This window comes from Cucumis melo, chromosome 12 (assembly GCF_025177605.1).
Source record: "Cucumis melo cultivar AY chromosome 12, USDA_Cmelo_AY_1.0, whole genome shotgun sequence".
NCBI lineage: Eukaryota > Viridiplantae > Streptophyta > Magnoliopsida > Cucurbitales > Cucurbitaceae > Cucumis > Cucumis melo.
Genome location: NC_066868.1, coordinates 18639690 through 18777252, shown reverse-complemented (window position 1 = coordinate 18777252; position 137563 = coordinate 18639690). Strand labels below are relative to the sequence as shown.

At 31.9% G+C, this 137563-nt stretch overlaps 5 protein-coding genes, 2 long non-coding RNA genes and 2 other non-coding genes across 15 annotated transcripts in view; 7 read left to right on the top strand and 2 right to left on the bottom strand.

Annotated features, from left to right (window-relative positions):
• The first annotated feature begins 7284 nt into the window (after nucleotides 1-7284).
• On the top strand, nucleotides 7285-8568 carry LOC103498272 (lectin). The gene is made up of 3 exons (XM_008460828.3): nucleotides 7285-7630; nucleotides 7744-7862; nucleotides 7966-8568. Exons 1-3 carry the CDS (start codon nucleotides 7460-7462, stop codon nucleotides 8375-8377), a joined length of 702 nt encoding a protein of 233 aa, XP_008459050.2. The 5' UTR covers nucleotides 7285-7459; the 3' UTR covers nucleotides 8378-8568.
• A 10849-nt stretch (nucleotides 8569-19417) lies between these two features.
• On the bottom strand, nucleotides 19418-19491 carry TRNAI-UAU (transfer RNA isoleucine (anticodon UAU)). Its single transcript has one exon. It is a non-coding gene; the product is annotated as a tRNA-Ile (tRNA).
• A 10211-nt stretch (nucleotides 19492-29702) lies between these two features.
• Nucleotides 29703-30083, top strand: LOC107991646 (uncharacterized). Its single transcript, XM_017046864.2, has one exon. It carries the CDS (start codon nucleotides 29703-29705, stop codon nucleotides 30081-30083), a length of 381 nt encoding a protein of 126 aa, XP_016902353.2.
• A 16043-nt stretch (nucleotides 30084-46126) lies between these two features.
• Nucleotides 46127-53023, top strand: LOC103498271 (lecithin-cholesterol acyltransferase-like 4). Its single transcript, XM_008460827.3, has 11 exons — nucleotides 46127-46775; nucleotides 47715-47806; nucleotides 48214-48332; nucleotides 48528-48663; nucleotides 49080-49131; nucleotides 49355-49455; nucleotides 50117-50299; nucleotides 51088-51245; nucleotides 51395-51449; nucleotides 51655-51708; nucleotides 52405-53023. Exons 1-11 carry the CDS (start codon nucleotides 46535-46537, stop codon nucleotides 52825-52827), a joined length of 1614 nt encoding a protein of 537 aa, XP_008459049.1. The 5' UTR covers nucleotides 46127-46534; the 3' UTR covers nucleotides 52828-53023.
• Nucleotides 53024-57916: 4893 nt separating this feature from the next.
• On the top strand, nucleotides 57917-58554 carry LOC127144515 (uncharacterized). Its single transcript, XR_007816270.1, has 3 exons — nucleotides 57917-57953; nucleotides 58123-58222; nucleotides 58436-58554. It is a non-coding gene; the product is annotated as an uncharacterized LOC127144515 (long non-coding RNA).
• A 7492-nt stretch (nucleotides 58555-66046) lies between these two features.
• LOC103498269 (DNA-directed RNA polymerases II and IV subunit 5A-like) lies at nucleotides 66047-68938 on the top strand. 3 transcript variants are annotated; one of them, XM_008460825.3, is made up of 5 exons: nucleotides 66047-66332; nucleotides 67249-67459; nucleotides 67872-68048; nucleotides 68328-68441; nucleotides 68733-68938. In XM_008460825.3, the coding sequence occupies exons 2-5, from the start codon at nucleotides 67259-67261 to the stop codon at nucleotides 68856-68858; spliced, it is 618 nt and encodes a 205-aa protein (XP_008459047.1). In that variant the 5' UTR covers nucleotides 66047-66332; nucleotides 67249-67258; the 3' UTR covers nucleotides 68859-68938. The 3 variants fall into 3 exon arrangements, with proteins under 3 accessions (XP_008459047.1, XP_016902349.1, XP_008459048.1); XM_017046860.2 differs by having other exon boundaries at nucleotides 66056-66332; nucleotides 68748-68938; XM_008460826.3 differs by lacking the exon at nucleotides 66047-66332 and adding an exon at nucleotides 66339-66821.
• Nucleotides 68939-82717: 13779 nt separating this feature from the next.
• Nucleotides 82718-85095, bottom strand: LOC127144514 (uncharacterized). Of its 5 annotated transcripts, XR_007816265.1 has the most exons (5): nucleotides 84774-85095; nucleotides 83832-84076; nucleotides 83571-83740; nucleotides 83385-83445; nucleotides 82718-83298 (listed from the first exon to the last, which is right to left on the bottom strand). It is a non-coding gene; the product is annotated as an uncharacterized LOC127144514 (long non-coding RNA). The 5 variants fall into 5 exon arrangements; XR_007816267.1 differs by having other exon boundaries at nucleotides 82718-82953; nucleotides 83054-83740; XR_007816268.1 differs by having other exon boundaries at nucleotides 82718-83149; nucleotides 83228-83740.
• Nucleotides 85096-92025: 6930 nt separating this feature from the next.
• Nucleotides 92026-92258, top strand: MIR167D (microRNA MIR167d). The gene is made up of 2 exons (NR_120779.1): nucleotides 92026-92176; nucleotides 92206-92258. It is a non-coding gene; the product is annotated as a microRNA MIR167d (primary transcript).
• Nucleotides 92259-137465: 45207 nt separating this feature from the next.
• The window catches only part of LOC103498268 (uncharacterized), a 2438-nt gene continuing 2340 nt past the window's right edge, over nucleotides 137466-137563 (top strand). Inside the window, exon 1 of the mRNA XM_008460823.3 lies at nucleotides 137466-137563. This exon is cut by the window's right edge and continues 33 nt beyond it. The gene's annotated coding sequence lies outside the window, so the exon portion shown is untranslated.

The window sequence follows — 137563 nt, the reverse complement described above, 5'->3', positions numbered from 1 at the left end:
TTTTTTTACACGATCGTTTACTTTTTTTACATGATCGTTTACTTTTTTTTACACGATCGTTTACATTTTGTTACTCTAATCCAAATGAATTTTTTTCAAGATTTTTTATACACGATTTTTTTTTACACAATCGTTTATTTTTTTAAACGATCGTTTATATTTAGCTACTTCAATCTATATGATTTTTTTACAAGATTCTTTATACACAATCTTTTATTTTTTTGACAAAATCGTTTACTTTTTTTTACACGATCGTTTACATTTGGCTACTCCAATCTAAATGATTTTTTTTTTCAAGATTCTTTATACACAATCTTCTAGAATTTGCTTTTTTTTTTTTTTGTACACAGTCTTATACGCATTAGATTTTGTTATTTTTTTTTACACAGTCGTATACAAAGTCGCTTAGATTTGGTTACCCAAATGTAAACGCGTATAAACAAAAAGGAGTGTAGAAAGATGATGGAAAGAAATCGAAGCGAAAAAAAAAAAGAGGAAAAGAAGAAAGAAGATTGAAAGATTAAACGACGTAAATAGAGAATTGAAAAATAAGAAAAATGATGGAAAGAAATCGCAGAAAAGAAAAAGAGAAAAGAAGAAAGACGAAATCGCAAGGAAGGATGGAGAAGACGAAACAGAGGAGGAAGACGAATCGCGGAAAAAAGAAATATGGAAGGACAAACCTGGACTATTTAAAAAAATAACTAAATTTTATGGGCTTTGTTACATGGGTCGTAAATAGTTTTGTGTTTTGTTACATTTACACTAGTTTCCCTAATTTAAATTCTAGCTATTATTATATTAAAATAAATATATTTGTAATTACATTCAAGTGTTATGCCATACTCTTTAGCAAATAGTCAAATGAATGCTTCTCTTGTAGTCTCTTAAAGTAAAATTTTAAACAATTTTTTCCTTAAATATCAAGACTCTTTCTTTAACATCGTCTTTCTTTCTCTTCCTTTTTTTTTCTTTCCATCGTTTTTTTTTTTCTTCTTCTTTTTTCTTTCCATATTCTTATTTAGTTCAAGATCGTGTATCAAATATACAAGATCTATTTTTTTTTTAAATTGTTATTTGGTTGCTCAAGATTGTACATTAAATATAAAAGATCTTTAAAAAGCATCATTAAATTGGCATAATCGTGTACCAAAAATAGTCAAATCTAAACAATAGTGTACAAAAAATAAACGATCATGTAGTCAAATCTAAAAGGTCTTATAAGAAAAAAAATTTTGAAAAAAAATCGTTTAGCTAAATCTAAATAATCATGTAGACAAATCTAAACGATTGTCTAGACAAATCTAAACTACCAAAAATCTTCAAAAGATTCGTTTAGATTAAGCAACCCAGGTGATCTAAACAATCAAATCTAAATGATCATGTAGCAAATTTAAACGATCGTGTACCAGATCTAAACAATTGTGTAACTAAATTAAACGATTATGTACAAATAATCTTGAAACAAAATTGTTTAGATTTGGCTATCCAAATCTAAATGATCGTATACCAACAATACATATAGTCAAATATAAACAGTCATGTACAAAATATAATATGCATTGTTGATAGAAACATTTTTGGTATTTTCCATCGTGGATATGTGGACTTTTTTTGTTTTTAAATTATTCTATATACAGTAAATATTTTGCGGTTTTGTTATATTTTGTAAAAGACCCCTTAATTTATCTTATTAAAAATGAATTTGCCTTATTATTTTTGTTATAGAAGTAAGGTTGTTGCTATTTAGGGTTCATAAGTTTCCTCTCAAACAAATTTTTTTATTGTATTCCATTTAAAAAGTAATAAATATTCTAAAAATAGTAAACATAGATGGTTAAAAATAATAGGATATTATATTTCATAACTTAGAATTGAAATATAATTTAAATGGTTAAAAATAATGATATTGTTATCGTGTGTTTTTGAGGTGTGAGTGTGTGTAGATTGGAGCGGTGTTTTTATATATTGTTATCGTGTGTTTTTCTTAACATTAACATATGTTGTCATCGCGAGTATCTAAATACTAAATAGGGTGTGAGATCTAAAACCAAAAAACGATAAGTGTAAAATGTAAAATTAAATGGAAAGAACAAAAATATATTATTAAAAAAGATTCTTCACTAATGTCCTCATCTTTTAGTATACTTGAGATTGAGATATTTTAACTATATATTTATATATATATATATATATGACCATCCTATTTGACTCACTAACAAAATCTAAATTAAGGCAAATTTACCACGACAATTTTATTTTTCGCTTTCTTTATTTGAAAAAAAAAACCCAAAATTCATCGAGAGAATTCATTACAATGGTTGGTGACATAGAAATCCATCAGAAAAACAAACAACTAATACAACAAATATATGAAAAAGGATTAAAACCATCTTCAAATAGAAAACGAAATCTTCATTATGAAAAGCTTTCGATAAACATTCTTAAAATGTAGAGATGAGAGAGAAAAGTTATATTTATTATTTGAAAATTTCAGTAAGTTATAATGTGAGAGAATATGTATATATGAACTGATGCGGTTTTGTAAAATGATGTCTCCAATAAGAAAGTGATACATCAAAATGTGTGAAATTGTACGTTACAATATTGTAAGTTTAAATTATTAATGTGATAGCAAAATAGAAAACATTAAGGGCAAAATAGTAATTATAAAAAACCTAAGGGCAAATTGGGAAGTGAGAAATTCTCCAATTATACACTTATTTAATATAGACGGTGATAGATTCACCTACGAATACACCGTATATTATCTCTTTTTTAAAATTTTGAATCACAATGTAAAAGTCGAGTTCGACCCCACTCGACACAGGTTGTTGTCTGTACATAATCGAACCCCAAGTGAAGTTAGTTTTAAGAAAAATTCAATCCAACCCGACCCCTTTACATAGTTATTAATTTACAGACACTAAAAATTCATGCAATAAGAAAGAATGTTTCCCGATAAACACCATAGACTCTTTTCTATTAGAGATAAACCTAAAGAAGAATGGAATAGGTATCAACACATTTATTCCTTACATATGTCTTCAACATTCTCATGTAGTTTAAAGATAATGTATTCAACTCTTTTAAATCAACAAAGTATAAAACGTCACGTTAAAAGTATGCCTCAAGGTATGTCCACTTTTTCTTATTTACCAACCATTTTTATATTTCAATGCAAATTTTGTTTTAGAATCAAAATAAAAGCTTGAAAGTTCACCATATATATATCATGGCTCTACAATCTAATTCTTTTTCTTTAAAGTTTAAATGACAATGCTAAGTTCATCTTGGATATATAATTTATAATTCATTAACACACCTATCATTTAATTTATATCCAAAAGAATTGCATAGATGACAAGATCAAACATCTAACTTCTAGGAATGGAGTCCATATCACTATCATGAATCTAAATTTACTTAGACATTCAACTTTGTTGGAGGATTTGTTTTTTTTCAACCTATCTCTTTTCTAATTAAACAATGGAATAAAATAAACTCAATTTGTTTGTAGTCAAATATAGAGATATATATTAGGAAAGTTGTTTAGTCAAATATATTGAATAGAGCTTTTACATTAAAATAATTGTTGACCAATTCTCAACCATTACAAATCTTTAATTGTAAAACTATACCAAAATATAAAGAGAACATAAAATTGTTTTTATTTAGACCAAAAAGGATATTAACACCAAGTCTTTACTTTCTCTCTCTTTTTTTTTTTTTTTTTAAATGTGTGGATGGTTCATAGTGAGGATTTGTGTTTTCTTCTTCATTTTTGTACATCTATTCTCAACCTTATAATTCAAATCTCATGGGAAGAAAACAAAGAAAATATGTCCCAGAGAAACATGCATCCATCAATATTAAAATGAAATACAGTACCAACAAAGAGTTTAGACATCAATATTAAATTTAAATATGATTCCCTGGGTTCAAATCTCTCCTACCAACTTAAATTTATTTTATAATACACACTATTTTTTATTGCTTAAATTTTTACTTTCATGGAAGCAAAAGCTAAGAACCATTTTATTTAAGGTTTCAATTTATCCCAATGGGTCAATTGATGGATTAATATTGTTTGAATGCATGAATAAATACGACTGTGTTTGATGAGCAAATAATATTTACTTTTTGTACCACATTAATACATTAATTTCATAAGAATGATACATTATTTTCCAACTAATAATTTATCAAATAACTGAGATAATTCAATTAATTACATAATCCATTTAATAAAAATATGTAGCTGTTTGTTTTTAAATATGTAGTTTTTAACTAATAATTAAAAGCACGTGAATAAATTACATAGAATAATAAACTATGGCTTGTCTAAAAATTTATGTCATTACATTCTATGTTTAGATTGACTTTCTAAATATTTAAATAACTAGGTATAAGTGGAAGAAAATGTTTATAAAGACTGAAGTATAATTCAAACTATTTGTTGATTTTGAAAATAAAATGGATTTAAGGTAAATAAATAAATAGATTATTAATTAATTAATTAATTAATTTATTAAAAAATAATTTTTTAAAAAAATATAACAATACTGAAAAATATTTACATAGAATATAATTTCAAAAACAGAAAAAACTTACAATCCACAATAAAAAATATCAAAAATGTCCTCTATCAACACGTGATTAATTTGGCACTTGCGATATAATATATTTGGTACACGATCTTGTACCAAAATCATTTAGATTTGGCTACACAATCATTTAGATTTGACTATTCAAATCTAAAAGATTGTTTTCTTTTTTTTCTTTTTCTTTTTTTTAAGATTTCTTTGGTATACAATCGTTTAGATTGATGATTTTTTTTCAAGATTCTTTGTTACACAATCATTTAGATTTGACTATTCCTTGCTACACAATCATTTAGATTTGATCATTTAGATTTTGGGTAGCCAAATCTAAATAACTTTTTCAACATTTTTTGGTAAACGATTATTTATATTTGGTACATGATGGTTTAGATTTGGCTACCCAATTTAAATGAATTTTTTCAAGATTTTTGGTACATGATCGTTTAGATTTGACTATTTTCTGTACATAATCATTTACATTTGGTTGTACAAATATAAACGACGATCATGTACCAATATCTCAATGATTTTTTGTCAAAATCTTTTATATTTGGTACATGATCTCTTGAATAACCAAATAACAGTTTAAAAAAAATAACAGAAAAATATAACTTTTATATTAGGTACACAATCTTGAACCAAATCGTAGTTTGACAAAAAATTGCAGAATAAGAGAAAAAGACGATGGAAAGGAAAAGAAAAATAGCAAAAGAAAGAAGATGGAAAGGAAGGGCAAACCTAGACTATTTAAAAAATGGTCAGTTTTAAGAGCTTTTTGATTTTGTTACTTGGAACATAAATAATATTTTTGGTGTTTTGTTATATATATGAAAATTTCTCCTTAAAAAAATAAATTTAATTAATTTTAAATATTCTTAATAGTGAAGATACCTAAATATATATTCAAATAGGGTTTTTTCAAAAATATTACAAATCGACAAAATATTTATACTGTATAGAACAATTTTGAAAGCAGTAAAATCTCACAGGCCCACGTTGAAAAATACTAAAAATGTAATCGGCCACACGCACGTATGTAATTTCTCTTCTAAATGATCATGATATAGGATCGTGTAAGATATATATGATAGACAATTATGTAGTTCTTTTTTACAATTGAAAAATGCTTCTTATAATTCTTTTTCTAAACTATCATAATACACGATCATCTAGGAGATGATACACGATCACATAGTTCTTTTTAACGATGGGAAAAGTACTTTGTTTAATTCTTCTTCTAAACGATATTATGATACATAATTGTTGAAAAACTGATACACGATCATATAGGAAATGCTCAAATGTAAACAATCGTTTAGATCATATCAAAGTGATATTTAAACAATCTTGATATTCTGGAAGATGAGCTATAAGAAAAAAAAAAGAAGATGAAGAAAGAAAGAAAAAAAAAAAGAAATTGAATAAAAATAGAACAAAGAAAATCTTAAAAGAAATCAATATTTTATTAACCGAAAAGAAGATGAAGGGAGGAATTGAAGAAATATGAAATAAAAATAAAAATAGAAGAAGAAAGAGTCGAAGAAACCTGTAAGAGAAGATGAATAAATCGCACAAAATAAGAAGAAAGACAAGTAACAAATCTTCCGTAATAACAAGGACAAATCAGAAACTTATGAAAAAATTCTACCAACTTCATGAGCTTTTTGATTTTGTTACCCGACTCGTTAATATTTTGATGTTTTGTTATGTTTATGAAAATTAACTTATTCTAATTTATCAACCAATTATTATCCATTAAGAATAATACAAGGGAAAATATAATTGATTATATTAACTTAATATCTCATTGTCAACTAAAATTTCATATCATGATCTCTTTTAATTTGTTATAAAATAAGTGTATGGGTAAATTGCAAACTCTTATCGATTTAATAAAAGCAAATAACGAGTTTTGCTCAATTGATAATATTCGAGAATAGTAGTAAATATGAAGTTTGTAATTGGATTTTTCTATTCCAATCGTTGTGCTAAAAAAACTCATAAAAGATCCTTATAAAATAGATTAAAATATTTTTTTAAACTATTAAAACTATTTACGAGGTTTTTCCATGTTATAAGAACTCAGTTCTAACTTTTAATATTATAAAATTAAATTTAGTTTAAACTTTTCTCAAACCATTCAACAAATTTTGTAAATTTAATATTAATTTAAACATTTCAAAAATTAAAATATAGATAGAAGTCCGGAGGATACAGAAATGGATGAACAAAATCAATCACTTCACAAAAGAGCGTCAAATACCTTAGAAACAAATTAGTATAGATTAACCAACAAATAATATATGTTTATTCGAAGTTAGAAATACAATTCTCTTGTTTCACATATTATAGAAAAACAATAAATTGCAAAAACCACAACAAACGTATAGTAATAATTCTCAATAATTACATACTAAAAACTAATTGGATATGATTAAGCAATAAAAATTAAACCCTCAAACTAATTACATATACGTGAGTTTTTGATGATCTATCTATAATAATCGTAAGCTTTAAAGCCTTAATTAACATACACTAACAAATACCAATACACACGTGAGGGGTATTTTTGTAATTTAACGAAAGAAAAAGTAACAAAAAAAAAAAAAAAAAAAAGGATAAGGATAAGCGAGTAACTTTAATGTGACCCTTCCAAATATAAGTTATAGTATATCAAAGAAGAGGCTATATATATCCCATCTCCATTCCCAACTTTATACACATCAAAATATATATAATAATATATATATATATATATATATATTATATATATATATATATATATATATATAATATATATATATATTATATATATATATAAGTTGAATTATCAAAGTAATTAATTAAGGGTGGAAATGGGTTCGGAAGAGGAAGCAAAAAAGCTCTTGGTAAACAAACTTGTGTATAACAATTGCTTAGAATCAATTTTAGCCCTCGCAGACGACAAAGCTGCACTCAAGTTGCCAGTCTTCCTTCCTCTTTGCGATCAACTAGCTGGTGGCATCTCCCTGTGCGGCGGAACTATAGTAAGTGTGCTTAAATTCGATATTTTAATTTAGTGTGTATTATAATTAATATGCAAATAAATATATAATTGAATTTTGACCATCAACTAATTAATTTTGTCGAATGCTTGCAGAAATTCAGACTTAATATCGCTACAAACACTAATCGACTGTTTATATTACCAAAAATCCTCACTATTTACCGGGTTAACGATCCCCGATACTGGACATGGATCCACATCACCGACCATATGTATGTTTTTTTCTTCATTCATTATTCCTGGAACCGAAATTGAATAGAATAATATCGCTATATATATATATTAATATGTGTATGTGAAAACAAAACGATGCAGTACTGCTGTGGATGGCCCTAAACTGATTTCAATAACAAAGCTCGATATACGTGGAAAATTTAGTTCACGATTGCTGACACAAAATACTATATACGTGTGCGCATTATTGGTAATTTTCTATGAGGATAAATCCGGATGGGAGACTCCTGTGAACGTTTCACTCACCACACCAGATGGAAAGACAGTAACGAACCAAGTAAGCCTTGAGAGGAAGCCGATAGGCATGTTTTTTGAACTCCCAGTAGGCGAGTTCACTGTCAATAACAAGGGATGTGAGGATACTGGCCTCGTCCAGTTCGCCGTAACGGAATACTCAAACCATGAAAAACGTGGACTGCTGATCAAAGGTTGTCTTGTTCGAGCAAAGTTTTCAAATGGCTGCACGACTCCAACTGTGCCCTCGTTGGCATAAAATTCTCTCTTTTCAACTCAAACTACATGTTGTATTTTGAGGCACCTAGCTATAAGTTTATGTTTTATAATTACCCAAATATGAAATGACGAAATACGCAAGAGATGTAATAGCATCAAAAGATTATATAAATAATACACACACCGTTTTTGCATACTAAGGCTAAACGGTTATGTATAATGTTTTGAACACACTTCTTTTCTTTTTTACATGTTAATTTCAGAATATTTGACAAAGAAATAAAAAACTTATTTGCTAGACTTTTAACTCTCCATTCCTGCTTATGATACTTTTCAATACAACATACCTAAATCTACAACTCTTTCTATAAAACATTTAATAATAAATCCTATATTTTAATTTATTAACCTATTCTCAACTCTCAAATAACATTTTCCCAACTATCATTAATTTAATATACTTCATTAGTTAACTTCCTCAACCCTCTCATTAATTCATTCCTTTCCCTCTACAAAAATACTCTCTTCACGTTTTTTAACTGTCAATAATTATTATTCTTGATAGTTTTAAAACATTCGTTGAAGTCAAAATCAAGAAAGTTGAAGGTCACCTAACTAATTTAATTGAAACTACCAATTAATTAAGGTTCTAGTTGTTTTAACCCAATAGCATGCATGCAATATCGAATTTCCCAATTAGTGTTAAGTTCGCTTAGGTGGAATGCCTAATTTACATGTGTCTAATTGACAATCGATAGGTTCGATTATAGGTTGGTTAGAATCTAATTGCATCAAATTAGATTTACATGCTAACCTAACCTATTGTTTCTAACCAATTCTTATCTAATTGTTACAAGTCAAAGAATTTAGTGCAAGCATAAGTCATACGATTTCCACGCGTCTAAACATATAAAAACATTCATTCAAAAACAGACACTACAAGAAGTGGGACCATACTCCCAACGCACAAAAATGTTGGAAGAAGTGTAAACACGTCGAGAATTAAGTTCCTAAAGCCGAAAGAGACGTTGGAAAGACAGTCGAAAGAAATGCGTCAGGAGATAGATTCCCGACGCGTCACCAACATGACGTCGAGAATATATTTCTCCCGACGGAAGCATTACTGACGTCATCCATGCGTCGGAAACAAACCATCCCCGACATCAACATGTCTGACGTCAGCTATGTGTTCGAAATAACTCTCCAACATCCATATGTCTAAGGTCAGCCTTGTGTCGGAATAACCATTCCCAACGCAACGTTTGCACCATATTCCCAATGTATGTGGTGCGTCGGGAAATATTTTAAATATATATATATATATTTTTACTTATTTTTCTAAAATATTTTTTGTTCATTATAATATTCGTATTCGTTTTTTATTCTAGTACAATTTAGACAATATTAAATTACAGAAAATTCTCAATAAATTGGTAAATTTTGAAATACAATATCAAATTGAACAAAATCTTAAATATGATTACGTAATGAAAAATAGTAAATGTTCATAATACAAAAAAGTTAAAAAAAATTAACAAAGTTCATAATACAAATAAAAAGTAGTAAATGTTTCAAAAAAAATTATACAGAAAGCTATACAAAATAACGTACGTCTCCTAACGAGCCTTGTACACCATTCTACACTGCGAGACCTACAATGAAACAAAAGTGCCTAAGTTTATTACATATGCATATCATCATTGAATAATGTCATTTCAAGAACTAATTAAGAATAATGGAAACATATGTATACGTACTGCAAAGCTAGGGATCATGTAGTGGTCCTTGTTGTGTTCGAGTCATGTCTTCTATGAGCTTTCGCATTCATTCCACTTCTGAAGCTAACTAATCTTGCTTTCTTGTCTGTTCTTCAATCGCTCACTTAACTTCATCAAGCTCAGCCCGTAATTGGAGCTTTACCGTGAATTGTGAATACGAGGTCATGACACTGCTCACATTGGCCGTCTTGCGGACATTGGGCTTGGTCTTCAACCAAGGCCTTTTGAATAGCTCGGTCATCTACCCAACACAGTCTTGCATATCTCGTCCCTAGAGAGTGGCTGAAAACCCTCTAGGTAGGCCAGGACTAAAGCTCCAGCATTTTATTCTACAACAAATTTAAAACTAAGTTAGTAAGTCAAAAATCTAAGAGGACAAATAAGGACATAATTATTCCTTGGATAACTTAATTCTACAACAAATTTTAAAAAAGCTAAGTTAGTAAGTCAACCGACTCTCCTCTTTGCTCAGTGAGCTCGTGCTGTCGTTAGAGAAACGACTTCAACTTGCTGTTATGATTGTGAGGTTGCTTCTGTTTAGCAGTCTTGTTGGTCAGTGATTGCCCCTGCATGAAAATAATTATCTTGTTTATATCTTATACATATTAAAAGTTGAAAACATCATTAACCATTACAAAGCGTTTAGTTGCTCACCTGGAATGCATGGTTTATGTAATGATCATAGAGGTATGTTAATCCTCATTACGTCCTACCAATATGTATGGTGAGTTGGCATGTGCCTCCTCAGCGTCGCTGTACTTGTTGAAGTACCTGTGATAGTCGCCCAAAAACTCTTTAAAGGTATTGAGCATTTGGTGCTCAACAAACCTATTAATTGTTTGATCATTGGAATCAAGCATGAAAAAATGCTACACATTACAAAAAATAACACATTAGCTTGGTTAACTTAAATGTGTCTCAAATAAAAACAGAAACGAGTAGTAGACGTACCTATAGGTCGTCCTTGACGATCTCGGTGTATTCTCTGCCTATATCCGCTCACTTAAGGCAGTAGTCTAGAAATGTCTTTTGCACACACACGCTTATCGCCTGGCTAACAGAGCGAACAACGTGTGACAAAATAGGCTTCTCTACGCCAAGGGCAATCAACATCGGAATCCTCTCATTGGCGTGAACGTAGCGCTCTAACTTTAGAAGTCGAGACTGCACACGTCTCCTAAGAGTCAGAGTCGTAGATGGTTGAGCAGTACCTGCTGAATAAATTATAACAAGTAAATGTGAGAAAAAAGTTCAAACAATCATGAGTTAAAACGTACCATTAGACTCACCTGAATTGTCGTCCACCGACGACGAGCCTCTCACAGGGTTATTTAGATCCTTGATAAACTCGAGGAACATCGCATCTGTCTCGTTGAAACCACTCAAGAATGATAAATAGTGCATGTGGACATAGAAAACAAACATTCAATAAACAAATACAAACATATAATCAGATTTGAAATATAAACTAAATAAATATATGGGTATGTGATTCGTCACTATCATTTGTCGTCACTTGTTCCGCTTTCATGTGACAATTGTTCGTTCCCATTGTCTATGAAGTCATTAGTGACATGACACACAATCGGTCTTTCAACGATTGTGACCGATTGTGGGATCAACGTCAGTCCTGCACAGAGTGTCATCCTCGATGTGTTCATCCACTTGATGGCCGACAACAATTTCTAGTACATTCAGTTGCTCATTCTCAACATCGTCCACTTCGTGTACATCCCATATACGTTTATTCTGGACCACTTGCACAACTTTCCAATTACTACCATTTTTGGGTTATCTAGGTAAAATACTTGTTGTGCCTGCGTTGCAATAATTATCGATTTCTCAGCGAACCAAAAACAAGACGTGTTGATAGCTTTGTACCCTGATTCTACATATGTTCTTTGACTTTTGTTGACGTTCATGTCATACCACCAACACTTAAATAGCCAAACACTTCTTCCCATCAGATATTGAACGTGCAACATTTCGTCCAGAACACCGAAGAAATTATTGTTGTCCCACTTCCACTTACATCGCTTTCACCAATTACCATCACTCCACTGTTTTGTGTAGTACGCCAAGAATCACATTCTGACGTGTGAAATTTCAACCCATCCACAATGCATCCATTATAACAACAAACGTCAAATGATGGTCCCCTCACAAGTGATAAGAAATAGTGAGATAGATTTTCAGTCTTATGCAATTCTATAACCTAAAATCAATGTGACAATGATTATACAAATTCATGTGCAAATACGATAGTGCATACATATCATACATGCACGTTATATATCTGTGCTTAAAAACCATTCGGGAATCCCCATTAATGTCTTTTGTACAAATCAGTAGCATTTTGAGCATGTCGACGTATTAGCCTCAAATGTTTTCTGACGGGGATAATTATGTGTTTAATTTCTATAACAACAATGTATAACAAATACTCAACAACTATACCTAAGAAATACGAAGATAAGAAATGCTTACTTGCGATACTTCGATATTTTGTCTACATTGTTGAGGATGTACCAATGGAATAGGCATTTCTCTTCCTTTGATAAAGTACGAAGACTTGACATACCTAATGAATGTACTTTCTGCTTGAAGATTTCAAACTCACCAATCACCTCATCCTCTAGAATGGTGTCGTTATTTCGCTCATCTCTAGTAAATCGAGTCTCAATACCACTTAAGTAACTCGAAGAAAAGGTGCTCAATTCATTCATCACATACGCTTCTGCAATAAAGTACCACTTAGGACGTGCTTTGTTTCGAACATACTGTTTCAAAGTGCGTAGAATTCTTTCAATGGGATACATCCAACTATGAGAAATCAGACTAGTAACCTTGGTTTCATATGGTAAGTGAACGACAAAGTGTATCATAATGTTGAAGAAGGCAAGTAGAAATATTCTTTCCAACTTACAAAGTATGATTATGATGTCTACTTGCAATCTGTCCAAATCACTTACTCTTATGGTTTTAGCGTACAATTCACGGAAAAAGTTACATAGTTTGGTAATAGCAGTGTACATATTTTTTTGTAAGAATGTTCGAATGCCAATTGGTAGTAGTCAATGTAATAAAACATGACAATCGCGCATTTTAAAACCTGGTATTTTCTCCTCTTTCATTCACACATCGTGATATATTGGAAACAAATCCATCGGAAAACTTAACTGATTTTAAGAACTTGCAAAACTCAACTTGCTCACTGGTAGTCAACGTGTAGCTCGTGTGTGGCTTGACCAATCGATTATCAACTTCTATAAGGTACAAATCCTTTCTTATTTTCAGATCTTGTAGGTTCAATCGAGCCTTCGTGGTATCCTTGGTTTTCCCTTCGATATTCAACAATGTACCAACCACATTGTTACAAACATTCTTCTCAATGTGCATTACGTCAAGTTTGTGACATAACAATAGTCTCGACCAGTAAAAAAGTTCAAAAAAAAAATACTTCTTTTTGTCCAATTAAGAGCTCTCTTTCTTTTTTTATCCTTTACTAAATGATGTTTACTCATAACTGGAAATTCCAATTGATCTAGTTGTTTTAAGATTTCATGTCCATTCATCACCACTAGAGCAGCCCTATGTTCTACCTTTCAATCGTGTAGCCTACTTCTACGTTACACTGGTTCTCTAAAAGATATAAGTATCGATGTTCCATGAAGGATATTCTACCCCATATCCCGAACGATTATCTATCACCCATGCATATGAGACATGTTTGATCCCCTTTTGTACTCCACTCTAATAGGTCACGATACGTTGGAAAGTCATTATTCGTCCACTATAAGGCTGCATTTAGTTAAAAGAACTGATCTGTAAGAGAGTCATACCCCAAAATTCCATAACTCTTTCAATTCCTCAATGGTTAGAGATACACATCGATTTCCCTACCACAAGATCTAGGACCGAGTATAAGCAGTGACATAAAGAAATTTGTCTTTTTCATGCATTTCCACGGTGGCAAATTATAAGGAAAAAAACACAACATGACACATACTGTACGAGGTACTCATATGACCAAATGGATTAAACTCATCTAAAGCTAACCCCAAATGCACGTTTTGTGGATCAAAAGTAAAATTAGGAAATTCACGATCAAAGTGTTTCCATCCTTCCAAATTAGCTAGATGTCTCAAGACATCATCTGTTTCAACACATTTACCCCTATGTCATCTCATGTCAATGGACCCTTTTTGTAAGACAAACAAGCATTATAATCTCAGTACCAGAGGAAAGTGGCGCAATACCTTATGCATAATTTTTTTCCCTCTATTATAATTAACCTTGTACCCAGCCTCGTCACATGTAGGACAATATTGAAATTTGCTAACTCTTTCCTGTATAATACACAGTCATAGTTGCACGTGTGAATAATCTCATAACTCAAGCTCAAGTCACGAAGTTTTCATTTGGCTTCATAAAATGAACTAGGAATAATACTACTACACATTGGAAATGCTACTCTTAAGAGTTCTAACAACATGTCGAAGGACTTGTTACTTCAACCATTTAGAACCTTCACATGCATCAACTTAACCCAAAAATTCAAGGACGAAAATTTAAAACAACTGGGGTACAACTCATTACTTGCTTCATTCAATAAGTCCTGAAATACGTTTGTTGTATCTTCATCTATATCTACCCCAATATTCCTCGACTTTCATCCTCCAAACGAACTTCTTTTGTTTCCTCTTCTTGTTCAATCGAGACTTGTAAATTATTCAACATACCAAACATATCTCTTCTTCATGAAAGTGACTACTACTAATTCCTTCATCAAAAGGGTTACTACTAGTTCCTTCATCAAAGTTTTCTATACCTCTAAAGCTAAATAACTCTCCATGATACACTCATTCTGTGTAGTAGGGGGATATTCCAATAGTCAGTAGATGTCGTTCCACACCCTCTAATGAGTTCCAATTTGAGTTCATACATCTATTGCATAGACACTTTATTCGTCTGTCGGCATCAACATGAAACTTGGCAACTTCAAAAAATTGGGTCATTCCCTCTCTATACTCAAGGAAAAACTTAGTCCTAAGTTTCTTCCAACCCTTGTCCATCGTTAAAGTCCCTACAACATAAATAAGTTTGATTAGAAGTACATTCCTCCTCTCACATCCTAAACTTACTCCCTTGAATATACAATCTCCCAAAATTTTCACTAAAACTAGCTTCAAACTACAAAGGATACCATAACTGCAGGATAGCCAACACAACCTAATTAACAACAAACAACTACAATCTTCGCATCCTATCCACCCCTTCCAACAACACTACCTTACACCACACCTTCAAACCCTAAAAAATACAAACAAATTCAAAATAAAAAAAGCTACCATAACTGCAGGATAGCCGTCCCAAATCAAGAACAAAGTTATTCAAAACTACTAAGAAATAAACAAATAGAGTTGAACTAAAGTCTTAACACAAAGTAGAGAATTTTTAAAGCAGTAATAACCCTTGACCCCCCCCCCCCCAATTCTCAACTCATTCCATTGCCTTGAATAGTTCAATTTATCAATCACCCTTTCAAAATTTCAATTGAACCCCCCTTCAAAAATTCCAATTCAAACCCTCCCTAAAAAAAATCAAAATTCCAATTCAACCTCCCCTCTTCTCTGATTCTTAACCCATTCCATTCCATGCAATTAATTCTAAACCTCTTTCACCCTCAAATTTTCAAATTTTTAACTCAAAATTTAAATTTCCCAACCCAATTTCTCAAATAACCCCTTCCCCCCTTCAAATTTTCAACCCACATTCCAAAACTAACTCAATATTCAATCTTAAACTAACTTCAAAAAACAAAACTATAAACTAACTAACCTAAAATAACTTCACAACTTAACAAAAAATAGTTTTAAACTTACTAGAAATGGAAGAACGACGATGCGACGATGAGGGAACGACAGCGACAAGGCAGATGGCGGTGAGGGCAAGGACAGCGAGCGCGGGCAAATCATTTTTGTCTTCTCCTTCTTTTCCTCTTCTCCTTCGTTTCAATTCTGTCTTTCATAAAAATAAAACGAAATATATAGGGAAACTCCTAACAGATCACTAAAGGCGTCAGAAGCAGGTATTCCAGACACCATGCATGGGTCATCGGAAATCCTGCTCTGACATAATTACTATTTAACTTTTTTCTGACGCCCCATGCAAACCGTCAGAAACTATGTTACCCATTTCCGATGTTAGAGGATAACCATCGGGAATAGGTGTCACCGTTCACAATGCCTTGCATAGAACGTCGAGAAATGGGTAATGACTTCCTCTTTTCCGATGCCCTTTGTGAAACATCGGGACAAGGTAATATTAAAATAATATTTTTGTTGTGTCCCAATGTATGTAAAATGGCGTCAGAAATAAGCTTTTGTCCTAACATTCCCTCTTCCGATGTTGTTTTGTGTGTCAGAAACCCCCGATTTCTTGTAGTGGGAATCAAACCAAAGATTACATTTAACCAAGTTTAAGTTCTCGTAAATCCTAAAGAAAAAGGGAGAATCTAGAAACTCAAGCTACAAATGAATATCTTAGTCTATCATCCACATGTCTGATGATGAAGAGTTGGTCGGGATTGAAAAGTACATAAAAACTGCAGAAAACTGAAGAAAAATCGTGCAAGGCGACTGGAATTGAGATAGGGTTCGAGCTGACAAGAAATAAAATATTTAAAGAAGTTTTCCAGACATCGCGACGCTCAATCCTTCGCACATGCCTCCTTGTCCATAAAAGTTTAGAGTATTGTGACACTAACACGAAATTCAACCTCTCTGCCTTACAACCACCTGAAGCAACGTGGAGCATCAGGTGCTGCAAGCAGAAGCCTTTGGGCTTCTTTTACTCCTTCAAATGCCACGATTTGCTCAAAGTTGCTTTGGTAGGCATCGTATTACTCCGTAATGACCTAAATTAGCTCTAGAATTACATCAACTCCAAATTATACTATGAATTGCACAAAACCTATAAGATATCAAATGAAGGATGTAAAATCACAAACGAGACTTCGAATTAATTAGAAATAAATAGCATATTTAATACGCTATCACTCTTCTACCTCTAAATCTTTTTTTTTTTTTTTGATATATCTACTCTTTACCCATATATTCAAAAACTAAGTTAAAATTTGAATACTAAAAAAATTGTCTTTAATACAAGAAATTGACGATTTTTCAATCAACAGTTGAAGTCGCTGGTAAATGTACCCAAATGTGTTATAAAAGAAACTCCATAGGCCATTTTGTTCATCGAGATTCTAGTCGGAAAAACCACATCAAAAATGTAATTTTCAACGGCATATAAAATTTGTAGGAAGTTAAAGACGGCATAGTCGACATAGTCGGCATAGTCGGGAGTAGTTTCTTCAGCTTTTTTTCTTTTTTTTTCCAATTATTATTTTTTTTAGTCACCTGAGTCATTTCTTTTTCAATTTTTTATCTAAAGTTCAAAAGAATATTGTCAAACGTAACCAAACGATATATATTAAATAAGAAAATTATTGCAAAAGTTGATGTCTACTAAATTAGAATGTATTTTGTAGCGAAAATTATAAAAAAGATTACATAAAGGTCTACAAAGTGATTTTGAATTAATAAATACATTAAAAAAATGTCATTTCCAAAATCCATCTCAAGATGTCATCTTCAAACAACTCTCTATCTACAATCACATCAAGTAAAACATATTGTTACAAAATTTAGAAATTCCAAAATTTCAAGAATAAAGTTCCATAGGACTATATTCAACCAAAATAAGTTAAAGTTAAGCAACAATTAGCTAAGCAAAAACATTCACCTCTAAAACAACAAGTTAATAAGCAAACACCCTTCACCATCTAACAAATAAAATCAAGCAAAAAATACACAACTCAACCCCTCAACACAATAAGGCCTCTAAACAACATGTTAATCAAACAACTCACCGCTCAACACAACATGTTAATCAAACAACCTACCTCTCAATACAACAATGTAAGCAAAAAGTTCAACCATCCCTTAACACGACAAAGTAAGAAATGTTCACTCTCCCCTCTCCCCTTCAACACAACACAATAAGAAAAGTTCACCCACCTCTCAACACAACAAAGTTAAGAAAAATTTACCTATAAACATGTTAACTATACAACCCATCCCTCAATAAAACCTCTCAACAAAACATATTAGTCATACAACTTATCCCTCAACTCACCCCTCAACAAAAAAAATTAAGAAATGTTCACTATCGCTCCAACATATTTAAGAAAAATTCACCCTTAAATAAATAAGATATTAAGAAAACAACTCACTTCTCAACACACCCCTTAACACAACAAGTAATAAAAGTTCACCCACCCCTCAACACAACAAAATAAGAAAAGTTCACTCAACCCCTTAACACAACTGTTATCATCATAAATATATTCTTTGTAAATTAAGCTGATTTTGTTACTTAATTTAAGCTAATTAGTTCTTTCCTTACTTATTCTTCCGTTTGTGTATAAGACCCCTTGTATTCTATTTGAAACATATTTAATTATCATTAATAAATTTAAATTTTGATGTTAAGAAAAATTCAACCACTCTCCAACAACAACATATTAGGAAAACAATCCACCTCTTAAATTTTGTTCAATTCTTTTTGGGTTACAATAAAGTCTATATGTAACGTCTTAGGTTCAGGGATTCGGACCAGGATTCGAACTTTGAATCCCTAACATTCCTTTGCATCCCCTGCAACCTGACAACATCTTCCTTACTTGTCTTAAAGGTTTATTAGAGTGAAAGTCATCCCTATAAACCATCACGAGTCTTTTCCGCATGCTTCGTTCTCACTCAATGCATCCTAGGAACCCCATAGACAATGTGTTACGATTGAGCTACATGTGTCTATCTGTAGACAATGTTAGACTCTCCATTGTTCGAATAAATCTCTAGCATGCCTATCCTATTGATTTGTCTTTCAATTTGAATTTTATCCAAACGATCTTTCTTTAGATAGAGGCATTTGTTGTTTTAGAAAGTCTCAACATGAACCCCATAGACAATGTGTTTCGATTGAGCTACATGTGTCTATCTGAAAAAAGAGATTGATAAATTTGTTATTACGATTGAGCTACATATGTCTATTTGTAGACAATGTTAGACTCTCCATTGTTCAAGACTATATCAACCAACTAAAATAATCCAAATTTGGGGAAAAAAAACTTAAAACTCTAAATATGGCTGAAGCGTAAGAGAAATGAAAGGGAAGGCATACCCTATGGTTTCTGTTGTCAACCAAAAATGTAGAAAATATTGTATTTTACTTTTTCTTGGTCCCGGCGGGGCTCGAACCCGCGACCTTCGGCTCATAAGACCAACGCTCTAACCAACTGAGCTACGGGACCCGCATATTTTATAAATTACGTAATAAAATTATGTTTCTTCTGTATACCGAGGATCTTATTTATTATGGTTTTTGTCCTTTAATCATTGTAAAGCTTAACTAATATTATATTCTTATTTTAAACCTTAACTAATATTTATTACGTTATTTACCTATAACAAAATTCAAAATAATTTCTGCCCTTATACCTAATTATAATGGGCGGATGATTTTTATAATAATTATTAACTATGTAGCAATATTTTCAAAAAAATTACAAATCTAGCTAAGTCTATGATATCAGTGATAAATTTCTATCACTATACACTCTTATGATCTTTCGGTGATAGACCAATATTTTCTACATCCTCTATCATTGGTAGACTCATATCATTGATAAATTTTGACAGATTTTGTTATATTTGTAATTTTTTTTAAATGTTCTTATATACTTAATTATTTTGAATATAATTTCTATATTTGCAAATATTCCAAATAAGAAAATTCCATGAAACTCTTATAACTTGAGTTAATTTTTTAAGTTCCAAATTTGCCTTTCTAGAATTTCCTCAACTCCTCTTCCATAATTTATTTCGTCTTTGTCATCTCTCATCTTCAGTCCTCTTTTTCATAAAGACAAAAAAAATTCCTTATTTTTATTCCGTCATTCTTCTTCTTCTTTTTTCCTTCTTTTTTTCTTACTACATGATCGTGTACCTTTTTCGATGTTAGTTATTTTTCCACTTTTTATTTTATTTTTATCTTTTTACAGCTCAAGAACAACTATATTAACCCTTTTCAACAAATGTGTGTATAAAAAGCTTATTTTTTTTCTTTCTTTTCTTTTTTTATTTATTATTATTTTATTTTTTTAATTTTTTTAATTTTTTTTATTATTTTATCATTATTTTATTATTTGTATTGCTTTTGTTTTTGTTTTTGTTTATTCTATTTTATTTTGTGCAAAGTGAAATCACAATTTTTTTTCTTTTTCTTTTTGTCTTTCTCTTTGTCATAATTGTGCAAAAGAAACAGTTGTGAAACACCAAGATACCAATATGTCGATGCATTCATCTTTTGAGTCTAAGTTTGATTAGCCAAGTGATGTTCTTAAATGAGCTGAAGAGATGCAACAAAAATTTGGGGATGGTATAAACAATTCTTCTCAAGTATCATTACTATCCAGGTGTTAACTCTCTTTTTGCACAAAATGATTTAGTGAACCTAAAGATGATCTGAGAAGCATTGACACCTCAGCGTAGATTCATGTTCTCGAAGAAGTATGGACATATAACAGAGTTGATGTACATACCGGTGAATTATTTTGCCTTAAGAGCCATAATTAATTTTTGGGATCCAGCATATGGTTGTTTCTCGTTTGGATCATGTGATTTACTGCCATAGAAGAATATCAAGCTATGCTTAGCATGCCTGAAAAAGAAAGGAAAATTGTTTATTTCTTTAACCCTAAGCAAACAACAAAAAGGACCATGTCATAGTTTTTAGAAATCGTCCATGCCACGAAAATTCAAAAGCATATAAAAGTTAAGAGTGGGGAAGAGATTGTGTCATTTGATTATCTAATAAAGATGACGCAAACATACATTGATGAAGACAAAGGTTTTACACTCTTGGCATTATGCGTTTACGGGGTGGTGATTTTTCCTAAGGTAGAGAGTTATGTTGATGGGAAAGTGATCAGATTGTTTCTTGAAATAGAACGAGGAGTCAATCCTATTATACCTATACTGGCTAAAACTTTTCGATCTCTTAACTATTGTAGAAATAAAGGGAAAGGAAAATTGAATCGTTGTGTTCCTTTGTTATATATTTGGATACATAGCCATATCAAATTTCCCACAGAGTTTAGGTGTCTAAGGTTAGATTTCAGTAGCCCATGGAACTTAATGTGCAATACAGTCAGTGAGTTTGGTATGGCAGTGTGGGATCCAACATATCGAAGGAATAAGGCTTTATTGTCTTTCTTTGCAAAACTGACTTCTGAAAATGTCATATGGAAGGCTTAATGGATGCCTTTGAAGGCGGTGATATATAGATGTGGAGATTTTCACTGTGTGCCTTTGTTGAGACCATGAGGAGGTGTTAACTATACACCATTGTTAGTTTTACGTTAAGTGTGGCTCAAACAGTTTATACCACCAACTCATAATCTGCAAGAGTCTGACTTTTCATACAATCCTGAAGATTTTCAAGGGAAAAAACGTCGAGCAGTATGCGCATGAAAATCTGTAAGGAAGATTAAAGACAAAGGACATTACGAAGGACTTACTATTGGGTACGAGGCATGGCAGGCAAACAGAAGGAAGAATATAATAGTTATCTCAAGGGAGGTAGTTGAAAGGGGAAAAGAGACAAGCTTCAAACAACCAAATCAGTGGATCGAGAAGAGCATAGAACTAGAAGAGAAAAATCAATTGTTAGAGAAAGAAAACGAGAAACTTCGTAAAGAGACAACTCAATGGATGGATCATGCAACTTATTTGTAGAAATAACTCAAAAAGTCTATGAGTTTCTTAAGAAATCAAGATAAGTTAGAAAAGAATCTTGAGACGTTAGATGAGGAAATAAGGTGAATGAATAAAGCAAATAGAAGTTTAAAAAATGAAAAGACAACATTACAAGCAACAGTGGGGTCGGATGAATATATTAAAGATTTAGAAAGTGGGAAGGAATATTTTCTCGAGTTTTTCAATGATTTGAATACATCAATTGGAAAACGAGAAACACAAATAATGGATTTGGAAGCATGCAATCATTCTTTGCGTCAAACTATTGATAGCCTACATCTGAAGATGGTCGAGGGCTCTGAAGAGTATAAGATACTAAAAAATTATGTTGATTCCTTACACTATTAACTTACTACATTTCAAAATTTAAGTGAGAGGATAGTGCAGGAATATGAGTCATTAAAGACGGATTACATGCAAATGAAGTTTGATTATGATATGCAAACGAGAGATTTCCAAGTGCTAGTGGAACGTGTAGATTAGATGATTGAATTTCTCAGAATGGTGTCCAAAAGAGCAAATGCTTTTGCATAATAGGTAGCTGATTTGAGGGTTAATTTTTTCTCAATGCAACCTCATGTAGATGATCTAAATAGATTCTTGAAGATGATATGCAAAGAACTCGGACATTTTAGTCGTTTTCATTAATTGTTCATTTTTCTATTGACAATAGGACCGATGTTCATTACGTTTTGTTTGTTTCTAATTTTAGTTTGATTTCTTTTATTCTGTCAAGTTTACATTATGTTTGTTTGATTTTATTAATGTATTTGAATTTTATATACTAAGATTTGCTTTTTTTTTTTTCTCTCTCTCTTTCCCCTCTTCTCTTTTACCTCAATTTTTTAATTTTATTTTTTATTTTTTAAAAAAGAAAAATATAGCTCGTCCTACTCCAATTCGTTATCCTTACAATACTAGGTATAAAAGTCGAATCATGGAAGAACAAGATAAGGACATGGATAAAATGAGACAAGAGATTGATAATCTTGGGGAACAAGTTTCTAAAATACTAGAATTGCTTTCAATCGGGAAAGGAAAAGTCGTTGTAGATACAGAACAATCAAGCAATCCAGTTCAAGACACCGATGATCCTATTTATCCTCCAGGATTCACTCCATGCCATATGAATGTTCCGTAGTCTCAAACCACTTAACACTATGTTGCTATGAATCTGTTGTATGTCGTTCCACCTTTTGACCCAGGTATAGAACATTTAGAAGCTCAAGCTAAAATTCAAGACATGGTACAAACGAGAACACTCCGGCTAAGCAAAAGCTAAATGTTTTGGAAGAAAGGTTGCGAGCAATTGAAGGGACTGATGTCTATGAAAATATAGATGCAACACAATTGTGCTTGGTGCCAGGCTTGATCATTCCAGCAAAGTTTAAAGTTACTGAATTCGATAAATATGATGGATCATCGTGTCCAAGGAGTCATCTTATAATTTACTGTAGAAAGATGGCGACACATATTAACGATGATAAATTGCTAGTCCATTGCTTCCAAGATAGCTTAACTGGTCCAGCTAGTCAATGGTATATTCAATTAGATACTACGCACATTCATGTTTGCAAGGAGTTAGCTTATGCATTTCAAAGCAGTACAAACACAACATTGATATGGCTCTAGACCATTTAGACTTGCAACGGATGGAGAAGAAGAGTTTGAAAAGTTTTACAGAATATGCTCAACGATGGAGAGATATGGCTACCGAGGTTCAGCCACCATTAACAGACAAAGAAATGACATCTATGTTTATAAATACCTTGCAGGCTCCATTCTATGATCGAATGATTGGTAATGCATCAACAAATTTTTCTAACATTATTGTTATTGGCAAAAAAATTGAATATAGGATAAAGCACAGGAAGTTAGTAGAGGCTACAACTGAATATGGTGGAATAAAGAAAGGAACAATATCTAAGAAGAAAGAATGAGAGGTTTATGCAATTGGTTTTCCTAATTCAGGGAAGCATAAATCAATTTTTGGTCAGAGAAAATATGAGCAAAACTTTCCGTCATATATAAGCAATGTTTCTCATATCCCTTATAATAGCTATGTACCAGCCCATACCTTCTCTGAAACTTCAAAACCCGTTAACTCAAATTCTCCTCAACCATTTGTACAGGGACAAGGTAGCAAAACCAATTCAGATACATGGCGGTTTGAACCAATTCCCATGACTTATACAGAGCTTTTACCTCAGCTAATTCAAAATCGATAGTTAGCTCCTATTACAATGATTCCTATACAACCTCCTTACCCAAAATGGTATGATTCAAATGCTCGATGTGATTATCATGCTGGAGGAACGGGATACTCAACTGAAAATTGTTTGGCTTTGAAAAGAAAGGTGCAATCTCTAGTTAATGCTGGATGGTTATGCTTTAAAAAATTTGGTGAGAAGCCGAATGTCAATGAAAATCCACCTCCTAATCATGAAAATCCAAAAGTGAACACTGTGGATAGCCTTATTAAAAAGTGCAAAAATGAAGTCCATGAGATAATGATGCTTATGGAAGAACTTTTTAAATGTCTTTTTGAACCAGGATATGTTAGTCGGGAAATATCTAAACCCCAAAATAAGATATGAAGGGTATGATGAAAGCAGACATTGTATATTCCATCAAGGAGTAGCAGGCCACGTTGTCTAACAGTGCCAAAAATTTAGATCCAAAGTACAACAACTTATGGATTCAAAGATACTCACGGTATATAGAGGACAAGGAAAAAACGAGATGAAAGACAGTAAAATATGTGCTTTAATGGATGAAGTTTCAAAAAAGGAAGATTTCTTTTTACCAAAACCTTTAACAGTCTTTTATCAAGAAAGTCGTAATGAGTCAACCTTCTACAATCCTAAAAAAATCACGATCCAAGTGCCAAGTCCTTTCAAATTTAAGGATCTAAAACAGGTGCCATGGCAGTATGATTGTGCGGGCATAACAGGTCCTTCAGTTGATAACATTACAAGGAATCAACAGGATAACCCGAAGTGGAAGATGCTACAAACCAAATAATTTAACAGTCCCTTCAGATGGTCTAATACTGGAGCAAGGTAGAAAAAATGAGAAAAGAAATGTGAAGGAGCATTGCAAAGAGCAAGATGTGGAGATGCCTATTATTACAAAAAATATAAAATACAAAAAGCTTGTCACGGATGATGAAGCAAAGAAATTCTTGAAAATAGTAAAACAAAGTGAGTATAAGATCATAGAGCAAATGCATCATACTCCAGCTCGAATTTCTTTATTATCGCTATTTTTTAATCCATAACCTCATCGCACAGTGTTATTAGATATTTTGAACAAGGCATATGTCGGACATGACATTTCAGTGGAAAAGTTCAGTGGAATTATTGGAAACATTACATCTTCAAATTCTAGAGTCTTCACAAATGACGAAATTCCTTCTGAAGGCTTAAGCCATACAAAAGCACTGCATATTCAAATGAAGTGCAAAGACTACGTCATTGCAAGAGTTTTAGTGGATAACGGATCAGCTCTCAATATAATGCCTAAATCTACACTATTGAAGCTTCCCATGGACATTCACACATAAAATCAAGTACTATAGTTGTGAAAGCTTTTGATAGGTCACGTAGAGAAGTAATGGGTGACATTGAACTACCAATTAAAATTGGTCCATGTATTTTTTAATATAGTCTTTCAAGTCATGGAGATAACACCCACATATATTTTTTTATTAGGACGTCCTTGGATTCACTCTGTAGGAGTGGTGCCATCCACGTTACATAAAAAATTGAAATTTATTGTTGGGAGTAAGTTGACTTGCATGATGGGAGAGGAAGATTTCTTAATAACAAAACCGGTCTCAACCCCATATGTTGAGGCGACAAAGAAAGCATTAGAGTGTTCTTTTTGCTCTTTTGAAATTGCTCATACAACTATGATGGAAGCAACTGTAGATGAAGTGGTAAAGCCACACAAGTCTAAAGTTGAAGTTATGACCACTAGGATAATGGAAGGTGGAGGATATTCTTTGAATCAAAACTTAGAGACACTTTTAAAAACATCGAGCAATGATGAGAGGTTTGGTTTGGGCTATAAGTCATTCATATATGATAAGATTAGGCTCTAGAAGGAAAAGAAGAAAAAACGTTTAGCAAAGTTGGAGATGAGTGAGTTTGATCCAAGTATAAAACTTATACCATAATTATATGATACTTTCAAGAGTGCTGGCATAAGTTACTCATCACACAACTCTAATTTGAAGGTGTTGGGTTTTATGTCCTAAAACTCGTAGATTGTAAATATAATCAATTGACTGCCATTAATAAAGTGTTTTATTAATATAATTTCAATAAGTGTTATTGATTATATTATTAGTTTTGTCTTAATAATCTAAATCTAATAAACTAACATCCTAAGCTGTTTAATAAGTCTTGAACATTATGTAGAGACATACGGGGATCAATGTTCAAGATCAGCTTAAAGGGTCTATAGTATAGGGTTAAGGTTGGGTACCTTATCCTATTAACACTATGGATACGACTCACTTTGTATTTGATACAAACACATTGATCCAATGTGTTCATGTATGCGACATGCGAGTGAGGGTATCCTATGCAATGAGTTTGCATAAGACTGGACCACGAAATAGTAATCACTAGATGTAACTCCGTTAACTAGTTGTATTTCTATTTCATTAGGATGACCTAGGTGACTTAGTCTTAATCCTGAGTGTATTATGAACTCCTGTTTGTGAGGGATTTTCCTTTGATTTGTACGGGTGAGAGTGGCCAAATTGCCGACTCAATATGCTTATCATTTTGGGGACAAGACCGAGTGGGGAGCTGGGAACATAATCACACAAGATGGAATTCACTCATTCCCACCTTTAGGGTAAGTAGATAAGTGTTCCCTCAAATGGTGTTTCCGGGACTTGAACAAAGGGCCCTACCCTCTCTATGGCACGAGAGGAGTTTCTGTTTAGTGGTTGGACCATAAACAGGTTGTTCATTAGAGGAGCACTGGCATTTAAGGACTAGAGGTAACCCAGGGGTAAAATGGTAATTTGACCCAGTTGGTGTTACGAACACTTGTGAAGGACTAACTTACTGGTATTGGTCTATATCCGTGGACACAGAAATATATCTACAGTGAGAAGAGTTCAGCTGTGAGTCTTTAGTGGAGTGTACACACAGTTAACGAATATTGATTAATGTAGTTAATGAGTTTAGCTAATTAATCTCATATCGTTGTAGCTTCTGATCTGTAGGTCCATTAGGTCCCCTTCCTAGCTCATAAAGAGTAATGAGATTTATTTATATTGGTTGTAATTTGTAATGTTCAAATTTACTTTAGGAATTAATATAATGTATATTGATACATTATAATATAAAGTTTATTAGACTTTATTATATAAAATTAATTTTGGATATGATTCAAAATTAAATTACAAGAGAATAAAATATTTGAATAAGTTCAAATATTAGTTTAATTTGAATTAAATTCATATTAAAACTATAAGTTAAAATTTAATGTGTATATAATACATATTAAAACTATAGGTTATGAGAGAAATTTATATTTGAATATGATTCAAATCATGGATTAAATTAAATATAAGATATTTAATCTAGAAATTAATTAATTAGAGAATTAATTAATAATTTAGTTTAATTTGATTTAATTAAATTAATTAAATTAAAACTATAGGTTATGCGAGAGATATTCATTTAGATATGATTTAAATGAAAATATTAATTAAATATGATTTAATTAATTATTAAATTAATTAATTAATTAATTAGTTTAATATATATATTAACTTAATAATTATTATTAAGTTAATAGGGAACGTGGGTGGTTTTCCCACGTTCCCACTTATTATCTCCAACTTCCCACTTCTTTCGTCTGAAGAAGTGGGAATACTTTGCGTAACAAGGAGTGGGTTCTGCGAAGAAGTTCTGCGAAAAATTTTGCTCTCCCAATTCTCTCTAACAAAAAAAAATCTCTCTGAAAAAAAATTCTCTCCATTCCCTTATTCCAATTTTTGGTTCCCACAAACCATCTCTTGAAGAGAATAGGAAGGTTTCCAAGTGGTGGTGCCCAAATTGGTGATTGGTAGATTTAGAGTCGTCAACGAGCGTAAGTTTTCTTCTCTGTATTTTTTATTCAAAGCATGTTTAACCATAAAAATTGTTTTTGTAATTTTTTGTCAATGTATTGGTAATTTTAAGGTTCCAATTAAAATTGAGTTTCTGTAATTTTCCGCTGTAAAGGGTTTTCATCCCTTCAGAAGGATGGTTTGTTAACAAAGATGGAAAGTTTATTGATTGCAGCAGGGGCACAAGAAGCATCATTTAAAGGCAACATAGTTTATGCATGTCCACCTGATTTTGAGCTTAACAATTAGGATATTGTAGATCTACCTACATTTTCAAGAGATTTTCAAGAGTAATGATTAAGCTTTTATTTGTTTAAATTTTTATTTTTTGAATGGTTCTATTCAAGGCCATAGTATTTATTTGCTTTACAATATTGATGTACTGCTTTCTTGTTATTTAATAAAATTTTTGCTTTTTCATTTCATTCAATCTAATTTCTTCTTCTCTCTGCTTTCTTTCTTGCATTTGCAAATTAAACACAAAAGTCTAAACCCTTTCATAGACAATATTTATAAGAATGAAGATGTTAGTAATTCCAGTTCTACCCTTGATGACTTAATATACACTATGGAATCTGACAGGGAAAGTGACGATAAAGATGCTGTGGGAATATCCTCAGAATTGTTAAGAATGGTAAAAGAAGAAGATAAGGTTCTAGTCCTCACCAAGAACTAGTTGAAGTAATCAATTTAGTTTTTCAAGAGGAATCAAAAGAGGTTTTCTTGGAAGATTGAATTACATATCCAGATTTATCTCACATTTAACACTAACATGCGAACCAATCTTCAAGCTCTTACATAAAAACAACCCAGGAAAATGGAATGAGGATTATGAAGAAGCTTTCAACAAAATTAAGCAGTATTTGTAGAGCCCACCAGTACTGATACCTCCAGCTCTAGAGCAACCGTTAATCTTGTATTTAACAATATTAGAAAGTTCCACGGGTGGTGTTCTAGGACAACATGATTTATCAGGGAAGAAAGAGCATGTCATTTATTATTTGAACAAAAAGTTTACCGATTATGAGTCTAGATAGTCAATGTTAGAGCGAACTTGTTGTGCCAGTATAGACCACTCATCGTTTGAGGTAATATATGTTATACCATACGACATGACTTATTTCAAAAATGGATCCAATAAAATACATTTTTGAGAAACCATCATTATCTGGAAGAATTGCAAAATGGCAAGTTTTGTTCTCAGAGTATGATATTGTTTATGTTACTAAAAAAGCAATAAAGAGAAGCACACTTGCTGATCATTTAGCTACCCAATCAGTAGCCGATTACGAGCCTATAAAGGTTGATTTCCCGGATGAAAACATATTTCTAGTTGAAAAGAATGCTACAGATCATGAGACATGGATTATGCTTTTTGATGGTGCCTCAAATGAGTTGGGACATGGAATTGGAGTTGTACTAATTTCTCCAGAAGGAAAGGTTTTCCCCCTAACGGCCAAGTTATTTTTTGAATGCACTCATAATATCGCTGAATATGAAAGTTGCATTATGGAACTTTAAGCAGCATGCGATACGAGTATTAAAAAGTTGAAAGTTTTGGGTGACTCAATGTTAGTGATACACCAAGTCAAGGAAGAATGGGAAACAAGAGATGCTAAATTAGCGCCTTACAGCCAATACGTTACAAAATTATCTCAAAATTTTGAAAAGATTTCATTTGACCATGTTCCTAGGGAAGACAATCGAATGGCAGATGCATTAGCCACCCTGGCAGTGATGTTTGATCTTAATCTTGAATTTGAACTTCATCCAATCCAAATTACAAAGCGAGACGTGCCAGCATATTGTATGAATGTTGGAAATGATAACAAGCCATGGTATTTTGATATTAAGCAATACATAAAGTGTAGAGAATATTCATATGAAGCTTCAGAGAATGACAAACGCACAATAAGGAGGTTGGTCATGAACTTTTTCTTAAGTGGCTAAGTTCTTTATAAAAGAAACCATGATATGGTGCTCCTTTGGTGTGTTGATGAGGAGGAAGCAAAACAATTATGACAGAGATTCATGAAGGAATATGTGGAACACATGCTAATGGACATATGATGGCTAGACAAATACTTAGATATCTGGTTATTATTGGACAACAATGAAATTAGACTACATAAAATATGCAAGAGAATGTAAAAAGTGTCAAATTTATATGCATAAGATCCATGTAGCAGCATCTCCATTGCATATCTTGTCAGCACCCTGGCCATTTTCCTTGTGGGGAATGGATGTTATTGGACCCATTGATCCTAAAGCCTCATATGACCATCGTTTTATTCTTGTGGCCATTGATTATTTCACTAAATGGATAGAGGTTGCATCTTATTGCAATGTTACAAGGGGAGTAGTACTCAAGTTTATCAAGAAAGAGTTGATATGTCGTTATGGTCTCCCAAAGGGTATTATTATGGATAATGTCAAGAACCTTAATAACAAAATGATGGACAAACTTTGTGAGCATTTCAAGATCAATCACCGAAATTCGACTCCATATCGCCCAAAGATGAATGGGACAATTGAGGCAGCTAACAAAAATATTAAAAGAATCATTGGGAAAATGACAATAACATACAAAGATTGGCATGAAATGCTACCGTTTGCGCTGCATGGATATCACACGTCAGTGCGTACTTTAATAGGGGCAACACCATTTTCTTTACTTTATGGTATGAAAGCTGTCTTACCTTTAGAAGTTGAGATACCTTCATTGAGAGTTCTCGTGAAAGCTAAGTTAGATGAAGCTGAATGGATACGAGGTTGTTATAAGCAGTTGAATTTCGTTGAAGAAAAACGGTTGGCAGCATTAAATCATGGGCAACTTTACGAAAGAAGACTAATGCGAGCATACAATAAGAAAGTGCATCCTCGAAGCTTTCGAGAGGGATATTTGGTATTAAAAAGAATACTTTTATTTTAAAAGAATCATCAAGGAAAATGAACTCTTAATTATGAAGGTCCATTCGTAGTGAAAAAAGCTTTTTCAGGAGGAGCTTTACTTTTGACTAATATGGATGACATTGAATTAAAAAATCCTACGAATTCAGATTATGTTCAAAGATTTTATGCATGAGACATTTTCTTAGAGTGTTTTGTAATGTTGAAAGAAGTCAGGGGTATTTCTAGGAAACTTACATTTAGTTCTTAGAATGTTATTTTCAGATGTGTAAACTTTCTCTCACCCCTCTCTTTGTACTCCTATTCCAAGCATTGTTGTCACATTTTTTTCATTTTTTATTATATTTATCGAACATATGTTTATTTATCAATCTTTTCTTTTATCCTTTCTAAAAGATAGTAAACATTCATGATTCATCAGTTTATTATTCTACATTTTGTTAATTAGCAAGGATTCAGTACAACTTTTCGAATTTGGTTAAATCGAGCCTAGATCTGAAGCTAAGGCCGAAGTGTGTCTATTCATTTATTCATCAAACCTGGCCTTAGAGTTAAGATTGATAATCTTTTTTAGTTCTCTCCCTAAAAAATAAAAATTTCGCCCAAATACTTCATCTATTTCCTTTGTCCGTTGTTGTTGTTGTTGTTGTTGTTGTTGTTGTTGTTGTTGTTGTTGTTGTTGTTGTTGTTGTTGTTGTTGTTGTTGTTGTTGTTGTTGTTGTTGTTGTTGTTGTTGTTGTTGTTGTTGTTGTTGTTGTTCTTGTTGTTGTTCTTGTTGTTGTTCTTCTTGTTGTTGTTCTTGTTGTTTTTGTTGTTCTTGTTGTTCTTCTTCTTGTTGTTCTTGTTGTTGTTGTTGTTCTTCTTCTTCTTCTTCTTCTTCTTCTTATTATTATTATTATTATTAATTTGAGATGGGAAAGAGTAATGTTCATTTATGGATTTTATGGTTAAAATTTCCTAAATACATGAAATTTTTCATTTTTTAAAAATTAATTAATAAATTATTTTTAAACAAAATATATTAACAATTTTATATTTTAAAATGGGACTGAGTAGTGTTTTCTTCGGAATTTATTAATTCTTTGTATACGTGAAATTTTCAAGGCCTAAATGGAGATCAAAATATCAAAGTTTAATATTTTAATATTCTTGAGGTAAATAAAAAAATCTTTTTAAACAAAAATTAAATTCCATTTTTCTAATGACTCTCATGCCATCCATATAATCATCAATTCATGCTTAGTTTTTTTTTTCTTACATATGAATTGTAAATTTTGGTAATCATTGTTATGGGTGTTGTAGGGTGCTAACACCTTCCATACACACAACTGACTCCCGAACCTTAAATCTGAATTTATGTAGAACAATATTTTTTATCTGAATTGTAGAGCAATGTTTTTTTGTGACCAATCACATCTTAATAAGATTGGTGGCGACTCCGAACCTTTTAAATATTAAAGATTAAATGATTGAGGGTGTTGGCCGCTACGGGTCGTGGTCGCGAACCGACAGTTAAATATTTTTACATTTTAATATATTTGTGAAAAAACGGGGATTTGAAAACTAAATAAAAAAACATTGAGAAGAGGGAATATGATTTAGAATTTATTTTCTGTCAAAAATTCAACAACTCTATCTCCATGTCACTACCAACAATGGCTTCAACTGATCACCACAGATTCAACGATTACACTTCAAATGAGTTGAATTTGTTAGAACTTCTCAATAGATTGTAACTAATATGGAAACAAATGAATTGGTTGAGTTAGAAGAGTTATTAATAAATATGTTAGTTTTTAGAAACTCGTGATCTGTAAAAATCATAATTAACTTTGGCAGTGAATATAGTCACAAATTGTTGACCACTTTAAGCTTCTCTCTTCTTACTCTTTTCTCTCCCGTCCTTCTTCATCTTCTTCCTTCCTTCAAAACAGTGTGAAATGATTTGCATCATATTTTCTTTGCCTTCAATATTTTGCAAAAAGGTAAAGTAAAAGAGTGAATATTAGTGCTACACCTGAGTTTCTTTTTCTTTTTTTTAACATTCATTGGGCCACTATGTACTTCATGTTAGAAGGTAAGGTCGATCAGAATTATTGCTGTTCCGTGATGAACCACTGCCCTGAAAGCAATTTCGGCTGACCATGGTGCTAATCGTTATGTCGTTTGTTCCCCAAGGTTAACACAACTTCCCTGGTACGAACGTGCACTCGTAAGTACAGGGAATAGAAACAAATGGCTTATAAAAGCTCATAACACAGGGCGAATGAGAGGAAGAGAGGATTGAAGTGAATTTGTGTGATTTGATGAATGGGTGCTCTCCAATTTATAGAGGGGTGAGGGAGGAAGTGCATGGAGGAGAGTCTTTAACGGGAAAAAGAGGATGAGAGCGAACTTCGCAAAAGTCTGACAGAGAGAGTTGGATACGTTTCACGTACGTACATTTGAACCGCGTAAAATTTGTGTGATTCCTATCTTTCGCGCAAGCACGGTTGCCCAAGCCCGCCCGTCCGACCGGACGGACGGCAGCGGTGCACGTGTGGGACAGGGTTATGCTATCACCACTAACTTGGTTTGTAGTCCTCTTCAAAGATAGGAGTTTATATTTCCTCATCCCACTTCAAGATTTATCCATGTGGGACAAAGTTTGATGGTTTTACTATTTGGGCCAAGCCCAATAAGTCATTTCCAATAATCCCCCACAAATGACTACTATAGCAAAGTTTTCGAGTAAGTGAAAAGAATGAGATTTGTTCTGAGCATAGAGGAGATATTAAGCTTAGGCACCAATATCCGAAGATTTGAATTGATGTGTAGTGAAGTAAGGCAACAACCTTGTTTAAAGGGAGTGAATTATATCTTGAACTCCTTGTAACACTTGGTTGAGACCCTTACGACACGCTTTATCTCTAGGGAAAAGCCTTTGTTTCTACAACATAAACTTGTACCTTTTTGGCCATGCACATAGACCCAACCTCGGGTCGTCGTGAGAGCTCTAGAAAGAGACCTTTAAACTCTTTCATAGAAGGCGGCCCCACCTTCACCGTCACGTTTATATGCTCCATCAAGTTTGTCAAGTCAAACCACTCAAAAGAGCTATGGAGACTTCATTGTCCATACTGATTATGAACTCACAGGTTTTGGATTATCCATCTAGTCCATTTAAGGACTGTCCACACAATGGGCTATGGACCATCAAGTCTATCGCAACAGACCACCCAATAAGGGGCTATGGACCATCAAGTCTATCGCAATAGACCACCCATTTATCAAGTGCTATGGATCTCCGAAGGGCTTCAAGCCCATGTTCACAGAGGAATCTAATACCATTTTCCTTGTTAGTCCTTTAGTTAAAAGATCAGCCAAGTTCTTCTCAGATCGAACAAATTCCAAGGAGATGGTTCCTTCCTTTAGCAGTTGTTTTACTACTGCATGCCTAAGACGTATGTGTCTACTTTTACCATTATAAACACTGTTCTTGGCAGTACATATCGCGGTTTGCGAATCACACTGTATGGACATCGGTACAGATGTCCCTCACAATGGTACATCTCCTAGTAAATTTTGATCCACTCAGCCTCCTGTCCTGCCAACTCTAGTGCTATGAACTCGAATTCCATCGTGGATCTAGCTATACAAGTCTGTTTTGTAGACTTCCAAGATATAGCTCCACCTCTGAGTAAAAATACATACCCACTAGTCGAGTTAACCTCATCATTATCTGTGACCCAGTTTGCATCACAATATCCTTCTAGTACGGCAGGAAATTTGTTGAAGTGTAGACAGTAATCTATCATCCCTTTAAGATATCTCAACAGATGGCGTAAGGCATCCCAGTGGTATCTATTAGGATTGTGTGTATATCTACTTAATCTACTGACAGCATATGCAATATTTGGTCTAGTGTAATTCATTAAATACATCACACTACCTATGATCTTTGCATATTTGGGTTGAGACACACTATCTCCTTTATTCTTCTTAAGATGTTTACTAGCGTCAAAGGGAGTTCTCACAGGAGAAACATCAAAGGAATCAAACTTCTTTAGTATTTTCTCTACGTAATGAGATTGACATAGAAACAAACTGGTTTTGTTTTTTCTGATTTTAACACCTAGGATTACGTCTGCTTCTCCCAGGTCTTTCATTTCAAAGTGTGACGAGAGGAAAAACTTAGTATCAGTTATTAACTCCATGTTTGTTCCAAAGATTAACATGTCGTCAACATATAGACATATTAATATGCAATCAGCTCCAACCATCTTTGAATAGACACACGTGTCAGAGGAATTTATTTTAAATCCATTGGTTATCAACGTATTGTTAAATTTTTCGTACCACTATTTGGAAGCTTGCTTGAGACCGTATAGGGACTTTCTCAGTTTACACACTTTGTTTTCTTGCCCAGAGATTTTAAAGCCTTCTGGTTGTGTCATATAAATTTCTTCTTCTAAGTCATCATTTAAAAAGGCTGTTTTTACGTCCATTTGATGAATAAGAAGATTATGTATTGTGGCCAAAGCAATCAAGGCCCTAATTGTGGTTATCTTAGTTACAGGGGAATATGTGTCGAAATAGTCAACACCTTGTTTCTGGGTATATCCTACTACCACTAATCTAGCCTTGTATCTTTCTATTGATCCATTTGGTTTTGTTTTCCTTTTAAAGATCCACTTACATCTAATTGGCTTGTTTCCCATAGGAAGATCCACCAATTCCCATGTATGATTCATGACCAGTGAGTCCAATTCACTTTTAATGGCCTCTTTCCACATATTTGAATCTACAGAGTTTAGCGCTTCTTGGAAAGTTTTGGATCCTCATCTATTAAGTACAAGTTTGTGAAGTTACAGTCAATTTCATCACGCCTTTCCACTATGAAGGTGCTTAGGAAATCTGGATCGAAACTTTTCTCAGTTCTCTGTCTTTTACTTCTCCTAAGTTCTAATTCACAACTTAGGTTTGGAGTATCAACAATTTCAGAAACAGGTGTTTCACTAGCGGTTTCAGAATCATGCATTCTGTTAGATAGGCTAGGAGCATACAGTGATTGTTTTAACGGAAAAACATGCTCAAAGAATTCTGCATCTCTAGATTCGTTATAGTTTTGTCATTTAAACACATAAACCTATATGCAGCACTATTTTGAGCATACCCGATAAAAATGCAGTCAAAGGTTTTAGATCCTACCGTAGTTTTCTTCAATGCAGGAAATGGTACCTTAGCCAAGTATCCCCAGACCTTTAGGTAGGAAAGATTTGGTGCATGTCCTTTCCAGAGTTCGCATGGAGTTTTGTCTAGCCTTTTGTGGGGAATCCTGTTAAGAATAAAACATGCAGACAACGCGGCTTCCCCCACATATTATCAGATAGATCGGAGCTTAATAACAAGGCATTCATCATTTCTTTAAGAGTTCTATTTTTTCGTTTTTATCAGGTATATCTTAGTGAATCTAGAGTAATCATCAACAAAGGATACATAGTAGTTTTTACCACCTCTACTAGTAGTGGTTCTAAAGTCGGCTAGATCCGAGTGAATTAATTCTAACAGCTCAGTAGTTCTATATTCAACTGGTTTTAAAGGCTTCTTATGGAATTTACTTTCTACGCAAATAGGGCATTTACCAGTTTCATGCGTCTCAGAGGTATTAATGAGTTTCAAGTCTTTAAGTTTTCTAATTGATGCAAAATTCACATGTCCTAGTTTACCATGCCATAAGTTAGCAGATTCAATCAAGTAAGCAGAACTGGAAGCATTTGCATTCATAGAAATCGTGTTTAGCACAAATAGACCATTAGACAGATATCCCTTACCGACAAAATCTCCATTTTTGGTGAGAACAACTTTGTCACCTTCTAGCACAATTTTAAGCCCGGCCCGATTCAACAGACTCCCAGACACCAGGTTCCTACGTAGGGAAGGGACATATAGAACATTACTTAAAGATAAAGTTTTGCCAGAAGTTAACTTTAAAATAACCTTCCCTTTCCCGATTACTTCTGCAGTGGCTGAGTTTCCCATGAACACGCATTCTCCATCGGCAGTGTCTTCATAGTCATGGAGAAGTTCACGATTGGTGCAGAAGTGTCTCAAGGCTCCAGTGTCGAGAATCCAGTCTGTCTTGTTTTCTATCAGATTGGCCTCTACTATGGTTGTTATGATCTCACTGTCTTGCTTTGCTAGATTGGCTTGAGGTGTTGGTTTCTGACTTAGCCTCCCTTTCCTCTGGTTGCATTGGTATGATTTGTGCTCTTCCTTTCCGCACACGTAGCAGACCAGCTTTTTCTTCTTAATTTGTCCCCCAGTAGTCTTGAATTGTCTCTTCTCTGAGTTTTTCCCTTTATGCCATTTTTCCTGTTTCGTTCTGTCTTTGTTTACAAAGGATGATTCGACTAAGTTAGCATTAACTGAATTTAAATTTTGGGAGGCTAACTTATCTTTCAGTCTGTTGGCTTCTTCCGTGCGCATATGACTGATGAGTTCCTGGAGCTTTAGATCCTTCTTCTTGTGCTTGAGATGATTACGGTAGTCATTCCAGGATGGAGAAAATTTTTCCAACAGGACATTTGCTTGAAGTATTTCGCACATCTTCATGCCTTCAGACAGGACGTTTGCCACCAAGTTCTCGTACTCATGTATTTGTTCCACGACTGGTTTGTCGTCAGTCATCTGGAATTGTAGCCATTTTCCAACTACATATTTTTTCCGTCCAGCATCATCTCCTCCATACCGTGATTCCAGGGTGCTCCAGATGTCCTTGGCAGATTTTTGGACTACGAAGAGGTCAAACATCGGGTTTGACATATGGTTTAACAGGTGTCCTCGAACGGTCTTGTTATCCTTTGCATATTTTTCAGGATCAATCACTTGGTCCTTCTTTACTTGATTAGTGACAGCGACAGTTGTAAGAGGCCCCGTAGATGATTCTGGATCAGAGGATGTTGACGTGGTAGTTGGGGGGTCAGATGACGGGAGATCTGTAGTGAGGACATAATCAACTTCTAGTTGCTCAAAGAAGATTAGCAACTTTTGGGACCAACGGCGGTAGTTTGTTCCGTCGAGTGACTCAAGGTTAGACAGGTTCGGTAGGATTTTGTTGGAGGTCTTGATCGACATAATTGCTTTCAGATTGTTAGAAGGTAAGGTCGATCATAATTATTGCTGTGCCGTGACGAACCACTGCCCTGAAAGCAATTTCGGCTGACCATGGTGCTAATCGTTATGTCGTTTGCTCCCCAAGGTTAACACAGTTTCCCTGGTACGAACGTGTACTCGTAAGTACAGGGAATAGAAACAAAGGGCTTATAAAAGCTCAGAACACAGGGCGAATGAGAGGAAGAGAGGAAGAGATGATTGAAGTGAATTGTGTGATTTGATGAATGGGTGCTCTCTAATTTATAGAGGGGTGAGGGAGGAAGTACATGGAGGAGAGTCTTTAACGGGAAGAAGAGGACGAGAGCGAACTTCGCAAAAGTCTGGCAGAGAGAGTTGGACACGTTTCACGTATGTACGTTTGAACCGCGTAAAAGTGCACCACGTACGTGAATGCCTTGACTGTCTAAAAAGGTTACACGTGTCCCTTAGCTGCCAAAGAATAAAAAATAAAATTATATTCCTATCTTTCGCGCAAGCGCAGTTGCCCGCGCCCGCCCACCCAACCGAATGGATGGCGACGACGATGTGCGTGTGGGACAGAGTTATGCTATCACCACTAACTTGGTTTGTAGTCCTCTTCAAAGATAGGAGTTTATATTTCCTCATCCCACTTCAAGATTTATCCATATGGGACAAAGTTTGGTGGTTTTGCTATTTGGGCCAAGCCCAATAAGTCATTTCCAATAGGGATAGTTGCAAATGTAGCAATTATATTCAAAATAATTAAGTATATAGCAACATTTTAAAAAAATTGCAAATATAGCTATATTTGCAATTTTTTTAAAATATTGCTACATACTTAATAATTATTCTAAAAATTGCTACATATTATAATTACCCTTTCCAATACTTCACCTTTTCTCCTTATAAAAATTGTTAAAAAGAAATATGTCTTCAAACAAATAATCTTTCCTACATTTTTAAATTCACAACCCAACATAACTTTAAATTTTAAGTTTAGAAATTGAAACCAAACACCTTTTCAAATAGGGGGAAAATAAAGAATTAGTTTTCATCTTCTTCTTCAAGAGGATCGGTGCCCCCTTCTTAGAATTTCTTTCTGGCCACTCGTCTACCTCCACCATCGATGGCCACCACCTGCACGTCTCAGCCACCCGCCATCCCTCTTCGGTTGTTTTTGGGTGATTTTTCTTTTTTTTTCTTTTTTTTTTTTTGGTATTTTGGTTATGGGTTTTAATACCCATTAAAGATTGGGTTTACGGAATTTATTATGGAGCTAATGAGAAGCCATTTTTGGACTTTGAAGGTTGGTCGAAGAATTTTTGGAATTTATATATGGTTTTTCAAACAAATCGAAATTTGAAGTTTCAACGTCAATCGGCTAAGTTATGTTGGAGAATTAAAATTGGTTTGTATTTCATAATTTTATTGGATAAAATTATTATTTTAAATTTGTTGGTCGGTTGAATTTGAGAATTTAATTGCAACCACAGAATTGCTCTAAGTGTATGGTAAGTGATTTACTACCGCGACACAAGAACAAATATGTATTGAATGGATTGAGTTGGATTAAATTACATTGACAAGGGTATGTACCAAGTTGGATTGAATTGTGTTAAATTATATTAACAATAAGATTAATTGTAATTTATTTTGGTAAAATCATGAAGCATGATGATTATGTAAATTGAATTAGGTTATTAAACAAATGACTAAATCAAACGAACAAAATTTGATTGAATTAGAATGTTTTTGGACCGATGGTAAGTATTAATTAACTTTAGCTAGGGCTATTACATCCTAAGTGACTATTAAGTGTCTATTTTTACTATTAATGTGTGTCCCACGAGATCACTAAAGAAACCCGTGATCATGTCATTGGAGCTATATATGACTGATGTTTTTGCTTTTCTTTTTTTTTTTTTTATTATTTCTATAATTTTTGAATGCTATGATTAGATGGTAATTGAGTTTATAACGCTTGTTTTCTTTAAATGATTTTGTTAGGACCCGATTAAGTTATTTTTAATTCTTTTATTTAATTAATTTAACACCACCAAAAGTTGTCTTCATTTATTTATTTTTTAATAAAATGATGTAAACTTTGCATAGTTTTAGTTTTAAAAATATTAATTATATTTAGGTAATAAAGTGCATGGTTACAAATTTGATATATCTAAAAAAGAATGAAAAAGGAAAAGAGGTATTACCAAGAAACTTGTTGTTCTTCCATGTTGCATGCATAATATAGTCTCAGCCCAAGGAGCCAAAATTGGTTTTATCGATGAACTAACTTTCCTTCCATCTTCAAACCACTTTTGCAAAAAATGCCTAATTCCATCTAAGTAAACTTGCATCAGCTAAGTTTCTATCCTTCTTTCAAAACTGATGCACCCTCCCAAGAGAATAGATTCAATAGCAAATTTGTGGACTATACGTAATTAGGATGATATCATATCCAATTGCTTCAATCACTTAATCTTTCAGTAGCACATTGCAACATTCTCACCAAAGAATATTTTTCATTTTCTCACATATTTGAAGACTCAAATGCTTTTTTTAGCTCCTAATTGCTCCAAACTAACCTTGAATGCTTCGTAATATTTGTATTACTCAAGATCTTTAATATACAAACATTTAAGTTCATTAAATATCACAAAAGGACAAGATTAAAGACATTAATTAAGGGTCAATTTTTATAACGTTTTTATTTCTTATTTCTTATTTTTGTTTCTAATTTTGTAAGGAATATTTGTTTAATTACATTTTCTGTTTCTCATTTCCAAAATTTAACACAAAATTTGTTGGTGGGCCTGTTGATAGGTAGGCATGCCTTAGATGATTTCCAACCTTGTGTTAGACATAAATTTATTTATTTTTCCATAATAATTATGCTACATTATTTTTTCTTTCATCCTCTCTCTTTTATTATTTTTAGTGCATTGGAAACTGAATATCATTTTACGATATATAAATTTTGTTTACTAACACTTTAATTTAGGTTTGCTTTTGATATTTTACGACCAAACATTTATATAATAGTATACCTAAGTTAAGTTTAAGGGGTCTTTTAAAAAATATAACAACGCGACAAAATATTTACACTGTATACAACAATTTCGAAAATGAAAAAAATTCACATTCTCACAATAGAAAATACAAAAGAAAAAGTCTCATTATTGGCACCCAGCACGCATAATATATTTGGTTGATAGTTTAGATTTGGGTATTCTTTGTCATGCAATCGTCTAAATTTAGGTAGTCAAATCTAGACGATTTTTTTAAGATTCTTTGTTAAACTATCGCTTGGATTGTAAGTTTAGATTTGGCTAGCCAATATCCCAACAATTTTTTAGGATCATTTTTATTTGGCACATGATCTTAAACCAAATAACATATAAATAAATAAACAAATAAATCTTTAATATTTGATACACGATCTTGAACCAATAAAGAATAAAAGAAAGAAAGCAGAAAAAGAGAAAAAGACAATGGAAAGGAAAATAAAAATTGCAGAAAAAGAAGATGGAAAGGAAGGGTAAACTTGACATATTAAAAAAAAAATAGTCGGCTTCGTGAGCTTTTTCATTTTGTTACACAGATCATAAATATTGTGATGTTTTGTTACATTTATGGAAAATGACTCGAGTGAAAAAAAAAATAATGTTGGGATAAAATTTTAGCAAGATATAAATGAGAAAAACAATTATATCATATTTATTAGTCTTCCATTTTTATAATTATTTATGTGTATGGACCTTAAATATCATAAAATTTTTGGTGCTATGATACACACACATTGTTTATTTAAAATCAAAACTACACAAACATTGCTAAAACATATAACGAAAGAAAATTTCATTATTTTAATATTTGGTTGATTTTTGAAACCTTAGCTTCCTTGGATCCACAATAAAATATAGACTAACAATTCCTATAATTTCCAAGTTTCAAATAAAGACTTAAAAGCTAAGTTTGCCCAATCAAAGTCAACCAAGACATTACGTAAACAACTTGAACTATTGGTAGCTATATTTTTTGCATTAAAATTTTTAATTATTTTGACATTAAAGAAAATGTAATATAGTTTTTCTTAATATATCCACCTTAAATTTAGGGGTTTAATAAAAATTAGAATAAGAAGCAAAAGTTTTTAAGTTAAAAGATTGTATAACATAGTCTAAAAGATCGTTTATATATTGGTACACGATCGTTCAAATCTTCATTAATGGTTGTTTGAATCTATCACTTGTATATTTGGGATAGGCGATTGATCGTTTGGATAGTGATAGTGGTCTATCTTTCTTTATCTGGAATAGACGACTGATCGTATGTACCAATATCTAAATGATCTTGTACATAATTTTGTACCAAATCTAAATGATTTAGATATACGAACTTGTACCATATTTAAATACTCTTGGTAAACGATCATTTAAATATTGGTACACGATCGTTTAAATCTTAGTAAACAATTTATTTATATCTTAGTAAACGGTTGTTTAGATCTATCACTTATTTATTTTGGATAGATAGTGATCTATCTCTATCTATCTAGATAGACGATGATAATTTAAATTTTAGTACAGGATCGTATGGTGAAAAAAGAAAAAGAGAGATGACAAAGAAGGAAGAAATTCTGGAAGAAGAAAGGAAGAAATCACAACTAAGAAAAAATAAGAATGTGAAGATAAGAGAGGTAATAACATGGAAAAAATGTGTAGGAATTCAATATTCATCTTGGAAAATTCAAAACCAACGAGAGCAAATATGAAATTCATGAAAATACAATGTTAGTTTCATTTTTTTTCCTTTTTGTTATACGAACGTAAATATTTTCATGTTTTGTTATATACTAGTGACAACACGTGCTATGGACGTCGAATGTCAATGCTTTATTAAAAATTTAAATATATTTTTTTAAAAAAATTACAATCTTTTTTTATATTGATAACCTACTTTTATTTTTATAAACTTGTTTAGAGTTAAAAAAAAATATCATAGAAATTATGCTAATAAATTATTTGTTTAATAGACATACTACGTATCGTAAAATACACAATTAATCAAACATTTTTAATGATATTTTCAAGTACATATATTATATTTTTCATTATGTTCTTATTAAAGTATATTTTTTCATAAAATATTTTCTACATAGTACAAATACAAAATAAAGTAAATTATTAGAACAATACATTTTTAAATGGAAAAAAAGTTTGTTGGAAGTATGTGTGTATTTTTTTTACATATTGCTAATAATCTGTTTTATACTGGTAACCATAAGTTATTAATTATCTTTTTTTTCCTTTTTAAGACAATCCATGATTATGAAATACAATAAAAATAAATTCTAGAATCACCCCTTTATCTTCACGTTATAAAACAAGTGCAAAGACAATTTCCAAATCAAACAGTTATATGTAGTCAAAATGCAATTACCATAAGTAGCAATTTATTGACATCGCTATGACAAAAATCTTGTGTTCACTGTTTGTTGAATAGGAAATTGTAAACAAGCTATTCTTGATATTACTCTAATGATTGTTGTGTATACTTACCTTAATCAACAATACTCATATACAAAAATCTCTATTAATTTTGCTAACTAGTGACTTTTGGTGCCTCATTCTTCTATTTTGGTTTTTGTCTCAATAGATTGGTTTTTACGTGACTTGATGCTCCAATTGGCGTGACCTCAAACATTCTCATGTTTCTATATCGTTATCTGTCATCGCAGACTTGAGAGAATAATATTTTTCAATTAACATAATAAGTTGTATATAGTGAATTAAATTAGTAGAATGAGAAGAGACCTTAGATGCAAAAATTTATTTATTTATTATTGGTATGAAGTGTTTAATTAATGTTAGTTAGTGGATGGTTTTGTAATGATAAAAAAATTAATGAAAATCATTTTCTAAAAAAATTGGAAAATCTAAATGATTTTTGGAATTAGAAAAAATAAAGTGTAACATAATTTGTTTGAAATGCAATTAATATTTAAATATTAATTGTTAATTAATTTAACAATTTACGTAACCTTACAATTTTCTTTTAAATTTTTATTTAACAAATTTTAAAATTAACATAATTACCACTAATATTAGTGGTTAGAACCACTAAAATAAAAGGGACAAAAATTAGGAAAAAAAGTTTATCCTTATAAGCCTTTTAGTATAGATGTGTAAATTAAATTTTATTGGAAAATTTTCTAGTATTTCACACTATATATTTACCTTTGTTAACCTCACACGTTAATGTTTGGAGATCCCATCCTATTTATGAATGTATGTTAATATGACACAATAAGTAGGATAGTTTGGAAATTCTTTATCTTATAATACTCGAATTCTTTTATACTTTATTAATATACTTAATTATTATTAATTGCAAATTTATTATTTATTAGTGATAGACAATAATATTTTATTATATATATATGTTAAATATTTTGATTCATGGTGTTATATTTGAAAACAACCTAAAAATATATTATAGTCCTATTATAGTTCTAGAACGAAAATAATATATTATAGTTCATTATAGTTCTAAAAGGAATTAGATGGACATCAGAAGTTAGGTTTGGTTTGATTTGATTACCATTTTACTTCGTAAATATAACAAAACCCCAAAACATTTATGATCCTGTGCACCAAAAATCTATGTAGCCAGTAAAACATTTTTATAATTTCCAGATTTTTCCTTGAATAGTGTGGACAATTCAACACTTCTCTTTCTTCTTCTTCTTTCTTCTTCTTTACGATTTATTCATATTCTCTTCAAGATTTCTTCATCACTTCTTCCAAATTTTTCTTCTTATATTTTTAAAAGATTTTTCTTTTGTATCTTCATCATTTTCGGCAAGATTCTTTGAAGCTACTTCACATTCCTCATATTCGAGAATATCAAGATTGTTTAAATATCATTTTGACATGATCTAAGCGATCGTTTACCATTGTCAACATGACTGTTTACTATAGTTAACATGACTGTTTACCATAGTTAACATGATCGTTTGAATTTGAAGTCTTTTTTCTATCGTTTAAAAAGAACTACACGATCGTGCTGATATGATTGAAATGATTTGCTTGCCCTAGTTAATATGATCGTTTAATATGGTCAACATGATCGTTAAATTTAAAGTTTTTAACGACCATTTACATTAGACTACACGATCGCTTACCATAATCAACACGATCGTTTTCCATGGTCAACAAATCGTTACATTTGAAGCCTTTTTTCATCGTTAAAAAAGAACTACACAATCGTGTATCATAACTATAGTACTCGATCATTTAGAAGAAAATTACTCGTACGCCTGTGGTCGATTAATTACGTGTTGACTAAGACATTTTTGGTATTTTTCGTTGTGAACCTGTAAACTTTTTTGTTTTCAAAATTGTTTTGTAAATATCTTAACAATGGGTTATTATTATTATTATTTTGGAAAAACCCCCTATTTCTAATTAAAAGTTGAATTCTTAATTATTTTTTTAAGAAAACAAAACTTATTTAAAATTTGAAAATGTTAGTAAAAATATATAAAATAATAATAAATATTATTATTATTGTTACCTATCACTTGTAGGTTTATTGTTGATAGATTTGATACACAACCATATTTGAAAATAGTTTTAGCAATTCCGTAATTAAATGAAAAGAACAAATGGAAAAATATCAATTTAGATCTTTAGTTTGGAGAGTTTTATCAATTTAAACCTCAGACTAATAGTTGTATCAATTTAGACTCTAAACTTTTATAACTGCGTCAATTTAAAACTTAAACTTATGTGTTTTTATTAATTTGACTTTGGGAAAAGTTGTGGTTTAAATGGTTATATTTAGATAAAATTGAGGTAAAAGTTGAATGCTATTATTTTTAAGTTAAAAATGGTAATAGTTTAGGGTGTAGATTGGTATTTAGCGAAAAACAAAACAGAAAATATTAGATGTCTTATTGAGGAAAGAAAGAAAAAAAGAAAGAAAAGAGATAAACAGTAGAGGAGAAAGAGAAAATGGGTCAAACAGGTTAGTTAATTGATTGGATTTCTTGTTTCATCGAAGGAGAAGGCGGAAGGAGAAGGAGAAGAGAAGAGAAGAGAAGAGAAGGTGGAGCCGTGTTGGCCATCGACCCACAACCTTCATTCAATCATTTGCAAATCAGGACAAACCTTAGTTAATCCTTCCTTTTAGATTACCCTCCAAGATTTCACACTCTTTCGCTTCAAACATCCCCAAATCCTTATCCCATCCTCTTTCTTCTCCTCTCCCTCTTCCTCTTCCAACTATTCGGCTTTCGTTGACCGGATTTCTCCCCTCCGATCCTCCTTCTTTGGCCTCCACTTTCACCTAGGCAGGGAGCTTTAACTGCCATGGCTCTGCTATTGGAGGAGATTGTAAAGTCCGTTGAGTTGTGGTTGAAGCTTATCAAGAAGCCTGACCCCTTCGTCGATCCCAATCTCGATCCTGTTCTTTTAGTGCCGGGGGTTGCTGGTTCCATCTTGAATGCGGTTAATGATGATACCGGCAAAGAGGAGCGAGTTTGGGTCAGGATATTCGGAGCTGATTCTAAATTGCGAACCGAGTTATGGTCTTTTTACGATCCCACTTCTGGTAATCTTATTGAACTAATTTTCTACATATCTTGTGGAATTTATTTTCTTTATAAATTTTAGATAGGTTTGGTGCTTGATTTTTTTTTTCTTACTCTTGCTTTAGGCCTTGGGTTTCCTTGGAATTTGAGCGAAAACAATGAGATGGAAGTCATCAATGTAGTTGTAGTTTATCACAGTGTTCAAACTTTGCTCAGACTCTAGCTTTAGCCTATTTTAGACGGCCATATAATATCCGGAATTTGTTATAATTCCACTATGATCAATTTTGTTGTGAGAACATCTTTAATAAATAACACAAATATATTCAATTCTGGTTTAAGGAGAAATGGATTCTGGTCAAGCTCATTCTAATTTGTTTTCAAGAGATCTTGCAAGGATGTATTGTTAACTAATCGCTATTTGAAATGAAAATGTGGTTATTATTCGGTACTAGCTTTATCCAATTTTACTCAAACTGATTGAGTGGACTTGTCAAGCAGTTTGCTGGGAAAGGATTTAGTTTTGCTAGGCTTGGCTAGTCTGCTGTTGTTGACGTTGGGATCAACTGGATGTGGATATCACATTAATGAACAGCTAGCAAAATTGAGTGATGGTTAATTGTGATTATGGTGAAATGTTTATTGTGCATTAATAAACGTGCAACATGAAGGTTTAAGCCGCATCCTTTCATTTATCTTGATTACGTTCATGACACACTTATGATTTGAAATTTCTTAAAACAATTTTTTCCCGTGTACCCTGATTCTTGTGATGTGGTATGAGAAAATGCTTTCAATTGTCAACCCCAAGTATCTCATTTCAATTATGATGTATAATGTTAGTTCTGAAATCTGACATTCTCTGACTATTATAAAATTTCCCATCTTCCATAAAAGAGAAAAGTTTGGCGGTGTTCAATTTCTGTTTCCAATGCAACTAACATGATCTAGTGAAACAGGTAAGTCTGTATGTTTTGATCCCAAGATCAAAATTAGAGTTCCGGATGAGAGAGATGGATTGTATGCGATAGATACTTTGGACCCTGACATGGTATACTCTCAAGTCTTATTTATTTGCAGATTTCTGTTTAAATATATTTTACTCTGAATTTTTTTGCAATTGGGTTGAAATTATTAAATGAAAGATCTAATAATTTTCTCTTGTTCTTCACTTGCATGTCCACACTAAGACGTGTACATTATTTATTTTTAACAGTCTGTTTGTATATGATTATGTTCAAGCATAGGTAAATGTTTGTTTTTTAAATATAGTATCAATGAATATACATGTATGTGGTTATATTTTATCCCAAAACTTTGAACTGTTCAAATTCTTAACACTATTCACTTCAGGAGAGAAATGTTTTTCTGATTGTTTTATTCAATTAACAGACTAAGATAGTTGAAAGTTGTACGTAGTGGACTGAACAAGATTTTTACTTTTTATTTGCACCATAGATCATTGGATGCGATTCTATTTACTATTTCCATGACATGATTGTTGAAATGACCAAGTGGGGTTTTCAAGAAGGAAAAACACTTTTTGGATTTGGATATGATTTTCGCCAAAGTAACAGGTATCAACTAAAATTCAGATTATGTTATTAATACATCATTTTTTCCTGCTTTGAAAGTACAGGAAAAATGTAAATGATGAAGTTGTTTTTATGAATTTCCTTATTCAGTTCTTGTTATAGATTGTTTGCGTTTATAAATCCTTTTAGGTTTGTGGTTTTGGGTCTTGAACACTTATGCTTGGCCTGTTTTTCTAGGTTGCCAGAAACATTGGATCTCTTAGCTGCAAAACTGGAGGCAGTATATACTGCTTCGGGAGGAAAAAAGATTAATGTCATAAGTCATTCGATGGGCGGTCTTTTAGTGAAATGCTTCATGGGCTTGCGCAGCAAAGTAAAAATTCTCATTCTCCGTATTATTATGTACAATCATCTGTAACCACCTTCATCCTAACTCCTAGGGGTGAACCATCCTCCGTTTTCTTTTTTTTTTTTTTTTTTTTGGGGAGGGGGGGGGGGGGGGGGTGCGTTCAAAAATCTTACAAAGCTAATTCTAATACAGAAAAGGGGCATACTATGTACCCATAAATTATTTTACAAAATCTGAGCAGCGGGGAAGGAGCTGCAAGCCCTCCTCTCAAGTTTGTCACCCTATTTACATCAAACATTTTCCTAGTTTATTTTGCTTATTTATTTCCTTTTATTGTTTTCTTAGGAGAAGGGTGGAGTATATAACTGCTTTTTGCACGTATTCAGATTCTTTGCACATCTTAAAGTCTTATTTTAATAGATTCTTTCATTTTCTTGCAGATTTTTGAGAAGTATGTGAAGAATTGGATTGCAATTGCTGCACCATTTCAGGGTGAGACTTTAGAAGTATCTTCCTATAATGTACTTTTCTCTAATGTTGATTGCGTGAGTGAATAGGTTATAAGGTGGTTTGAATGTCCTCCAATCTTCCTTTTTATTTTCTTTTAAAAAAATTTCGGTGGTAGTTGGCATATGCTATTGCTAGTCTGAATGTGGATCCTAAAAGTGATGTTAGAGATGCACTCAATTTAATAATTGAAATATGGGTTTAATAGGTGCACCTGGATATGTTACATCAACCTTTGTGAGTGGTATGTCATTCGTTAATGGATGGAGACAGAACTTCTTCATATCGAAGTGGAGCATGCACCAATTGGTATGTGGCAAAATGATGGTATTCATTATATGTTTTCACGTTGATTGAATAGTTACATAATTTTGTAGGAGGAATATGAAACTGGATGAAATTCACTTTATTGCATTTTCTTCCCTTACAAGAATTATTCACCTGGTCATATTTATTTCATAATTTTCATTTTTAAAGATGGAGAAATTTGGTCTTGTAATTGATGTGTCAGTGTCAAGCACATGTTTTCTCTGGTTTCTACCTTCCGACTCTTCGGTTGAGCTTGGTTCTTCTAGTAAAATACAATTGAAGAGAGTTCCTTCTAGGATTAGGTGGGTCTGTAGATATTAGCTTTCGAGTGGTTTAATGCTTATGTTAAATTGAACAGGAAAAGGTTGTTTAGGTTTCTTTTCTTTAACTGTGTGGTGTCTCATTTAGAAAAGTTTAAGGATCAATCTTCTTTCTTTCTTTTTTCTTCCTTCTTCTTCTTCTTCTTCTTCTTCTGTTTTTTTTTTTTATTTTTGTGCTGAATATTTTTCAATATTTGTTGTTCTTTATGCAGATTTTGTATATTTTAGTTGTTAAACTGTATTAAAACTCATTACGGATACTCTTGTGGCTTAGCTAGTTTGGTTAACTCATCCTGTTTTTAGTTTCTCTATAACTAAAACTGTTTTTTTCCACTCCTCAGCTTATCGAATGCCCATCACTTTACGAACTAATGGGCTCTCCAGACTTTAATTGGCAACACATTCCTCTTCTAGAAGTTTGGAGAGAGAAACATGACAAGGATGGGAACTCTCATAATGTGTTGGAATCTTACCCACTTAAAGAAAGTGTTGAAATACTGACAGAATCCCTTTCCACAAACAAAGTGAGTTGCACTTGCTCTGTAGTACATCACATCTAAAGGTTGAAGTCGCCAGTATAGATTGTGCTAGATTTTAGGGTCAGTTGGTTTTCTCTTATTTTTTTCTATCAATTGTTTCTTGTTGCCATCTCTCGTTTCCCATTGTCAAGAAATGTTCCCAAAATTATACCCAAATTTTAGAAATAGCACTTTTTTTTTTCAGGTTCCAGTTCTTAAAAAATATGAAGAAAAATATTACTTTGAAACTTTTTACCTATATTATTCTTTATAAATATTAAATTAATAAATAAATATGACAACTGTTTTTTAATGTTTGATTAAAAAATTAATTTTCACGTTCATTTTTAATGTTTTAAATCTAATATTTGATGGAACGAGAAATACCAATGGTTATCGAGCATACTTTTGGTTTTTTAAATAAAAAAGAAAAAAACAAAAGAAAAGGAAACAAGAAGCAATATTATGTGTACTTAAGTTTTTCTTTCTATAAATGTGGGAACGATAAATGTGTTACACGAAACGAGAAAGTTATCATCAAACAAGTCTTTAGAACATTATTTCTCAATGATTCTTACGAAGTTACCAAAATGAATTGATCCATAATTCAGTGAAGTCTGTAAAGCTAGTGGTTTTTGGCACCATTAGGAGTGAATTTAGATGAATTACATACGTACGCCTCTTGTCTATGAGATGTTACTATTTGACGTAGGGAGATCAAAGACATTCCAATTTTTTGGTCTCTGATTTTGGTCTGCATTCTCAAACTATTGAGTTCTATGTACTTGAACCAGATTCTTCATGATGGAGTAGATATTCCCCTGCCATTTAATTTGGATATTTTGAAATGGGCAAACGAGACGAGGGAAATTTTAAAGAATGCTAAACTACCTCCTCAGGTCAAGTTTTACAATATATATGCAACTGGTCTTGAAACTCCACATACTGTTTGGTAAGCCTTCATTTTGCTCTTGACGAAATTCAGTGAATTTATTATAAACAAAACCTTTTGTTTATTTTCATGTTTGCTTGACCATATTATTTTATGATATGTCAAAATTTTGTTTGGCTTCTGAAAGTGATGTATTGTTCATTCTACAGCTATGGAGATGCAGAAAATCCTGTCGCTGATTTACATAAACTGCGATACACTGAGGTAACTGTTGTCTTTCTATAGCATCTTTTCAACTATAATCTTACATACTCGAGGATTGGAACCCTGAAGATATGTCGCCATATAACTTTTTGCTACCAATGCCATTTTATGTTATACAATTCTCTTTTTCCTTTGAGTTTTGAAGATGAATATGGAAAGCTGACTTGAAATTTTCATAATTTAATTTTCATAATTTAATTTTCAGCCCAAGTATGTTTACGTTGATGGCGATGGGACAGTTCCGGTGGAATCGGCAATGGTTTGTTCTGTTACCCTATTTTTCTTTTCCTAAAAAGTAATAATAATGAAGCAGATTGAGATTCCGCTCTTTGCATTATCCATCTCTTGGAGGTCTATTCCTGTTTGGTCGCTCTTGTGAAATGATGGTTGGATGCATTTTGCTAATTGTTAAAAAGGCAACCACTTCCTTTTTGGTTTCTGGAAGTTGCCTATTTCCTCTGTTTCTTATAATTATTTGCATCCTTTTAAGTTCAATTGTTGAATTCTTAGCCAAATTTAAAAAACAAATCAAATTTCAAAAACTAATTAAGTTAAATCTCTTTTGTGTTTTCAAAATTTGGCAAGGCCTTTTAAACCATTGATAAAATTTAGATCACAAAGGAAGGAATAAGGTGGAAGTAGTGTAGAATTTGGAGGTGGAAGTAGTGTTTTTAAGTTTAATTTTAAAAACCAAAAACCAAATAGTTACATAACATGGATTAAGTTATCAAATTTTTGTCTGGACGTAGATCTAGTATTCTGAATTGATGATTGGATGTATTTTTTGCGGATCGTTTATATAATTTCCTACAATGCGAACTATGATCCATTTTCTAGTCATGTAGCTTTCTGATATGTTATGTTGCCGCTTATCTTTGCTCATTTTTGTCGTGTTGCTAAAATGGTCAAACGAGTAGGATAAACTCTCAGAAGCCTTGATGCCTTTTCTTTTCAGGCTGATGGACTTGATGCAGTAGCAAGGGTTGGCGTCCCTGGTGAGCACCAGCGCGTTCTTAGAGACCACCGTTTGTTCCGAAGCCTGAAGCATTGGCTCAAAGCAGGCGATCCCGACCCCTTCTATGACCCACTGAACGACTACGTGATCTTGCCAACAGGTTTTGAGATTGAAAGTCATGTGGAGAAGGGTCTGGAAGTAGCAGCTTTGAAAGAGGAATGGGAGATCATCTCCAATGACCAAAATAAACCAGACGAGTTGTGTAATGGGAAGCCAATGGTGAGTTCGATAACATTATCTCAAATTGTCGGGGACTGCCCATCCTCTAGGGCCGAGGCTTGCGCAACTGTTGTAGTTCATCCCCAGCAAGACGGTAAGCAACACGTTGAGCTGAATGCTCTTAGCGTGTCGGTTGATGCATAAAATTAATTGTCATGTAATTGTGTTGCAATCAGCCTTACAAGGTGTGCAATTCATGAACGGTCTGTACAGTCATTTGTGTGATGAAAATTGTATATTTAAATTTAGATAATTTTTCTTCCTTATGTATATAGCAAATGAAATGTATCCGAATGATTGTTTCTCCAAGTGTTATAATTTTAATAATTTAATTATGTAAGTAAGTATCACAGATTTATTTCTAAAAATGTACCTTTTTTTTAGTCTTTAGTTTTATAAAAACAAATTCACATACCAGGAGTTTGAGTGTTCTTTTCAACTTTATGTTCTAGACTGAAATAAGACGGTAGAATTATTGTCAACTTTTATAACCACTTTTAAAATTAGGTTCAAGGTATAGTCTTTATATTTTTTCTTAAATTTATTATTTTTGAACTATAGAGATCTGTCAACTAAATTTCTAAATTTGTGAGTAGCCTATTTGGTCATTGAATTTAAAAATCTACATTTTTATCTTTGAGTTTTTAAAAATAGGTTTAAGGTTTTTATTAGTTTTTTCTCCCTTCTCTTTCTACCATTGTTACAACATCTCTTCACTTCACTCGACCCAACCACCTTATATTTGATTTTGGGTTGGTTGGTTTTGTGTCCGTACAACCATGTTCAGTTTGGGTTGGACTGTATTGAATCATACCACATTCAACCATTTATGCACCTATAAAAATGATACATTCTGAAAACTTAGGACAAAATGAATTTAATCTTATAAATCCGAGATTAGAAAGATACATTTTTAAAACTTAGGAACCAAACATATATATTAATCAAAACTTGGAGAGTAAAAATAAAATTTCCAAAAAGATGAACAAGCATCTGTTATAGAGGATTTTTATATTTCTTTCTAATGTTCTTTTTTTCAATTTGATGATTTTTCTTTATGATTTAGGTTTTTTTTGATGAATCACCAATTTTTAACAAATATCATATGCATAATTGATATACCAAATTTATAAAAAAATCAGTTGTATAATTATATAAACATAGAGTTATAAAGAATGACAAATTTGACAAACTATTTACAAAATATAGCCAAATTTCAGATTCTATCGATAATAGATATCGATAGACTTTGATATGCTTCTATAAGTGACAATGTAACATTAATAGACAGTAATAGAAGTTTATCAGTTTCTATAATTGATAGAATCCAAAATTTTGTTATATTTTGTAAATATTTTAGTTTATTATAATGGTGTTTTAAAAAATATAACAAAACGGAAAAATATTTATCGTATAGAACAATTTCGAAAATGAAAATAGCCCACATACCCATAATGAGAAATACAAAAAATGGCCCTGGTTAATTGACACAAATGGCATACACAATCGTTTAGATTTGAGTTAACATTTTTTTTCTCAAGATTCTTTGCTACAAAATTGTTTATATTTAGTTGTTTAAATTTGAATAGCCAAAACTAAACGAATTTTTATCAAGTTTTTTTAGTTTAGATTTGGTATACTGTTGTTTAAATTTGGTTAGCTAAATCTAAACGATTTTTTTAAAAAAAATTTGGTTACACGATCGTTTCTATTTGTATGATGTTTAAATTTGGGTAGCCAAATGTCAATGATTTTTTTTTCAATATATTTTGGTAAAAGATCGTTTAAATTTGGTTAGTCAAATCTCAACTATTTTTTTACAAGATTTTGCGGTGTGTGATCGTTTAGATTTGGTACGTAATCGTCTACTAGATCATTTAAATTTGGGTACTCAAATCTAAACCATTTTTTTTAATATTCTTTAGTACATGATCTTTTTAAGATTCTTTATACACACGATCGTTTACATTTGACTATTTTTTATATATGATCGTTTAAATTTAGGTATCCAATATCTCACGATTTTTTTTCATCTTTTATATTTAGTACACGATGTTGAACCAAATAAAAGAAAAATATAAAAGAATAGAAAAAGACGATGAAAAAGAAAAGAAAAATTGAGAAGAAAGAAGAAAAGAAAGGACAAACGAAAAATTGTAGAAGAAAAGAAAAAGACTAGAAAAAAAATTGCAGAGTAAGAGACGCAAACATAAAATATTTTAAAAACATGATGAGTTTGATGAGTTTTTTATTTTGTTATACAAATCGTATATATTTATGAAAATTACCTTTTATTTTACTATATTGGGAGATGGTGATGATATATTAAAAGGGATGATCCCACAAATGAACCAAAAGCCAATATTACTAAGAGAAAACCAAATGTGATGGTGTGCTACTTATTTATTCAACTAAATAAAATATAATTTGCATAAATGAATTTGATTTCATAAATTCACTATAGAAAATGTTGATGTAATGATTTAATGTGACATTATGGGGTTAGTTTGATTTTTAAAAGGTTAATAGAAAATAGATAATAAAACAAGAAAATTATTATTTATTAAAGGGCAGGAAATGAAATGAAATAAAATCAATGTGTGTGTGTGTGTGTGTGTGTGTGTGTGTGGGTTTTAGGTTAGAGTTTGATTTCTTTCTTAATCAGCTTCTTCCGATACTTTCTCCTCTTTCTTCTTGTGATTTGGTTTATATGATGTTGATATATATAATATCTCTTTTTCCTATTGTTGGGCTGCGTTATTATGGTTTACATTTAGATTTTCCCCCTTCTACCCTCTATACTCTTCTTTTATATTATATAAACTCATCTTTATTTTAAAATTTATCTTCCTTAATTTTATTCATTTTTATAATTTAATATATAATATATATATATATTACTCTTTTTTAAATATAACAAAAAAACTCCTAAATATTTACCTTAACCCAATCACTTTTTCATTATTTGTGTTTACTTAATTTTGATTGATTATTGCTAAACTATTTTTTACTTCTTTTCCTTTTTCTTCTCTGCATTTATTCTTCTCATCTTCCATAATTATCAATTTTTTCATAATTCTTACTTCTCCTTTTCTTCTTTCCAATTTCTTCATTTTCTCTTCTAGAATTTCTTTCTTTTTCTTCACCTCTCATTCTATTTTTTCCTTTTTAGTCCAAAATCTAAATGATATTGGTACGATCGTATACTAATATCTAAACGATCAGTTGTTTATCCCAAATAAACAGAGATAGACCACTATCATTAATAGATCATTTAGACTTGGTACACAATCGTTTAGAATTGATACAAGATTGTTTATACTAGATACAAGAGTACAAGATCGTTTAGGCTGGGTACAAGGGTACAAGATCATTTAGACTTGGTACAAGAATACAAGATCGTTTAGATTGTTATAAAATCATTTTCTTCAAGCGTGTGTGACCGATTAACTATGGAGGTATTTTTGTTGTTTCACGCTGTGGGCTTGTCGGCTTTTTTGTTTTTCAAAATTATTCTATATGATATAAATATTTTTATATTTTGTTCTATTTTTTAAAAAACATTTTTTTTAATGCAATATGATATATGACTGCTTAATTGGTGAGATCCTATAGCCTATGTGAATATAATTTAAATCTAAAATATAATCATAACCATCATCTGTTATTAATAAAAATATGCTAAAAATTTAAAATTTACAAATGTGTAAATTAGCTTTGGGTTTATACATAATTTAATTAAGGAAATTGTACAAGGTTCACCAATATTTCTAAATAGCAAGCTTGACTTTTTAATTATTTGAAAAATGTCAAAACTACCCCCATTCCATATTAAGTCCTTTAGCTAAATTCTTAAAAGAAAAGTTTCCTTAAAACCAAATTTTTAACTTAAAAAAGTTAGTTTGATTTTTAAAACGTTAATAGAAAATATATGATAAAACAAGGAGTTTAGAGTTATTCTAAGTATTTATTAAGGGGTAAGAACTAAGAAACAAAATAAACGAATTGGTGAATTGAATCAATGGGTACACAGTTGTGTTCTTTATCCATCTAATTTTTCTTATGATATAAACAAAAAATTAAATAGGTTCTGTTAATATGTGGGTTTTTATTCGGTTGGTTTTTCTTGGTTGGGTTTAGGTTCTATTCAGAGTTTGATTTCTCTAAAACTAAAATAAATTTTTTTATAAACTTAATTTTTAAAATCTTAAAATAATAATAATAATAATAATAATAAAAAAAGATCAACTAATACCAAATTGTTTCAATTGGTAATTTTGGAGCATAATTTCATAGTATATTAGTAACATTCATTGTCATTTATTAGCGGTTACGATCTCCGTATATTAGTGATATTTTACGATAATTATATATTATAGTTGTTTTTTATGTTATATTTGAAAACAAACTTTTCGTATTAACATTTTTTAAATATAGTAAAATAAATTAAAATATTTACGATATATAGTAAAATTTTAGATTCTATTCATGATAGACACCGATAAGCTCCTATTATTGTCTATTAATATGACTAATAAAAACATATCAATATTTATCATTTGATAGAATCTGAAATTGTGTTATATTATGTAAATATTTTCTTAAATTTAACGTTCATTACAGTTTGGCATTAAAGTATTGTGTGAAATCAGATTATTAACCGAAAAGAATCTATAAAACTTTTAATAGATATAGGAAGTGAGTAGAAAAATGGGCGGTAATTCAAATTTTAAGTACTATATGTTTGTTTTTTTTTAATTTACATTAAGAACAACAAAATTAAAGCACAATTAAATTTATAAAAAATATTTTTCTTTTCCCCCTTTTCTAAACAAATATTTTCCCTCTTTTTTTCCCCTAAATTTCCTTTCTTCTCTCACAATACACGAAAATACCTTCTTCCTCTTCCTCAATTTTTTCTCTCAAACCCTATCTTCTTCCTCTTTCCCAATTTTTTCCAATCACACGCACTCCCCATTCTCCACCACTGCACGAGTCCTCGCTCCACCAAGCTCCAGACGAAAGTCATTCGCGCATCGTAGACGTTCCCCCACGGCCGGTTACCGAACGTTCTCGCGCCACGGATAGCAAATGTTCCACCATAAACGTTCGCGCACGGGTGGTTTCCAAACATCTAGGCCGCCCCAACTTCGCTCCACCACGCACGGCTGAGGATAATTATAGAACTTCTTGATCCACCCAAACGCATAGTCATTCCGGACGTCGACCACGAAAACACTAAAAAACCCAAACTCACAACCATTTTGCTGGTATGTCTCTTCTCCTCTATGAACTTCGAGTTTGTTACATTGATGGACTGGTTTAGTTTTTGTATTAAATACCTAATAGCTCAACTTAAGCCTTAGGAAATTTACTATTTATTTTAATTTACGGTTTGTTTGGCTTATGGGTGATGCTTGTTTCGAACTTCTATGGTAGAAATGATACAGATCTACATTTGACTAATTTGGTCCCTTGTTGCCTGGACATCTTAAAGTTGATTTTGGTGATGCAGTTGCCCTTTAGAAAATCTTTAAAGGTTAGGAGAATATATTATTCAAAGACATCGTCACCCTTGTATTTGAAATTTATATGTCAAGAAATCTGTTACTAAAAGAATCATAAAAAAATCATCTTGTTTGTGTATTTCCACTATAAAACAGCCTTATATATTTGTTTATTGCTTCGCAATAGGGATTTATATACTTGGCATCTGGTTTAACTTATTACTTGTCATTCTTATGGAATGTAGAGCACCGTGACTGAATAGCTGGGTTTTTGTTTGAGCCTATTCAAGGAGAGGCAGGGGTATGTATGATTGGACATAAATCTTTTTACACTACTGAAGGTTAATTTTCTTTTTATACCCATTGTTTGGGTTATAATGAGTTTATTTCTACTTTTGATCCATCCTTATTGGACTTCAATGAAATTGCAAGTTTGTTTGCACAAACCAGTTTCTATATCCAGATTGATGGCAATTTGAGAGAGTCCACCACTGCAATGTTGGTATTTTTCTTTTACATGTTCTCCTTTTACAAAATTTCAAATTATAATGTTACAAGAGAACAACTTTCACTTGTTGGTGATATTTCCATAGTTTAAGTTATGTACTTTTTCTTGTGTATAAAAGTGAAGGTAGAAAACATGATTATTGAAAATGTTCTTTTTTCATCTTGTCTTATGTTCTTCTTTTCCACTTTTGTGGTATAAATTTTTCTTCAAATTAACACAATAATGTTCATTACAGATTAGGTAGATTTTATTTTCTCATCATTGCCACATTCTATTAGTCAAGAATACCACGTTCTATTGCTATGTGGTAATATTTACTTAAGTTATTAGTGGTCATAAGTGAAATATAAAGTTTCATATTGATTTAAAAGAATGTACATGGGTAAATGCATAGTTATGTTCTGTGTAAGTTTAATACCAACTTCATTTTATTTTAACTTGGAATTGGAAGAAGAACTAGAAGGGTTTTGACATAGATGTGAAAAAGTTGGAACAATTGGATTATTTTGACTTGGGACTGTGTATGATTTCAAAAAAATTTTAAAGGACTGAAACACACTTGAAGAAGAAGTTTGCCAGAATATTAGACAAGTCTGTTTGTACGCTGCTCTACTGATTGTTTTTTAATAGTATTACATTTTGTAAAGTATATATTGTGATGGGGTTTGATTACTACTCTGCCCATGTTTTATCCATCTTTTACTTTATTTTTCATGGCAAATAAAGGATGAAATACTAGTCATAAAAGATTTATTTTTAAATTTTTTATTTAATTTTATGGAGATAGACGACCTAGAAGGTGTTTGATAAAATGTGTGAATAGAGAAAAGGTGAAAAATAGTGAAGAACAAGACTTGGTTATTGCCGTTGTGCTCCACATTCTTCAATAGTATCAAATGGTACAGTTTACTTCTTCACAGGGAATTATATTGAATAGCATCAGATGGACGCATGTTTGTACTTGACGTCCTTGTTCGTTGTTGCTCTTTCATATATTACCAGGACTCTTCTTTGTTTAATACTTGTTTTCTTTGAGTAGTTTCAAAGTTTAACTAACTTCTTTTCTACTTGAATCGATAGTGATGGACGTGTCTAACATAAAAATAGGCTGTTGATAATGTAAGTACTTTTCATATTGTTTAATTTTTTTGTGTTACACTTCTTATGATTATTGAATATATGTGGCCCTATCTTGATAAGGTTTACCTGTTTCATCAGTACTATCCATTCTTAAGTCATTCTATCAACTTTTTTGTTGGTTAACTATGTTAATTCCACCTGTCATGCTGCCACATATTTTATTTGCCATTTCCTTTACTTTTTTATTTCCCCCCTCTTTTTGTAGCTTCTCCATTTCTTATGCATTTGTTCATAATTTTTCTTTGTTTTTTCTTGACACAGACAATATGCAAAACAACAAGAAATATTACCTAACCTATAAATGCAGAGCAAATTCCCAAATTTAAGATCGATTTTGTTGAATTTGAAACACTCACACTGGGGTCTTTGCCACCAACTTTTCAAGGTACTAATGTGATTCAACTCTTCTTAGTTCAATATAAGACATGGTTGTAGTATAGTAAACCTCTACAAGGCATGTTGAAAATTGGAATCACTTTTTTTGTTATGTCCACTTGAGATTATGTTGAAAATGAATAATTGAAAAACAAGCAATGTTGATATTAGTTAGATTCCATCTGAATTCCATTGAAAATCTCTAGATTACTTTACAAAGTTCATTCACAGAGAGTATAGCCATTGAAGTGATTTAAAGGAATTATTTTTCCTTTTGATCTTTTGATTATTATGAATTTCAACCTTCGATTCTTAATTATCATTGAAAATCTCTAGATTACTCTACAACCTTCGATTCTAAATGATTGCCTTTCTTGACACTGGATTCAACGACGATTTTAAAATCGTCAAGAATAATCATTCTTGACAGTTTAAAATCGTCAAGAGAGTCAGTTTCTGTAGTAGTGAAATTACAAATTTTTATTTAAATTGATAAAATAGCAAAATCAGAAAATATGGAAAACTAATTGTTAGAATAATGTCCTAAATGCCCCTACCTAACTGAAAAAATTGAATCATAAATACAATTATTCAAGAAACTACAAATACCCTATAATTAAAATCAAACTTTCATCTTGCAGAAACTATTGGAGCTTCCTTTGATTTCTTCCTCTCTGAACCCTTCTCAAATCACTCCCTCACCATCCTCCAATCCTTCAATTCCTTTAATCCCAACATCTCTTGATTTCCTCGAAGATCTCGCTGTTGCTATCAGCTAGTTTTTGGTTTGAAGAACATGCTTCGGCACATTTGGGACAGAACAACGAACTCGTTTACTCCTTCTGGTAAATGAAAGCTTTGAATAGGAAACAAGTCGACGTTGACAAAGAGTAGAAACAGAGGAGGAGAGTACGTATCTTTGGTGGGCAATATGCATCTTTCATGAAGGAGATCGTCGAAAAAGCAAAGTCTAGGAATGTCGTTCCGCCGGTTCTTCAGATTACGGCCATCGTGCTTGAGGAATTTGCGATTGAGAGTAGGTTGATTATGGAGAACCTTTGCTAATTCGATTTCATATAGATCTCGTCCCACTTCAAACTTTCCGTTGTCTTTCAAATTGGTGAAATTCATGGAAGGAGAGAAGTCGACGATTCTCTTAAGAATAAGATTCAATTAATTACAAAAATGCCATTGAGGCATATTTATGGCCATTTAATAAATGGTTTAAAATATAACAAACCCCATAATCTTATAGATATATTTGCATCATTTTAGGGATAATGTATAAAATTTAAATTCAAAATAACAATTCCATATTATGTATTATTTATAAAATTATTTTTAAATCAATAAAATTTAGGAATGAAAATGCTGTAAATGAAGTTTGTTGTTTTAGCATTATTTTAGGGATGATAATCTACAAATTTAAGTTTAGTATCTTTACCATAATTTTAGGGATTCAAACTACAATTTAAAATTAAAGTGTAAAAATTGGATTTAAAAATAAGGTTAAAAATTGAGATTAAAACTAACTATTTTAGGGTGAGATATATATTTCTAAACTCAAAAGGTTAATAAATATAAAATATTTATTATGTATAATTTATGTCTATTTTTTGATAAATAGTTTGAAGAATAAAAAATGCGAAATAGTTGAATTTATACTTGTGTTATTTTAGGGATATGAAGAAAAATTTGAATTGAAATGGAGGATTTTAGGAGATAATATAAATTGTAGATTCAAATTGTTATTAAAATTTTGTAATATGTTATTTAATAAATTTTTGATAAATAATATGAAATATAAAAATTTGTGAATTAATTGATTTAAATCCTAATAATTAGGGGTGTTAAAACTAAAGTCATATTTTACGGATGTTGGTGAAATCTTATGCAACAAGAAAATATTTTTTGGTTTAGTTAAGATTTATCAAAAAGTGAATGTGTTTACAAATACCAAGGAATTGCTCTTTGTAAAGGGTATGCTCAGGCAAAAAAAATTAAAAAAAAAATATTCGTTTTGCCATATCTTTAAGAATTTCAACTAATGACATATCTTTAGGGATTGTAGGAACAATATAATATTTTTTTTATTTAGTTAAGAATTATCATAAATAAGTGTGTTTACAAATACACTGTATTCGTGATATGTGATATTTTATTTGATTTTTTGATCGTAACAAATACACTGTATTTGTATATGGATAATTGTCATCCATAGAGGTGTAAATTCGGGCCAAAAAGAGTGGAAAAATATTTATGGCAGTTAGTTTTGTCATAAATTAAAATAATATAACAGTTTGCTATTTTTTTTCTATCCTAATATTTGCTATTTTCAGGAATTCCCCTATAACAAAACTGTAAACTAGCCCATATAACAAGCCCATTAAGGTAAATTATTTTTTCAGAATTCCTTATTTGCCCTTACTCTTTTATAACGATCTTTCAAATCTTATAGTTCTTCTTCTTCCCGATTTTTTCATGATCATCATTTCCAAGTTATTAATCTCGTCTTTTATATATCTTTCATCTTGACATTCTTTGCTTTTTTCGTAATTTTTGACAACATGCACTCTCATATCCATCATCTTCGATAATATCGTTTCTCTTCTTGTCATCTTGGATAATCAAGATCGTCTATATTGCTCTGTTAATATCGTCTCTGTGATTTTGGTTTCGGTGAGTATTCTCAATATTGTTTTTTGTTTGAACTATTTAGTTCATTATAAAATTTCGTTTAGAATTATATATTTCGGCGTCAAGATAGAATGTTTAGAATATGTAGGTATTATTATAAGACATCCTGTATTTCGTTATGAAGATCATTGAAGATTTTGATGATTGTTTACGTCGAACTAAGAATTTTGATGCTATGAAAATACACTTCTGATCATGATTGTTCATTGAGTACTGCCCAAAATTCTCACATGCAAGCTTCTTCAACAGTAATTGACAATTGTTTGATAGATGATTTTAGCTTCATGTCTACTAATCATTCCATTCTTAAAGAGATTGTGCATAAGGCTCGTACAAATTTTGGAGTTAATATAAGTTATCAAAAAGCTTGGAGAGCGAAAGAACATATGGTAAAGATATTACATGGAGACAGTTGAATCGTATGCATTGTTTCCAAGATTCTTTGATAAATTGGTTAAATCTAACCCAGATATGATCAATTTTGTATATCAAATTTAAATTCATTTGCAGATAGATGTGGATAGACTAATATCATAGTTTATCTAGATAGGCCAATATTAGCACCTTTCATATTTTTTTTGTTTTTTTTTTCCTTTTTGTGCTAATAGAAATGTGTTTTGTAATTATTATAGGTAGATGCACTGCTTTAGAAATGGATGATAATGGTCATTTCAAGTTTTGCTTTATGGCTTTTGGTGCATAAATTGAGGGGTGAAAATATTGTAGACCTATTATTTCTGTTGAAGGGACATTTTTGAAGTGTAAGTTTGGTGGCATCCTATTAACAACCTCATCACAAGATGGTAACAATCAGATCTTCCCTATTGCTTTTGCCATTGTAGATTCTGAAAATGATGTATCATGGACATGATTTTTTTTAGAAGATATGAGGTAGTTTTTCAGAGCGGGCTAATTTAGTCATTATTTCTGATAGGCATCTTAGCATCCCTAAAGGAGTTTTAAGAGTATTTTCTGATGTTGAGTATTGTGTGTGCACAAAAAATATTTTAAGTAACTTGAAACTTCATTTTAAGAATCCACTACTTGATAAATATTTCTTTAGCTGTGCTTATGCCTACACCATTGATGAATTTGAGTACCACATGAGATGCATGGAGTCCGTTTGTCCAAATATCATAGATTATCTTAGTAGTGTTGGTTTTGAGAAGTGGTCTCAAGCATATTCATGTAGACGAAGGTATAGAATGATGACATCAAATTGTGCAGAAAGTGCAAATTCAGTGTTTAAAGATCTTAGTGAACTACATGTGGCTACGATGCTTAGTTCAATTAGGGATGTATTGCAAAAGTGGTTTTATGAACGAAATAAAGTTGCTTCTACAATGAAGAGATGTTTGACTTCTTGAGCTAAGAATGTTCTGCGTTTAGAACATGATAAGTCGAGAAGATTACTGGTAAGATTTTTTTTTTTATCTCGGACAACTAAAGATAGATTGCTATCTTTGTCTATCCAATAGTAAAGATAGCAATATTTATGTTTTTGTCTGAGATAAGCACAAATAGATTGCTATCTATATATATATATATGATGTATACAGAGGTTGGAATCTATTTGTTATTATTTTCTTAATTGTCCTTATTTGTCTTATGTATTAGGTTGATCCAATTAGTACAATTGAATACAAAGTAACGGATGGAAATCAACAGTTTATTGTGAAGTTAAACATGGAACGTTGTAGTTGCCGAGTATGGGATGTTGAAGAAATTTCTTGTGCGCATGCTCTTGCCGTTCTAGGAATGCTTAAGTTAGATACCTATTCTTATGTATCTGAGTTTTATTATAGAGAAACACTATTATCAACATACATTTGTTGTATTCAACCTGTTGGATCTTATTTCGATTGGAGAGTTGAAGATTTTGTCATGAAAATATTACCTCCAGTCTTTAAACGGAAAGCTGGAAGACCAAGAAAATAAAGAATTCCATCTGTTGGTGAATTTAGTAGTTCATCTAGATGTTCCAATAGTAATCGTAAATGACATAATAGTAAGACTTGTAAGCAAGGTTTGAACAATTAATGAAAATGTGTAATCTCTTTCTTTCATTATTATGTATAAACGTTTGATACTAAATTTGATGGAGATTTAATATCGTTTAGACATTAGTGTGGTATATGTAAACGATCGTTCAATATTCTTTACATGTATTAAGAAGATTGTTTAGACTTTACTAAATGATCGTGTGGTTTGTATCGCCTGATCGTTTATGCTTATACTTGAATGTTTACATATAGTTTAGGAGATCGATTTGACTTAAGTGCGTGGTGGTCTATGATGTTTTACATGATCATTTAGATTAATCGAAAAATTCGTGATCGTTTAAACATTAGTGTGGTATATATAAACAATTACTTAAAGGTATATGCACGATCTTTTACATTTCTCTACACGAATGTTTTTATATCTTTATACAATTGTTTTATGATATCTATCTAAATAAATACAAACATTCTGATTAAAATTTAAAAGTAAAAACTGTACATGTACATCAATCAAAACATACATTTTATTTACCAATAGAATTTATTTGTCCAAAATTCTACTACATACTATTGTCTAAACAGTTTCATGTTATTCATAATTAGACAATCACGGTTTGCATTTGTTACAAGACATTCAATAAATTTGGCACAAAAAATCCCGCAATCTAATGAAGCGCCTTTTTGTAATGTGGTATTTGATCTTACTAATTGGCCAAAGGCCATATGTGAAACGTTTTGAATGCGCATGTATTCCAATAGAAATTGCCAGTGAAAGGATTCATAGGTATTTCAAGAGCTGCATCAACAAGTTTTTTTTCAACATATTTTGGTATTGAGTCAAAACACATAAATATTGCATTTCTTCATATCAGCTGCAACAGTCAACCAGTATTCTTTTATGTTGATGCGGCCAATCACATAGTTGACATCTCCCTACCATTCTTTATCTTGGATATCACCAACAGCTGAATTAAAATAGTAATCTAAATCTAGTTCTGTCCATAGTTCTAAGTGTGCTGTTGTGTCTGTCCATTTAACTTCCTTATTGTCTGCTGTCAGCACATGATTATAGGCAACGATGTATTATATATAAACGATTGTTTAGTAAAAAATATTGTACTTAATCGTATAGTTTTTATATAAAATGAAGTTTGGAGAGAGTACTTAGATATCCTGATCTCCTAATATCCACGTGTTTTCTTCAAGCTTCTCTCCTCTAGTGAACATTCGCAGCCAACCTCTTCATCTTCTTGGGCTATTCCTTCACCAGCAAATCACCGCCGCACCATCCCTTCCGCCCAGACTTTCCTCTCGCGCGGCTTCACAGTTCACATTGAGATTTTGATTTTTATCTTTTCTTTTCTCACAGTTGACGGTCGATTAACCAGCGGGTTCGGACGATTGCTTTCCTTCATAGAGGTCCGGGTGTCGGTTTCTCCCTTATAAACCGATTAGTTCAGTTTCGACACCGATTTTCATTGAAAACATGCTCACCCCGTTTACCCGTTCCTTTTCTTTTTAGATTTGGTTTCTTTTGGGGGTGGATTTGGATGTATGTGGGTCTTCTATCAGGGTGGTTTTTCTTGGTTGCATTCAGAGTTTGTTTATAAACATAATTTTTAAAAGCTTAAAATAAAGTCAATTTTGTAGCATAATTTCATAACAGATTAGATTTGTTTTTATCCACAAATATTTTGTTATACTTAAATATTTTTTATTATTTTGTTATATTTGAAAACGCGAATTCAAAATTTATTTTCTAAAAAAATTCAAAAGTTTCTCCAGCATCCCAACTCCCCCTTCAAAAGCGCAGTCATTTTAAGAGCGCCCCAATAAGTGGAAAGACGTAGTAAACCAAAAGACTTGGGCAAACCAAGATTTCTTTCTTCCACTTTCCTTCTTAATCAGGTTTTTCCAGCACTATTTCCCCTTAAAAACAAACTACTTCAACTCTCGTTTTCCCGTCTGTGATTTTGTTTATATTTCAATCATGATGCTGATCTTTTTTCCTATAACAGTCTGAATTATTGTTTAGGGTGGATTTTCCCTATTCTACCAATAGTAAATCAATACCCTTTGGAATGATTAATATATCTCAACTTGATTATGCTTATGTTGAATGTCTGTGATTTGATGATCCCCTTTTATTTGGCTTTTATATTCCCATATGGTTTAGGATTATATTAATGAAGTTGTTGAGGGGAATATGGATAGATTTTATTTTCTTTCTCCCCCTGTTTTTGATTTGGGAATTGAGTTTTATACTCTTCCATGTGCATCTTGTTGTGAAATTAGAATAATAATTGAATACTGAATTTCTTGAAAGTGTTTTTAGGCTGAAAGGGATGGTGTTGTCAGAGGAAGAAATCACCAGACTCTTCAGAGTCCGCAAAACTGTGTTGCAGATGTTGAGAGATAGAGGCTTCCTTGTTGGAGACTTTGAGCTTGCTATGTCAAGGGAACAATTTAAAAATCAGTTTGGTGAGACCATGAAAAAAGAAGATATTGTTATCAACAAGTCCATGAGAAATAATAGCTCTGACCAGGTATAGTCTCATGCTAGATCGTGTCTCCAAACTTGTTTACAGTGAGGAACTTCACCTTACAATTCTACACCCAAACCCAAACACAGGATTCCTAATTCAATTCTAAACATATTAAATCAAAACTTCTAACTCAATTTAGTGCCTCAAAACACCCCTTAATTGTATAAAGCAAGGTCTCAGTGACTCAGGCAATTATTGTTTGAACATGTTTAAACTTTACCTTGATAAATTTCCTTGGGAGAAGTTTGTATTTGTGTCATTCTCAAGTATTTTGACATGGAAATTACTTGGCTATCTAACATCGAGTAATATATAATACTATTTGATAAATATTTACCAATTTTATGTTAAGTTTGGTTATAGGGATGTACAGGTTATTTATTCCCCTCTAATTTGTGTCTCTTTTACACAGATATATGTTTTCTTTCCTGAAGAGCCGAAGGTTAGTGTCAAGACAGTGCGGACATATATAAATCGTATGAAATCAGATAATGTTTTTAGAGCAATATTGGTTGTTCAAGAAAAATTGTCCTCCTTTGCACGTTCTAGTATCTGCGAAGCACCTAAATTCCATTTGGAGGTTTTCCAGGTAAAAATTAAACCTCTGAATAATTTATGGAGCCTTTTAATGTCGGATATATTATAAATATCTTCTATGCTCCTATCCTAAAGCTAGTTCTCATACTCATACTTTTGTTGTCTCTCACATCGACAGTGAGAATGAGGGGGGGGGGGGGGGGGTAAATAATGGTAAGTTAGTTTGTAATTACTTATGGATTTCCATTTTTCCATATAATAATGCTTTGCCTACACTCTTTTTTTTTTTTACTGAAGTTAATGTTTACCTCTTTGTCACTTTTTGATGCAGGAAGCAGAATTGCTGGTTAACATCAAAGATCACGTTCTCATTCCCGAGCACCAGTTGTTGACAAATGAAGAGAAGAAGACGTTGCTGGAGAGGTATACGGTGAAAGATACACAAGTGAGTTTCATTTTATTTGATCTATTTTCTTGAAATACAAGAACATTGTGAGAATTATCTTCCATATAATTAATAAAACTTTTATGAACGAGCTCAAGCCATGATGAGATTTAATATTCTCCAAGTTACATTGACTATCGAGTTACATTGACCATCAAATATAGTAGGGCTAGGCAGTTGTTTCGTTAGAATAGTCTGAGATGCACGCAACCTGGCTTTGACAGTACTCTTGGATACATATTGAAATGTTTATAGGGTTAGTTCCTAATGTGATTTCATATTTTGTCTTAGCTACCTCGCATGCAGGTTACTGATCCAATTGCTAGATATTATGGAATGAAGCGTGGACAGGTAGTGAAGATCATCCGACCAAGCGAAACTGCAGGCAGATATGTGACATATAGATATGTTGTTTGAGATCAATATGATATTGAACAATTGAAGTGATGGTACTCGCCTAGGGAATTCTTTTATTTATAACATTCTTTTACTTAGTAGCTTCTCTGTGTTCTTTCACCTTCTCGCAAGCATGTAGCATTTTTTGTTGAACGGGAAGGAAAATTGGTTGTTTTCAAATATAACAAAATGTATATTTACATTTTGCTATATTTGAAATAGCAAAATAATTGAAGCAGTTAGTTAAAAAAATAAAAACATACTGGTCCCATATATGGCTTGGATCTTTTTGGTTGACCTTTCGTTGCAAAAATATTTTCTTGTGTGGTTGATGAGCATTTTAGAAGCTTGCTTTTCTAAGAACTTTTCTCTTGGACATCTTGGACCGTTTGGAAGTTTTAGGTTTGAGATGCCAATGCTGAATTAATTAGGCACCACAGTGTTTCATGCTAACCAAAATTTCTCTTAATTAATTAATACATAGACAATCTCATTAAATTTATACAAATCAAGAAGTTGGGTTTGATACATTCCATGCTTGTCAATTAGCTACATTAAGCTAAGAAGTCTGATTAAGACAATTAAATTAGATCAAATTCAATTCACTCTGTTTCAATTTCTAAGGTTTGTTAAAACTTTGATAAACATGGGGAGGATCCTATGGTGACTTATTTATACATTGTAGCTCATTAAAGTAACACCACACTGCTAACCTTTTACTTATTGTTTTGATAGAAAAAATCAAAAGAAAAGTATTTTACTCTCTTTGCTTTTCTAAATCTTTTGTTAAGATTTGTCATATACCGACTCACAAGTTCATGACTGTCCATTAGTTAAATTAGCTAGGTATTGTAGAAACCAATAGTTAAGTTTGACGACTAATTTTCACCACTTGGGAATAGGGTACTATAGTCCAAGGCTTCATGTTCTAATCCATTCTCCTTCGGAGAATTTCTAGATGACAACTTGAAGTGTTATGCTAAAAGAGCAGACACAACTTTAGACTCATTCTAACAGAATTTCTCGAGAGCTTTTTCTCAATAACTATGTTCTTTTGATTTGTTGGTTCTTACAATTTCAACCCAAGGATTCTTTTTGGCACATCCAAGTTTTTCTTGTCAAACTCTTCTTTAACATATTTTTTACTTGAGTAATCATTGTAAGCATTAGTGGACTTAACCTTTAGGGTATTTATGGAAAGGTTATGGAAATATTTACCCAAGTTCCTAAATCTTTACCTTTTTTATTTCCTTGTGTATTCTATTTATTCTCCCTCATTATATCTATTGAATAAATCACCAGAAAGTAATAAAAGAATAACAATATCGTGGTTTTTGTCCCTGTACTTGGGTTTCCACGTAAGCTTCAGTTTTGTGAGTTTATTGCTTTCAATATGGTATCAGAGTAAAGCAATAATGAAACCCTATAAAACAATTTAAGAGAAACCCAGACCAAAACAGAAGCCGCTGTCGCCATGGACGCCGCCATGAAAAAATTAGTCCACCAGATTCAGATGCCACCTATCTACCCTCATCGTCGTCCACGCAACCCTCCAGTCATAATCAATCTCACCCGCTACTGCTTTCTCTTCTCATCACCCAGTCCAGCCTCCTTTCTGCGTCGTTGTCTGTTCAACCGTCATACCCTTCTGATCATCCGCAGCCCCACGTGCTGCCCATGCCTTTGGACAACAACCCTTTGATAACTTGTAGAAATACAAGTTATTGTTGGCTTTTATGTAAAATAATGAAACCTAATTGTTGCATAAGAATAGAAGAAAACATGGAAAAAAAGTAGAGGATTTGATTAACTCATGTATCACATATTACAGAAGAACTTCATCCCTATTTTATCGCGTTTTATATGTCTTATCGCAGGATATTAGGCAAAAAGGAGTTGAGCGCAGCTTGGTGACAAAACATCATGTGGGGAGGCTTGTCCAACCAAAGCGACAACGATCATAACAAGCTAGGCGATTTGATGTACTAGCAGATAAATTTGGTTGGTGCACATCTCAGAAAAAGGACAAAAGGACATCTATGCAATGCTAATACAACTTTACTTAGAAGCATTAATGAGGAGTGGAATCTCCTGTCAACATCACTCCTCGCCTACAAATAGAAGATTCTACTTCATAAAAAGTGTACAAAATTGGACCAGAGAGCAAGCTCATTCTATCTTCCATTCTTTTTTCTTGAGTTTTAGGTGAGAGCTTAGAACAAAAAGATAGAGAGTTCTTCCCTTATCATTTTTCCTCAACAAATAGGTGAAAATTAGAGCCAAGGAGTATGAGAAATCGTACTATGAGTGTTGACACATTTCTTTGTATACCATTTTATAAGTTTCTTGTATTAATTTATAAAATGAATCCATGACCGAAAGGCCTAAAGTTATAATTATAATATTAATGCATTTCTTCAACTACTTTCCAATCTCTCTATTGATATTCACTTTCAATTTATTTAATTAGTTCATAAGCAATGAAAAATGTTATTAATACTAGAGAATCCGAATGTATGTCTTGTAAGTTTTTTTTAGCTAAATGTGAACATCAAGCATTTTTTATTCGAGAGAAAAGACAATCATGTTGATAGCAACCGCTCGATAAGTGAGAGCTCATATTTAATGAAGCAAGGACGAAGAGATTGTAGTAATACAATCTTATCGTCCAGCCATCCTTCGCATAAGTTGCAGAAATGTTAACATGTGCGACGAAAGCATCGAAAGGTTACTCCCCTTAAATTAGGATAAATTACTTGCGACATATACAAACTGATTAGATACAAACTTTAAGTATTTGAATCCCGAGGGGCAAGCAAGTATGATAAAGGCGCCAAAAGGACGCTTGCCTTAATTCTAAAGTTAATAGATGTTCTGTATCACCTTAAAATGTTAATACACAATACATTTCGATTTAGTTAATTAAATATTCCTTCATGTCATGCTTGCAATATGAGTTCATTTTCCATCATGCTCCATCTTCATGATCATCTTGCACCATCAATTACACCTTAGTGTATATAATTAGGACAAAATATACTCTTCATATTCACACTATATAGATTATACCACATGAGTTTAGCTGCGATAGATTTAATAGGAACATTAATTCCCTGAGTTTGACCCTTGATTTACCAGGAAACCTCTCTTCGCTTACACTTGGACTATGGATAAGAAAACTTGTACTACACGCATACCATGAGAAGAGTAACAACACATAGATAGGTTTTTCTCGTTTTATCGCATCATCCTATTCTAGTCGCGTAATAGATCGTTCAATTAGTGCTTATCAGCACATATGTACAAATAAACATTGCATTACACGAAACAAGCATCCTTTAATGTAAATCTATCAAATACGTCCGTTCAGGCGTCGATGTCCATCAACTCTTTACAACAAACTTTTTCTATGGTAACGAGATTGACCAACTCTATAACAGATTGGAGGTTGAAGCAGGCGAGCCTTCGACGTATTCTAAACCAACCAAGTTGCCAATGTATTCTAAGAACCCAATAATTTCGCTCCCCAATTTTCCTTCGAATTATATAACTAACTTTTTTGTTGCTTTTAACCCTCGATCCTTGACCCATTATGATGATAAGAATAGTGGGAAACGAATCCCTGTATGCGAGCACTGCAAGAAACAGTGGTGCACCAAGAATTAGTATTGGAAACTCCATGGTCGTTCCCCAAAATGTAAAAAACATTCCTCTGATGACAAACTGAACTCAAGAAGTACCTATGTTAGTGAGACTGCTAGCACCTCTCAGTTAACTGTCCCTACTGCAAGCTAGACTAGCCCCCTACTTTGGGCACCACTGCTCAGTCAGGTATGCCTCGATCCTTTAGACTTTTCAATGTTGGCGGAAAGAATTTCTAGATTTTAGACTCGGGGGCTACAAATCACTTGACAGGTTTTTTTGGAGCACTTTGTCTCTTATACCCCTTGTGCTAGTAATGAGAAAATTCGAATAGCCGATGACTCTTTAGCCTCGATTGCTGACAAAGAACCATATTTCTCTTTGACGGTCTCTCTATCCATAATTTTACATGTGCCTTAGCTTTCTTACAATTTGTTATCTATCAGTAAGATCACCTGTGAGCAACACAGTAAAGCTACTTTCTTACCTGAATTTGTTTGTTTACAACACTTGAGCTAGGGGAGGACGATTGGTACTATCTGGCATAGCAGAGGACTTTACATCCTTGATGATGATACCTCCGATTGTAATATCTCTAGGACTAGTTTACTGTCTTCCGATTTTAACACTTTTGAACATGACTTTATGTTATGGCATTTTCGGTTGGGTCACCCGAACTTTACTTCTATGAAATATTTAATTCCTCATATCTTTTCTAAAGTCAATATGATGTCTCCTCTCTATATTGTGATGTGTGTATTTAGGCAAAACAACATCAAATTTTCTTTTCGTCACAACCATGTAAACCTACACAACCATTTACTTTTATCCATAGTGACGTTTAGGGTCTTTCCAAGGTTACGACCTCATCTAGCTAATGGTGGTTTATAACTTTCATTGATGATCATACCTGTCTTACCTTGGTCTACTGATAACTTGTAGAAATACAAGTTATTGTGGTATTTTAGGTAAAACAATGGAGTCAAAACAGGAGATATAGAGCCATAACATATAGCTTTTACTCAAATTTATAATGTTAAGGGAATGTACCTTACATAGGTCATCACGCCTGATTAACTATGCTTTTAAGTATTTTTTCATGCAGGATGGCGAAAAGAAGAAATTAAGCAAATCACAAGAACTCAGCGATAAGCAAGAAGCCTGATGATTTACATCATGAGGCAAGATCCCAACACATTACGCAAGATGATTTGCTAAAAGACGAAAGTGGTAGTTGAAGCTGATGTGACAAGAAACGACTACTTTCTATGGTGATCGTTGTAGGGAAAGACGAATGTGAAACATAGGAAGGATGGATGTGTAGCATAGCATAATTAATTTTCCACCTAAGTACCTCCAACTCCACCTAGAACAAGTATCTAAGGAGGCTGGAGGAAGGATGAGTTTTAGAGTCCTTCCTTATCTGTAGTAGTAGTTGATCTTCGTCTTTCACCTCTTCTGTGGTCAATTTCTGAGTGAGAGCTCAGAGAGAGATTAAAGAAAGAAACACCCATCATCCATGGTGTGATAATTTGGACTTAGTGTTTAGTGTTGTGTTTTGTCTATATCTAATTCTTAAATGATAAGGCATGGTCATTGCATGCGAGATGCTCTCTATGTATCTCGTCCTCACATAATTACTAAGTCCTTGTTGCGTACAAGTTTTCCTATTGCTTGCCCAAGTATAAGCGAAACAATAGATTTCTTGGGTAATCCAGGGTCGAATACAGGGAATTGATATCAAAGCTTAGTTCTAAAGTTTTACTCTTCATTCAGGCGGTATAAAATAACTATACAATATAAAGTAAAGGTATGTGACTAAGTTAAACTATTATATAAACTAGATAATCTGTAAAAGGGGGAATAAGAATGACGATGAGATGGATGTGCGAACTAACTTGCCGTAAGAAAGTGTGAAGGAAGGTCTCCACGTTATTAGGTGGTGATTAAGTCATGCAACAGTTGCTTGTGTGTCAACCAACGTTGCCAAAAACTTGCCTATGATGCGTTAGTTAACTTGTGACTTAGAGGAATAGTGTTGTTACATATATTGGTATTTAATTCAACATGATGAATCATTGATCAAGATCATTACATGCTAAATGCTTACTATCTTCGTTTAATTTGATAATATTTTATTTTTTAGTTTTTGTTTTTCAAAATTAAGATCATTTTCTTTCAATCTCTTGCAATATTGTACATCTTTCTGGTGTAAAAAGTTGAATTCTTAGTCAACATTCAAAGAAAAAATCAAGTTTTTAAGGCAACGTTTAGTAACCACATGATTTTATGGGTTTTTTTTTTGTTTTTTTTCTTTTTTGAAAATAGCTTACAAAAAATCTTTTGACCATAAATTTGTTGTTTTGTTATCTACTTTTTACCAATGTTTTAAAAAATCAAGCCAATTTTTTGAAAAAGAAAATTAAAGTTTTATTTTTGTTTTTTAATTTTAACTAAAAAATTGAACTCTTGCACTTAATAAACACTAAAATCATGTTATGAAGAAGAAATAAATTTCATTTCAAAAAACTAAAAATAGAAAACAAAATGAGTGTCTAAATAATCACTTTTTCAATATTCAAAATTTGACTTGACTTTCAAATAACCATAAAACAAATAGCTAATAAAACCAAGGAAATTTAGATATATATGAAAATAATGTTAGTAGACTTCATTTTTAAAAAAACTAAAAAATAATTAATAATCGAATAAAGGGATACTTGAAAATATAAAAATTAGATTTAAAATATTAGCATATCTAATAATATTTTTAAAAAAATTCAAATATAGCAAAATATGTCAAAATCAATCAATGATAGAAGTCAATCACTGACAGACATATCACAGATATTAGTCTATCACTGATAGATGATAAGAGCCTATCAATTATTTATCCTATCAATGATAAAAGTCTACCACTAATAGATTTTGCTGTACTTTTCAATTTATTTTTAAACAATCTTACTATATACTTAATATTATTATTTCTAAAATTATTACCCATTACAATTATTACAATTATTACGTGCATACACACTAAACAAACATTATTCTTTTCAAATTATTAAAAAAAATTACTATATTTATTGTAAGAGGTCTTAACAAACCATAATTTGAATGTTAAAAGTAATAACAAAAATGAATAAAGTATTGGATTATAGAAGAAAGCAGCAAACATCTAAATGGATTGAATTTCCAAATGAATCTAGTTTCCATGAAATAAAATTCCAAGGTCAAATCAAAAGACCAAGCAATATATAATAATATTAGCAAACGGGAAAGCTTCTTATTTTGGCATTCATTTTTCTTTCATTTTTAAAAAACATGGTTTTTAATTAATGCAAAATCCCATCTCCTTCATTCACATTGGGCCAATAATTATCAATGTCTTAGTTTTTAAAATATAGATTTCAAATATTCTAAACATATGATTTTTCACATGACCCCCCCCCCCCCCCCCCAACTCCCATCCTTTTGTTCATGTGAGAGAGATGGAGTGATGTTGAAGCAAATTAAAGAGTATGATGGTTGTTAATTAGGGGAAGTACAATTAATTAATGGGCAGGTGAGATTAATGGAGTTTTCTCCATCCTAACAATGACTTTAGTGAACCAACTAATGTGATATGTTTCCTATGGTAACCATGTTAAGATTAATATATGTTTAAACATTGGATCATGGCAAACATCATAATCTTCTTTGATTAACTAATCTCAAACAAGAAACATGAAGACATGCATTGTCACTTTTGATTATATCTCCAACTAACAATTGACAACATCAATTTCAAAACATTTAAATTATATATATATATATATATGGTAAACAAACTATTGTATTTTAAGTTCTTGTTTACTTCTAACTTATATTCTAATTCTAAAACCACTTTTTACACTAAATTAATATAAAATTTTTATTTTATTTTATTTAATTGTTCGTAAATAAAAAAAAATCAGGGTGATGTCTTGTGTATATCAACCACGTGTTCATAGCATTTGATTTTCTTTAATTTGAAATGCATTGATTTGAAATTTCAAGTGTTTAAGTTGAAAGTTTAGTCATTTTAATAAAATGTGTAGTGTATTGGGACAACTCAAAATGAGTTTTTAAAAAGGGATTTGGGAAAGCAACTTTTAATTTGATGACCCCTTTTAGTTAAATGGTTATTCAAATATTTTAGATAATTTCATATTCAATTAAAAATTTAAAAATTCAACATAATTAAAAATTAAAAATTAAATGCGTATTAAAAAACATTAAAAAAGAATTTCTTTATACCACACTATACTCAACAAATTGTATGAAAAGTTTTCAAAATGTGAGTTTTGACTGAAGCAAGTGCCTTTTCTAGGCAATGTAGTATCTAGATATGGTATTTTTGTGGACTCAGCAAAGATTGAAGATGTTGCCTGTTGACATCGACCTTCCACAATCAGTGAGGTTCCTAGTTTTCTGAGTTTAGTAGGCTATTACTGACGGTTTGTAGAATACTTTTCTCGTGTAGCTACTCCTTTGTCTCAGTTGACTAGGAAGTGAACTCCATTTGTTTGGAACAAAGTCTGTAAAGATAATTTTCAGAATCTTAAGCAGAAGCTTGTTACTGCATTAGTTCTTATTGTATCTGATGGCTTTGAGAGTTTTGTGACTTACAATGATGCCTCTAAGAAGGGAATAGGTTGTGTTCTGATGCAACAAGGTAAAGTAGTTGTTTATGCTTCTCATCAGTTGAAGAGTCATGAGCAAAACTACCTTACTCATGATCTGGAATTGGCAGTAGTGATTTTTTCATTAAAGATTTGTAGGCACTATTTGTATGGTGAGAAGATACATATCTTTACAGATCACAAGAGTTTGAAGTACTTCTTCACCCAGAAGGAGTTGAATATGAGACAATGTAGATGGTTAGAGTTGGTCAAATATTATGACTATGAGATCTTGTACCATTAAGGTAAGACTAACGTGGTAGCTGATGCTCTTAGCAGGAAAATAGCCCATTCAGCAGCTCTTATTACTAGTCAGACTCAGTTGCATTAGACTTTGAAGGAGTCGGGATTGTAATTGTAGGGGGAAGTCACTTCATAGTTGGCTCGGTTAATAGTGTACAACCAACCTTATGATAAAGAATTATTGATGCTTAGTATGGTCATCCCTATCTGAGTGAGAAGTGCCGCCTTGTAGAATTGGGGCAAATTGATGGATTCTCTATATCTTTCAGATGGTGGTCTCATGTTTGGGAGACATTTGTGTGTGCCTATAGAAGTGAAATTAAGAAAGATTTGTTCGCTAAAGCTCATAAGTCTCCATTTTTTATGCATCTTGGTAGTACCAAGATGTACTAAGACCTGAAATGAGTTTACTGGTGGCATAATATGAAAAGACAAGTAGCAAATTTTGTTAGTAAGTGTTTCATGTGTCAGCAGGTGAAAGCACCGAGACAGAAGTCAGCAGGTTTGTTGTAACCTTTGAATGTATGCAGAATGGAAATGGCAGAATGTGTTGATGGAGTTCATTATAGGTTTGCCCAGAACAGTGAAGGGTCACACAATGATATGGGTTATTGTGGATAGACTCACTAAATTAGCACATTTCATTCTAGGAAGAGCTACTTAATACATCGACTAAGTGGGCACAGTTGTATTTGAAGGAAGTAGTGAGATTGAATGGAGTGCCTGTATCGGTTGTTTCTAATAGAGATGCTTGTTTCACATCTAATTTCTTGAAAGGACTTAAGTCTACCTCAGACACAAGGTTAGATTCCAGTATAACTTTTCACCTAGAGACTGATGGTCAAACTGACATTTGAACCAAATTTCGGAGGATATGCTATGAGCTTGTGCATTGAAGTTCCTAGGGAGTTGGGACTCTGACTTGCATTTGATGGAGTTTGCATATAATAACAGTTTCCAAGCTACCATTGGCATGACATTGTTTGAGACTCTGTACGGTAAATGTTGCAGATCCCCTATTTATTCGGATGAGGTTGGTGAGCAAAGATTGATTGGTCACTGAGTTAGTTCGGCCAACTAATGAGGCTATACAGAAGATTAGAGCATGTATGCAGGCAACACAAAGTAGATAAAAAAGTTATGATGATGTAAGACACAAAGATCTTGAGTTTGATGTGGGAGATAAAGTGTTCTTGAAAGTGGCACCTATGAAAGGGTGTTCTGCGATTCGAAAAGAATGGGAAGTTGAGTCCTCATTTTGTTGGATTGTTTGAGATTTTGGAGTGAATTGGCTCTGTAACGTATCGTTTGGTGTTGCCACCATCGCTATCTACTATCCATGATCTCTTCCATTTTTTCAATTTTGAGAAAGTATGTGGCAGATTCATCTCACGTAGTGGATTACGAACCATTAAAAATTGATGAGAATTTGAGCTATGAAGAGCAACCATTTGAGATTTTGTCTAGAGAGGTAAAGATGCTTCGTAACAGAGGGATTGCATTACTAAAAGTTTTTGGTAGAATCATCAAGTTAAAGAGGCTACATGGAAGCAAGAAGATGACATAAGAGCCCATTACTTAGCGTTGTTCAAGGATTAGGACGAAAGTTCGTTGAGGGAAGAATGAAATGCCCCAAAATTTGAGGTATTTTCTCAACCTATTTGTCTTATTTTATTAAGATTTTAAATTTTTGGGTGTTTATTTAATTAAATTGAAGAGTCGAAATCTTGTTAAGTATTTGATAATTATATGTGTATGTATGTATGTATATATATTAAGGATATTGTGGGAAATAAGTTTGAGGAAAGAGAAGAGGGATTTGTTATGTTGGAAAAAAGGAAAAGGAAAAATAATAATTAATAATAATAATAATAAAGTATTATATTATATTTTTTTATTATTTTAAATAAGTAACCCTCGTGTTGCGTTCTTGCCCTCATTTTCCTCGTTCATCTTCTTCCTCCTCGTGACCTAGCAGTCCTTTCCCTTCACTATCCATCGTTCACCATCCGACGAAGCCTCCATCTGTCGCTAAGCTCCAATCGTGATGATGCACTACTACAGAAATTGGATTATTTGACGTTTGTAGCCACCTAATTTTATCCTACATTTTTTTAAAAAAACATATTAATTGTAGTAATGGTTAAGATTTTTTATTTATTCATTTTGTTAAAAAAGAAAAAAAGATAAACTTTATTTTTGTAATAATATAAAATCTTATGATAATTGTTATTATTATTATTTTTAAAATCTTTTATTAAAAGGGAAATAAAAACCATTAATGAGAACATCTATTATTTTTTTAAAAAATCAAATCAATTTTGACTTATCACTCTAGGAAACAAACAAATTAATTTATTTATACAAAATCTTTTTTTGATTTATCATATTAGGAAAAAAAATATAAATTTATTTTGAACAAAATCTTTCAATATCACATTTTTAATATTTTAGAAAAAAGAAATTTAATAAAATCACATAATATTTAATTTTCCTAATTTGTGTTATATCCCGGGTCTAAATAGGACCTTTGTTCATTTGGAAAAGGGGAGAAAAAATTTTTTTTAGAGAGAATCTCTGAGAAAATTTTTTGGCTTAGAGAGAATCTTTAAAAAAAAAAGTGTTTAGAGAGAATCCCTGTCCTCTGCAAAATGTGGATTCTTAGCTTTTTCGCTTTATTCTTCTTATTTTTATCTTCATATTGCCTCTCTTTTTTTACCCTAAATCTAATTCTATAAAAAAAAAAACTTAGTTGGAAGTTGCATTAGACAAGAATTTATTCCCGATGATCCGCATTTTTTTCGGGATTGAATCCTTATTTTTGTTCTTCTCTCTTGTTTTTGTTCTTCTCTTATTTAAACGTAAAGAGAAAGAAAAGAAATGTACAAGGAAATTTTCTTATGTTTTTTTTTACACTTTTTTTTATTGTTATTCTATAAAAAGAAGGGTCTTTTAAGCTTTTTCTTCTCTCTAAAAAATAGAAAGAAAGAAAAAGATATAAAGAAAAAGTTTTTGTATTATTATTACTATATTATTACATTTATTATTATTATTATTATTATTATTATTATTATTATTATTATTATTATTATTATTATTATTATTATTATTATTATTATTATTTTATTTTATTTTATTTTTTTCTCTTCATGGGTGGCGGCCCCTTCTGTTTCATTCTTTTTTTAGTTTTTCTATTTTTTTTATTTTAGTTAACTTACTTATTTATTAACTTACTTATTTATTTTCTTTTACTACTTACATTTTATTATTTATTTATTTATTATTATTATTATTTTATAAATTTTTTCTTTTTCATTAGTGTGGCGGCACACCCTTCTGTCTTCTTCTTTCTTTCTTTTTTTTCTTATTATTATTAATTTATTTATTTATTTTCTTTTACTATTTACATTTTTTAATTTACAATTATTATCATTACATTTATTATTATCAGTATTATTATTGTTATTCTATTTATTATTTTATTATTTTCATTATGTTTTTATGGTGGCAGTCACTCGGCTACCATCCTCTATTTTCTTTTTTTCCTTCCCTTTATTTAAATCATTTATTATTATTTTTTCATTCTTCTTTCCTTTTTCTCTTATTTCTTTATTTTATTCACTATTATATTATTTTTTTCTTTTTATTTTCATTACTATCCTAATAATAATTATTATATGACCTTAAATACATATATGAATGCATTAATATCCTAAATTATTTGCCTAATTTATTGTGTGGTATATTTGATTTGGTTTATGATTTGTTATTTCTATTTGACCTTCATTAAAAATTTCTTGAAATTTTTAAAATACTTTTAACCATAATCGCATGTTATTTTGAAATCTTTTTTTAAATTCTTTTCTTTAAACCATTTAGAATTTTTTTCTTTAAAATAATTTCTTTTAAACTCAAAATTAAATATATATTTCATAAGGTTTCCTAATCAACTTTTTTTTTCTTGTAATAACTCATATCGATTTCGCTAAAAAAATCCTACGATGGAATCTAAATATTTCTGGGAGTTCATTAATTCTAGATTCTTGAGGTGAGAGATCAATATCTTTGGAAGTCCGAGATTTGATCCCAAGAAAAAATAAATTTAGTCAATGTTTTAAAGAAAACCTTTATTCGAAGACTAGCTTATGATAAAATTTGAAAAATTGTAATAATTTCTCATTCTCTTAAGGTGAGGAATTTTTCCTCAATATAGTCTAATTAATTGGTGTATCCCACTTATTTTATGGGATCATTGCTTCAAATATTGGAGTGTTGAGCAATGAAATAAGACATAATTTTTTTTAAAAAAAAATGAATTTTATTCAAGACATTAAATTTGGCCACCGTTTTCTAAACGGGTGTTACGGGGTGCTGACACTTTTCTCGTACACAAATGACTCCCGAACTTAACTCTAATTTTTTTGTAGACCAGTTTTATTTTATTTAAAATGATTTAATTTATTTCGGTGTCCAATCACACCGTAAAAAAGATTGGTGCCAACTCCCCTTTTTTTTCATTTTTAAAATTAAACCCTTCTTAGGGACGTCGTCCGTTCCACATCATCTCGGATACGTGGCGACAACGTTAATACAGTGTCAAGTAAATCTTTACTTGACGTTTTTTAAAGCGTCAAGTAATCGACTATCAAGTATTGTTAGATTACTTGACATTGAAAAAACGTCAAGTATACGTTTACTTGATATTGTATTAACGTCAAGTAATCTGTCACACTTGACGCTTTTTATGTGTCAAGTAAGGTCGTATACTTCTTTTACGTGTCAAGTAAAATGTTATACTTGACACCTTTTGCACGTCAAGTAAGATTGTATACTTGACATTATTTACACGTCAAGTAAAATAATATACTTGACACTATTTACATATCAAGTAAAATTGTATAGTTAACACTATTTATCCGTCAAGTAAAATAGTATATTTGATTCAAGTAAGATAGTATACGATAGTATAATTGACATATATTTAACGTCATGTATATTGTTTATTAATATATTAAATATACAAATTTCCCATTTTTTGTTTCCTGCATTAGATACATTCATTTCAATAAAACATATCCATCAACAAAATAAACTTTCCAACCAGTAGTTACAAAAAAAAAAAATACAAATAATTTAGTATAATAAGTAAACCAACAATAGTTTCAATCTTCTCAGCAGTGTCATCAACAATTACACAATTCCAATCCAAATATAGTAAACTAAAATTTTCTATTTGTGGCTATTCCAAAATCAACAATAATAATAGATATCTTATATAATGAAAAACATGTGTTCTATACCAAAACTAAAGTCTATCCACTTGCATCTATTGCCTCATGTATATAAGCATGATGACTATGAACAAAACATTTACACAAAAAAGGTTATGGGCATTCCCATATGTTAGCCATTTACAAAATTAAGATCATATCTAGGTGTGTCTATCATATGTACCGAGCTAAAAATTCAGCCCATTCCACTCATACTTCATCCAATTCAAGTTGTGAGTATGAGTTTCTTGGATCAATCTATAAAACATAAAAAGTCGAGTAGATACTTTGTTAAAACTAAAAATTAGTCATATTATACTATTTATAATGTTACAATATCAGTAGTTTAAAAACATACCGCATCAATAATAATGTTTGTGTCCTTACTCACGATTTCGCGCATATATCTCATGACATAATATCCACATTCAACAGTACCTACTTGTAAAGGAGACTATAACATAACCAAATAACAATGCATATTAGATTAAGTGCAAAATTCAGTTGTAAATAATTTTATAAATATATTTACCTTTACCATTTTCTAAAATGTTGTTTTTCTGATTTTGTAAATTCTTTTAATATTAGAAGATCGTCAAGGCCCTAGATTTTCCAAAGTATAGTATAAATCAAAATGAACTAATTTTTTTAGCGATTAAAAAAAAGAAACATAAACAAAGTTAACTTACATATTCGTTACGTATTTGATATCATCTCGGGAGCTTGTTCTCAATAAGTCAAGATGGTACACTACATCATCATATGCATTAATGACTACTAATGACCAATGATCACTAAATGAAATATATATATGCATGCAAGTAATTAGTATTTTGGTACTAATGCAAGTTTGAATTGATAAAAATTATACTTACCTGGGATTATAAGGAGCAATTACCAATTGAACTTGTTTGGAAGTCATTAATTTACTACAGATGTTTCGAGCTCTAATCTCATAGTACTATGACTAGCTGGAATAAGAGATGGATCTACAAAAACGTACTTTGAAACCTTCTTCAAATCAATAATGAGTGTGTAGAAATACCTATAATAAATTAATTGCACACATCAAATTATTACTAAATAAAAAGTGTGAATATATATATATATATCATAAAGAAGTAAGATTTACTTACGTAATATAAGCCACCATTGATAAAGTCTTTACTTTTTGCATGTTGCAAAAATCAATGACATCTTCTTGCAAAACGTCACTCTTTCGAGGTATACCAAATAGCTCAGGAGATAGTTGAAAGGAAAAACAAGACCCCTCAACCATTACCCTTTCAGCATATCTGAGAATATACTTCAATTGTATTGGTAGATTGGATGGTTCACTAGTAACTTCCACCTCCTTTTTCATCGACCTTAAAGCTTTTACCTAACACAAGTAACAATCTAAGAACTCATGCAACTTACTATCCTATCAACAAACAAATCCTAGTCTAGCCTAAGTGTTCTAGTAGTAAGATCATTTACATCAATTCAAAGCTCAAATTAGCAAACAATTTACTCTTCATCAAGGCTTAGAGTAGTCTCAAATCAAGGATTCTAACATAAAACATAAACGAACTGAACTTCAAACTTTACAATCTCAAACCAAAAGATAAAATTAACTTATAAAAACTCCTATTCACCACATTAAACTCGTAGTTTGATCTAAAAACACTTCAAAACTTCAATCGAGAAATACAACCAAAATCTTACTTAAAATGGTCTCAAACTTAATTGGCAACATGGTTTCAACTTTTAAACATCTATAAAAAATCACGCCATGTATTAGAGCATGCCTTATTTCTTCAACAATAACACAAATTCATCAACATTTTAGTCCCATAAACATTTTAGTCAAACATCACATTCAAATGTAGATCAGTAGCATCTTTACCATGGAAGTTCAAAACAAACGTTATCCACGTCACCCAGAAGTCAAACAAACAGTAAATTAAAACAAATTATAAGTCACCGAAGAGTCCACTAACTAAAAACTATGAATCATTAAGTAAGTGGCATAAGCTAGAACAAAATGTAATAAAGAAAGCAACAAACTTGAAGTTCATAGAGGAGAAGAGAAATACCAGCAAATAGAACAAACTACAGCGAAGGTGAAGATCTGAGAATCACATGGGCTGTGCGTCGCTGTGATGTGATGAGAATTGTCATCGGTTGTGATGAGAATTGCCATCAACTGTGCATTTGTGGGTCGCTGTGATGAGAACGGAGAGAATTGAAATGCCAAATTCTGAAAATAGAGAGAATCGCGTGTGTGGTTGGCGGCCGGTGTAGATAGATCGATGATCGGTGGAGATGGAGACATGTGAGCAATCAGCGGTGGAGATGAAGAGAAGTGGGGAGAGAATGGCGTTTTTGGCATGTGGTGAGGGTTTTTAGGAGGGAAAGGGGGAGATGAAAGATTTGGAGGGAAAGTTTTAATAAAGTAGATTTAATAAAATAATTTATTTTAATAAATATCTTTACTAAAATAATTTATAATAAATTTATTCTAATAATTTTATATTATTAAGTTTATTTTATTAAGTTTGTTTTAATAAATTTATTTAATGAAACGAGGGAAATAAAAACTATTTTTATACTTTTTTTATGCTTTATATTTTTTATACTTGACATTTTTAGAGTGTGTCAAATAAAAATGTTGACTATACTTAATGTTATTTTCAAGTCAAGTAAATGTTAACTATACTTGACGCGAAACAAACGTCAAGTAAAATCTGCCCTATAATTGATGTTAATTTTTTTGTGCTAAATTAATTTTTGGAATTAAGTCATATTATTTTGTTTAAGGGTTGTTAATGAATTCTTGGAATTGGAGTATTGTTGATAGTTTTGATCATATTGTGATTTGACTATCTTGGACTGTTTAAATTTGAATGAACTTGTATGGACTAAGAGGAAACTGTTAACTTTAACTATAGGATAGTGTACCTTATAGGCATGGTATCCTATGAGATCACTAGACTGATTAGGTGAATCCTACAAGATCTATTCACTACGGGATAATTAACTGATTGACATGTATTCTATGAGATCACAAGATTATTATGGTGCAAGGTACCTTCTAATATAGGAAGTTAATAGTTTTGAGTCTCTTATTGGATATACTTTTATACTCACCCTTTCCATGTTTAACTTTTTCAGGGAAAGGTAATATGAGAGGAAAATAGACGAGGGACAAGAAGGACTCGTGAATGTCATATGGGAACCTTTCAAATGCTTTCGCTTAATGTTTTTCTTGTTTTCAAGTTTTATTGATTGCGATGAGTTTTATATTTAGAACTATTGTACATTTCATTTTGATTTAAAATATAAACACTTTTGTATTTTCATGTTTATTTGAGATAGGGCCCGAATTAAATTTTATTGATATTCATTTTTGGAATAGATTTTATAATCTGTTATATTTTAACTATTTGATTTGGTCTCTTATTATGAACGAAAGTTTTTATTTTATTTGTTCTGGTTTGAACTTTAAAGTATCTTTTTGTTAAAGTAATGATCTAAGCTAGTTTTATAATAGTTGGGCCGTTACAATGCCACTCAAAGACATTGATAAACTTCTATTAGTGTTTATCATTGATAGTATAAACTTTTGCTATATTTGTAAATATTTTAACTAATTTTGCTATATTTGAAAAATGTCCGTATTTTGTAAAATGTTCAACAGTTTTATCAGTTATAATGTAGACATATATCTTTAGGCTATGAATCATACAAGAAAAGTTTAAACATGGAAGATATAAATTGTAGCACTTTATAGGAAATACATTTTCAAATGTTTAATTTAAAAAATTAAGTCAATTTGAAAAAAAAATTAAAGTGTTCAATAACTGCTCAAACTAACTTTTGAAGCGTATTTTAGACATTTTATAATCATAATTAAGTGCTTAAATAAAAATAAATATTTTAAAAAACATTTTTTTCTTAAATCAATTCAAATGGATTCATTTTATAATTTTAATATTGGATAATTATAATGGACAAGAGTTTTATGGATAACAAATTCTAACAACATTTTTAAAAAAATTGTAAATATAACAAAGTTTATTAGCCATATACGTCTTTTGTCATTCAACATTTATGGTCTACTAATGATAGACCAATATTTGTAACATGATCTACTAATGATTAACTTATATCACTAATAGACTATGATAAACTTGGTTACTTCAACAAATATTTAAAATATTGTTACATTTTTAAATTAATCGAAACTAATTGGTATCTTCACTACCGTTCATTTGATTATTATATATTAGTGATAACGATATATAATGGTAGAAAATAGAAAATAGAAATATATATTAGTGATAACAAATATTTAAAACTAATTCTACTTGTAATGGTAGAAAATAGAAAATTATTGTCGATAGTAGTTATTAGTGATAACAACGGATAGAGATTGAGAACAGCTATCAAAGTCATCTATTTATAATAGTTGCTATTAGTAATAACTTTTAATTTGAGAAATTCAAGAAATAGCATCCGAAATGTAATTTTTGAATTGAGTATACTACACTTTGAATTAATCATTTTTTCATTTTTTCAAGGGTGTAAAACAAAATTTATATATTTTTTATTTGAAAAACATTTTTTCATAGCTATCCACCCTAAACCATATATATATTACAACACATTTTTTTAAGCACATCCTTGGTTCAAAACAAACAGGTCACTACGATTATTCAATAAATAAAAATGAACAAAAATTATCTCAATAATAGGTTAGCACTATAGAATAAAAGTAACAAATAATAATTATAATAATTGATAAAAGAAATGATATAGTTTAGATAGGAAAAAGTAATCTAAAATTAAATTAGGAGATAATATAGATAATCCAATTATAAAAATTTAAGTCAGACCTTCAAATTAAAAAGGGATAACAATATAAGAGACAACCAAAACGTCTACAGACCCATTCACAATCACATCTGTTAACATAAAATACATATTTAAATAAACAAAAAATGCCATGTGAGTCAAATTAAAAATTAGGGTAAATAAAGAATTTGGTTGGATATAATTCAAAAATAATTTATCTAATTTGGTTCTGTATTATAGGGTTTCAGTTCCAAAAAAAAAACACATATCATTTAGTTATGAATTTACACGCAAACCACATATATATTTTATAGAGAAGGATACGATGGGTCACGGGTATACCAAATCATCTTCACTTGTGGACACCTTTGTAACACCTTCTTCATTTTCACTTCATTGGCAATATTAAGAGTGTAAATAGGTTGGGTTGGGAGACATTATTAGCCTAATCCATATTTTCAGGTTAGTTGGAATGCTGACCTGAATAATTGAATTAAGTTTTCAACCCAACCCGTAAATATATAGTTTGAGTTGTCGGATTGTATTATTATTATATTTTTCATTTCTAAATGGAAATCTTCGAGCATAAATGAAATATGTTTCACATCAAGTTAAGAAAAAAAAAATTCGAACTCATAAGATTGTTTGATTTTTATTAAATAAATGAATGATATATATATTAATTTGGGTTGGGTTGGGTTGGCCCAAAATTTTCAATCCTCCAACTCGAGACCCAATCCAACTCATATAATATGGGTTGGATAGTTTAGATTGCCGGATTACTCGGATTATTCTTACACCCCTAAGTGAGATGCATGCAACATGTCTCGGAAGCAATTGAAGCAATGTTTTAGTCAAAGAGCAACTTGGATCTGATAGACCATCACCTAGCAAGAGAGTAAACGTCCTCCTCTCCTCCCGATGGTTGATGAAACTCGAATGCTTGTCATTAAAATTAGTGTAAGCACTAGTATGCGATTATTAGATATTTAATATTAGTGTAAATTAGCATCAACTTCTAGTGGATTTAATATAATTTTCGAACATGCAACCAAATTGAACAATAAAAGGGCATTTGTTGATTGTTGTGGACCTCACATTTTATTTTATTAGGAATATAGAAAGATAAATAAACAAAAGGAGTTGGGTGAAGTAATTATCAAAACATGCATGGTCGAAATTGAAATTTTAGAATCAGATGCATCAAATTTCAACTAATTGAACTCAATAGCATACTTGGAAACTAATAACTCAAAAGCAATTAAAACTCAACTCATAGCCATCAAATTCTTATATTCAATCTACAAATAATTATAAATTCTATAAACTCCGACAAACAAAAAAAAAATATATATATATATATATATAATTATGGATTAGTTGAAATTATTCACAACCACACATGCACCTTTCTGTTAATCAAATCAAGATCATACAAAAACTGTTTAGGAGATAAAGTTAAAAAAGAAAAAAAGGCAAAAGCATGTGATCACAATGTAATCAAAATTAATCAAATTGATAACTTAAAAAAAAGGAAAAAAGAAAAGAAAAGAAAAGAAAAGTAATTTGGAAGGGTGGTGGTCCTTCCCATACAGAAATTTGTTCACATGCCATTGTGTTTGTCAACAAAATCAAAGGGCAGTGACCTAAAAGACAGAAGATCCTCCCAAAGCTAAGGACAAAAATGTAGCCCTCTCAACTCATTCCACCAACTTTCCCTCATTTCTTCATTGCCTTATAATTCTTACCCATTATTATTAATTTATTCCAACTGTTTTTATTTAAATCACTCACTTTCTTTTTCTATATACCCCACTCCCCCTTAATTCTACCTACCCTAAACACATCCCAATTATCCCCCCCTTCATCTATATATATATCCCTCATTTTTATATATATATTAATTACCTTCAAATCTTTTTTACTTTTAATTGTTTCACAATTTTTAATATATATATATATATATATATATATAGTTTTCATTTTATTATAGTTGTCCAATCAAATCAAAATTGAGATTTTTACAAACCAAATTAGACCTACCTACCTAAGAAATGTTCCTGGGATTGTAACCTCCTTAATTTAAGTTAAAATAATATTTTAGTCGTTTGTTTAATTTTAATTCCTCTTTACTTTCTATTACATTTCTATTAAAACTTTTTGGATATATATATCCACAAATTATAGATTTAAAAGGCGTGAATTAGAAATACATTTTTAACTAATTTAATTAAAAAAAATTAATATTGTTTTGACAACCACTTAAAATAGAGTTTGAAGTTTATATTTGAGAAAGAAAAAAAATTCTTAAACCAATCAAAATTAAGATTTATTAAAATTATAGGAATTTAAATTGAGCGAAAATATAGAGGTTTAAATAAAATATAACCAACTAAAATGATATTTTAACAATTTTATTATTAAAAATGGCATATTAACAAGATTTTCTTTAAAAATAATAGATTACTCTAAGCAGGATTTTGGGTCAATCACTTGAAATAAAATGTCAAGTGATTTTTAGTAATTAAACTATTAAGAAAGAGATTATTTTTTTTTTATAATGAATAACGATTAAATTCCAAAATTATATCCCAATTTCTTAGGAAAGCTATTGATTGATTACATAAGTCCTAAAACTTTCAGTTGTTATATACTTTTCATATGGTTGTTCAATTTTGAAAAAGGAGGAAAAAAACCAATAATCGTGTTATCTCTAAATCATATTTTAATTAATTAAATATATGGAAAACCCATTATTGACTTAAAATTAAAATAAAAAGGTTTGTGTTTCAAGTTGGTTATAATTCATAGTTACTAAATACACTTTGATTTAAAAGTTTCAAACTTAAAAGAGTTTTATGACACCACCAAAATTAGTTGACTAAATTTTAGAAGATATATGAATTATGGTTTTATTATTATTATTATTATTATTATTATTTGGGATTATTATTCACCAACCAGTCCTCCAAAATAAGTTACATTGTGAAAATGAAATATATATATATATATATATATATAGAGGGAAATTAAAGACAATATTAGTGTACTATTGATTTGTTTAGCTTATGCTAATTTGACTATCAAACCTATGTAGCTATGCCTGCTATTTAGAAAGGTCATACTCACAACAGCTTTTTCCTTTTTTTTTTTTTTTCTTTTTTTTCTTTTTTTCTCCTTAACTCTAAAACATATTTCTTTTTTCTTTTTTCTTTTTCTTTTTTTTAAAGATAAATATATCATCATAAATATATTGAAATAGTTAATAAGGTAGTTAAGGGGAATTTATAAATTGTATTATTTTGAGTAATAACTAGAAAACATTAATGGTTCATCAATAACATAGAAGATAGCGTCGTAAATTCTCAATATTTTCTTACTTACAGAAGAATTTTTGAAAATATGGGTATTTAAAATTTTTGTTTAGTAACAATTTCAAATAAAAGAAGGGAAATCTTAACCAAATAAACTAAAGTAGAAAAGAAAATGGAGGAAGAAGAAAATTAAGATTTTAGAAGTAAAGGAAAATAAAAACATTAGTTTCCAATATAATATGTATATGTATATATAGAATTATAAAAATTAGAAAATAGAAGATTGAAACTTTGAAAGTTAGGTATATTGGAGGAAGAAATTGGATTGAATTAAAGAAATTAATGGTCCCCTTTTGAATTGAAATTTAATTAATGAGAGAAATTAAAGGATATATTAATAACCAAATTTAAAAACACTCATCAAAGACTTTGATATTGAAACTTGAAAGAGGATCAATGAGTCAGTATCATAGCTGTAAAAGGACCAAAACCACACCACCCATTCATCTCTCTCTCTCTCCTCTCCTTCTGCAACAAGTATAAAACTACAACAAATGTTTTATTTTTTTAAAATATAGTATTATATAATTCAAAAATATAATAAATACCCTTTAATAACTTTTCCTTTTGTTTCGACAATATTGCATATATTTCAAATATCACAATATTATCTTTAATCTTAATTTGTATATCTTTTCAGGAATTCGAATAAAAATCATGATTTTGAACTATATCGTAATAATCTAAAATAATATATTGATCTAAACCTTATTTTTAGGTCATGTTAAATGATATATAATTTAAGAAGTCACTATTACAAAGGTCTCTTATCTTAGTTTTCATTCAGAATTTTAAAGTATTTCTATGGTAATTTTCGAAACTTTGATGTTAAGTTTAGAAAGCAAGGTTGTACATAGGGTATTTATCATAATTTAATAATGGAAAAAAAGTGCCAAAAAGTTTAATTAAATTGAAAGATGCAATAATATGGGCTACCTCTATCCTTTCTTTTCCAAAAATCCTTAAAAGGGTTAGTCTTTTGGATCTCAAACTCCACTTTTTCTTTTTTACAAATAAATAGCTCTCTCTCTCTCTCTCTCTCTTTGACATCTCTCTTTGACATCTCTCTTTCTCTCTCTCTCTTGATGGTTGAGATTTTGGGGATTATATGTGTTGGTTTGAGAGGTTGAAGCTGCCAGCATGATCTGATTTAATTTGCTGAATTCTCTTTTAATTTAGAGATTTTCATAAAGCAATATTATTGAAATTAATAAGGCAAAAAATGGGTTTTCTTCTATGGATCTTGATGATGTTATGCTTTTCAAGGGTTTTTTTTTTTTTTTTTTTTTTTTTTTTTTTTTTTTTTTTAATTTGAAAATCAGGTCATTCTAGCAGCTTCAATCACTCATTCACCAACAAATTTTCATTTAACAATGCCTCCAATTCCTTCATATTTCAGGTACACATATCCCCACCCCCTTTTTTCTCTTTTTAATTTCTCTATTGAAAGTTGAAACTAGCTGTTTGTGGTCTTATTTATTCATTGATTATTTATTGTCTTTGCCATTTATATGAAACTAACTTTAATGTTGTAATTCTCATAGATTTTTTCTTCCCAAGTGGTGGGTTGATTTTGTTTATTTGGAACGGGTTGTTAAATTGCAAGGTTGTTTTTTCTTTTTGTGTTTTCCTTTCAATTGATTTGTAATTTCAGTTGTGATTTGCTATTGAATTCCAACCAAATCACATGGGAAGGTCATTAAGATGTGGAAATGGGAATTCAATAATTAATCTTCTTTCTCTCTCCTTAAGTTTTTTCTCTCTAAAAGTTAAATTTCATTGTAAAGGAAAATCAATGATATGAAAAATTTTAGGTGTTAATGTCCTTTCTTCTCAAGTTTTCATCTTTAAAACATCCAAAGAATTGGAATATATGGGAAATCAATACCCTTATCCTCCCCAAGTTTTCATCTTCTTTTTGTCTAGACCCTTTTTTTATCTTCAAAACAAAATTTGAATTCAAATGTTTTCTCATTTCAATGTTAAATTCATCCTTTTTTTTTAATTGTATTTCAGGAGTTCTTTTTTTTCCACTTTCAAAGCGAACCAAAGATAATAGAATTGGAATTCAAATAATGTTGTCTCATAATTTCAAGTTTTAATTTTGTTATACATACATACATATATATATATATATAGGCCCTCTCTTTGCTCTTTCTTCCATTTTAAAGCAAAACATAACATGGAATGGAAGTCAATCCCCTCACTCTCCATATATAAGCTTTCAATTTGTTATGTTGTCAATGCTTTTAAGAGTCTTTTTGACTTGTGTGCTTGAATATTGTATGAAGACCAATAACAAATGGAAATCAATATCACATGGGAAGGAAATGATGTTAAATCATTAATCAAAGTTGGTGAGTTGGTAGGTTTTAATTAACACTTTTGTTTAGTGGATCAAGCCTGTGTATATGATCTTTAATTCTCTAGAGAAGAAATGGAGCAGCTGTTGTTTCAAATGTGAATTGGATCTTTCTCATGTTAGTTTTTTGAAAAAGTTATGGTACTAATTCTACCATATTAAATTGTTTCCACTAGGGTCCATATGGGTACGCTCAACTTTTGTTACTAAATTCAAGTTTAAGCTGTTTGAACCTACGCATGAAAACACTTTGTACGTTAACTAAGAGAAGAAAAGTCAATTTATGGTGTGTCTATAGAAGTTGTTTTTCACACATTACATCAGGTGTGTCTGTTCTGAATTGTCTAAACTTTAGAACAGCATCCATACACTCCAGAAATCAAAATATAGGAGCAGAGAGAGACAAATCTGTAAAAGAAACCACAGAAAAAATATGTATAATACGTACAAAAACTGACAAAAATTTAACTTAACATGTGCCTCTCTCACTTTAGAATTATTTACAAGTCTACATCCTAACCTTTACACCTATTTAATTTCATATATATTTAATGTGTCTATTTATCTTTTATTCTAATAACTCCCCATTTACCTATTTAATTGAGAATGGTAGGATGTTCGAATCACATTAAGTTCTCATATTTTGATTTTTTGTGTGTTTAAATCTTTCAAATACATTTTCAGATTTTTTTAACTTTCAAGTTCTTACCCTATTATATATTTTAATAATTACAAAACTTGTGTGTCTAGGAGATTTCTAAGCGTTCAAATTTACATCCATGTTTGGATGATCTTTTTAGATGTGTTTATAAATATTTCTTTTATATTTATAATGCTTATTATTTAAACAATTAAAAAATCAATTCAAATCTACTCTATCGTTTTCAAATTTAATTTGTAAGTTTTAGATAACGTTGAACTAATCAAACTTTGGGCAATTGGAACTAATCATTTATACAAAATTGGAAATTTTCTATCAAGCACAACCCTGAGGGTGCGTTTGGGGGAAGGGTTGATTTAGGGAAGGGTTAGTGTTAAGATAAAACAGTGTTAGTTAAACCTAGTTTTATCATAACCCTTGTTTGGGGGAAGGGTTTAAAAAGGTAGTTTTATGATAATATGTGTTTGGGGGAAGGGTTAGGTGGGAAGAGTTAATGGGGATTTTATGATAAAATGTGTTTGGGGAAGGGTTAGGTGGGGAGGATTAATGGGGATTTTATGATAAGATGTGTTTGGGGGAAGGGTTAGGTGGGTAGTTTAATGGGGATTTTATGATAAAATGTGTTTGGGGGAAGGGTTAAGTGGGTAGGTTTATGTGGATTTTGTGATAAATTTTATTTGGGAAAATTGTTAAATGGGGTGGGTTAATTAATTTTTTATGTTGTATAATATTTTTAAATTCAATTGTAAATATCATAAAAAAATTATTGCATATTTTTTTACGAAATCCTCGAATCCGTATTATTCTCCTATTTTATTTGTTGTATGTGTAATGTTATTAAATTAATATATACAGTTGGCCAAATTAAAATTAATTTCTGAACATATTGTGATAAATTTATTACAATTAATTTCTTATAAAGATAAAAAAATTATTCAATATTTCGAATGGCCGATAGCGAAGTCATCCAATTTTAAACCTATATAAATAGCCGTTATAACGCTTTTCGAAAATTCTGACTAGTTTCTTTCATTTAAAATAAACATTAGGAATGAACAAAAGAAGTTCTTGACAATACAAAATGCATAAACCATCGAATACATGATACAGAAAAATACGTAACGAAATAATAAGCAACACAGGTCACTACAAACAGAAACTATCTCTCTATGTCACGTAGGAGGACTCTACAGAAGCCCTCCCTTTCATCCTCAGGCATGAGTACGAAACCCCGGAGGTCGTCCATACGAGACAAAAGATGCCTTTGCAATAACGCCCTATCCAAACTCGTAAGTTCTGGCATCTCACGTGCGCACGTGGTTGTCATTTGCAAGGTTGCGTGCTGGCCACTGCGCAATCTCCCTGAGTTGCTCGTTTGTTTGGTCGAGCGCCACATGTATCGCTTCAAGCTCGAAGTCTCGCTGACTTCCCCTCTTCCTCTTCGATCCACTTGATCCGGTCCTACCATCTGAAGCGCGAGAAGGTCGGGATGCACGTACATCGTCCTGCGAGATGTCAACTCCCTGGCTGTACACGGGCGGGAAGTCCTCGTTTCCATCCCCCATATCAAATCTGTCATATCCGCCACCTGGCTCGTTAGACCCCACGTCCGCGAATGTCTCAGCGAACCGACCGGTCGCCCTATCCCGACCAAATACATATGTAAGCTCGTCGTAATACGGGAATGGTTTGTTCAGGAGTCCTTTCGCTGCAGGATGCGACTGCGGGCAGAAAAAAAATATGATGTATGAGTACTAATTTAAAAATTGTTTACTAAATGTAAATTGTTAACGTTGTGTAACGTTTAAATTATATTCCATACCCTAACCCAATTATCGAATAATTCCTTCTCCGCAACGATGCATTTCTCTTCATCGTTCCACCCAAAGCCACTGCACGCTGGGCCCCGCATTTCGGCAATGGCCTGGAACGTTCGCTTAAGTGTCTTGATCCTACAATCAATTACAGTTGTTGCTCGTACCTGACATCCAGGTAGTTTCTCTGCCATCATGCGTACCAACTGCGCAAGGTATCCTGGGCGAAATGTACCATTATCTGATTTCCAGCCCCCCATTGACACTAGCTCCATTAAACATTCGACAAGAGTCCCCTCCTCCTCCCTCGTCCAAACATGTCTCGGTGCACGATTTGAGGTTGACATACTGAGAATCAGAAATTAGAAAAAATACATGCAGTACATAAGTAATTTCACCATTAAACTCCAAAGTAAAATAGGCATGATACAAATTATGGCACGCGTACAATACATATGCAACAGCCCATATTAGTTTTTACAGTACATGTTAGAGACGATAGAATTGCGACGAAGTCATAAAAAACTTGTTATCTAAATATGTCTTAGCTAAGCGTTACGGAACTGCCAATCGGTGAACATCGATGCGGCTAGGTTGTCGCGCCACTGAGACCACTCGTTTGTTGTCTCAATGTACTGAATGTCTTCTGAAGCGGTGGTCGTTGCGTACGTGGAGTCCCCCTCGTCCTCGTCCTCAACGTCGTCGCAATATGTCATTTCCCTGTTGATCAAATTGTGAAGCAACGCACATGCTAGAATGGTGCGACACTGGACTTGCAGGGGTTAATACGACTTTCCACGAAGAATGGCCCAACGACCCTTTAGAACACCGAACGCGCGCTCAATAACATTCCTTGCCGAGGAGTGCTTCATGTTGAAGTACTCCTTTGCATTTGTTGGCGCATTTGCAGCACCACGCCACTCTTGCAAATGGTACCGCTGGCCTCTGTACGGGGCGAGAAACCCCTCCGCGTTTGGATATCCAGCATCGCACAGATAATAATATCCTGTTATTAAATGGTTTGTTTATGAACTTTAAATAGGTAAGTAAGAAGCGACGGTGTTTTATTATAAAAATTATATACCCTTTGGCACTTGTAGTCCATTTTCTCGTGAAATCGCATCACGTAGGATCCGCGAGTCTGCTGCAGATCCTTCCCAACCGGCAAGGACATAAACGAAATCCCCTTTCGTGTCACAGACCCCAAGAACGTTTGTGGCAATTTCCCCCTTACGCGTTCTGAAAGTAGGTCGATCTCCTGCGGGGACGTTCACCTTTATGTACGTCCCGTCTAACGCGCCAAGGCAGTTCTGCAGGTTGAAAGGAACACAATGAATTAACTGCGATGTACCTAAAGGTCAATTATAGTGAACTTGTAGGATGCCCACCTCGAAACACTTCCAACGTTGATCATTGCAGTTACTTGTTACCGGAACAGGTCTTTTTATCAACTCCTCGTACAGTCGAAGAACAGCCAACAATACGATGTTGAAATGTCGAGATACTGTCTCACCGGAGCGTACAAATTCTCGTTGTATGACGCGGTTCTTCACGTCATGAGCGAGGACGTGCAAGAACATTGCTACCATTTCCTCAACATCGACAATTTCAGTTGAAGAAAGACCAGCGACATTTCTAAGTAAATGGCATAGAATTGCGAATGTTCGCCTATCCATCCGCGTGCTTTGCGGACACACAAGATCTGACTCGTGTATCATGCGAAAGTAAGCAAGCTCCCTAATTCTATGGCGTGTATCGGGCGGTGTATGTGGGAGACGCTTATTGTTGTTCATTAATAGCTCCAACGTTAGTAAAATCTGACGTTGGGCCAACGTGAATGCAGTTAGAACTCCAATAAGTGTTTGTTCATCCATTACAATGTATGTAAAGTTCCCTAAAAACATGTACTATTTAAAATTAGTACAATATCGATATATTGTAAAAAAATATGTAAACTTAGTAATATCCCTATTTAGTAAAACTATAAACATAGAACAAAAAAATTAGATTATTTGAACAATTGAAATCCAAACAATAAAGAAGGTTATTTCAACAATTTTTACAATCTATTTTAGTTGTAAAATAAGTATTTTAAAAATAGAAATGAAATTTGTTGGAAAACAAAATTGAACGAAACATAAATAAGGTAAAAATAAAATAAAAAAGTATGTGGTCAAAACATATTAATAACTTTGTTGTTAAAATACAATTTCATACAAATGTGTGAGAATAAAATAACTTTATAAAAAATTGAAGTTTCATTACTTTGAAATTAAATATAAAAATTGGTATTTATTAAAATGAGGCTTAAGAACATTATAATCGAAAATGGGAAAAAAGTTTGAAAATCACCAACATTTTTTCTTTCTTTAACGTCACAATATGCTACATAACGTATTTTATTTTTTCTTTTTAGGAAAAAACGTATTTTCAATGTATATTTTTTTTTTAACCTAATTATTTCACAATATGCTACATAACCTAATTATTTAGAATGTATAGGAATTTTTTTATGACTTCTATATTCCTCATAATTACTAATCTCAACATTTGATCTTCAAATATAAATTAACAAAATACAAAATATTTTTTATCTCTATTTTCTCAAACTATGTCCATTTTATAGTTCTTACAAGTTTTGGCCACGAACTCTGAATTCTATATACAATAGTTTTTATTACACTTTTTAATTATTTGTTGGTAGAAAAATAAAAGTTATAATTTATGTTTAAAACGGTTTGGAATAAATTACGAAAAAAAAATGTGATTAAACGTTGGAACGTGTGTACTAAATTTTGAAAGCTTCAAACACATTTGTACAAACTTTATTACTATATAGAAAAAAAAATTGTTAAAAAACAGAAAATTAAAAGGATACATTATGTAACAAATTAACCCGAATGTTCTATATACAAAATGTTTATTATAAAATTATACAAAACCGGAAATAAACGAAAAAAAAAATACATTATCAAAGCCTACAAACGGCTATTACAAGAGTACCTCTTCAAATAATTTCGAACTCCTTCGTCGCAACGTCCTACATAAGAAAAGAATATGATTATTATTTCTAATTAAAACACAATAGAAAACGTATGAAAAAAAAATTAAATATACATACCTTTTTAGGACGAAAAATTTAACTCCAAATGAAGATTGAATCGGGAAACCGTAAAAACAAGATTGATTTTAATTTAGTAGCCTCAGAGTTTTGATTCCATTCCAAAAAAATGAATGGAATTCCATCATAGTTATAGGAAAATAAATAAAGGACAGAAATGTATAGAAAACATATAGCAAAAACCATAGACTAAAAAGACATGGAAGAGACAACGTACATGGTAACGGTAATGAATACAAAAGATAAGTTACAAGCACATAGAGGGTACAAAAGACACATGGTAACAGTAAAGAAGAAGAGAACTTACAGAATGTAACTTAAAACCACAGAGATGATACAAAGAGGAAGAAGAATGCAGTGAATGAAAAGAGGAAAGGTGCCAATATATAGGGGAAAGATGGGGCAAGTTGATAGGACTTAGAGGGAGGTCAACAAAAATATAAAGACCAACTGACATAAAGCATAGCATAGTCAAAGCCTATATACTGAAACCTATAACAGAAGCATACCCTACAAAAACATGGAAGAGACAACACTGGACAGAAAGGAAGAAGAGACAACACTGGACAGAAAGGAAGAAGAGACAACACTGGGCAGAAAGAATACAGAGAAGATTAAAATATATTTTGTAACAGAACAATTAAATAGAATAGAAGAGTGAAATTAATTTTGTAAGGAAATGTGAAGTCAAATCCATAGACTAAAAATACATGGAAGAGACAACAGTAAAGCAATAAGACATGGCAAAATAATAGAAAGAATACATATACAGAACAATAGAAGAATTGAAAATTAATGTAACAAATTTGAAATTAAACATTTGTACACAGAGAGCTAATACTAAAACAATTGTAAACAAAAAACAACAATTGTAAGAGTATTACAGAAATTTGAACTCATCATGGCCGGACAAAACAATACAGAAGACATAGGTAACAACAATTGTAAGAGTATTACAACAATAGAGCTCAACAATTGTACAGAAATTTGAACTCATCATGAACTCAACAATTGTAAGAGTATTACAACAATAGAGGTAAACAATACAAAACAACAGAGAAGACATAGGTAACAATACAGAACAACACAGAAGACATAGGTAAGAATACAGAACAACACAGAAGACATAGGTAACAATACAGAACAACAGAGAAGACATAGGTAACAATACAGAACAACACAGAAGACATAGGTAAGAATACAGAACAACACAGAAGACATAGGTAACAATACAGAACAACACAGAAGACATAGGTAAGAATACAGAACAACACAGAAGACATAGGTAACAATACAGAACAACACATAATACATAGGTAACAATACAGAACACATAAGACATTGGTAAACAATAGAGAACAATTCAGCAAAAATTATTACTCATCATCGGCTTTAAAAAAAAGTGGATTGAGAACTCCAAACCTCCCTACCAAGCTCCAATGGGTACGTGAAGAATCTGTCCTATTGCCAATCGAAGGACCCGAGAGCATACAGAACACCACGGCGGCAAGAAGGTTTCAAGGAGCCAAAAGCCACGATTCCAAAAAGGAAATCGTGTTCGGAGCCAACGAATTCGTCGGCTTCAACGAACACAGAAGCCCTTTCGGAGTGAGAGAGACGGATGAGAGAGATTTAGAGAGAGATTCGGCGTAACGAAATCCGGTTTCATCGCGAAAACGCAAGGGCATAATGGTTTAATCGAGGGAGAAGACGAAACCATCGAATGGATTAAAGGATTTCCACGGAAAAAACCCTAATCGACCGGACAAAATATTACGAACAGAAACCATACAAAACTTGAGGGAGAAACCCTTTCGGAACGATTGTATTAGAGGATGAAAGGAAGAAAACAAAAATCGACCGGACATTAGTAAAATCTACAGAAACCCTAGAAGACATGAGGTAGAAGACGAAACGGTTCGTGGTTTCCATGCGGGAAATGACAGAAACAAAGAAAAAGGAAAAATATCGAGGAATTTGATGTTGAGAAGAAGATGAAATCGATTTCAACGAAAAATCGAAAACGGATTGCGCTGAAGGACGAAATGAAATCGGTTTGAGGATGAATCGAATCGAGGAATTTGATGTTGAGAAGAAGATGAAATCGATTTCAACGAAAAATCGAAGACGGATTGCGCTGAAGGAGGAAACCGGATTCACGAACACGCGTTATCGGCGTTCGAAGGAGAAATGAAATCGTGTTAAGGAAACCCTAAAACTAGGGTTTCCTTAACATTGGGCCCAAACGGGGGTTAGGGTTGGGCTAAACCAACCCCACAGCCCAAACCCTAACCCCAAACACCCCCTGAGAGTTTCACAGAAGCAGAAATAGTTGAAAGAAGGAAGAAAAGGATGGAATATATAGAAATATATTAACAAACACACAAATCATATTAATTAATCCCTCCTCTCTGATTTCTTTTCTTCACCTCCCTTTTTATTAATTTGTATGTATTCTTACCATTTGGGCAATGTTTTCTGTTTCTTTTTACTTTTCTTTTATAATATTATGGTATCTATCACATGTCAGTAACTTTTAAAGTTGAATTAGGATTCTAAATGTTGAGATGAAATGTCGATGTCGAAGAAGTCGATATCGATGTCGGCCATGGATATATGTATCTTTTTTAAAGAGCATTTTAATCACAAAAAAAACGTAGATGTTAAAATCAATAAGTCTCTTTCTATTTGTGAAAGTGTAGATACATATCAAGGTTTAGTTACATGTGTGGAACATTTTCACATGGGTTCAACATAAGAAAATGAGATGCATTTTAGTTTTAGAAGTGAAACTCCAATTTGAAATCCAACTAAAATTAAAGAATTTCTGAAAAACATACAAATTAAAACAAGAAACAACCATGAGAGCACCAAAACCAGCATACCTCAACAATATTGGAATTCAACTTTGAAATAGTATTATTGTATACAAGGTGCCCAAACTAATTTGAATTTAGGGTTTGTTTTAGTGAAATGACTGAAGTAGGCTGATTCAACCAAGCCTTTTTAAGTTTTAGGGATATAAAAGATGCCAAAAGTAAAGAGGTTGTTTACCACAAATATATATATTAGAATTGGAGCCTTGGGATTCATAATCTTAAGGCGGTATTTGGCACATAAGTTTAGAATCAAGACCTTGGGGAAACAAATGTTTGCAAGTAGGTTTATTGAGAGGATTCTAAATTAAACCTTGAGAATCACACATATGTATGTGCATGTTTTACTAAATTTAATTAGAGTAAGTTAGGGTAATATTTTACAATTGTTTTGTTAACTGGCAACCTCTGGTGTTCTTTTCTTTTCTCTCTCTCTCTCTCTCTCTGTTTTTTTTTTTTTTTTTTTTTTTGCTGAATTGGGTAGAGATGAATTATATCAATCTTTTCTTGGGACTTTTAAAAAAAAAGTTTTAAATTTATTCATAATCTAAAAATATAAAAATTATTTCTAACAATCAAAACCGTGGCAATATTTAAGATAGAAAGTCTACAAAGAAAAATACAAAAGCATGAGAACATGATAATCGATGCCACATAAAATCGTCATCAAAAGGATCAAACATAATTTGATGAAGCATATAGTTCATAGTAGGAGGGTCAACCTATATATATAAAGGAAATTCCATTTAAAAATGATACATAAAATTCTATATTTAGATTATGTTTCTAACTGATATTAGTTATGGACATTATGTTGAAGAAATTGGCACTAAAGAAGGAAACACTCACTTGGAAGAAAGAAAGTTTTATAAAGACAATTTACAAATGATTGATACTTTTAGAGAACATTCACTCACTTTCCCTCAAAATTTCTTACTAACTCTCTTTCTCACTTTCTCTCTTCCTCTCTTTGCTTACTTGTTTTGATTTGCTTGGTTCACAAATGAGGATCATACCTCCTATTTATAGTCATGAATTCCTTGGAGCCCAAGCCAAAAGGCTTCGATAGAATTCTACCTATCCTAAATATTTATTTATATAATTCTAAATATTTATCTTATTCTTATCTAAAAGAATTTTCTATAATTCTTTATTCTGAAAATCTAATATATTTCTAGATTTCTTCTTTATTTTACATAATTTTAATCTACTTAGTTAATATCTCTTGAAGATTCTAGTTAGTATTGCTATATACTTTAAAACTCCCCCTCACCACTAACTATCCTTCGTCTTTCAATCATCCCGAGTTGCTGCAGAAACTGTGTATGCTTTGTTACAGGTAGACCTTTTGTGAATATATCTGCAATTTAATCTTCAGTCTTTATTGGCTTCATTTCAATTTCCTCTTGCAGTACCTTTTCTCTAATGAAGTGATAATGTACTCCACATGCTTGGTCCTTGCATGGAAGACTGGATTTCTCAGCTAAGTGAATGCAGATAGGTTGTCATAGTATAAAATTGTTGCATGATTAATCTCTTAGTGCAATCCTTCATTAAGTTGCTTTATCCACATATTCTATTGTGCTGCCATGACTGCTGCTCTATACTCTGCCTTTGTGGTAGATAATGCAACCGTTGACTGTCTCTTGCTACACCAACTAGAAATTGCTCCACAACCAAGTTTAAACAAGTAACCAATAGTTGATCGTCGTGTATAAATCTCCTGTATAATCAGCATCACAAAAGCCTTCTAACTTGCAATCTGACCCTTTCTTATATAAAAGGCCATATTTGTTTGTTCCTCTGAGATATATTAAAATTCTCCAAATTGCTTCAAGATGAGGCTTCTTTAGTTTCTGCATGTAACGACTTACGACTCCGATAGAGTATGAGATATCGGGTCTTGTTAAGGTAAGGTAGATCAAACTACCTACCAATCGATGGTATGTTGTTGGGTCTGCAAGATTTTTACCTTCATGCATGCAAAACTTTTGTTAACCTCCATTGATGTGGATATTGGCTTACAGTCACTCATATCATACTTCTGTAGATGATCCTTCACATATTTTTGTTGTCCAAGGAACAATCTTTTTTTTCTGAGTGCTCCACCTCTAGTCCAAGAAAGTGCTTTAGTTCTCCAAGTTCCTTCATTTCAAATTGAACTAGTAGATTCTGCTTTATTTGTTGAACTTCTTCTATGTGGTCTCCTGTTATGATTAAGATCGTCCACATAGACTAATATGATTGTGACCTTTGAGTCTTGAGTTTTGACAAATAAACTAGAATCTGTTGAAGCTACTGCATAGTCACTTTCAATAAGAAATTTTTCAATGTTTCCATACCAGGTTATTGACACTTGCTTCAAGACATATAAAGCCTTTCTTAGTTTGCAGACATAGTCATTGTGAGTTTTATCCATAAATCCTTTTCGTTGCTCCATATATATTTCTTGATCCAGCTCTCCATTTAAGAAGACATTCTTAACATCCATTTGTCATAGCTTCTAGTCCTTACTAGTAGCTAGTGCCAATAAGACTCGAATAGTTGTGAGCTTTTGTGGACTAAACGTTTCATCATAGTCTATATCATATTGTTAAGAAAACCCTTGAGTAACTAATCGAGCTTTATATCTATCAATTGACACTAGCAACTTTTACATACTTGACGTTTTTAGTATTGACCATTTTAAAGAAAAAACGTCAAGTATAGTTTTAAAAAAGCGGAGTTTTCATGAAATTTTTCGAACTATTTTACCTTAGCTTTTACTTGACGTCTCTTTTTCGTCAAGTATAAGGGAGATTTTCATCGACGTTTTATTCGCATCAAGTATAGTGAACATGTACTTGATGCGAAAAAAACGTCAAGTATAGTTTTAAAAAAGCAAAATTTTCGTGGAATTTTTCGAACTATTTTACGTTAGCTTTTACTTGACCTTTTTTTCGTGTCAAGTATAATGGAGATTTTACTCGACGATTTTTTCGCGTCAAGTATAATTGAGATTTTACTTGACATTTTTTTCGCGTCAAATATAGTTAACATTTACTTGATGCAGAAAAAAACGTCAAGTATAGTTTTAAAACATAAAAAAATAATTATTCACGAAACTTAAAGAGCCTTCCCTTCTTGATGAAAACGAAAACCATTCAGAAGCCCTAGCCTTTGACGAAAATGTTGAAACGAAAATGTTTACACTTGGCCTCCGATTTTGTAGTGCCTCACGCATCCTCTCTCCCAAATGCTTCTCCAAATGCTTCTTCATTTCTCTTCTAAACATAAATTCATCATCAAATCTTAGAACCCATCTAAATCTGAAAAACACATTTCGAAGATTGTTGATGATGCTCCAATTGCAACTTCATCCAAGCCATGTACCTCATCACATCAAGGTTTCGGCTCCTCATCGCCTCAATCAACATCCACAAGCAAATCAACTCTAAAGGATGTAATGTAGAAAGGTAAGCATATCAAAGGGCATCCATTACCCATTCCCTAACAACTTCATTCCTCTTCGGTTAGAAACTATGGGTATAACGTTCTAAATTTCTTTTCGAACTAGTTTATGGTTTTTTAGGATGATCTCTAGGGCTTGGAAGCCTTTGTTTGTAGTTTTGGCATAGTTTTGTTACTGTTCGAACACTTTATCGGAACAAAACAAGTTTATCTTGATGATTTTTGGGCTTCAAAATTCTGTTTAAACCTTTTCAGATTAATTTTAGATACTATAAATTAGTTCGTTATTTTTGTTTTTTACTTTTTAATCGTACAATGCAGTTGAGCCCGAAAGAAATCAAAGAGATATATGGCACACGATATATTGGGGGAGACCAAGCTTCCGGGCTTGTTGGCCTAATGGATTTCTTTTGCTTCAGTGAGGTTTGTTGTTTCCTTACCCCGTTCTAGTTCTATGTTATGTCATTCATGAACTAAACCAATGAGAAGTATACATATACTGGTGAAAAAATAATGGGTAATGAATGTTATCTCTTAGTTTACCACATAAAATGTATAACATAAATGATTTTGAATGATCAGATAACTTTAGTTGGTAGACATTTAAGTTCTGAATGTGCTAAAAATTGCAAAATAAAATATTGCTCACTAAAATTAAAGTTAATATGGATTTGCTTTTAAACCTAACCTAAGTCCACATAGTTTTGTTTCTTAATTTCTCTATGGTCCATGGAGATATTGTTCTTACTTATACACTCTAGATCTCTAACAACTTTTACAAATCCTATTATGTGTGATAATCTTACAACTTTTGATTCACATAAAGTCTTTGAGGATTATTACTTTTAGTTGTCTTCCAAAGATTTTATCCATGTGAGCTATGTTGAAAATTCATTTATTAATTATGAGGAGTTTTCTATAGTTCTACAAGAGTATGGTATTATATATCCACCATAGATTGCGGCTCATGATTTTGCTTTTAGATAATACTTTTTTTTTCATTCAAGAACTCCCTCACTAACCATATAATGCTTTGAAAAAAAATTGCCTTAAAAAAGTTGTGAATGAGGCATAAAGCATATCTGCTTAAGAGTTGAGATAAGAGTGAAAGAGAAAGTGGAAGTATTTTTTTCCTTAAATGACAGAAGTTGGGTGCTTTCCAATGGCAACCCCAAGTCTACTGCAAGCGATTGAGATCTGTCAACTTCTGTCTCCATTACAAATAAGCCACTGATTCAAAATGGAATGAGTCATTTACCAAGCTACTGGACCACCCAACACTTATTCTGCTAGAATATAACATAACTAAGAGTAATTTGGTGGAGATAGCATAACTCTAATCGAGATTATATCACAAACAAGATCGAGATTGTACATAATCTTTTTTCGAATCTTATGAATCTTATGTAATTATTTCAAATCTTTTGCAATTTATTTACTCCCATTTACATTTGAATGCATTGAGAGATCTGATCTTGCATGATGTTGTGGGTTGTTTAACAAGCTCTACATTTTCTGCTTTTATATGTAATATCAACTTCCAATATGAACTCAGAGTACACTGGTAATAGTAGATTCATTTTTCTTATTAATTAAATGAATTTTAAATGTTGGTTAGTTGATAGCTGTAAATTTGTAATCTCTATGTTTGCTAAGAAATGTACTCGCCTTTTCATTGACAGAATATCTAATTTTTGTAGTAGTGATTTTAATTTGAACCTTAGTAGTTGAGGATAAAGTTTTTGTTGAGGATAACACATGTGTTTGCGGTTCGTATCTTTTATTTTTTTCTTAGACAATTTTGATGATTAATATAACCTACAATTCTTGTATTTTGACTTGTTAAATACTTCATTTATGATTGTCCTTGTCTTTCTTAGGTACTTCCAAATATTGTCTTTTGTTAAATACTTGAGAGATAGTTGTTCTAATGGTTGACTAGAGGATTCCTCATAGTATGAATGTTAGTACGACATGTACATTCTCAACGTGCAACCCTTTCATATTATCGTTTTATATGTGTATGTGTTGAGATGATCAAACTACAAACTTTTAAAGATGAATTATTTTTCTTTTTTTGGCTAAAACTTGCTAAACGTTATTGTAGGTCATTGCTTCAAGAATTATTTAGTGAAACTTACTATGAGGCTTCATGAAGTATTAACACTCGAAAAGACGTAATTATCAAGAGTTGGAATATAATTTAATGTTTTAGAGTCTTATAGTTAGTAATTTTATTTATCATTGTAAATTGAGAGTAGTTTGTGAAGAGACATGAATAGTCATACTACTTGTATAATATTATTGTAAATTATGTACACATATGACTTATTGTTGAAGAATGAAATTATTGTTGATCGGAAGGTTTATTTTGTTGATGAATATGTCTTTATTTGAATGAATGTAATACAAGAAATGAGAAATGAGAAATGAGAAATGTAAAAAGTATCAAGTATACTGCCTTACTTGACATATAAAAAGAATCAAGTATACTATCTTACTTGATGTGCAAATAGTGAAGTATACTATCTTACTTGACATGTAAAAATTGTCAAGTAAAATATCTTACTTGACATGTAAACAACGTCACGTATACCATCTTACTTGACATGTAAAAAGCATCAAGTATGATATCTTAATTGACACAAAAATGACGTCAAAAAATATAATACTTGACGGTTTTTTAGTGTCAAGTAATGTGACTATACTTGACAATCGATTACTTGACACTTTTTAAAGCGTCAAGTATAGATTTACTTGACACTGTATTAATGTCAAGTGATCCAAATTTTGTAGTAGTGAATTGTAAACCCATTTACATGATATGGGTTTAACATCTTTAGTCTTCACCACCAAGTCCCACGTATGATTCTTTTTTAATGCGTCCACTTCTTCTTCCATGACTTTTCTCCATTGGATGCATTGTGACGCTTCTTTGTATGATGTTGGCTCTTCAAAGCTAGCTAAGACAAGGTTATGATCGGCCAAGGATGGGAAAGTTGGACCTTTGAGCCCAACACTTCTAGTTGGCCATAACCTCCGTGGCAAAGGTCGAGGAGCCTACTTGGTCATTGGGCTTATGTGTCTATTGGCCTTGAAGGTCATCGAGGGGTCCAAATTCTTCATAGACACGTCCCCAAGCTAAAATTATCCTACACAAAATTCAATTAGGTTATCAAATAACTGGATCTCGAAAGAAAATTGGGGTAGACACCTAGGTTTCAAGACCTTGTCTATAGATGTATATAAACCTTTCATATGGGGTATTATCTTGAATCTCTTTCAAACTTCCTAGCTTCCACTCATTCACTCTCTGACTTAAAGTATTAGAATGTGTGTGGCAAACACCACTATAAAAAAAAAGGCTTTTTGCCAACACTACAAAGCTTCGACAAAGCCCTTAAAGGCTTCGGCAAAGCACTAATTGTTGACGCTTTGTAGCATCAGTCAAGTTTGTTGGCTTAGGGTCGTTGAAATAGACTAAAGAGTGGGTGAATATGCTGACACTTTAGTAGTGGTATCGACGTTACGACCCTATATCGACCCATTAGTGTGGTATCAACAAACGTTAATGCCAACACTATTTTTTGTCGGTGTTAGGGTGTATTTTTCAATATAGACCGTCCACATCGACATTTAGACGTTAGGATATAAACCATCTACGTCGATGCCTAGCGTCGACATTACCCTTCTTTTATTGAAAAAAAAAACGTTTCAATTTTATAACTAATATATTTTTCTTATCCTCATTTTAGGCTAAATATCCCAATAAAAGATTATATATATAAAGCAAGATGTTTAAAAGATAGTGAACTGGAATTTCATCTCAAATAGATTCCATTATCGATCATCCTTATAAAATTAACGTTCCAAACAAAAACAACCTATACTAGCAAAACACAATATAATAATCTAAGAATATTCTTAAAATAAAAAATCTCTTAACAAAAACCACATAAATGTTTACAACAAAACAAGAATTAATTCTTGTTCAACTTTGAAGTCAAGAAGATAACATTGATCTTGCAAAACAAACAAACAAAAATTTTACTTATATATATATATCTAAATACATTCATATAAAACCATTAAAAAAGAAAACAATAATACTCAATTGTACAACTCACATTCAAAACATACATAGCAACAAGACAAAAATCATTTACACTAACATTGAAGAGAACAACACAAGCATAATAAAAAATACTATACTCATATCCAAAACATGAGAAACAATTCTTAACTCAAAATTTTCAACCTACCTTCTTAACTCAAGATTCTTAACTCAAAAGCAATATTCTTAACTCAAAATTCGCAACCTACATTCTCAACTCAAGATTTTTAACCTACATTCTTAACTCAAGATTCTTAATTTAACAACAACATTCTTAACTCAAAATTTGCAATCTACATTCAAAACAACAACACATGAATAACCAACATCTAGTCCCCTTCCACCCACACACTAATCTCATATTTAATATTTCGGTACTACCATAACTGCATGATAGCAACATTAAGTTTCATAATAAAAACAAATAACACTCTATTGGATCATACAAATAATGTCAAAATCATAGTGGTTCACCATAATGACTAAATGCTTATACGGTAACAATTTCATACTCAACAATAACTTAAGAAAATTATCAACTTATTTCAAGTTGGCTTTTAACAAGCTCTATCACATTGGCTGGTACATCCTTCCAACTGGTGCAACTTAGAGGAAAATCTTCTCTCACATTGGTTCAAATAGCATTGCTAAATTTTGTAGCTTAAGGACCAATGACATTCATCAACTCGGTAGTAATTTCGATAGGAGTTCTTCCATGCTTACTATTCCCAAGTGTCGGTCTAACATTAGAACTGCTATCTAAATAACAAAAAATATTCATCTGAACATTATTAGTGAAGTTAATTAACTAGAATAATCATATGAAAAATATAAGTGAGGTGTAGATTAAACTTGAGCCTCCCCTATGGAAGATGTTGACCTGAGAGTGTTTGACACCATTGAACTCATCTTCAGTCTCGTGGTTTCTATCAAATGGACCAACCATCGTATACCTATAAATTCACAAGAATTGTTCAAAATTAATGATAAATCAAAATAGAGTAAAAAATGTAAAAAAAAAAATTATATTTATGCCATTATCGATCATCTTCACTGTCATATATGAAACTATCATCGTCGTGATCAAAAGATTGTCCAAAATCCTCTTCTTCATCATTTATGAAACCATCACCATCGTTCCGGACCGCGGCCTATTCCCACGGATATAGGATCAACATCAATTCGATAAAAAGTGTTATCCTTAAATGTTGTTTTATTTTATGAAACCATCACCATTGTTTTTTTATTTTGCAAAAGTTTTGATATTCAAAATTTTAGAGGTTATAATTTATCATTATGCACAAATATTGGGTTTGTTTTCTATCATCAAGTTTGTTATATATAGTTACTCCTATTTTTTACATCTTTACTAAATGCTCAACATCTTGTTTAGCTAAGATTCAAAGAGAAAAATATTCCTAATTATAACTATAACAATAACGAATTATTTTCTCGTGTTTCAAAATCTAAATTATACATACGTCTAAACAATTTCACAGTCACACCCCACCTCACTGGCCACTTCATGCGACCATAAAGGGGAGTGCCGCCTAGACTATTAAAGTGTATTTCTCTGAGAGATGACAAGTCGAACGCCTAGTAAGCAAATTACATGAACATCAAAATTTAACGTGAAATGGTTCAATTGCAAAACACAAGAATTTCATTGATAGTGGGTCAAAAGTACATTAAACAGAAGTACAATCCTTCTCAATTTCTAAACACAAAGTTTATAAAATAACAATCTTGACTCCTTTCACCTAAACACTACATGCTATGTGATTTGACAGTGGCCACTAGCAAGTGATGCATTCACAAGGGCACGTCAGACAATCAAGGTGGCAAGTTCGATGGCAGATATCCTTTGCTACCTGGGGGAGGGGGGCAGATGGAAGTAAAACAAAACATTTGAAAGGTTAGACGAAGAATGTCTAGTGAGTGTTGGGTTCTTTTATAAACATATTTGCAACTCGAGTGTTATCTTAATGCTTTACAATTACTTTTAGAGAATTCAATATAAACATCTTGCATCTCAATAGATCATATGTTTAGTCAAAACAATTCCTGTTAAAATCAAGTTTAAGGCTCATATCGCATAGAGTGCGTTAGTTCTTACAACCTCCTTATCGCAACACAGAATTATTCAACATGTTGATTATATATTTGTATTGTATCCCTTCTTTGCCTCAAGCATTTACCAATCTCTTTTACTAAGTTGCAGCTATAAGAAGAGGTCTCAACGTAATTAGCTAAGTTCCATCAATTCCAGCTTACATAATGCGTCTTCCAATGGTAGAACACACAACAGGCAAAGAGCATCTTATATTAGATAACACAGCAAGCATAAGGCATTCTATTCCAGAAACACAGTAAGAATAGAGCATTTTATCTCATGTCACACAACAAGAATAAGTCATCTCATACTAGCAAGTGAAGCAACAGTGAGTCTTTTCATGCATAGGGTAGAAGGATCATCTCAATTCATCATTTTATTTCACATTAATGTTTACACATTTTAAAATCCATGTCTTTGGAAACATTGTAGAAATCAATCATATTCGAGGCATTTAAACACATTGAAAATCTCTTGTTGCTTTGAAAATTTTTTAAGAGAGAACCATTCACAAATAAGTTGGCTTCGGTGCCTACTCTTCAATTCTAAACCCTTTTGTACTTTCTTGTACTTCACGTGTGCCCTAAGCTTCCGAAAATGTATGGAAATCTTGGGAATCCTCTCAACTCATTTTCACACGATCGTAAGGTGGAAGCAGCTTCAAAATGGTCAAGTTTCACCTATTTATAAGCCTTTCGTGTGGAAATTTTCAGGTAGAAATGATGACTCCTGATTGGTGATAAGGGTAGTCCATTCACAAGATGCCACATGTTTTTCTAAATCCTTATCCTGAATTATTCAGACAGGGCAGTGGTGTCAAATCAATTGTCGACCTACTGATTTGAGGGTGCTATGTGTCACAATCGTAACTTGTCAAACACGATTGTGCGGCAGTTGTTCTGCTTGGTCAACAAGTCAGTCGTTCAATATTCGAAATCCGCAGACAAACTCGCAGTATGATGTAGCCTTCCTCCACGTTCTTGGAAAAATGTTTTTATAAAATGGGAGAGAGAAAGTAAATAGTTGAAAACATCATGACAGAAATCATTGAAGATTGTCAATTGCAAAGAAAATAGCTTAGCTTGCAAAAAGTGAGACAAGGCTTGGGCGGAGGTTGGACTTCTCAGGTACCCCCTATAGTACATATTGAGATTTTTGGCCTTGGCAGGCTTGCATATGAAAAAGCCAAAATGTCACACTGTGGCTCGACGACACAAAAATGAAAGAATTAACCTAGACTACTTTTAAGACATAAAGATATAGCGATTTAGGGGTATTCGGGCATACGGCCATGTGTAAATAATACCTTGGACAAGTATGCCCTTGACATTTACCCCCACCTAAACGGTTGATGTCCCTGTCAACTGGCGAAGCTGGAGCTCTTTGATCTTCTGCTTCCACGCTTCAAGATCTTCGACACGTTCTTTGCTTGTTACCTCCACGAGGGGGTTCTTCCACTTCACTAGGAATTTATGTCTCTCCCTCGTGGACCTTCTATCCGTCCTTACTCTGTCGGCAAGGACTTCCTTGACTTCTCTATCTTCTTCCTGTCCCAGGTTGATAGATAATCGTACGGTGTTGTCGGGCCTTGGATTGGCAGCTTGGTCACCCACTCGAATTTACGAGGGCATCGCTTTTGATCCACCCTCTCCTTCATCGGCCTTGAAGCTTCTTCTAGGCACACCCGGGCAATGTCAGCCATTTGCTCTCGTTTCTTTTCGACTCTATGAACTTGAAGGCTGTTCCCTCCACAAGAGCCATCAGTGAGCGGCGGCAACACGGAATGCCTACTACCTTTAATCTCAAACTGACTTCTCTTGATCAGCGAATCTGTCTGAGCACTGTGACCGAATTGGGCTACCTTCAGCAGCTGAACCCAATTCTTTTGTCTGCCATCAATACAATAATGCAGATATTCTCCGAGCACACAACTGAATTGCTCAGCTTCAACCTTGGGATGGTTGGTCGCATCGACGACCCCAAGACTTGGCCTCTCAATCATGGCTAGCTTCAAACCATTGAAGGCGGCTTGACACTCGAGGTTCCCACTCCACTGAGTGTCTTCTTCTCTCAACAACCCACTTTGGTAGCACTCCACCACATGACCCAGCACGTTTATCTGGCTCTGCACAAAACAACACTTTCCTCCCTTGGCATCGGTAAGACTAAATGGCACCACGGGGAACTCATATGCTCCATGTCTAGTGACATAAAGATAAAGCGATTTAGGGGTATTCAGGTATACGGCCATAGGTAAATAATACCTTGGACAAGTATGCCCTTAACACTATGCCACCATCTTCTGGCGAAGTAAGTCCAATGCCTAACAATTCGTCATGTCACACTTTAAAATAAAGCCCCCTTATTTATCTTGTAGACTGCTTTCATCACCTAGAGTCTTGCTGCATAAATGGTGGGTCGCGATCAGAGTCTCACGACTACTACCACCTTATGGAATTTCAAGAATTTCATTCTCGAAATTCAGTAAATCATATGGAAAAAGTTGTGGATACTTCTACTTCATTAGCTTTTCACTTTCCCAAGTGGCGTCCTCAATGCCATGGTTGCTCCACAAAATTTTACAATGGGAATGACCTTTGTCCTCAATACCTATTCTTTTTTGTCTAGCATGCACAAAAGCCTTTCCTCGTAGGCCAAGCTTTCTTGAACTTCAATGGGTTGTTCTTGGAGGACATGCGATGGGTCTAGTATATATTTTCTTAACATGGAAACATGGAAGACGTTAGGCATCCTAGACAACTTTGTGGGAAATTCTAGTTTGTAAGCTACTCGTCCTAGGCGTGCTAGAATCTCATAAGGTCTTATGTACCTTGGACTTAGTTTTCCTTTCCTTTCAAACCTGATCACTCCCTTCCATGGTGATAGTTTTAGGAAAACCTTGTCCCTAATTTTGAACACCACTGCTCAGTGATGATTGTCTGTGTAGCTCTTTTGCTTATCACGAGTAATTTTTAAATTTTTCTTGATTACTTTTACATTTTCTGTCGTCGCCTAGATCAGCTCTAGTTCATAAAGTTTTTCTCGCCTACTTCTTTCCATCATACTAGCATTTTGCATCACCTTCCATATAATGCCTCAAAAGGAGTCATCCCAATGCTGGAATGGTAGCTATTTTTGTAAGTAAACTGGATTAAAGATAAATGGTCATCCCAACTTCCTTTAAATTGTAGAACGCAAGCGCGTAACATGTCTTCCAATGTTTGAATAGTCCTTTCAGACTGACCATCCGGCTAGGGTTGGAATGCAGTACTGAAATGAAATTTAGTTCCCACCACATCTTACAACTTTAATTTGGCCAAAACTTAGAGGTGAAATACGAATCTCGATCTGAAACTATGGACACAAGTGTTTTGTATTGGCTTATAATTTTGTCAACATATAACTTAGTCAATTTATCTAACAGGAAGGTCTGTTTGATGGGGATGAAATTGGCTGTCTTCATATTTACCCAAATTCCATTAAAATTGCATGGGGTTCTGGGTAGCCCAAAAAAGAAGTCCATAGTAATTCTCATAGCATATGACGTATAAACAACAAAAACTAGTACTAGACAACAAACTAGTAATAGTAGGTCATGCTTTGGGATTACGATCTCTACTTTGAAAGTGAAAATATTTTGGAAACATGAGCTAAAGCCTAACGAGTGACTAACTTAAATAGAACAATGCTTTAAAAGAAAATAGGTAACAAATCTTTAGCAAAGATATTCTCATACAAATACACAAGCATGACTACTCATAAATTACTTAGCATCTAATTATGTTGTAGTAGGACACACATAGTACTCCTAACATCTTTTTTGTAGTGGGGCATGTCCAACACTTACCGACAACATTGTTGTGATGGAGTAAACTCAATATTAACAACGAAATAATTATGTGTGCACACATGATATACTAGCATTAGGCTCAATATAACTCAATCACGCAGTTAGTGAAATTCTCATTGACTCATGGAAAACTTTAAAACACGCTTCGCTGAAATATACATTACTTAAAATCTCATGTTTATCTTAAACCTAGGCTTAACTCAGCTCAAGCATTTATAAATCTTAAAAATAACATGCTTTGAACAATTCCCTTACAAAAAATACTTTCTAAATCATAGTTCTTGCTCTATACTAACTTACAAATTCTCTTTCTTTTAACTCAAACTAAGCTAAATCTCATGCTTTGTATATAACTTAGCAAAATCATTAAAGGCATCGTATTCAGATAACTCAAGCATGTTCAAATCATTTAACTAGAAATTCATGTTTTTAAAACAGAATTCAAACTCATTTCTCACTCACGAATTGAAGTTAACTTCTTTAGGTCTATATATTTGCTTAATCTCTTCTTATTATGAAATAAGAGAACTTAATCCCAAATTGATTCTCTTAATCCAAAAATAATTTAAACTTTGCAAAAAAAAAATTGTTGGAACATAAAATATGGCCTAAGAATAACATTTAGGCATGGTTGGTGCATGACATGGACAACAAAGGGCTACACGCCCACGCACATGTTCCATAAGGGTCAGACAACATGCTAACTTTGCAACATGCCTTGCCACATGCCCCATGGTTGCATGGCCTTTGTTGCATGCTTGGCTTCTTAAGTGCATGGCATACGTATTGTGCTAGCGCGCACCTTTGTCGCCTAGCAAAACATTGGGTTTGCCTAACACATGCTTAAAACCTCAAGATTTCTCCTTTTACTCGTACAACTTCCCATATAACCTCTCTAATGCTTAGCCGCACACAACAAGGTTGCCCCAATTGCCCAGACTCTTCTAGGTTCCAGAATTCACATTAAACTTCCAAAAATCATGACTATAAAACCACTTAATCAAATTAAGAAACTTTCTTGTAAAACGTTGCTTAGAATCCTTAACTATCTTTTCTCTAATGCCTATATAAAAATTCTAGGTATTGAAGCCTCTAGCCTCATATATTTGATGGTTGCTCTAAAATCACCTGAAAACTAACATTTTTTGTGTTTTTTTTCAACCTTGAGTTCATTCTCAAAATCCTTCCTTTTCAACAGCCCCCACTATAAAGTTTTCACTCTAATGTGATTCTTTTAAGATAAAAAAAAAATACAGAAATAGCACAAGTCAGATGAAAGAACTTAAGCTCTAAAATTTTCTTAAATAACCAATCGTGCATGCAAAGCTTATGCCACCTCCTACTTGTCGAAATTTAGATGAATGCATATGGTAGCACCTGTATTCCACTAAAATAATCACTACTTCAATGTCTAGAATTCAACCACACTTAGCCGAATGCATGGCACCTCAACTAGCTCGCAAAGTCTTTACATAATCAATGTCGCAAGGCTTCAAAACTTAACCTTCTTGTCGTCAAGTATGTCTTCAACGCCTAGGCCTGCTCTTATCTTGCCGCATAAAGGTTATTTGACATCCTTTAAATGTATTGACTCCGCTTTGGCCACATAGAGGTTCTTTTGGAATTCTCATGACCACATAGCAATGCTTTGCTATCCAACCAACACTTACCTTAACTCTAAAACTTTTTAACACTTAGGCAGATTCCTAAGGTCTTAAATACCTCGCTTTTCTTTTTTAAAGACTTAACTAGCTAAAAGTAATAATTAACCAACAACACAACAACAACAACATTAACCTAGTAAGTTTACTACTTAAGAAATTAAAGGAATAAAGGATCTAGGGTTTACATGTTGCATAGGTTATATCATAGTGCCACTATAAATAGCATTGCAAGGAACCTCTACAAAACCCACGAAGCTATCAGTCACACCCACCAATGCCTGTCTGTCGCTTAGTGTCGCAACGCTGAGGGAAATCACCGCAACACTGTCCTATTTTGGTGTCACCAGTGCATGCTTCAAGGACAACATGCTGCATGATGAGTTGTGTGGTTGACTTCACAATGTTAAGCTTACAAATATTTTTGTAACTTTGTCGTTTTTCATTGTTTGAGCTCCACTTTAGTTCGATTTTTCTCGATTTTTGTTTCTTTTGATCCCAATTGATAAATTATTCATAATTTTGTGAGAAACATTAGAAAACACAATAATCTAATAAAATCAACTCTAAATAAGAAGTAATAATCAACATTTTTTATTTTTTGGGTAAAAGTTCAATGGAGTCACGACGTTGCAAGAAACCTCTACAAAATCTATAAAGCTATCAACTAACGATGTAAATGGATTGGGTCGAATTGGGTTAGAGAGATTTCTAGAACCAACGTGAAATTTTGTGTTGGTCAAATTGATAATCTAAATAACCCAAATAAAATCTTCAACCCAACCCTAAAAATCAGGTTAGGTTAGGTTAGGTTGTTGAGTTATTTATTTATTTTCTTTTCTTTAAGTATATTATTTATTAATTTAAAATACTTAAATTTGTCTACAACACATTTTAATAAGTAAAGTTTCATAAAACTCAAATGAAACTTAAATGTTAATATCAAAATTCAACATATCTATTAAAAATTTTAGGAAAAAAACTTCATAATAATATGCATGAATTATAGTATTAGTTGTAATATATATTTTAATAATATTAGAAATGTGAGTTGGGTTGGGTCAACCCAGATTTTTAAAAATGTAACCCGAACCCAACCCAACCTAAAAAATATATAAAAATTTCAACCCAACCGAATCTTACTTACAATTTGGGTTTGATAGTCCTGGTTGTTCGTGTTGGAATTTATGTCTTAAAACTCATAGTTTGTAATTTAAATTATATTATATTCAATAAAGTGGTTAATGAGAACTCATTTGTGAAAATAGAATACTATAATCTTGAATCTAATAAACTAATTATAGTCCCGAGACTATCTAGTGTAGACTTGAACTTTGTGTAGAGACATAAATGTAAATCAAGTTCGAGTATATAACCCAAACGGTCTATAGTATATGAATAAGGTTGGACACCTTATATGGATGCAACCTACTTTGTAGTTAGTATAAATGATGTGATCCTAAATTGTTCATATAGAGACGTGGAAGTGGATGGCTAGAGACATAGGGTGCAAGATGGAACTCACTCATACCTGCTTTAGGGTTAGTAGATAAGTTGTTCCCTTAAGAACTGAATCCAAGTCTTGAACAAGAAACCCCACCCTCTCACGAGAGGGATTAGCCTTATAGGTTGGACCTTAAGCAAATTGTTCAATAGTGGATCAGTGGGACTTAAGGAAAAGATGTAGTCTCAAGGAAAAGATTAACTTACTGATCATGGTTATATCAGATAGACATAAATATATCTATAGTGACGAGAGTGCAACTACGGGACTTTAGTGGAATGACCTGCTAGTTTACAATTATTGGTTAATTCGATTTAAAAGAGTTTAGCCAGTTAATCTCGGATCGTTGGAGTCCATGATCTATAGGTCCATTAGGTTCATCTCTATTAGCTTATATGGAATTAACTTAGAACAATATGTTAGAATAATTTGAATTGTTCGAATTAGGTAAAGAGAGAGAAACCGACAAGTTGATGTGATATAGTCGTTAGTTATCAGTTTTATATAGAGCTTTATGTTAGTGATTTAAATATTGAGAATATGAATGCATATTCATGTTCGGAAGCTTAGAATTGATGAAAATGATCAAAGTTGTAAAAAGTCAAAATGTTGACTTTTGACTTTGAAAAGTCAAACTTTGATCGGTTTTATATTCAAATGTGATTTGAGTTTTAGAAAAATGAATGTTGATTCATGTTTAGAAGGTCGAAATTAGTCAAAATGGACAAAACAATAAAAAGTCAAAATGTTGACTTTTATCTTAAAAAGTCAAAGTTTGACTTTGACTTGAATGGTCAAATGACCATATTGCCCTAGGACTAAAGTTAATGAAAAAATTCAACATTTTGTTGGATAGTGCCACTAACGTTTAATGGGATAAGTGTCTACATGAGATGTAAACACCTAGCCCACTAATGGTTAGTAAAATTTTAGGTATATTGAGATTTTGCATGTAATTAGGTTATTTAAAGGATTCATTTCAATGGTTTTATATCTTTTTTGCAAAATTTGTATTTCGTAAGGTTAAGCTTAGGGATATTTTATAATTTTGTCGTTTTTCATTGTTTTAGCTTCGTTTTGTCCGACTTTTACCCAATTTTTTTTATTTTGTTCCCAATTGATAATCATTAGCAAACACATTAAATCTAATCAAATCTAAAAAAACGGTGTGAGATAATCAAATAACCTTTAGTTAATTCTAAAGTAAATAACTGTTGTAATAGATAGAGGGACAGTAGAAGAGAATGACACAAGGAACTTTGGTAACCCAATTCGGCCAATGTTGCCTACGTCCAGGGAGCTACGCACAACCCTGATAAGTAATATTATTATGATTCATACTTAGTCAATATACATCGATACAACACATGATCTCTGTTAAACTATAATACTATTTTAACAAGCTTATTAGCTTTAGACTCCAGGCTCCCCCTAATTGTATAAGTGAATCTACTTGACGATGTCTTCATACTCCCCCTGAGTTTAAGGTGACCATTTTGATCACAACTTCATCTTTCTCATTACTCATCATAAGAATCATCACAGATCAACACGTCGAGACCATGGATACATAATCGTACTACATTCTTCCACTCATAGTTCTTAGAATACAGATTCGACTAACAACTCCAAAAGCTTTCTTCGTTCGTTAGTCGTACCAGAACCCACAAGTTTCGTAGTGTATATGTAGACTTCTTCAAGAATAATCTCAAAAAGATAAATAATATAAAATTCCTAAAATAAAGGAGGATCTTTTATCTTTTTTGAATTAAATAACTCATTAATAAAAGATAATCTCATAAAATCTTTTTGACAAAATCTCAACAAACTCCCCTTTTTGTCAAAAAGAGGAGATTTCTTTTCAAGTTCAAGTCAATGCTTCTCAGAGACTTCTTATAATGCAACAGTCAGCAAATGTCCATATTCAACCACATAACAACACAGTAGATCAACACAATCATCAACAGATCATCACAAATCATCATTTCATTTCTCTACTTTGTAGTCATTACTACAACAGCGAAACACATCATACGATTATTTAACCTTAAAAAAACAACTTTAAAATATCTTCAAAACTTCAACAAAAATAGGCTTCAAAATAACATCTAAACTAAACAACTTCAACAGAAACAATAACATAAAAAACTTCAGGATATCGACCTGCTACAACTACTCTTGCCTCATATCTTCACAAGTTATCCCCATTTGAACATAAAAGAAATACTACTTCTGATTAGAAGCACCAATACTAGAGGAGGGAATAAGTGCCTTCAGGTGATGAACAAACGAATCAACCTCCAATCTTCTATCAAACAAGAGATTTATAGATGTAGAAAGAGCTCGAGACTCAGCTGAAAGCGTATTAATTATTCTAGAGGCTAAGTCACGATGAACAAAGAACCCTTCAACATTCTCATCTACATCATTAGTGTCAAACATACGGGGGTTCCTAAAGGGTATCATATTGTAACGACCCAACTTTCCGGACTAAGCTAAGGTCACTACTCAGTGCTAAGACTCGACCACAAAACACAAAAATCATAACGGACCGGTTACGATTCATTAAAACGTTAGAAATATTACAAAAACAGTTTTGGGTCCTATTTTAAATCACAGTCACAAAAGTTTCAAATAAAATACTCAGGTCATCAATTCAAAATCACAAAACCAAATATTCTAACAAAATACATCAGCGGAAGCATAAAGAAAACCAGACGCATCCATATGGCCTTCACGCATCCTTCCTGCCTCTCGTCGATCTGCCCCTCGCTGTACCCTTGAAAAATTAAAGAAGAGAAAAGGGGTGAGTATAAATATACCCAGTAAGGGACCCACTACTGGGCCCGTTAGGGAACAACAGTTAATTTCCTATTCAGGGGTACCCTACATAACAGTCTAGTGGTTCCATAGAACGCACATATCAGTCTCGTGATCCCGAAGGATACACCTATCAGTCTAGTGATCTCGAGGGATGCACATATCAGTCTAGTGCTCTCGAAGGATGCACATATCAGTCTAGTGCTCCCGAAGGATGCACATATCAGTCTAGTGCTCCTGAAGGATGCACATATCAGTCTAGTGCTCCCGAAGGATGCACATATCCGTAAGGTACACTACCCCATAGATGAAGCTAACCATTACCCCTCAGTCCATACTAAACCGTCTACAACAGTCATACCCCAACAACACTCATATTACAATTTCGCCATAGGCCTCGCCAGTCAGATAATATAGATTTAGACAACTACATCCTCGGTAGTTATATGCGTCTCCGCTTCACACACCATTGTGATATCCCTAGATACAGTCAGCTAGTCCATCAACACCGGACTCACCGTCCTTCCATGACCAGACTCCATGACCAAAATCCAGACAAAAGACTACCACGTACCTAACCGTAAAATTTTAAGGCCCATCGACATACCATTCCAATCCACAACGTAGCCCATTGACATAACTACAATATACCGAACATCTGGCATCGGTGCCTATCCGCACACAATTCCTTACACCCGATGGCGCACAAGCTACAACTAACGGTCGCGTTACCTTTACATCAGACAAGAACATAGCAACGATACTTAAAGTCAAACACACATGCATTTATTCAGTACAGTTATTAACGTGTAATCCCCTGTGGATTACTACGTTTCCAGCCTCGATCCGAGGTCCAGTAGTAGGAAAACCCTTACCTGATACTCGGTTATGCCCCTCGATCGAGTCCTCGCTCAACGGATCCACTTAAACGAAAACACGAAGGTTTTAATCGATGATACTAGTAGAAGTCATTTTAAATGGTCCTAAGCAACATCCGTTGACTTACCCAAGGAAAGGAAAGCTATCTCCAAACAAGCCTGCCGCGGAACCCCAGAACTTGAACGTCAACTCCTTAATACCTTCAAGGGATGAAAGGTAGGACCAAATCTTATTCCAATATTCAAACTCGAATCGGATGTAGCAACATTAGAAAAATCATCAAAAACAATCCTTACCGAAGAATCACTGTGACCCGAAGTGGAGGAAGGAAGGCTTAGGTGGCTCGGTGAACAGGGAGCTCGGCTTGGCTTGGAGGTGTTCGACTCGGCTCGGCTCGGCTCGCGGCTTGGGTTGGCCAACTCGCGGCTCGGCTCGGCTTGGATCAGTTCACGGCTCGGCTTACGGCTCGGCTCCGTCCTCGGCTCAGCTCGACTTGGGGCTCGGCTCGGTCTTCGGCTTGACTCGGCTCGCGGCTCGGCTCGCGGCTTGGTTCGGCTTGGTTTTCGGCTCAGGTACGGCTCGAGACTCGGCTGGGATTCACGACTCGGCTTGGCTTCGCACGGGCGCCTGCAAGAATCGAGCTCCACGATCGTTGAAGGCTCGTCGTCGGCCGCTTGGCGAACGGTGCAACTTGCTTCAACGCGGCGGACGGCCAACGGAGGAGACGTTCGGCGATGGAAACGAATGGACAGTGGCGGCGGTGGCGTTGGCTGGGTACGAAGTGGAGATTTGGAAGGGCCGACGGCGAAACCAAATGGAAGCGAAGGTAAGCTTCCACGAACGGCGGCTGTAGGTCCGGGTTGACCGGAGAAGAAGGAGAAGAAGGGCTGATGTCGCGTCGGTTGAAGAAGGAGAATGGAAAAAAAGAGAAGATGCGGAGGGGCGGCGGCGGCGTGACACGAGGAAGAAGAAGACGAATTTGAAAGAGGGGGGGTCGCGCGCCTTTAGGGTTTGTTTAAAAAAAATATTATTATTATATATATATATATTAAATAAAATACATATATAAAAATAATAATAATAATAATATAAATAATAAAAGAAAATATTAAATAATAAAAATAAAATTAATAATACAATTTTTAATATTAATTAATTAAAATAACATTAATATCACATAATGAATATAATATTCAATAATAAAAAAAATAAAGGTTTTAATATTAATTTATAATGATAATAATAAATAATGATAATAAGATGAGTAATATTATATTATTATTTCATCATCTACAAAATTTTAAAATCCCGAAAAATTCACATAAATGCTAAAATTTTACCTCGAAATTCGGGGCGTTACACATATCATGTTCTATATCAAGAACATGACTTCCTTAAAATATCATGTAGCTTAGTGACAATGTCTTTGGGTTAGGACCAGAAGCATCATTTAGGGTTAGGATATCAGTATTTAGATGAACCAGAAGACTTGAGAAGAAATGAGGCAGATGGATAGAAATCTTAACACCAAATGTTCCCACATGTCTCAAAAGTTGATTATATATAAAGAGATCGGTTTGTAATGCTTTCAAATTGAATGTTCAGTAATGCCCACACCGTACCAAGCATAGAACTTCAATACATAACCACTCAGTCAAATCTTTGAGATATTCTTTAAAAGATATAGATAAAGGATTCCTATTTATGAGGAATATCTTTTATCTTTTAAAACAATTATCATTTTAACCTCTTTTTTAAATAATCTTTAAATAATAAAAAGAATCTCATTAATTCTTTTTGACAAAAATCTCAACAAACTCTTTTTTTTTTTTTTTTTTGTCAAAAAGAGAAGAATTTTTTTTATGTTCAACCAGACGCCCCATAATAAAATATCATTAATAGGAAGCCAAAGAATAGATAAAACCATCTTGAGACACAAAGACTTCCAAAAGCATATATCAACAAGAACTTAACAAAAGCCATCAAACTGACAATAGTAAAAAATGAAGCCATTTGTAGAAGTCAAAATATACATCACCAGAAACATCATCACTAGAAACATCAAAACATAGGGCACATCATAGAGACAAAATATACTGCTCTTTTGACCCAAAACAGAATAAGCACATCTACCACAAACTTCTTAATCCATCAAAAACAAAATCTCTACAAAACTCTTCAATCAACATTAATAATAATCATATAAGCTCCATAAAAAAAAAAAACAAAAACAAAAACAACAAACTTTAGCTTCTTCTTTAAGTGGCCCATAAAAAACAACTTTTTGCACAAAACTCTTCTCCCCATAAAAGAATGTCTACTCTTGAGACTGATCGGCTGCACTAGAAGCATACGACGAAGAAAACCAGTTTGTAAAGTAAATCTTATGGAGTATGACATATTTAACACTAAGGGTGTGTTTGGGGTGAGGTTTTAGAGGAAAAAAGATTAGGAAATTGGGTCAAACCGTGTTTGGTCCAAGGATTATGATAAATGGGGATTAGGGTTATTCTAATCCCTAAATAAACCTATCTTATCCTCTCTTTAACTTTCTTACAACCCTACATTACCCTATCCAACTAACCCAATCCAAATTCTATTATTAATTTTTAAATTACTACAATCATAACATTTCCCCCGAAACACATATTATTATAACACTACTATCATAATCTCTCCTCCAAACACATACTATCATAACACTACCTTTTATATTCTTTCCCCCAAACACATATTATCATAACATTACCAATAATAACCTTTACCCCAAACACATATTATCATAACGCTAGGATTATCATAATCCTAGGATTATTATAATCCTTTTCCCTCATAACTTTTTCCTTCCCCCAAACGCACCCTAAGGGATATAGCAGAAATCTCATTCTTCGGCCAAACTAACAATGTTCCTCGAGATAAGACAGAAGTCAATTCATCATTAGATAGATGAGAAGACTAAAAACTTGCCACTATAGTGATTTCCAAAAATCCATGATACTCAAACATGAGTGATGTTCATCTTATACATTCACTTTATCAGCAATGTGTCTGATCTTTAGATAAATGACATGAATGATTATTATTAGACACTCAGTGATAACAGTTATCAATCTATCTGATGCTACTGATAAAAATACTTTTATTAATATCAGTCACAATGCATTCTTCTTTGCTAAAATTAACAGTATAGCCTTGATGCAATAGTTGACTAACACTAATCAAATTAGCCTTGAGCCCTTCAGCATACCTAACATCTTTTAGACATGGCAAATCTTGTTTTACAATATTTTCTTTTACTACAATTTTTCCTTTTGCACCATCCCCAAATGTAACCTGTTCAGATGAACTTTCTGTTAACTTAGAGAAGAAAGATCGATTCCCTGTCATATGTCTAGTACACTCACTATCAAAATACCAAGCATCTGTTGAGGATTGAATTGTTGTAAAAGCAGTATTTCATTTTCTCGAATTCTTGACCCTTTATTCCTTATAACTTCTCTTGACACTTTGAGTAAATGAGTTTAGTTTGTGCTTCTGTGAGTGAAAAGTAGCATTCTGATATTGAAATTTATACCTATTGTAAGGCATAACAAAAATGACAAATATGACCTTTTTTACCATAGTAATGGCACACCCAGTTATTTGTTTTTGTGGAAGAGCTAACAAATTTTGTTTCAACTGGTTGATTAGACTTGATGCTCACGGTAGTAGGAACAAATTTTATCACATTGTCTTGACTAGTGCTCTTTACTGATGAGTTAAAGCTAAGACCACATCTGTTTGAACTAGACTGTCCTGAATTCAGTATTTAATCTAGATTTTCAGTTCCTGAATTTAACATTTTGACTGACTTTATAGTCTGATCATACTTTGTCTGGATCTCCCTCAATTTTTGTTTTAAGGAAGATATAACTAGTAATAGCCGTTCATTTTATTCCATAAGATTCTGAATTTTTTCTTTCTCCACTACTCTAGCTTCTAAATCTTCTTTCTATTTAATCTTCAATTGTTCAAAGAATAAGTTGTCTTCACTTTCTTCTTCAGAATCTTCAACTTCATCTTCAGATAAAATACTAATAAAGGTTTTAGTACATTCATCTTCTTCATCACTTTCGTTTGTATCATTCATCTTCTTCAGATAATGTAACACTTGTCTTCTCATAAAATTAGGGCATTCACTTGATAATAACCATACCCTTCACATTTTCTGCACTTTAAAAATCTTTCTATTTTAACATTAGGTTTATCAAAATGTTTTCTTCTAAAGTTACTCTAATATCTACTATTTGAGCCATCTAAAACTGAAAGACGAGTTGTGGAAGGACCTTCCTTGATTTTCTCCATTGTTGAACCACATTTCCTTATCGACGCTAGTGAAGACTCAATGAACTAGCGTCAACCCGCTCTGATACCAATTAAAAAAACGGTGTGAGATAATCAAATAACCTTTAGTTAATTCTAAAGTAAATAACTGTTGTAATAGCTAGAGGGACAGTAGAAGAGAATAACACAAGAAACTTTGGTAACCTAGTTCGGCCAATGTTGCCTACGTCTAGGGAGCTGTACACAGGCCTGATGATTAATATTATTATGATTCACACTTAGTCAATATACATTGATACAACACATGATAATCTCTGTTAAACTATATGACTATTTTAACATGCTTATTAGCTTCAAATTCCAAGCTCCCCCTAAATGTATGAGTGAATCTACTTGACGATGTCTTTATACTCCCCCTGAGTTTAAAGCGACCACTTTGATCATAGGTTCGTCTTTCTCATTACTCATCATAAGAATTGTCACAGATCAATACGTCGAGACCATAGATAGATAATCGCACTACGTTCTTCCGCTCATAGTTATTACAATATAGATTCGACTAACAACTCCAAAAGTTTTCTTCGTTTGTCAGTCGTACTAGAACCCACAAGTTCCATAGTGTAAATATAGACTTCCTCAAGAATAATCTAAAAAAGATAATAATATAAGATTCCTAAAATAAAGAAGGATTTTTTATCTTTTTAGAATAAAATAACTCATTGATAAAAGATAATCTCATACAATCTTTTTGACAAAATCCCAACAAAAACAACTCTAAACAAGAAGTAAAAATAATCACTTTTTTTTTTTGGGTAAAAGTCCATTGAGTCCAAAAATAGGCTTAATTTAGCCTAAATGCTAAATAACCCAAATCGATATAGTTAAACCCACGAGGCCAGTCCCATGGACCAACCAAGCCCATAACGACCACTTCAAAACTCTATAAATTGTGGGGTCATAAGGCTTATACTTCATAGGCCTAAAGAGAATATTTCATAATTAAAAGACTCTATGACTCATGTTCCTTTGAAGATACAAACTTTCTTCCAAAATTTCAACTTCAAGAACATCAAGCGCTTCACTTTCTCAAATCGAGCATAGTAATTCGACTAAAAAGGAATTAGAGGATCAATTGCATTCAACCAAGAAAGAATCAGAAGATCAAGTTCAAATTAAGCGTATGCATTCAAACTGAGAGAGAATTGGAAGATCAAGTTTTAGAGATTGAGTCACATCACGTCATAACTTTAATCAACACAAGTTCACCCAATAAAATATTTTTCTCTAAAAGCCTTATGTGAACAATTAGCTCTAACATAATAGTATATAAAAGAAAATGATAAAGGTAGTTGACATAATCAAAATGGTAGATTTTATCATTGAAGCATGGATATACATGGGGGATAAAACATCTATTCTAGCTCTAATTAAATTAACGGTTAGAATAAAATTAATTAAAATCATTATTTTTATGCTTTGGTGGATTACATTTAATATTTTTCTTTATACTCAATTTATATATATATAAAACAAGGAATTGTCAAAAATGATAAAATTGACAAAATATACCAAAATTGCAAATCTATTAATGATAGACATTGATACGCTTCTATTTGAAAAAACAATCTGAGATAATGAATTAAACCTTCAGTTAATACTAAAGCTAATAACAGTTGTAATAGCTATAGGGACAGCAGTAGAGAATAACACAGGAAACTTTGTTAACCCATTTCGGCCAATATTGTCTACGCCTGGGGAGTTGCGCACAGCCCTAATGAGTAATCTTTATTAATATTCACTTTAGTCAATATAGATCAATACAGCATATGGTACTTTATTCAATAATTTGACTTAATAACATGTGTCTTGACATCAGACTTCAGGCTCCCCCTAAATTACTTATCTTCAGGATGTGTAGCTTCAGGCTCCTCTGAACACATGAGTGAATATCTTTGACAACGTCTTTAGATCCCTCTAAAGATCTCCATGATCACACAAATCATTGTTTCGTCTGTTACTCATCAATTATTGTGACTACGATCAAATGGCGATCTCATAAACATAAGATCATAATACCTTTGGAATCCGATAGCTTCTGCAGATGGCAACTGACGTGAACAATCTTCTTCAACTTCTGTTTTTCAGTTTTTCGTCACACGCGTAACAACCCCGTGACATCCTATTTATAGACATATATATTATATGTATAAATCTTCTTTTCTCAACAAGATTCCTAAAATCGTGGAAAATCTTTTATCTCTTGAATATCTCATCTTTTAATTTATTCATTAATCAAAGATATATCTTATCTTTTAATTAATTCATTAATCAAAGATATTTATTCAAAGATATTTCATAAAATTTTTAGACAAAAACTTCAACACTATAAATGACACCGATAGAAGTTTATCAATGTCTATCATTGATGAAATCTAAATTTTTATTATATTGTGTAAATATTTTGGTTTATTTTAATATATTTGAGAATACCTCTATAAAATTTGTTGGAGTCCCTTTAATTCTTTATGTGGCACTACAAACAACCCAACTTTTTAGTTTTCGTAATTGAGCATAAGTAGTTATTTATGATTTTGATCGTAAGGTTTAAAAAATTGTAATATATAAATCATCTAACCTAATGGCATCTAGTTTGTACTCTGAAAACATTTTCTCTAATAATATTTGTTCTTCTTTTGCCCATGGATGTAGCAACACATACATTGTTAGTGAACCACGTATATATGGATTTGATTAGGGATGTTAAAAAAAATCGATAACCCGACCAACCCCAATTACCCAACCCAAACCGTATAAAGAGGTGTTTGGCCCATGTGTGGTTTGGAATTAGGGGGGTTTGGCATTTGAAGCCTAACCCATGTTTGGACACTTGGAATAAAATTCTTAGGATTAAGAAACCAAACCCATGGGTTTGAAATATGTTTTTTTTATTGAATGTCATATGTTTTAATATACACTTCAACCTCTTATCAATGATCATAGATGACTGTTGACAACAAATATTAGCCAACTTCACGATCAACAATGATAAACGATCATGATCGATTGACGATCAAGATGACCGATCATCTTAACTGTCAGCTCCCGATCATCTTGATCATCGCCTTTGGATCGTCTTGACCATCGATTATCAATCGCTAGTGACAAATCATCTTGATCGCTAGTGACCTACAACTTTGGACGTTATTGTCGTCGAGTAAACATCTTGATCGACGATGACCAATCGTTGTCGTTAAATATTGATGTTGTGCCTATTAACAAACAATTCTAGTGATGGTCAATGACCAATAGCCATGACCCTTGGTGACTGATTGTCTGATGGTCAGCGACCAACCAATCGTCTTAAACATTGACGACTGTTGATCGTCTTCACCATTGATCAAAGACTTTCTTCTCCAAGGCTTCCAGCAACCTTTCCCATAGGTTTAAATAGCAAAACGCTATTCAAGCCCATTAATTACCTTTTTTCTAATTCAATTTAGAAAATTTGTCAGCCAACTCCGAACACTCTCTGGTGACCATTGTCAGCCGACCATTGGGTGTCATTTCTAATAACTCGCCAGCAAACTTCCGGCCACCAACTCCCACAATTTCTGCAAACCTTGAAAATTTAATAAAAATAAATTTTGAATTTTTTTCTGAGTCATTCCAAATACACATTCGATTTGATCACAATAATATTTTTTAAAGTACACATTTTTTTCATTCTTCTATTTTCTTTTCTTCTGGAGTTTTTCTAATAATAATTAATTAGATCATCGTTTTTAATTATCTCTTTTGTATTATTTGTTTAAAATTAATCTTTCCTTCATTTTAGGAGATTTTTTTTATTTTGTTATATTTTTTCGAGGTGAAAATTGATCACCATCTATTGTGATCTCAAGTATAAATCAAATATTAGTATATTGGAAATATTCTAGAAATTGTAGACATGTTCACATATACCATGGTTGTTTATTTTTAGTTGAATAACATTTTTTTCCATTTTTTCTCATTGGTCAATTTAACTAGAAGACTTAAGTCTTATTTGAATTGTCTTAAGAAAAAAGTGTTTGTAAAAAAAACACATTTTTATTTAGACTCTTCTAATAAAAGTGGTTTAAAATACATTGCCTATCGTAGGAAGACAACCATAACTATGGCTAAATGTAACTCTATTTGACTTTTGCTTTTGCACGACTCTTTTGGTTATGGAAACCTATTAGACCGTTTTTCTTGTTGCTTAACTGAAACTTTCGTAAACCCCATTCAATTACATGACTTATTATATTTTGTGAATGATTTGTAAAATTTCTAATTAGACCATTCATGTTAATGCAACTGTAATCAAAATTATTGTTATTGAATATTAAAATTTCTCACTTTTACATCATTGTCATTAAAATCAATAGAGTCAAAAAATTGAATTAGAGATACAAAATATGAAAAAAAACCAATTAAAATTTTGATACATGATAAATTTAGGATGTACAATTGACAAAAAGAACTAACAAATTAGCTAAACCGAGGAATTCAAAACTAGCACCCCAAACACAGGTATCAGAAATCCTGATTTTCAAATCCTACACCCCAAACACACTAACATCTATGATTTCCAGGCATCAGAACCCCATCAGATAAGGCCACGGACATTCAAATTCCAGGTATTTGATTTTGAACCTATGCACCAAACGCTCCTTAACACTTTGATTTGGTTAAAATTTTGTGTTGAGTTCGGTTAGACAATTGGAGGAAAAAAATTTGACCCAGATAGCCGGATTGTGCAAGTAAGGAGTCAAGTTAATGCGACCTAATAAATATTGTACACTTGAAATTTTCAAGGACGGTTTGTTCATCTTGCATATTGAAAAACAATATAAAAATTTGTCTAAATTATGGAGAGAAAAAAAAAATAGTTTTAATTATTATAGCTTAAATACGGTGTTTTACTACAAATTAGACCTAATGTTACCAAATTTTTCAAAAATATCCTAATGTGCTTCAATTTTACATAAATGTAGAGCCCAAAAGGCCAAACTAACCATATTTATTATTAATAATTTATTAAAAAATAAAAAAAAATGAAATAAGGAAAGTAGACAATTGCATGTGATTAAGATTTGCATTTATTAGATATCTTATGTACTATGATATGTGATTAATTCTATTATGGTAATATTATAATTAAAATTCCCTCTTAATTATTTTTCTTTTGGTGATTTTGTTCAAAAAAAAAATTTCCCACCATCCGATCTCTCTTTCCGTCCATTTTTTTTATTTTGCTCATCTCCTTCAAAATTTTTCAATGAGTGCATATTTGTTCTATATTATTAATTATGTGTATGAAATTGTGAAATATAGTATGCCGGTGAAATTTCTCGGTAAATTTTTCAATGAAAAAAATTTACAGAGAATGGAGTATATATGTCATGTAATTTATAGTATATACCTCAATTTATAGTCAGTCAAGTATATATACCATATCGTTTTCTTTCGTTTTGTATTGTTTTTCATATATTCTACATAATTTAATAATTTCTCATAAATACTTATTATATTTCATCAAATTTGCATTGATTTTCATATATTGAAAGTTAATTTGTAAAATCTTACCGTGACTGAAACTGTTTTTGATTTAAATAGATCATTATATGCCTTTGTATATTTAACATAATATTATATAACAATTTATTTGTGTAAATTTTACATTGTATTTTAATTTTGTAACAAATTTTATATTATATGAAAGTACAAATTTATTTCAATACAATTAGGAAAAGATAATATATACTGTATAATATATGATATATTATGTGTCTGTTGCTTAATAATATATTTTGTGTGTGAAGCTTAATGCTTAATGCTTAATACTTAATGTTTAATACTTAATACTTAATAATATTTAATATATACTGTAACATATATAAAATATTATGTCTGCTGTATAATTATATATATTATGTGTGTGATGTTTAATGCTTAATGTTATACCATAAACTATATGATATCTTTTATGTTGTATGTTCGCAGTGCACCATTGATAAAAAAAAAAAAAAAAAAAAAAGGTCCAGAGTTCAAAAATTTAAAAAATTAAGTTCATTAGTTGCATAGTAGTGTCAAATAAGAAAGGAAAAAAAGTTCATTATATACTGTATACTATATTACATAATTTAAGTAATATAGTACATAGTATATTTTAAATATACAGGTGTATATATAGGTCACAACACATAATTGTTTTAAATATGCAGTGGTATATAATAATGATGAAACAAATATGTACTGAAAGGTATCGTTGAAAATACAATCAAAATATAATGTAATTTTGTCCATACATGATAATAGATAATATAAATATATGTATCGGTGTTAATGTAATGTTCTATATATGAAAGAGTATATATTGATCAAGACACAAATTATAATAGATATGCAATTGTGTATAATAATAACTGCACAATACTATTTCAATAAGAAAGAGAATACGTTGATTATATATTGTATATTATACTTTACAATTTAAGAAACAAAATTAATAACATGAAAAAATTAGTTAAGGAGATGACTAAAATATGCATTCACTATACTTTTTATTTACCGAAAACTTGAACGAAAAATAAAACCAGAATTATATATGGAAAAATTTACATAAACATGAAGGAGAAAGAAACATGAAAGAAAGAAATATACACTCACTGGATATACTTGAAGAAGATGAGCGGAATAAGAAAAATAGGACAGAGAGATAGATTGAAAAGATAGGACGGCTAAACTGATCGATGAAAGGCGCTGAAAAGGTGGAAGAAGAATGTTAAAATGGTCGGTGAAAGACGTCGAAAAGGTGAAAGAAGAATGTGAAATTAGGATACCGGATGAAATTCAATAAAGATCAATTCATTCATTTTGTAGAAATTATTTAGTACATTATTACCATATTTGACTCAATTTTCTACCATATTAAATTTGGATCTCTAATAAATGTGTAACAACCAAACTTTTTAAACTAAGTTTAGGTCATTATTCAAAAAGACGAATAACAAAATACATTTCTTGTTTAAGAGACAAACGACTAAAATTTTTATAAAACCAAGATACTCATGAAATATAAGATTATCAAAACCAACAAAAATAATTTGAAAAAGTGACCTGTGGGTTCTAAAAATAAAAACAAATAAACATGACAAAATCTTAAGTAAAATAGTTAAAATTTAAAATACTGAAAAAACATATAAATAAGTGCGGAAGATGAACTGTGTCCCCATATGGCATGCTACGGATCCCTTTTTGTTGCTCACCAGCTTCTTATGTTTTCGACCTTAGCCTGAAATATTACACATAAGAAATAATGAGTATATAAATATACTCAGTAAGGGACCTACTACTAGTTCCGCTAGATGATCTATTAACTTTTCATTATAAACATAAACGTAACATCGTGTGTCCAACGGAGCACACCTAAGTGAGTGAGATCGTACGAACACCCCTAAATCATGCGAGCGATCCCTGGGAACATCCCTAGTCGTGCGAGTGATTGTAGGTAAACACTCTATAAATATATATGTAATACGTAGGTACACCCCTAATCGTGCGAGTGGGCCCGTCGGAACACCCCTAGTCGTGCGAGCGACCTCGTATACACAATATAACTGTCCCCTAACCGTGCACGTGATTTGTAGGTAAACCTCTAATCGTGCGAGTGATCCCGTAGAATCACCCCTAGTCGTGCTAGTGGCCCCATAGATAAGATCACAATACAGATGGGGTAAGAAACTTATCATATAAAGTTAATAGACACACCATAAGCCAAAATCATGTGACATCATCATAAACATCATAACATAACATAAATATTAATCATAACGTCCTTAAGCATGAGATTAATATATCATGTGTCATAATAATCATAAAGAGATCAGTCACCATTAGTAACATAACATCAATCATTATCTATAGCGTCGCATTATGCATCTTAGCTACCCTCAATGTATAGTCGTAATACACGCAATCTTTTAAATTCAGTTCGAAGGTCCAGTGGTAGAATCTCTTACCTGGCGATTAGCTTAGTTATTCCACAAATATAATTCTGACATAATGGTCAAGCTTATATTTATAAATATAAGAAAATTTTACTTTCTTACAATGATAGACTCAAATAAACATCTATTAATATCTATCACAAAGAAATAGATGTCTATATGAGTCTATTATGGTCTATCACAAATAAAAAGTAAAAGATTGTTATATGTATATACAAGTTAACTCATTAATTTTGTTATATTTGAAAACACCTCCTGATTTAACGTAGAAAGTGAAGAAGTGTAATTCTCATATCTATTAATCAAAGTAAAACCTTTTTTTAGTTACTACTATTAATTGTATTAATTATTAAATAAATAGGCATCAAATTTTAAAATGCATAGATAAAGTTTAAGTATCGTACCATTTTGGTTATTCTCTTTTCAAACTCAACATTTGAAGTCTTATATTAGAAAAATGGTTTATTTAGTAACAACAAGATTTTCGCTACTACAAGCTAAAATTGACAACGTAATTTTTATCAAAAATTATATTTATTTTTTAAAGCTATCTATTTAAACCTAAACTTTAGAATTTAGGTCAATTTAAACTCTAAATTAATAAGTGCACTATTGTTAACCTTGAATTTTGAGGATTGTATCAATTTATACTCCAAGTTATTAATTATATCTATTTATACTCCAAACTTCTTCTAAGTGCATCGATTTAAACGTGAAGTTACATAATTGTATTAATTTAAACTATCTATTATATTTTATTTAGATTTAATTATAAAAGTTTAATGTTTAAATTGAAACCACCCGGATCATTTATGATTTCAATTAACATAATTATTAAATTCCAATTTTGATTAATACATCTCCAAAATTTATATTGATATTTTCCAAACACTTTTAATTGTTAATATGCATTTGGATCTCTAGGCTTTTAAACTCAAAATTTTACTCTAGAAGGTTGTATTTGGTTTCATTTTAGTCAATTTGTCTTTTTTTTTTCTTGATGTGACACTTCCTTTGTATAATAACTATTTATTTTTCCAAATTTTAAACTTGTGAAATTTAAGAAAAAACATTTAATTAATTATCTGTTTGTTTATTTTATTCTGTCTTACCTCATATTCCCCCACAGCCGCCACCGTTGACTTCTCCCCCACCTCCTTCCATCTTCTTACTTCATCATCAATGGAAGACGCCACCATTGATTCCAATTTTGTTCTTTCCTCTTTTCCTCTTTTCATCCTTTTAACTCTTCTTATGCCTTTTCTCGATCTTCGGTCTTTTTTTTTTTTTTTTTTTTGCTTTGTCTTTTTTCTTTTCCTTCTCTTATTTCCTCTCTTCCCTTCATCCTTTCTCCTTTCTCCTTTCTCCCCTTCTTCCCTATGATATCATAATAAGTAAATTGAACTCAAATCTTAGAGAGATTTATTTGTTTGTTTACATTTTGAAAACGTAGGGAGGAAGGGGAAAAAGAAGAAATGGATAATGGAAGAGGAAGAGTGAAAAGGGAAAAGAAAATAAGTAATAGAAGAAGGGTGAGGAGATCAGATAAAAAGTCCATTTAAATTTGATAATGCTTTTAACAAAAACTCACTTTTATTTAAATTCATTTGATAAAAATAGTTTAAAATACAAGATAAAGTTATTTAAGGTAGCTGTTAATGACTTATTTTTTAAATTCATTCTTTTAAATGACTTACCTTTTAAATTAAATATTTAAAAACGATAGTATTACAAATCCATATCCTACAAAAAGTATACATCGCACCCACAAGAAATGATGATGGTTGCCTTTGTTAAAGAGAATTGTCAAATTGACGGTACACATAAGCCATTCATAAAAGCTAAGTTACCAAATTGTTAGCATTTTGTTTGGAGGAATATTCTCCTTTACCAATAGTTTTGGAACATATGTATTGGTAATATTTTTAAAAAATATTAAAAAAAAATCACTTACCTTTGCCATGATTTTACACAAATGTCTCTAAATTTCATTTATTTTCTTAATTAAGATGTCGTAATCTTAATGACCATTTTATCCTTCACATCAATTATAAATAATATTTATTTTCATAAATATATATTTTCATAGATATATAATATAATACTATAATTATATGATATTACATTTATTATCTATTTTATAACTTATCTAATTAATGTAATAAATATTCCAAAATTTTATTTTCATTTAATAAGAGGATATCATTTTGTAACACCCCGAAAAAAAAAATTAAGATAATTTTTGGAATTTATTATCTTAATTTTGTGTAATTAAATTCAAAATAATGGATGTTACTTTAACGATTTATTTGTTACAAATTGGAGTTTAATTTTTTTTTGACGGTTTTGCCTTTTAAAACAATTTCTATACCACAAAAGTAAATAGACAAAATAACCAGATTTTTTAGGATATCAATTGTGGTAGGATAGATGATTCAACCATCAACTTCTAGAAAGAAAGAACGAACGATTATATTAACTATAGTTGAGTTGAGCTCATTTCAAATTAGTAAATTGGAACGATGGAACCTTGGTAACCATAGTTTTTTACTCTCTCTCTTTTTTTTTTTTTTTTTTGGTTAAAGCAGTTGTAATGATTAGGGTAGTGGGTGGGTCTCTTCAACTAAATTTTACTTGCAAAATTTGAAACGAACTACCTAAATAATGAAAGAAATATCCACACCTTTTCATTTTTATTTTATATATATATATATATATAGTAGCATTATATAGTTCCAACCTTCTTATTTTATTTAAAATTTGAAATAGAAAAGAAGAAATAAAATAAAATAAAGGATATGAAACAGGAAACAACAACCTTCACCTTCCATCGAACAAAATAAATAATTTTATTTTAATCCCTCTACGTTTATTTTGGTTCATATATATTAAAGTTAAATTGAAAAAATAAAATAAGTAAAAGTAAAGAGTTATAATAACCAATATAAATACTTTTAAGTAAGTATACGCAAAATAAAAATAAATAGAAGTGATCAACTCCTACTTTGCTTCCTGAAGGCTCCATCTTTCGCCATTGCTATACATACACTGCTTTTGCCTCAAACTAACAACAC

Bases quoted from the DNA above. Each gene is read 5' to 3' on its own strand.
- LOC103498272 (XM_008460828.3), top strand. From the start codon at position 7,460: ATGGGTTCGGAAGAGGAAGCAAAAAAGCTCTTGGTAAACAAACTTGTG. The intron at 7,631-7,743 runs GTAAGTGTGCTT...GAATGCTTGCAG, and splicing joins CCCTGTGCGGCGGAACTATA to AAATTCAGACTTAATATCGC. The intron at 7,863-7,965 runs GTATGTTTTTTT...AAAACGATGCAG, and splicing joins ATCCACATCACCGACCATAT to TACTGCTGTGGATGGCCCTA.
- LOC103498271 (XM_008460827.3), top strand. From the start codon at position 46,535: ATGGCTCTGCTATTGGAGGAGATTGTAAAGTCCGTTGAGTTGTGGTTG. The intron at 47,807-48,213 runs GTATACTCTCAA...TTTGCACCATAG, and splicing joins ATACTTTGGACCCTGACATG to ATCATTGGATGCGATTCTAT. The intron at 49,456-50,116 runs GTATGTGGCAAA...TCCACTCCTCAG, and splicing joins AGTGGAGCATGCACCAATTG to CTTATCGAATGCCCATCACT.
- LOC107991646 (XM_017046864.2), top strand. From the start codon at position 29,703: ATGTTAGTGATACACCAAGTCAAGGAAGAATGGGAAACAAGAGATGCT.
- LOC103498269 (XM_008460825.3), top strand. From the start codon at position 67,259: ATGGTGTTGTCAGAGGAAGAAATCACCAGACTCTTCAGAGTCCGCAAA. The intron at 67,460-67,871 runs GTATAGTCTCAT...TCTTTTACACAG, and splicing joins GAAATAATAGCTCTGACCAG to ATATATGTTTTCTTTCCTGA. The intron at 68,049-68,327 runs GTAAAAATTAAA...TTTTTGATGCAG, and splicing joins TCCATTTGGAGGTTTTCCAG to GAAGCAGAATTGCTGGTTAA.